Genomic DNA, 144,179 nt, shown 5'->3' on the forward strand with positions numbered 1-144,179 from the left:
CTGACAACGACCTCCAACACAATGTTAAATAAAAGCAGTGATAAAGGGCACCCTTGTCTGGTTCCCGTTCTCAAGGGAAATTCTTTCAGGCTCTCTCCATTTAGGATGATGTTGGTTATTAGCTTTGTATAAATGCCCTTTAATATGTTGAGGAATTTTTCTTCTGTTCCTATTTTGGTGAGAGTTTTTATCACGAATGGGTGTTGGACTTTGTCAAATGCCTTTTCTACATCAATTGATAAGATCATGTAGTTTTTGTCTTTTGTTTTATTTATATGGTGGATTACATTAATTGTTTTTCTAATATTGAATCAACCTTGCATACCTGGTATAAATGCCACTTGGCCGAGGTGGCTTATTTTTAGACGTGTTGTTGAATTCTATTGGCTAGAATTCTGTTGAAGATTTTTGCGTCTAAATTCATGAGGGATATAGGTCTGTAATTTTCTTTTTTGTGTGGTGTCTTTACCTGGTTTTGGTATCAGGGATATGCTGACTTCATAGAATGAGTTAGGTAGTATTCCATCCTCTTCTATGCTCTGAAATACCTTTAGTAGTAGTGGTGTTAACTCTTCTCTGAAAATTTTCTGCAGTGAAGCCGTCAGGGTCAGGGTTTTTTTTTTTTTTTTAATATTTTTTATTGTGCTTTAAGTGAAAGTTTACAAATCAAATCAGTCTCTCATACAAAAACCCATATACACCTTGCTACACACTCCCAAATACTCTCCCCCTAATGAGAAAGTCTGCTCTCTCCCTCCACTCTCTATTTTCGTGTCCATTTCGCCAGCTTCTAACCCCCTCCACCCTCTCATCTCCCCTCCAGGCAGGAGATGCCAACATAGTCTCAAGTGTCCACCTCATCCAAGAAGCTCACTCCTCACCAGCATCCCTCTCCAACACATTGTCCAGTCCAATTCATGTCTGAAGAGTTGGCTTCAGGAATGGTTCCTGTCCTGTGCTGATAGATGATCTGGGGGCCATGACCACCAGGGTCCTTCCAGTTGAGTCAGACCATTAAGTCTGGTCTTATGAGAATTTGGGGTCTGCATCCCACTGCTCTCATGCTCCCACAGGGGTTCTCTGTTGTGTTCCCTGTCAGGGCAGTCACTGGTTGTAGTTGGGCACCGTCTAGCTCTTCAGGTCTCAGGATGATGTAGTCTCTGGTTCATGTGGCCCTTTCTGTCTCCTGGGCTCATAATTGCCTGTGTCCTTTGTGTTCTTCATTCTCCTTTGATCCAGGTGGGTTAAGACCAATTGATGCATCTTAGATGGCTGCTTGCTAGCGTTTAAGACCCCGGATGCCACTCTTCAAAGTGGGATGCAGAATGTTTTCTTAATAGATTTTATTATGCCAATTGACTTAGATGCCCCCTGAAACCATGGTCCCCAGGGCCCTGCCCCTGCTACGCTGATCTTTGAAGAATTCAGTTTATTCAGGAAACTTCTTTGCTTTTGGTTTAGTCCAATTGTGCTGACCTCCCCTGTATTGTGTGCTATCTTTCCCTTCACCTAAAGTAATTCTTATCTACTATCTAATTAGTGAATGCCCTTCTCCCACCCTCCCTCCCTCCCCCCTCTCGTAACCACAAAAATATTTTCTTCTCAGGTTAAATTATTTCTCAAGTTCTTTTAATAGTGGTCTTATGCAATATTTGTCCTTTTACAACTGACTAATTTCACTCAGCATAATGCCTCCCAGGTTCCTCCATGTTAGGAAATGTTTCACAGATTCCTCACTGTTCTTTATTGATGCATAGTATTCCATTGTGTGAATGTACCATAATTTTTATCCATTCATCCATTGATGGGCGCCTTGGTTGCTTCCAACTTTTTGCTATTGTAAACAGTGCTGCAGTAAACGTGGGTGCACATATATCTTTCTTGTAAAGGCTCTTATTTCTCTAGGATATATTCCAAGGAGCGGGATTTCTGGATCCTATGGTAGTTCTATTTCTAGCTTTTTAAGGAAGCGCCATATAGATTTCCGAAGTGGTAGTGCAATTTTACATTCCCATCAGCACTGTATCAGTGTACCAATCTCTGTTGGAGTTTTTTGATTACCTTTTCAATCTCATTTTTTGTTGTGGGTCTATTTAGTTTTTCTTCTGATTGTGTTTTTTAGGTAGAATTCATACATTTCTTCTAGGTTTTCAAATTTTTTAGAGTACAATTTTTCATAGTAATCTGATATGATTCTTTTAATTTCAATTGGGTCCTTTGTGATATGGCCCATCTCATTTCTTATTTGGATTTTATGTTTCCTTTCCGGTATTTCTTCAGTCAGTGTGGCCAATGGTTTATCAATTTTGTTAATTTTTTCGAAGAACCAGCTTTTGGCTTTGTTAATTCTTTCAATTGTTTCCCTGTTCTCTAATTCATTTAATTCTGCTCTAATTTTTATTATTTGTTTTCTTCTGATGTCTGACCAATTCTTTTGTTGCTCGCTTTCTATTTGTTCAAGTGGTAGGGACAGTTCTCTGATTTTGGCTCTTTCTTCTTTATGTATGTGTGCATTTATCGACATAAATTGACCTCTAAGCACCACTTTTGCTGTGTCCCAGAGGTTTTGATAGGAAGTGTTTTCAGTCTCGTTGCATTCTATGAATTTCTTTATTCCCTCCTTAATGTCTTCTATAATCCAGTCTTTTTTCAGCAGGGTATTGCTCAGTTTCCAAGTACTTGATTTCTTTTCCATGATTTTTCTGTTATTGATTTCTACTTTTATGGCCTTATGGTCTGAGAAGATGCTTTGTGATATTTCAAAGTTTTGGATTCTGCAAGGTTTGTTTTATGATCTAATATGTGATCTATTCTAGAGAATGTTCCATGTGCACTAGAAAAAAAAAGTATACTTTGCAGCTGTTGGGTGGAGTGTTCTGTATAAGTCTATGAGGTCAAGTTGGTTGATTGTAGCAATTAGATCTTCTGTGTCTCTATTGAGCTTCTTACTGGAAGTCCTATCCTTCTCTGAAAGTGATGTGTTGAAGTCTCCTAGTATAATTGTGGAGGTATCTATCTCACTTTTCAATTCTGTTAAATTTTGTTTTATGTATCTTGCAGCTCTCTCATTGGGTGCATAAATATTTAATATGGTTATATCTTCCTGGTCAATTGTCCCTTTAATCATTATGTAGTGTCCTTCTTTTATCCTTTGTGGTGGATTTAACTTTAAAGTCTGTTTTGTTAGAAATTAATATTGCCACTCCTGCTCTTTTTTGGTTGTTGTTTGCATGATATATTTTTTCCATCCTTTGAATTTTAGTTTGTGTCTCTAAGTCTAAGGTGTGCCTCTTGTAGGCAGCGTATAGACGGATCGTGTTTTTTAATCCAGTCTGTGACTCTCTGTCTCTTTATTGGTGCATTTAGTCCATTTACATTCAGCGTAATTATAGATAAGTATGAGTGTAGTGCTGTCATTTTGATGCCTTTTTTGTGTGTGTTGTTGACAATTTCATTTTTCCACTTCCTTTTTTGTGCTGAGGAATTTTCTGTTGTAAATTGTCTGTTCCTCATTTTCATAGTAGTTGAATTTATTTTTGCTGAGTTGTTATGTTTTTCTCAGTTTTATTTTGAAGTATGGAATTGTTAGACCTGTTTTTGGTTACCTTAATATTTACCCCTATTTTCTAAGTAAAAACTTAACTTGTATCATCCTATATCACCTGTTTTTCCCCTCCATATGGAAGATCTATGCCTCCTGTATTTAGTCCCTCTTTTTTGATTATTGTAATCTTTTACATAATGACTTTGATGATTCCCTGTTTTGAGTATTTTTTTCTTTTTTAAATTAATCTTATTTTGTTTTGTGATTTCACTATTTGAATTGATATCAGCATGTTCCATTCTGTGACCTTGTGTTGTGTTGGTATCTGATATTATTGATTTTCTGACCAAAGAATTTCCTTTAGTAATTCTTGTAGCTTTGGTTTGGTTTTTGCAAATTTTCTAAGCTTGTGTTTATCTGTAAATGTTTTAATTTCACCTTCGTATTTGAGAGAGAGTTTTGCTGGATATATGATTCTTGGCTGGCAGTTTTTCTCCTTCAGTGCTCTATACATGTCATCCCATTGCCTTCTTGCCTGCATGGCTTCTGCCAAGTAGTCTGAACTTATTGATTCTCCTTTGTAGGTGGCTTTTCTTTTATCCCTGGCTGCTTTTAAAATTTTCTCTTTATCTTTGGTTTTGGCAAGTTTCATGATAATATGCCTTGGTGATTTTCTTTTGGGATCTATCTTGTGTGGTGTTCGATGAGTATCTTGGATAGTTATCCTTTCATCTTTCATGATGCCAGGGAAAGTTCTGCCAACAGATCTTCAACTATTCTCTCTGTATTTTCTGTTATCCCTCCCTGTTCTGGAACTCCAATCCCAAGCAAGTTATTCTTCTTGTTGGAGTCCCTTGTGATTCTTATTGTTTCTTCATTTTTTTAAATCCTTTTATGTGATTTGTCTTCAACCATATAAATATTGGTGTCAATTGCCTTATCCTCTAACTCCCCCACTCTGCATTCCAATTCCTCAGTTCTGCTCCTCTGACTTCCTATTGAGTTGTCTAATTCTGTAATTTTATTGTTAATCTTTTGAATTTCTGAATGCTGTCTCTCTATGGATTCTTGCAGCTTATTGATTTTTTTACTATGTTCTTGAATAATCTTTTTTATTTCTTCAACTGCTTTATCAGTGTGTTCCTTGGCTTTTTCTGTAGGTAGCCTTATTTCATTTCTGAGGTCATCCCTGATGTCTTGAAGCATTCTGTATATTAGTTTTTTATATTCTACATCTGGCAACTCCAGGATTGTGTCTTTCATTTGGGAAAGATTTTGATTCTTTAATTTGGAGATTTGTAGAATCAATCATGGTCTGCTTCTTTATATGATTTGATATCCACTGCTGTCTCCAAGCCATCTATAAGATGCTGTAATGATTTATTTTATATTTGCTCACTGAGTCTTATCTTCTTGTTTTGTTTTGTTTCAATATACCCAGATGGGCTACTAGATTGCGCTGTCTTGATTGTTGTAGTCTTTGCATCATTTATGTCCTATTACCAGGTGGTTTGGGCTGTTACCAGATATATAAGCCTAAGAGTTCATTCACTATTCTTGAATAGAATCAGCTTAGGTGTTCTGATTTTGGGTCACCAAGTGTGTGGTGTAGGCTGTCACCTATTAACTTAGAGGAGCAGTGGTGATAGCTGTATGCACCAGATTCTAGTAGTGGCAGGGGTCACACTCCGAGGAGGGCAGGGTGCTGACATCCTTCCCCCAAGTGTCAGTGAGGTAGGCGTGTCTCTATTCCTAGAGCATTTTGGTTGGTGGCCTCTGCAGCTGTACCTTAGGCATCCAATGCTTGTACCTCTAAAGATTGGTAGGCATCACTATCCTCAGACCCCTTTAGCAGGTGACTAGGTGGTTTGGGTGGAGCTTCAGCCCTCAGTTCCCTGCTGTGGATCAGTGACGGCTCTGTTTAACAGGTAGAGAGGTATCAGGCCTCGAAAACTTGTCTTTCCACTGCTCTGCTAAAACAATTACAATCAGATCTCTATCAGAATTACCTTTGCATTATAACAGCCATCTGTTCCCTGTAGGGATGAAAGCCATAGACTGTGGATCTCTTATGCTCGGCTGGAGCTGGTTCTGTATATTTATTCCAGTTTAGGAAAGTCAGGGAAGGTTTTTTCCCCCCTGGATTGTTAATTGCTGCTTCTTTCACGCCAGGAGAATGGGTTAGGAAAAAAAAAACCCACAGAGTACTTCACTTGCTGGCCCAGGAAATTCCAATGTTAATGAAGCCTCCTGAGGCAGGGAGGGGAGGGATCAGATAGATAGGAGAGAGTAGCACGTGGCAATATAAACAAAGTTACTTATCTTGCTTGGTGATGACTGTTTTATCTGAGATTCCAGAGGGGCATGTAGTCTGTGTGCACTGGCTGGGTCAAGATTACCCCCAAGGGTCAGGGCTGTGTCCTGTGTTTGCACATTCTCAGGAACCCGTGATCAGTTCCTCTGCTCCTAGTCCAAAGCCCAGAGCCAAGGTTTTCTGGCTGGGATGCTGCACTCCAGGCTCCAAAACCAGTTGCTCCTTCCCTGACATTTCTCCTCCTGTCAGCTGCATCACTGTTCAGGCTTCTTGCTCTTGGTTTCTGCCGAGGTTACTTCAGGGGGCTAGGGCTGCGTCCCATGTTTGCACTGTCTCAGGAAGCCGTGCTCAGCTCCTCTGCACTTAGTCCAAAGCCCAGCCCCAAGGTTTTCTGACTGGGACGCTGGCTCCTGGCTCCGAAACAGTTGCTGCTTCCCTGTCGTTGCTCATTCTCTTGTCAGCCATGTCATCGTGCAGCCTTCTTGCTCTGGCTGAGTCTCTATCAAGGTTACTCCAGGGGATTAGGAGTTAGGGCTGTCTCCTGTGCTTGCCCCGCCTCAGTAAGCCGTGATCAGCCCCATCACTCTGGCACCAAGGAATCCTGAGGGCTCAAGGGTGTTCCATGGGATGCCAGTTCCAGAAGCAGTCGCTGCTTCAGGGCACGGCTTTTCACTCCCCTGTCACTCAGGTCAACTCCTTAGTTCTGTGTTTGATGGTCAGGGTTTGTAGGTTGTCATGTATGTGATCAATTCACTTGTTTTTCTGAGTCTTTGTTGCAAGAGGGATCTGTGGTGGCTTCTACCTAGTCAGTGCCACATATGAATGTTAGTAAATACAGAACCAGAATTCTAATGCTAAGAAAATATTCTTATTTGCTTAAAAAAATAATAATAATTTGTATATATATACATTTTTTTATATATTGCAGTAGGAGTGAGAAAGGACATAAGAAAATTGGCTCAAAATATTTTAGAAGGTACATACTTGAAGTCTACATGTAAGAAAGGGATGAGGTAAATGATGCTGAAGACTCTGGCTTTTAAAAGCCTTTTAGTTTCAATTGCTTTTTCCATTTCATTTGTTTCATGTGTGCAGTCTTACCTCTATTTCTTGTGGCTCTGTCAGCTCCGTACGTTTAATAGAGGCAACACACCCTATCAATCATGTGAGAATTTTTTGACTGGCTTCCATTACATCTATTCTTCGATACAATTCTCTACTAGTTCCTGCCTGTTGGCTCTACATTTTTTTTATAATACAACACATGGAATTTGGAATGCATCTCATTTTTTTTTGTTGTTGTTCTTGGCTCCCTGACAGTATATTTATCTTGAGAGGTGTTATTAGTTCTTTTAATTTTAATCTAACACCAAGAGTGTGTTAAATTTTAATAATAACTTTTGTTATTATTAACTTACGAAATAGAAGCAATAAAAAGATGGTATCTTCAACTTCTTACCACCAAATCTACTCTGCTGACCAAACTTCTCACTCCATTATATTTGATACTCTGTCCTATTTAAGGCCGTTCCCCTCCTCTTACATCCATCATTCCATCTCCTTCCATCTACTTAAGGACTTTTTTTTCTGCAAGTTATCTATCTCCACCTGCAACATTTTTCTGCTCTCTACTTGCTAATTCAATTACTATGCAAATGTGATTTAAGATCACCCATTAAAAACACACAACAAAACATTCCTTTGATCTTCCAGCTTCTGTCTTATTTTTCTTCACAGAAAACTTTCCTCATTTGTAGTTTATCTTCACTGACTCCATTTTCTCATTATCTGTGACTGGAAGAATAATGTCCCATCCCCCATATGTCCACATCCTAATCCCTGTAATCTGTGAATATGTTACCTTATATGCCAATAGGGATTTCTTCAGAAGTAATTAAGTTAAGGAATTTAAATTGGGGTATTATTTTGAATTGTCTAAGTGGCCTCAATGTCTTTAAAGGGTGGAAGAGGGAGGCAGAAAGTCAGAGAAGTGGTTGTGATTATGGAAGCAGAGGTCAGAACGACATGATTGGTGGCTTTGAAGACTGAGAAAGGGACCATGAGCCAAGGAATGCAGGTGGCCTCTAAAAACTGGGAAAGGGAAAGGAGCAGGAAGCAAATTCTTACCTATATTGTCCAGAAGGAGTGTTGCCCTGCTGCCATCTAAGTGTTAGCCTAGTGAAGCTCATTTTGGACTTCTGACCTCCAGAAAGGAAAGATAACACAACTGGGTTGTTTTAAGCCACTAAGTTTGTGACAATTTTTTACAGCAACAATAGGAAACTAATATGCCCTGCATTCTATCTTAAAGCCAGTACTATCAATATTTCCTCTCTACAATAAAATAGAAACCACTAATTTCAAGGTAATCAGCATAATCACAGTGGCCAAACATTGACAGATGTCATTTCTCAGTCCTCATCTTAGCAGGCCTCATCTAAGAAATCTTTTCATCAAGGCTTGTTTCCAGACATATTTAATTTTTTTTTTTTTTATTGTGATGTCATAGTCTTTTGAACTTTACTTATTCTGTGTGAGATATTTTAGGTCTGTTTTTAAAAGGTCTTCTTTGAAAAAGGAGGTGTGTGCTGTTTCTGTGAGGCGCTTGCCCAAAGTTTGATGGTACAACCAACCTAGGAAAAAAAATTTAACTAAAATTTTTAACTTAAGATTTTTTTTAGGCCACAAAAGTAATTAAGAATTGAGGCAGTAACTAAATGAATTCTGGTGCATGGTTAGGATTTCTCAAAGGAGTCTTTTCTTATTTCCCTTGCTTTGCCCAGAACAAGCCTGAGACAAGAAAGCCTTCTTTTGATGGGATTTCTTTTTTTTTTTTTTTTAGTTCAACCTTTATGTTTCTGATTTTATATAGGATCCTCTGATGCAATTTCCCACCTGGATCAATCCATGTCTTTATCTCCTCTACCTTGTTCATAGATGGCTCTTCAAGACCAGGTTCCAGACCACCAAGGATCAGAAGAATATTAAAGGAAAACACCAGTCCCATTGCTACTTTATGTTTGTGAAACGCAGCTTTCTCGTTTTTCTGGCATCTGGTCGTTTCCCTTACATTACCACCTGCTCTGTTTTGCCTTGAAAACAACTTTATTTAAAATAATAAATCCATCATTTGTAAGACTTGGTCCTGGGAGGATTTTCTCTGTACATCTAGTGTACCATCTCCTGGAAATAGAAGGCATCCCTATTCTTTAGACACGTATATGCTTGGCTTTAGAGATAACATACACTTTGATTTTCTTCCTATCTCTTTCTTTTCCTTTTTTTAATCTCTTCTACTCATTTCTCTTTTTCTTCTCAATTACTTAAAGGTGAAATAATCCAGGACTGCATACTAGAACATCTACTCTGCTCTATACATACTCACTCTCTTTCTTTCATGCAGTTTTAATTGTTATTAATATATTGATGACTTCGGAGTATTCAGTCCAGATATTGTTGCTTAGATTGCAATTCTAATGTAAAACTACTTATTCAATAAATTAATAGCAATTTAAAAAAAAAGACGAAACCCATTGCTGTTGTGTCAATTCTGACTCATAGCTACTCTATAGGATAGAATAGAGCTGCCCCATAGAGTTTCCAAGGCTGTAATTTTTCAAGAAGCAGACTACCACATGTTTCTCCGTGGAGTGCCTAGCGGATTCAAATCGCTGATATTTTGGTTACCAGGAGAGCACTTAATCACTGAGCCACCAGGGCTTCTGGAAGACTAATAAAATCAACCAAACCTATGGACGTTGAGCCAATTCTGACTCATGGCGACCCAATAGGACAAAGTAGAACTACCCCACAGGTTTCAATCTTTACAGAAGCAGACTGCCCCATCTTTCTCCCACAAAGCTGCTGGTAGGTTTGAACTGCTAACTTTTCAGTTAGCAGCTGAGCACTTGAACTTTTAGCCACTGCACTACCAGGGCTCCAAATAACTAATAAACCAAAAAAAAAAAAAAAAAAACCCATTGTCATTGAGACGATTTCAACTCATACTGACCCTATAGAGTAGAACTGCTCCATAGGGTTTTCAGGGAGCATCTGATGTGTTTGAACTGCTGACGTTTTGGTTAGCAGCCAAGTTCTTAACCACTGTGCCACCAGAGCTCTGAGAACTAATAGGTATCTTAAAATTAATATGCTTAAAAAAAAATTGCCTTCCCAAATTGTCACCAGCTACCTGCTACCACCATTTAATGCTCAGGGGAACAAATATCACTGACTTTTCTTTTTTCATATATTTTTACCCAATTCATTAACAAGCCCCCAGTGAAGCTGCTCCACACTCCACTGGCCTCTCTGTTAATTGAAGCCATCATTGTCTAGCACCTGATATACTGCAACATCTCCTATCTTATGTAGCACCCATAGCACTTAACCACTACGCCACCAGGGCTTCCACAGCTGCCTATTAACTGACAAAATAACCAATCAATGATAAATTTTAAGATAAATGTTCTACCAGATATATATATACATATATATATTTAAATTTAAAACATATACCAGATCATGTCATCCACATTTACTCAAAATTGCTCATAGCTCTCATCACACTTAGACTAAATCTCACATATTCACAAGACTCACCAGGATGCCTAATTAAACCTTTCTTTCCTCATCTCCCTATTACAGAGTAGTATAATGGTAGTACCCTGTAGTAGTATAACAGAAAAAACATTACCTGGTCCTGTGTCATCTTCATGATCATTGACATGTTTCATGTTTCAGTCCATTGTTGCAGCTATTGTAGTGCCTTCCAAAATAAAAGACTTAGCTTTCAGCACTTAATTGGACATATTCTTGTTGCCCATAGGGTTTTCATCGGCTAATTTTCAAGTCTATCACCAGTTCTTTCCTCTTTGTCTGTCTTAGTCTGGAAGCTCCACTGAAACCTGTCTGCCATGGGTGACATGGCTGGTATTTGAAATACCAGTGCATCCTAGCAACATGGAAGCTACTACAGTACAAAAAACTGACAAACGGGTGGTGAATCGCCTTATTTACCATTTAGTTATTCCTCGAGTATGCCAACACCCCTCCACCCACAGATATTTTTGTACTTTCTGTTCTTTCTCCTGGGGTACTTGTTTGCTTTAGCCATATCTCCTTTATTTACTACTTTCATTTGTTTCCCCAAATGTTCCTTCTCCCAGGAGGTTATCATGATAGCCCTATTTAAAATTTTCTCCCTTACTCTCTGTTTCTAAACCTATATTCTAGCTTATTATAGAAAGATTTTTATTGCTTGACAATTAATTGTTTATTTTCTCTCTCCCCTGCTAGAATATTAGTTCTATTAGGACAAGGATTTATCTTGTTTATTACTGTGTCCCTATCAACCAAACAACCAACCCATTGCCATTGAGTCGATTACAACTCATAGCGGCCCTGTAGGACAGAGTACAACTGGCTCATAGTTTCCAAGGAGCACCTGGTGGATTTGAATGGCTAACCTTTTGATTAGCAGCCATGGCACTTAACCACTATGCCATCAGAATTTCCAACTGTGCCCCTAGAACCTAGAGGTAACATCTGGTACAGAGAAGTTGCTCAATAAGTAGGTTTTTTTTTTTTTTTAATTTTTTTGACTATTGTTCTTTAATCAAATTTTATATAACAAACCAGCTTCTCCTTAAACAATTAGTATACATATTGTTTTGTGACATTGACTACCTACCCCACAACATGTCAACACTCCCCCATTCTCGACATTGGGTTCCCTATTACCAGCTTTCCTGTACTCTCCTGCTTTCTAGTCCTTGCCCCTGAGCTGGTGTTCCCATTTAGTCTCGTTTTGTTTTATGGGCCTATCTAATCTTTGGCTGACGGGTGAGGCTCAGGGTGGATTCATTATTGAGCTAAGATGGTGTTTAGGGCCATACTCTCGGAATTTCGCCAATCTCTGTCAGGGCAGTAAGTCTGATCTTTTTTCGTGATTTAGAAGTTTGTTCTACATTTTTCTCCAGCTGAGACAGGACCCTCTGTTGTGATCCCTGTCAGAGTAGTCAGTGGAAGCAACTGGGAACCATCTGGTTGAGCTGGACTCAGTCTGGTGGAGGCTGTGGTAGTTGTGGCCCATTAGTCCTTGGACTAATCTTTCCCTTATGTCTTTAGTTTTCTTCATTCTTCCTTGCTCCCGATGGAGTGAGACCAGTGGAGAATCTTAGATGGCTGCTCACAAACTTTTAAGACCCCAGACACTACCCACTAGAGTAGAATGTAGAACATTTTCTTTACAAACTATGTTATGCCAACAGAGGTATATGTTCCCCGAGTCTGTGGTCCCCACAGCCCTCAGCCTAGTAACTCAGTCCCTCAGGGACAATAGTAGCTTTTTAATGTATAAATGAAGACGTGAATAAGAAAATTAATGATCGAATGGTTCCAGTTCCTTATTGTTAGAAACAATATTTTGTGACCAAAAGTTGTTGGCACTTGCTGCTGAGTTAATTCTGACTATGGTGAGCCCATATGTACAGAGTAAAACTGCTCCATAGGGGTTTTGAGGGTTTGACCTCTAGAAAGCAGATCTCCAGGCCTGTCTTCCAAAGTGCCCCTGGGTAGATTTGAACCACCAAATTTTTGGCTAATAAGTAGTCACTTGCTTAACTATCTGTGCCACCCAGGGATTCCAACCAGAAGTAGCCTAGTTCTTTAATTGGATTGTGACCATTGTTTAATATATTTTCATGATGGACAGCAAAAAGTTAACAAAAATCATTCAGATCTACCTTAAGTAGGGTCCCAACTTGTTAGGAAATCTGTAGAGAAATAAGTAAAACTATAGTATTTATGGGCCATCTAGGAAAGTGGCTTGACCTCCTTAAATCCTGTTGAACAGCATGAATCTTTAGTGGGAGTAATTACCATGAAACCTCTTAAAGAGGTCAGAGATAATTGACTGAGCCTATTGAAATTGCACACCCTTTTATGAGCAGTTCTTCCAGGGAGGAATAATGACAATAAAGCCTCTGAGAATAACATCTTGTGGTGGATGTGCCCAGTGAGGGTATATTGCCGAGCTGGGATGGATTCTGTTACATTTAAAAGTACCCCTTGCTAACTTAGCACCCTTGATTAATGACCCTCAATATGTATCCTCACCTCTCTCTCTTTCTGTGTGTGTGTGTGTTTTCCACTTATCAGTAAGGCTGTGGCTGATTTTTTCTTGAATCCATCAATCTCTCTGTCTGTCTCTCTCCTTTCTCCATTGTTCTCCTTCTCCTCCTTTCTATAGTGTTATTTAGTTGATACTCTACCATGTGTTCCACTCCATAGTTAGCTGGACTAACCAGTAAAACTTTGTGTGGTGATTTTAAGATGAATCAGTCATGAATCATGAGTGAGAAGGTCCCTCAGTGAATTTTGTGTTCAGGAACCAGAGCATTTGTCATACCACAACATGTTAGAAATGTTACCACAAAGAAGGGAGCAGAACATTCTCTTAGGGGGTTTGCAAAGGAAAACCAGTGTAGGAGATATGGCTCAGGGTAAGGGAAGGAAATTTTTATGACAGACCCAAGAGTTAGGTGATGAAATGTGATACACGTAGGAGAACAAGAAAGTGTCTAATCCAATTAGGGATCCGGGTAAGGCAATATTGAGCTAGATTTCTGAAGTAAGAATAAAACGTGCTTAAATTTAACATCAGGATATTCGAGGCTACTTTTGAAGATGTTCTGTTACATTAAAGTACATTTTGGTGCTACAGAAGTGAAATCTGCAAGAAACCAAAAAGGACATTTATATCTGATCTCAAAAAATTCTAGATACTTTTGAAGCTAAAGATATTGATAGACCTTTTGGTGATTACTAATTTTATAAGCTAGTAATACTTTCACTGTTTAATACTTCTGTGAGGAAGATCTATATATTCTAATAGCCATTTGTTATCAAAACATCATGACCAACAGTCTTATAATAAAAATAAATCTAAGATAGTGTTTGGGTTTTGGGGTTTTTTGGCTTCATCCTTCTGATGTGCCACTTGCCTCCTTCCCATCAAGCTTTATCACAGTCCTCCTCAGAGCTGAGGTATAACAAGAGGAGGACTCTGCTTCTTTGTGGAAGTTGCGCCACCCAGTGGCACTGAACTAAATCATGGTTCCCTCCCTTCTGGGGAATCCAACTATAGCAATCCTGGGCAGGTAAGGCAGGCACCTGAACTCTGAGGAAAACCTCATAACTCACCCAGTGCCATTGCTCCTACAGGGAGCTAGGGTGGTCTGATGAAAAAATTGCACCAAGAATCAGAAGACGAGGGTTCTTGCCCAAGTGAATATCACTCACGAGCATTGTGGCATTAGTCATGCACTGCTTTGAAACGGTTAGCATCTATGTACATTTCCAGCCTCTCTACAGAAAAACTGCCAGTACGATATCATATCAGTGAAATTGTTTTGCTGTCTCTAAAATGTTATTTCAATATAAGGTGCCATACTTAAATTGCAGTATCACAGTACTCCTAATCTGTCACCATTCCCTAAGGGAGAAATTATTTTATTCTTCAAACCTTCCATGTCCAAGCAAATATTAGACAATTCTTAGTTCCCATGAGATCCTTATTAGATTTTCTGTTTTTAAATAATCAGAAATACTGTTTAACTGAAGTTACTGACAGAATAGTGTTTTTTCTTTTTAAAATTCCCTCTAGTAACCTTTTTTACAGCCATTCGATTAGAAGTTTTTAGGTATACTTTTAGTTGCTTGTTATAGTCAGGGAACATATTGTTAAAATCCTGAATGAAATTTGGTCAGAACCACTGTCTGTCTCATTATGTAAATGACATGCTCCTGGTTTAAGCACGAGAAAAATCACCCTTGATTCTTAACCATAATGAAAACATAAGGTAGATCTGTTCATGTGGAAACCTGTGGGTCAAGGGGAGAGCTGCCTGCTGTGTGATGGACCACAAAGCCTTTACCACACTCAGCAGGCCCTGGCCTACCTCTCTGTCAGCAGTGGAAGGAACAGCAGTATATCACCTCATAGATAAATCTAGATACAAAGAAAGATGACCAAGGTCACAAAGCCCCACTGAGTCCCTCTCCCCTTTGCAGGGTGCATTCTGAAGCTTTCTGTAGGATACAAAGTTTTTTTTTTTTTTTCCTGGCACTTCCCACTTTTTGTCATTATTTGTTGCCAGTTTTAAAAATCTATCTAGGAAAAAAGTTTTAGCTATATAGGAAGACACTAGAAAAAAACTAGTTGAAAGCAGAAGGTGGCAGATTCAGAACTCAAAGGGAAATGGAGAGTCATATGCCATGAAAGAAAAAAAAGAAAGGTGGAGAATAAACTAACACATCTGAGAATGGATATCCTTCTTGGAAATTTATATATAAATGAGAATCTTAAAAAAGTAGGAACTCATAAGTTAAATAAAACAAGAGTTATGGAATGTGAAGACATAAACGGTAACCTGACAAAAATTACAAATAATCAAAAATCCTAGTTGGAAGAAATTCTTAGCCACAAGAGTGTAATCCAGGAATGATTTAACAGGCCTGAGACAATTATAATAGTGTTTCCCTTGAGACTCGGGCACTTTCGTTCATTAAAAAAAAAAAGACAGGAAGCACACTGGGAAAAAACAAACCAATGAATAAAAAAATAAAATAAGATTTAGAGTAGAGTTCAGGCAAGCCAATCTCCAAGCCTCAACTGCTATTTGTTGGTATTTGTTTGATATTAAGCACTAAAATTATTGCTTATTCTCCTGAGTCTCAGTTTGTGGCGTGCCTCTTACGTTTGCTTTAATGTGAAGTCATCAGCCATGTAAAGCGCTGTTGGAGCAGTCCGTGTCCAACAAATGCTCAAACTGTACCATACCTCTTGTGGTCTCCCTAAAATGCATTCTTTAAGATTTATTTATTTTGGATTCCCTAATTTCTATTCAATGCCTGGAACACGGTGAATACTTACTTGTGGGTTAAGATACTGGTAAAGACAAACTTCTTACGTATGTGAGAATTGGTGCAAACTCGTTGGTGTTAAAATACCAACAATGGCATTTAAGTGCTTAATTTAAAAAAATGCTACTGGCAGAGAAGGTAGTCATATCCAGTATTTAAAAAAAATAACTACAGAATTGTTTAAATATTTTCATTTCTGCGAGTTCAAAGACTAACGATAACGGAATGTCAACCATGTGGGTATTTGAAACAGAGGATGAGCAAGGGTGTTCTGTTTGAAGATGGTCACTTTGACTATATGGCAAAGTTTTCACTGATATTTTAAATTTCAGAGTCGCAGATAATCCAGCAATGATGATTTCAATACTGTGAAACGTGTCACAACTCCACTGGATCTCCTCATAATTATGCCATCATTCACTACCTGAAAAACTCGTAAAACCTAACCTTTATTTTTCCTTAAAAATGACTTATTCTCTGGTCACAGGGATGCAGGATGGAGAGGAGGAGTGTGCTGCCTTATTATGCAGAGAGCAGCTAGGAGAACATAGCAAGGCATGTATAAGTTTTTGTATGAGAGACTGACTTGATTTGTAAACTTTCACTTAAAGCACAATTAAAAAAAAAAAAGATTTATTCTTAGCCTCCAAAATATTTAATAAGAGTGTTAATGCTGTACCTTTCAGACAGCCACTATAAGTGTGTGTGACACACATAGGTTCAAAAAGAATTAAAAGTTTATTTTGTTGTTACTTTTTATTTGGTCAGTAAAATTTAACACAGGTTGTAAGAGATTACTGTCATCTCACACCAAGTTATATATTTAAAGCGCTGCAAGGACCGTTTCAAACCACTGCGTTCTTCATTGAACTTAATGTTGTTTGTCTCAAGACTACCCACTTGACCATTTAAAAGACAATACCACCTGATGTTCCATCCAATTGCACTAAACTTTCCCCTTCAATGATCATACATAAAGCCAGAAATGCTGATATGATTTAAAATGTAAACATAAATACAACAGGGGTGATGGAAATTAATTACTTATTTCATGAAATGTGGTATATTTAATAGGAAGGATATTCTTTGTGACTTTAAATATAATCATTACACAATAGTAAGAATGAGGACTTTCAAGTGATAAAATTGGTCCTTTTCATTAAATACATTGATGTTGTTTATTATTTAAAGCAAAATCAAAAACAAACAAACAAACAAACCCATTGCTGTCGAGTCCATTCTGACTCATAGCAACTCTATAGGACAGAGTAGAACTGCCTCATACAGTTTCTAAGGAGTGCCTGGTGGATTTGAACTGCCGACCTTTTGGTTAGCAGCCATAGCTCTTAACCACTAAGCCATCAGGGTTTCCTATCTAAAGTAGGGGTCTGCAAATTACAGTCCATGAGACAAACCTGCCTAGTGGACTCTTTTTGTACTGTTCTTAAGCTAAGAGTGGACGTTGTGTATTTAAGGGCTATGAAAAACAGCCAAAGAAAAATCAACAGATATTTGCAGATAATTACTCTCTAGCCCTGTCCAGAAAAAGTTTGCAGATCTTTTTTCTAGAGTAATTCTTTAAATTTCTACTTTAAGTGTATTTTAATAAACTACTTCAAAAAGAATATTTCAAAAGAACTTGAAAGAGAGGTTTTCCCCCGTTCCTCTGACATTTTGGTGAATCTATATAGCCACATTTGATGCAACTCCTTCTCATTAATACATTGATCTGTCAAACTATCGTGCTTTATAAAATCAGAGGCTTTTAACTTACTATTACTGCGGTAGCTCTTTCTCTCACTTTGGACCTAATTTTCCTGGTACATTTAGTTTTAAGTTTTCAAAATGAATGTTGATTCTGTGTCTGCACTAGGACTAATGCCTATATTTTAAAAGACTGAATTTATGCTCTAATTTTGCCCTGGGGACTCTAAATAGACATATCAGCCTTCTAACAGATCAGGGAAAATGCTGAATTTGTATTTATGTCTTCAGGTGACAAGCTGTGATGGATGGCCTGACAAGGTCCCATAGTCTAGCTCCGCACTGCCAGGGAAACAGTCATGGCATCGGCCTGCCAGTTTAGTTATCAACAGCTACCAGCCTTAAGACAGCAGTTTCAAAGTCATTTGTTTGCACTTCTAACAAGCACATTATATTGTGTAGTTCTTTCAAGTAAGCATAATTTTGTAACAAGTTGTTAAAAATGCCTTTTGTCACCAATTAAAAGTCTCTTTTCCTGCTAAGAGCAGTCCTGATGATAAGTGAATATCTTGAAAAATTGTATTGTTCTATTAGAAACCAAAGCAAACACTTGACTAAATATCGCTGAAGTAATTAGCTTGGTACCAATTTCTGTTATTCTGCAACCAAATATTTCTTAAGGAACTTTTTTTCCCCATCTTCACAGAAATTGTTCATTTAAAAAATGAATTATTAGTCTCCCTCTTATCATAAGACGAAGGCTGTCATCTCTGCTTGCTGTCAGGGAATGTACATTTCCAAGAAAAAGGTATCTAATTTTAGCAGTCATAGCTAAAAATGATGTTACCGTTAGTTGTCAGAGAAGTGATCATTAAAGAGTCTATTTTCTCTTTGATGCAAGCAATTCAGATAAACTTTTCTAGGCTCTTAGAATTACCATGACTGTTCCTCCAATTTTCGTCTCATTCTTGTTACTCTCTTATCAATGTCATTTGCTATGAATTTAGTACAAACAATAAAAACCTTTTTCATGTTCACCTTTCCCAGATATATCAACGATTAAGTCAATTCCTTTTAAAAACTGTTTGGAATAATTTATTACTTTAAAAGGATTAATTTTAAAAGGAAATTTTATCTTCCTTTTTTTTGTCTATTGAAATTGTGTGTTACATGAAGACTTTCCTAAATACAAAAAACAGCTAACTTTTAATGTACTTAAATTTTCCTGAAGGTAAGGTTTTGCTCCACTTTTGTGAGGGATACGATAAAACACTTGAGTTTAATCTGGTGCTTTTTACAGTGATATTTCAACACCCTAATTCTGGGTTTAACATGGTCATAAAATGATTGTAACTTTCTTTTTACTTCTTCCTCAGGAGCCTGTCACTCACTGGGTCAAATTACAAATCATATCTCTGTTGTTCACAAAAAAAGGTTAATTTAAAGCAAACTTTAGTATAAAGTAAGAAATGCTATATGAAGCAAGCAGAAAACCCAATTGAAGAGAGATTTCATAGAGATATCAAAATTATTTGAAAATTTTTGAGGTAAGCTGCAGAGCATAGCAAATAAAAATAATATTGAATTTAGGACTGAGAAGAAGACAGCTGTTTTCTTTTTTGTACTTAAATGCAGGCTGCTAGGAATATATTTCTAAGCATAATATGAAGAATGAATTTTGTTTCAAATGACATTTAACTGTATTAGAGGTTCTTTGCACTCATGCCAACTCCATCCATGCAATAGCTCCTGTTTCGCTGGGCGATGGGTTCCATAGAGGCCCCTTTTCATCTGAAGTTTACTGTGGTCTTTGGTAGAGACCTGCACGACAGCCGTGGAGCTGTAGAGTTGAGAAGTCAGAATGGTTTCAGTTTAGTGCTTAACTATTGGGTCCCCAAGGGCCACTTGACATATTCTGGGCCACATACCTCTGTGGAAGTACATATTCTTTGAAATTCTTTGTAAGAGATGCTCTGCTATGTTTTGCTATGCAGGCACAGATGAAAACCAATCCTGTTATTCTTCACATTTCCTCCATCTCCTTTACTATCCACACATGTATACTGCATTCTATTTGCTGTATTATGAACAGCCTCTATTTACTGTAGCATGCTGTTATTGTTAGCTGCTGTCAAGTTGGCTCTGACTCATGGCAAGCCCGTGCACAACAGAACAAGACATTACCCAGGCTTTTGGCATCTTCAAGACTGTTGGTATGCTCAAAACCACAGTGTATTCTGAGTACTTTCCAACTGAGGGTGCTCATCTTCCAGCACTTTGTTGCTGTTGTTGCTGTTAGGTGCTGTTGAGTCGGTTCCAACTCATAGTGACCCTATGCACAACAGAACGAAACACTGCCTGGTCCTGCACCATCCTAACCATCGTTGCTATGCTTGAGCTCATTGTTGCAGCCACTGTGTCAGTCCACCTCATTGAGGGTCTTCCTGTTTTCCACTGACCCTGTACTCTGCCAAGCATAATGTCCTTCTCCAGGGACTGATTCCTCCTGAAAACATGTGTAAACTATATAAGAGGCAGTCCTGCCATCCTTGTCTTTAAGCAGCATTCTGGTTGTGATTCTTCGGAGACAGATTTGTTCATTCTTTTGGCAGTCCATGGTATATTCAATATTCTTCACCGACACCACACTTCAAAGGCATCAATTCTTCTTCGGTCTTCCTTATTCATTGTCGAGCTTTCAGATGCATATGATATGATTGAAAATACCATGGTTTGGGTCAGGTGTACCTTAGTCTTCAAGGTGACATCTTTGTTCTTCAACACTTTAAAGAGGTCCTTTGCAAAGGTTTACCCAATGCAATGCATCGTTTGATTTCTTGACTGCTGCTTCCATGGCTGTTGATCGTGGATCCAAGTAAAACGAAATCCTTGACAACTTCAGTCTTTTCTCCATTTATCGTGATGTTGCTCATTGGTCCAGTTGTGAATCACTTTATTGAGCAATAATTCTGTTGTGATCCATAGGATTTTCATTGGCTAATTTTTGGAAGCAGATCACAGGCCTTTCTTCCTAGTCTTCTTAGCCTTTGTATTAGTGCAAGATAAGCTGCCAGATATTTAAAACATATTTCCAATTTCTTATGCAATTGTATTAAAAAAAAAACAGATATCTTTAACGGTTAAATTGTGTCCCTCCAAAAGATATGGTGTCTAACCTCTGGTACCAGTGGTTGTGGCCTTATTTGCAGATATAATTAGTTAAATTAAGATGAGTCATTGTGGTGAGTCTCAATCTCTTTATGAATAAATAGTCCCCGACTTACAACATATTCAAGTTATGTCAAATCACACTTATGACCATCAGTGTATTTGAAACATTGCCTCTTCTTAGGAAGAAGTTTTAGGAAAATGCATGTAGGGAATATGGGGTACAAAACTGCTGAGCTATCGAACATGCTCCAAGCATTTAGTTAAGTTAATATGATGGAAGAAATCGGTGGAAAAATCATCCATATGGGAAGAAGGCTGAATTCAGAACTTAATATCACTGATGTGGAATAGCTCATAGATCACAAAGAAGGGGAATTAACACAACAGAAGTTAATGATTTTGAAGAGCAAAGACATGCCAAAGAAAGGAATAATGAGGAAAAGGAAGGAGAGAAGGTGTCAAAAAAATTTACAGTGAAAAGATTAGCTGAAGTTTTTTCCAAACTAAATCAGGGGTTTCAGTTGCTTGAAAACATGAATCCAAACGCTTCTCTCTTTGCTAAAGTTCATAAGCAGATGTATAAAGAAAAGAAAAAAAAAGGATCATACAGACAACTCTGACTAATTTCCTGACTGGAAACACCACCCCATTCCCAAGAATAATCCAGATGATCCAGAACCCTCCATGAATGGAGTTATACTGCAGCTGACAAAATGTTAGCATCGTCCAACTCTTCATTGTCAGAGTAAATTTTTTTTTTAATAATTTTTATTGAGCTTTAAGTGAACGTTTACAAATCAAGTCAGTCTGTCAAGTATAAGCTTATATACACCTTACTCCATACTCCCACTTACTCTCCCCCTAATGAGTCAGCCCGCTCCCTCCTACCAGTCTCTCCTTTCATGACAATTTTGCCAGTTTCTAACCTTCTCTACCTTCCCATCTCCCCTCCAGACAGGAGATGCCAACACAGTCTCAAGTGTCCACCTGATACAAGTAGCTCACTCTTCATCAACATCTCTCTCCAACCCATTGTCCAGTCCCTTCCATGTCTATGAGTTGTCTTCGGGAATGGTTCCTGTCCTGGGCCATAGGAAGGTTTGGGGACCATGACCGCCGGGATTCCTCTAGTCTCAGTCAGACCATTAAGTCTGGTCTTTTTATGAGAATTTGGGGTCTGCATCCCACTGTTCTCCTGCTCCCTCAGGGGTTCTCTGTTGTGCTCCCTGTCAGGGCAGTCATCGGTTGTGGCCGGACATCATCTAGTTCTTCTGGTCTCAGGATGATGTAAGTCTCTGGTTCATGTGGCCCTTTCTGTCTCTTGGGCTCATAGATGTCGTGTGACCTTGGTGTTCTTCATTTTCCTTTGATCCAGGTGGGTTGAGACCAACTGATGCATCTTAGATGGCTGCTTGTTAGCATTTAAGACCCCAGATGCCACATTTCAAAGTGGGATGCAGAACGTTTTCATAATAGTATTATTTTGCCAATTGACTTAGAAGTCCCCTTAAGCCATAGTTCCCAAACCCCCGCCCTTGCTTCGCTGACCTTTGAAGCATTCAGTTTATCCCGGAAACTTCTTTGCTTTTGGTCCAGTCCATTTGAGCTGACCTTCTGTGTATTGAGTACTATCCTTCCCTTCACCTAAAGTAGTTCTTATCTACTAACTAATCAGTAAAAAACCCTCTCCCACCCTCCCTCCCTCCTCCCCTCGTAACCACAAAAGTATGTGTTCTTCTCAGTTTATACTATTTCTCAAGATCTTATAATAGTGGTCTTATACAATATTTGTCCTTTTGCCTCTGACTCATTTCGCTCAGCATAATGCCTTCCAGGTTCCTCCATGTTATGAAATGTTTCACAGATTCATCACTGTTCTTTATCGATGTGTAGTATTCCATTGTGTGAATATACCACAATTTATTTAACCATTCATCCATTGATGGACACCTTGGTTGCTTCCAGCTTTTTGCTATTGTAAACAGAGCTGCAATAAACATGGGTGTGCATATATCTGTTTGTGTGAAGGCTCTTGTTTCTCTAGGGTATATTCCGAGGAGTGGGATTTCTGGGTTGTATGGTAGTTCTATTTCTAACTGTTTAAGATAACGCCAGATGGATTTCCAAAGTGGTTGTACCATTTTATATTCCCACCAGCAGTGTAGAAGAGTTCCAATCTCTCCACAGCCTCTCCAACATTTATTCTTTTGTGTTTTTTGGATTAATGCCAGCCTTGTTGGGGTGAGATGGAATCTCATTGTAGTTTTAATTTGCATTTCTCTAATGGCTAATGATCGAGAGCATTTTCTCATGTATCTGTTAGCTGCCTGAATATCTTCTTTAGTGAAGTGTGTGTTCATATCCTTTGCCCACTTCTTGATTGGGTTGTTTGTCTTTTTGTGGTTGAGTTTTGACAAAATCATATAGATTTTAGGGATCAGGTGCTGGTCAGAGATGTCGTAGTTGAAAATTCTTTCCCAGTCTGTAGGTGGTCTTTTTACTCTTTTGGTGAATTCTTTAGATGAGCATAGGTGTTTGATTTTTAGGAGCTCCCAGTTATCGGGTTTCTCTTCATCATTTTTGGTAATGTTTTTATTCTGTTTAAGCCTTGTATTAGGCCTCCTAGGGTTGTCCCTATTTTTTCTTCCATGATCTTTATCGTTTTAGTCTTTATGTTTAGGTCTTTGATCCACTTGGAGTTAGTTTTTGTGCATGGTGTGAGGTATGGGTCCTCTTTCATTTTTTTGCAAATGGATATCCAGTTATGCCAGCACCATTTGTTAAAAAGACTAACTTTTCCCCAATTAACTGACACTGGGCCTTTGTCAAATATCAGCTGCTCATATGTGGATGGATTTATATCTGGGCTCTCAATTCTGTTCCACTGGTCTATGTGTCTGTTGTTCTACCAGTACCAGGCTGTTTTGACTACTATGGCTGTATAATAGGTTCTGAAATAAGGTAAAGTGAGGCCTCCCACTTTCTTCTTCTTTTTCAGTAATGCTTTGCTTATCCGAGGCTTCTTTCCCTTCCATATGAAGTTGGTGATTTGTTTCTCTATCACCTGAAAAAATGACATTGGAATTTGGATCGGAAGTGCATTGTATGTATAGATGGCTTTTGGTAGAATAGACATTTTTACTATGTTAAGTCTTCCTATCCATGAGCAAGGTATGTTTTTCCACTTAGGTATGTCCTTTTTAATTTCTTGTTGTAGAGCTTTGTAGTTTTCTTTGAATAGGTCTTTTACATTCTTGATAAGATTTATTCCTAAGTATTTTATCTTCTCAGGGGCTACTGTGAATGGTATTGACTTGGTTATTTCCTCTTCGGTGTTCTTTTTGTTGATGTAGAGGAATCTAAGTGATTTTTGTATGTTTATCTTATAACCTGAGACTCTGCCGAACTCTTCTACTAGTTTCAGTAGTTTTCTGGAGGATTCGTTGGGGTTTTCTGTGTATAAGATCATGTCATCTGCAAATAGAGATAATTTTACTTCCTTTTTGCCAATCCAGATGCCCTTTATTTCATTGTCTAGCCTAATTGCTCTGGCTAGGACTTGTAGCACAATGCTGAATGAGAGCGGTGATAAAGGGCATCCTTGTCTGGTTCCCGTTCTCAAGGGAAATGCTTTGAGGCTCTCTCCATTTAGAGTGATGTTGGCTGTTGGCTTTGCGTAGATGCCCTTTATTATGTTGAGGAATTTTCCTTCAATTCCTATTTTGGTGAGAGTTTTTGTCATAAACGGGTGTTGGACTTTGTCAAATGCCTTTTCTGCATCACTTGATAAGATCATGTGGTTTTTGTCTTTTGTTTTATTAATATGGTGAATTACATTAATGGTTTTTCTAATATTAAACCAGCCTTGCATAAAAAAAGAAAGATTCTTGCATACCTCGTATAAATCCCACTTGGTCATGGTGAATTATTTTTTTTGATATGTTGTTGAATTCTATTGGCTAGAATTTTGTTGAGGATTTTTGCATCTATCTTCATGAGGGATATAGGTCTGTAATTTTCTTTTTTTGTATTGTCTTTACCTGGTTTTAGTATCAGGGAGATGGTGGCTTCATATAATGAGTTGCGTAGTATTCCGTCATTTTCTATGCTTTGAAGAACCTTTAGTAGTAGTGGTGTTAACTCTTCTCTGAAAGTTTGGTAGAACTCTGCAGTGAAGCCGTCAGGGCCAAGACTTTTTTTTGCTGGGAGTTTTTTGATTAACGTTTCAATCTCTTTTTTTGTTATGGGACTATTTAGTTGTTCTACTTCTGATTGTGTTAGTTTAGGTAGGTAGTGTTTTTCCAGGAATTCATCCATTTCTTCTCGGTTTGCAAATTTGTTAGAGTACAATTTTTCATAATAATCTGATTTGATTCTTTTAATTTCAGTTGGGTCTGTTGTGATGTGGCCCTTCTCGTTTCTTATTCGGGTTATTTGTTTCCTTTCCTGTATTTCTTTAGTCAGTCTAGCCAATGGTTTATCAATTTTGTTAATTTTTTCAAAGAACCAGCTTTTGGCTTTGTTAATTCTTTCAATTGTTTTCCTGTTCTCTAATTCATTTAGTTCAGCACTAATTTTTATTATTTGTTTTCTTCTGGTGCCTGAAGGATTCTTTTGTTGCTCACTTTCTATTTGTTCAAGTTGTCGGGACAGTTCTCTGATTTTGGCTCTTTCTTCTTTATGTATGTGTGCATTTATCGATATAAATTGGCATCTGAGAACTGCTTTTGCTGTGTCCCAGAGGTTTTGATAGGAAGTATTTTCATTCTCATTGCATTCTATGAATTTCCTTATTCCCTCCTTGATGTCTTCTATAATCCAGTCTTTTTTCAGGTGGGTATTGTTCATTTTCCAAGTATTTGATTTCTTTTCCCTAATTTTTCTGTTATTGATTTCTAGTTTTATTGCCTTGCGGCCTGAGAAGATGCTTTGTAATATTTCGATGTTTTGGACTCTGCAAAGGTTTGTTTTATGACCTAATATGTGGTCTATTCTAGAGAATGTTCCATGTGCACTAGAAAAAAAAGTATACTTTGCAGCAGTTGGGTGGAGAGTTCTGTATAAGTCAATGAGGTCAAGTTGGTTGATTGTTGTAATTAGGTCTTCCGTGTCTCTATTGAGCTTCTTACTGGATGTCCTGTCCTTCTCCGATAGTGGTGTGTTGAAGTCTCCTACTATAACTGTGGAGGTGTCTATGTCACTTTTCAGTTCTGTTAAAATTTGATTTATGTATCTTGCAGCCCTGTCATTGGGTGCATAAGTATTTAATATGGTTATATCTTCCTGATCAATTGTCCCTTTTATCATTATGTAGTGTCCTTCTTTATCCTTTGTGGTGGATTTAAGTTTAAAGTCTATTTTGTCAGAAATTAATATTGCTACTCCTCTTCTTTTTTGCTTATTGTTTGCTTGATATATTTTTTTCCATCCTTTGAGTTTTAGTTTGTTTGTGTCTCTAAGTCTAAGGTGTGTCTCTTGTAGGCAGCATATAGAAGGATTGTGTTTCTTTATCCAGTCTGAGACTCTTTGTCTCTTTATTGGTGCATTTAGTCCATTTACATTCAGCATAATTATAGATAAATAAGTGTTTAGTGTTGTCATTTTGATGCTTTTTTATGTATGTTGTTGACAATTTCATTTTTCCACATACTTTTTTGTGGTGAGACGTTTTTCTTTGTAAATTGTGAGATCCTCATTTTCATAGTATTTGACTTTATGTTTGTTGAGTCGTTACGTTTTTCTTGGCTTTTATTTTGAGTTATGGAGTTGCTATACCTCTTTGTGGTTACCTTAATATTTACCCCTATTTTTCTAAGTAAAAACCTAACTTGTATTGTCCTATATCGCCTTGTATCCCTCTCCATATCGCAGTTCTATGCCACCTGTATTTAGTCCCTCTTTTTGATTATTGTGATCTTTTACATACTGACTTTAATGATTCCCTGTTTTGAGCATTTTTTTTTTTTTAATTAATCTTAATTTGTTTTTGTGATTTCCCTATTTGAGTTCATATCAGGATGTTCTGTTTTGTGACCTTGTGTTGTGCTGGTATCTGATATTATTGGTTTTCTGTCCAAACAATTTCCTTTAGTATTTCTTGTAGCTTTCGTTTGTTTTTTACAAATTCTCTAAGCTTGTGTTTATCTGTAAATATCTTAATTTCACCTTCATATTTCAGAGAGAGTTTTGCTGGATATATGATCCTTGGCTGGCAGTTTTTCTCCTTCAGCGCTCTGTATATGTCATTCCATTGCCTTCTGGCCTGCATGGTTTCTGCTGAGTAGTCTGAACTTATTCTTATGGATTCTCCCTTGTAGGAGACCTTTCTTTTCTCCCTGGCTGCTTTTACAATTTTCTCTTTATCTTTGGTTTTGGCAAGTTTGATGATAATATGTCTTGGTGTTTTTCTTTTTGGATCAGTCTTAAATGGGGTTCATTGAGCATCTTGGATAGATATCCTTTCGTCTTTCATGATGTCAGGGAAGTTTTCTGTCAGCAGATCTTCAACTATTTTCTCTGTGTTTTGTGTCCTCCCTCCCTGTTCTGGGACTCTAATCACCCGCAAGTTATCCTTCTTGATAGAGTCCCACATGATTCTTAGGATTTCTTCATTTTTTTTAATTCTTTAATCTGATTTTTTTTCAGCTATGTTGGTGTTAATTCCCTGGTCCTCCAGATTTCCCAGTCTGCATTCTAACTGCTCGAGTCTGCTCCTCTGACTTCCTATTGCGTTGTCTAATTCTGTAATTTTATTGTTAATCTTTTGGATTTCTGAATGCTGTCTCTCTATGGATTCTTGCAACTTATTAATTTTTCCACTATGTTCTTGAATAATCTTTTTGAGTTCTTCAACAGTTTTATCAGTGTGTTCCTTGGCTTTTTCTGCAGTTTGCCTTATTTCGTTTCTGAGGTCATCCCTGATGTCTTAAAGCATTCTGTAAATTAGTTTTTTATATTCTGTATCTGATAATTCCAGGATTGTATCTTCATTTGGGAAAGATTTTGATTCTTTTGTTTGGGGGTTTGTAGAAGCTGTCATGGTCTGCTTCTTTATGTGGTTTGATATCGACTGCTGTCTCCGAGCCATCACTAAGATATAGTAGTGGTTTAGTCTATAATTGCTCACTGAGTCTTATCTTGTTTTGTTTTCTTTCAATATATGTAAATGGGCTACTAGATTGTGCTGTCTTGATTGTTGTAGCGCTTGACTTACTTATGCCCTATTACCAGCTGGTTTGGGCTGTTGCCAGATATATATGCCTGAGTCTATTCACTATTCTTGAGTAGAATCTGATTTTAGGTCATCAAGTGTGTGCTGCACCCTAACACTTATCTACCTCGAGAAGTAGTGGTGATAGATGTGTGCACCAGATTCTATTAGCAGCTGGTGTTCACCCTCCAGGAGGGGGCAGGATGCTGACAGGCTTCCCCCAAGTGTCAGTGAGGTAGGTGTGTCTCTATTCCTATAGCACCTTGGTGGGAGGGCACTGCAGCTGTACCTTAGGCCTCCAATGTAAGTACCTCTACTGATTGGTAGGTGTCACCCTCCTTAGACCCCTAAGGCAAGAGGCTAGGTGGTCTGGGGGGAGCTTCAGCCCTCAGTTCCCTGCTGTGGATCAGTTAGGACTCTGTTGAATAAGCAGAGATATCAGACCTGGGAAACTTGTTTTTCCAGTAAATCTGCTAAAAAAAAAAATGCAGTCAGATCCCTATCAGGACTGCCTTTGGATTATAACCGCCACCTTGTTCCCTGTAAGGATGAAAGCCCGAGATTTGGATCATATATGCTTGGCTGGAGCTGGTTCTGTGTTTTTAGTCCAATTAGGGAAGGATTTTTGTTCTCTGGGTTTTTTGTGGTTGCTTCTCTCACGCCAGAAGAATGGGTTAGGAAAAGACCAAAAAAAAAAAAAAAGGGAAAAGCAAAGCCGTCACGGAGCCGGAGCCGTTCTCCCTCTGGCTCAGGAAATTCCAATGTTAATGAAGCCACCTGGGAAGGAGAGGGGGGGATTCAGAAAAACAGGAGAGTAGCACCCCGGAACATAGCCAGAGTTGCTTATCTTGCTTGGGATGACTGTTTTATCTGTCGCCTATGTGTGCTGGCTGTGTGGAGATTGCCCCTGAGGGTCTGGCCCGCTAAAGCAGTGGTCAGGTCCTCCACTGCCAGTCGAAAGCCCAGCGTCAAGGTTCCCCTGCTGGGATGCTGCACTCCCGGTTCCAAAACCAGTCACTGCCTCCCGGGGACTTCTCCTCCCGCCAGCCGCGTCGTTGCGCAGCCTCCTTGGACCGGCTGGGCCCCCTCTCGGGGTTAGTTTAGGGGAGTAGGGTTGTGCCCTGTGTTTGTGCCATGAGTAGATGCTGTGTTCAGCTCCCCTGTGCCCAGTCCAAAGCCCGGCGCCATGTTTCCCCGGCTGGGACGCTGCACTCCCAGCTCCAAAACCAGTCACTGCCTCCCAGGGACTTCTCCCACCAGCGGCGTGGCCACGCTGCCTGCGAGGACAGGCTGGGCCCCCTCCCGGGGTCAGTTCAGGGGGGTAGGGCTGCGCCCCTTGTTTGCGCCGTCACAAGATTTTGTGTTCGGCTCTCCTGGACCCAGTCATAAGCCCGGCGCCAAGGTTACCTGACTGGGACACTGGCTCCAGGCTCCGAAAACAGTCGCTGCTTCCCCGTATTTGTTCGTTCTCTGTCTCTGTCATTCAGGTCAACTCTTTAAATCTGTGTTTGTTGTTCAGGGTTCGTAGATTGTTATGTATGTGATCGATTCACTTGTTTTTCTGAGTCTTTGTTGCAAGAGGGATCCGAGGTAGCATCTACCTAGTCAGCCATCTTGGCCCCTCCTGGTCAGCATAAATTTTTATGATTTATCCATCTTTTATGTTTTATTAAAATATAGCTTCAAGTTTATATGTAATGTTTCCAAACCCCAAAGACAAGTTAAGATCAGATTTATAAAGATACTGATGACAAAGGCAGTAATAATGAAAACTTTTAAAAATGAGTAATTTGACACATGTCAGAAACGACTTATGGAAGAGTTGTCAGTACGAGCCCCATTGTAAGTCGGAAACTATCTGTGGTGTCCTTAAAAAAAGAAGAGAAGAGACAGAGCGAGGGATACATAAGGAAGAATGCCATGTTCTGACAGAGGCAGGAATTGGAGTGATGCTCCCACAAGTGAAGGAATACCTAGGACTACTAGAAAGTGGTAGAGACAAGGAAAGATCTTCTAATTTTAAAGCCTTCAAAGAGCATGGCCTTGCTGATACTCTGAATTTGGACTTCTAGCCCCCAGAACTGTGAGAGAATAAAATTTGTTGTATTAAGCCATCCAGTTTACGAAACTTTGCTATGACAGCCCTAGGAAATGAATACATGTTTCAAAAAAAGATTATTTTTAATGAAGGGAAAGCATATTATTAGTTAGAAGATAAAGTGTTACTGTATGGACTACTGGAGAGCATCCAAAGTTGGAGAAAGCCCTCCCTTGACAGCGATTATTCTAGTGGATACCTATTTTTACATGTGGGTAGCAAAAAGATTACAGAAATGAAGGAAGATGTGTGTAAAAAGAAAATGTGCTTACTTGCCTTCTAGAAAACATCACAGGAAATGTAGGCCAGTTTTTTTTTTTTAGGACCTTAGGGGGATCACTTCTGGAAAAGCAAACACAAGGTAAGTTTCTACAATGGGTAACAGTCCTAGGACATAAGGCTTTGTCCTTGGTTAAAGAAGTCTGTTTGATCACCGAGTCAAAGAACAATTTGTCTTTTGCCATGGAAAGTGTGAGGATGAGAAAAATCCAGTCTTCATTTACCAAAACACTGTATATGAAGATTATCAAATGTAATCAGTGTGCCACAGAACAGGTAAGAATCAGAGGAAAGATGGAGAAAAGAGGCCCCAAGTTATTCTGATAAATAAAGAAAGGCTAGAGACAATGAAAGAAAAATGATGATTCCTATGAGTAATGGAAAAATGTATCTTCTCCCAGGAGAATTGCCTAAGGTTCAGCATCAGGGATTGATCAAGGAAGAAGAACACTCGGCTGAAAAAAATAGATCAGAAGGTTTAATAGAGAGTTAGAACTACATCTATTTTAGGATTTTCAGCATAAACATCAGATAGACAGCAACGGGTTTTTTTTTGTTTTTTTTTTTTTTAGGAGTTTAGTAATAAATTCACTTCTATCAAGTCCTTTGGGACTCATAGCAACACTATAGCACAGAGTAGAAGTGCTCCATAGGGTTTCCAAGGCTATAAATCTTTACAGAAGCAGATTGCCACATCTTTCTCCCACAGAATAACAAGGAAACCGAAATTATGGACTGCTCACATGTTATTCCATTGTAAACCAGGCAATCATAAAATCAGAAATGTAGCAGAATGTGGGAGGGAATTGTTTTATATTTCCAATGAGCAATTTTTTTTTCCCCAAGTGTGTTGAAAGTCTTTCTGCTTATCTATTGCTGAATAACAAATTACTACAAAACATTGTTGTTGTTGTTAGCTGCCGTCGAGTTGGTTCCGACTCATAGCAACCCTATTTACAACAGAATGAAACACTGCCTGGTCCTGTGCCATCATTACAATTGTTGGTATGTTTGAATCCATTGTTGCAGTGACTATTTCCATCCATTTCATTGAGGATCTTCCTCTTTTTCACTGACTTTCCACTTGACCAAGCATGATATCCTCTAGGAACTGATATGCCCATAATACATCAGACGAAGCCTCGCCATCCTTGCTTCTAAAGAGTGTTCTTGCTGTAGTTCTATTTGATCTCATGGTTTCTGTGGGTCAGAATCAAGATACAGTTTGACTTGTCTGGTTTGGGGTCTCTCAGTCAGAGTTTGGCCGAAACTTGAAGTACAAAGGCTGGGGCAGCTAGCCAGGCATCTCTTTCATTCATGTAGTCTCAGGTCTTCTCATGTGAGTTGCTGCATGTGGTCTCCCCATGAGAGCTAATTTGGGCTTTTTCAAAGCTTCGTGGTTTCTGGAAAGTTGGACTACTTACATTGTAGTTCAAAGCTTCAAAAGTATAATTCTATGGGATAAGGTGGAATCATATTACCTGTTATGGCTTAGCATTAGAAGTCACAAATCATTACATCCACCTCATTCTATTAGTTACAGCCAAGCCAGGAGCCTTTCTTAATGGAGGAACATCTAAGTTACATGCTAGAAGAGCATGTGGGAAAGGAGGTATTATTATGGTCATATTTAGAAAATCTGTCACATTAAAAAAGAAATTAGCAAATGAAAATAAATTTACCACAAGCTATTATTGGTATTACTGCCACTGTACTCATGGAAACTGGATGTTGCTGTATGGCTGCCATAAAATTAATTCTCCAAGTGCACTTAGATTTTGCATCACCATTTCCTACTTCAAAAGTTGGGTCAAATTCATCTACTGTACTTACATGCAAGAAAAAGTGACCTGGTGGTAAAATGGTTAAGCACTTGGCTGCTCACCTAAAGATTAGGTATTCTAACCCACCAGCTCGTTTGCAGAAGAAAAGACCTGATGATCTTCTCCAATATAGATTACAGCCTAGGAAACCCTATTGGCAGTTCTACTTTGTCGCATGGTACAGTTATGAGTCAAAATTGACTTAATGGCACACAACAACAAGCTGTAAGGAATTTTTAAAAAGTGAATATTTGGTCTTTTAAGCTTCAAGGATGTAATGTAATTTATAAGTCCCACCAATTCCCAAAATGCAGAGCACAAAGTGGGTAATTTTCTAAATATTCTGGTGTGAGGGATATTCATAAGCTGGGTAGTCAAAAAAAATAACAAATGTCTACTTCATAAACTAATATAACATTAATTTAGTTCTGTGGTAAATGAACAGGAGAAAAGGGGAGATATAAACATTTATCAATGGTCTATAAAAACAAAAGTACATTATTTCCTTAAGATAGTCATTGCCATCGATTCGATTCCTTTAGGACAGAATTGAACTGCCTCTGAGTTTCCAAGGAATGCCTGGTGGATTCGAACTGCTGACCTTTTTGTTATAATACTAGGTAAGTATATATTATTTGATTAGCCTAACACTATTTTAAAAAAAATTTGGTTATAAAAAGAAATGTTCAAAAATTTTCCGAATGACTTAGAATCAGACAATATAGAAAATGTATACTCTCACATAGCCATAACCAGTGAGTTTATCTAAATTATTCTATAAAAATCAAGTTTAAATTAAACAAACTATTTTTTCCTTTTTCATAGCAATTTATATGACACATATATGTATAGACATATGTCTATACATATAGAATATTTTAATATACTATTAATATTATTAAACTACTTTTTTAAAATACAGACTCTTACAAGAAGTTTGGAAGACAAATATACCAAATAAATTGTTACATGCAATAGCATAAATACTAACAATTTTTCTGCATCATTTTATTATGAATCCTGTTTAAACTACCTTTGCCATTTTTTTTTTTAATGTTATATTAACCCAGTGCCCTAGAGTCGATTCCGACTCATAGCGACCCTATAGGACGGAGTAGAACTGCCCCATAGAGTTTCCAAGGAGCGCCTGGTGGATTCGAACTGCTGGCCCTTTGGTTAGCAGCTGTAGCACTTAACCACTATGCCACCAGGGTTTCCAATGTTATATTAGTAAAATATTATTCTAACCACTCTGAACCCATAACTATCAAGGAATAGCAAAGAAGTAACTCTGCTTTCTGAACTGTTTTTTTTTTTTCTCTGTCATTAAAATTCCAAAAAGAGATTAAAAAAAAAAATTGCTGTCTTGTGAATATCCTTTATGTTAGTTCATCTTTAAGTAGTCCTCAGCTACTATTTGGTGGTTGGACCTTTGGAGTGTTTTCATAAATCTTGAGATTAATGATGAATGCTGTAATGCAAGCTTGTAAATGTAACATTATGTTCATCTCTTTCTATGAAAAATCATTTTCCACTACACTTTCAAAACCTATTTTTAAGATTCCCCATTGCACACATCTATACATCCAATCACTTAAAATAATGACTCTTACTGAACATTTAACCCTCTGATATATTGATGCATTTTAAAACAATGAGAAGGCAAAAGTCCTTAACTCAGATTCATTTTAATAATTTATACACAGGCATGAATGCACATGTGCATGAGTAGACACACACACACACACACACACAAAGAGCTCTGTGAGCAGCAATAAAGTAAGAGATCATACCGGTTTTGTTCATCACTGTACGTATGTAAGTCCTTTTCACACTACCTAGAACAAAGAAGGCATCCCAAATGTATTTATTGAATTGCAAACTAGGTAAATTAAGACCTGATGCAGCGATGAGACTATAGAGCTAGGGGCATTATTACTCTTTCGAGATTTTTCGACTTTTGAAGTTTTACTTTTCCTTTTATGAAACTACAGAAAAGCTTTAGAGCTAAAATCTGAGATTTGTCGTTAAAAAAAAAAAAAAATCTTATCATCACTTCTTAGCTTAAATGACCTGGAGAAAGGAAAATGCACAGAGGTTGCCCCTTTCTGGGTGAAGATACTGATTTCTCTTTTCTAATCATCACTCATCCATTCTTCCACCCTGCTCTTCCCTCAGGTTTCCCCAACTTCACAAATGGCGAGGCCACAACCCTTAGGGTCCTTTTCAACCGCTGTTTAGTTTCTCAGAAATCTTACCAGATCTATGTCTAAAAGATATGTGTATAATTCTACTTATTTATGATGATTTTTCATGGCTACCATCCTGGTCTGAGCCAACATTGTCATTCGCCTAGGTTACTACAACGTCCATCTACCATGTCTCCGTTGTGCACTCTTTATCAAACGAGCTATTCTCCGCAAAGCAGCCAGGATGACCCTTTAACAACAGGAATCAGAACAAGTTTCACCTCTAATTAGCTCCCTCATCCTTCCTATTATATTAAGGGAAAAGGTAAAATCCTTATGACGGTCTAGTAGGCCGTTTATGACTTGGCGTCACCCATGCCTCATTTCCCTCCCAAATTCCTGCAAATGTCATCTCCCTGAGGAATTTCCTAGACACCCTATTGAACTTGGCATGTTCTGCTTGACGTATCTGTTAATCTTCTTTGCCTTATTTTTTTCTTATCACCATCACCACCCATCTTAGTTATCTAGTGCTGCTATAAGAGGAATTCCACGAGTGGATGGCTTTAACAAACGGAAATTTACTTTCTCACAGTTTAGGAGCTAGAAGACCAAATTCAGAGTGCTGGGTTTTGCTGTCGGCTCCAGAGGAAAGTCTTTGTCTCTTCAGCTTCAGCTTCCTGATTTCTTGCCAATCTCCACATGTCTTACCCCATCCCTCTCTCTGCGTGCTTGTTTAATCTCTTTTTATATCTCAAAAGAGATTGACTCAAAATACACCCTACACTAATCCTGCCTCATTAACATAACAAAGACAACCCATTCCCAAATGGGATTATAACCACAGGCATAGAGGTTAAGATTTACAACACATATTTTGGGGGCACATAATTCAATCCATAACACCACCTAACATACACTAGTATGTCACATTAATATTAAGTAAACAGTTTATTTACTGCATTTTTTTATTAAGCTCCGTGCAAGCATTGATTTTTGTCTATTTTACTGGATGAATTACGATACCTAAAGAGAGAACACACTTAATGAATATTTAATGCATAAATGAAAGAATGCTCTAGCACACCTCATCCCTCTTGGCCTTCAGTACCTGATTTTGTGTCTATCTTTTATGAGTCTATAAAGGTTAAAATGAATAAGAACACAAGCCATATTTCTGTTCCTCTGTTATTCTTAAATCCACAGATTTAGAGGCTGTATTAATAGTGGTTAAAAGCTACTGAGTGCTTATAAGTGGCAGGCAGCTGTATAGGAACATCATTGACATTATCTTAGAACATGCTGACAGAAACTCTATGTGGCAGCTATTTTAATTATCTCTATTTTATACATAAAGACACTAAGACTTGCACAAAGTCATACATCCTGTGTGACTGAACCCACGGAGTCTAGCTGTACCATCTGTAATCATAAATTCAATACAGTAACACTCCTCTAATTGCCCCAACTTACTGTGCCAGAGTCATTAGCAAAACACACTCTTGTTCTGCCCCTCTGGCTTCTGTTCTTTCTTCTTCTTATAGGTTACTATGGCTTCCTTGGCCTCCTCTAGCTTCCATTAGTTAGAGCAGCAATTCTATTTGGGCTTGGAGTAAATATGTGGTGGGGATGGGGAGATATTTCAATTGACTTGACTCTGAACTACTTAAAACCCAGAAAACAGACCAGATACCATCGAATTGATTCACACTCATGGCGAATCCATGTGCTTCATTGCAGAATTGTGCTTTACAGGGCTTTTGATGGCTGTGATCTTTCAGAAGTAGATCACCAGACTTTCTTCCAAAGCACTTCTAGGTGGTTTGGAACCTCCAATCTTTTGGTTAATAGCTGAGTGCTTAACTGTTTGCACCTCCCAGAGACTTCTCTAAGCTACTTCAAAAACCAAAATCAAGCCCATTGCCATCAAGTCGATCTTGACTCATAGTGACCCTATAGGGCAGAGTAGAGCTGTCCCATAGAGTTTCCAAGGAGCGGCTGGTGGATTTAAACTGCCAACCTTCTGGTTAGCAGCCTGAGCTCTTAACCACTGTGCCACTTAGTTTTGTTAATTTAGACAAATGGGCCCTTCTTGTGGTTTACCTGGACTTTACAGAATTTGACATCAGGGTTTGATATTGAAGTCCCAGAATGGGAAAGTGTCCTTTTCTAGTTTTGGGTTTTATGCATACATTTCCTTATAGAACCTGTGGGCAAAGTTGACTGAGACTGGGCTTTAATTTTAAGACATTTAGGATCCCATGTATGTGCTTTATTTATTCCCTTTATTGTCAGGTGTGTCCAAAAATTTACGAGTAAATAATTAATTGCCCTTTTAAAAAACAAAATTAAACAAACAAAAAACCCTTTCTTAATGGTTATAAATTCAGTATTCTCATCCCTTTTGTAAAACACACCATATTTTGGATTTTACTTCCGTTGCTCATTTTAAAAGAAAATATCCCTTTTCACATGAACCACGACATTAAAAGTATAATGGAAATAAAATGAAGGGAGAATGTATCGGCATTTATTCATTATTAATTACTGAACTTCAATTACAGAAAAAAAATACCATAAACATTTTCTCTGAAATAGATTATTCGATTAGAAATATTCATGCCAATTTCCTCATATATTATTTTGGCAAAAATACTATACTTCCCTAAATCTCAAAAGGCTTAATCTTTATGCAAGTTACACATAATTAAATCTTGATTGAAATTGAACTATAGGATGCTTCATCTCTCCTTGGCTTTCAAAATAGCTGTTAATTTATTTACTAAATTAACAAAAATATTACTAAACAAATCACTATTTTTTTCTTTTTTAAACTAACTTATTCCCTGTCAATTGCGTTTCTTCTTTCTCTTCCAGTTTCTTTATAACACCATGGGCAGTTACTCTGGATCACCTCTTCCTTAACGATGCTCATAATATCTTGAGAAACATCACCCCCAACTTTTAAATTGCTTTGGTGAAACTGAGACATCAGCCTGTGGCAAATGCCCCTGTGATCAAATCTCTCTTCTGTCCTTTATTCTTATTTATGAACATTCCAAAATCCTCCTTCCAAATCTAAAGAATTCCAATAAAATAAAATTCTTAGCAGGGTATTAAGCTTTCAATATTCAAAGCATGAAGCATACTGTTGAAAAAAAAAAAAAAAAAACCTCCTTCAGTCTAGTCGATTCTGACTCCTAGTGACCCTATAGGACAGAGTAGAATTGCACCATAGGGTTTCCAAGGAGTGCCTGGTGGATTTGAACTGCATGCTTTTTGATTAGCACTCATAGCTCTTAACCACTAAGCCACCAGGGTTTCCTGTTCAAAAATATGTATTAATAATTCATGAAATAGTCTATTATTGTATTTCAGCTTTTAGTGTGGCACAACCAAATCTCAACAATATCATTAAGGCTGTTTATTTGTTGTGCATAAGCATATTTTCTGTATATTTAAACCATGTGTTCTATATTCTGATAATTTTCTGAGATCAGTAAGTATGTTTCTCAGCTTCCTATTTCTTTCTCCCTTCCTTTTTTTCTTTTTTTAATTAATTCACTCAACAATCATTCCCTGAATGCCACCTATGTGGTGTAAAGCTCAGCATGGGGATTAAAAAAAATGTTCCTAGCATCTACAAGTTCAAAATATAGTGAGAAAAACAAACAAACAAAAATAATTGTAAGTTACTATAGTGAAAGAATTAATAGAAGAATCCCTGGAATACTCTGGGGCAGTGAATAGATATCCAAAGCAGCCTTAAAGTGACCAAAAACATCATGCTTCTTGAAGAAGAAAACATCTGACTTAATTGTTAAAGGGCCATCATGACCCATGGCAGTGAAGGATTCAGAGGAGGGAAGGAACATCCCAAGAAGTAAAGTCAACTTGAACAGTGAACGGAACAGAGCAGAGGAAGGCATTTGTTTTGTTGGTAGGTCATCAAGGAGAGAAAAAGAGGTGATAATTAGCTGTTTTATGATACAGGCTCAATCTTGTATTTTTCTCTCTAAAATTTCTACTAATTCCTACTCTTCTTTCCATGGACTTCAATTTAGAAGTTCTTGAGTATTATTTTCTCTCTTACTTTGCATGTAGGGTTCTTTCTCTTTAAGACAATTTACTCCATTCCTAAGGAACAATATTTTTTTTCCCGTGTCTTAAGTCATATACCATAAATTAAAGTCTCATTCCATGATAGTAACTGTTTTGTGAACCAGATCGCACAAGAACTATTTGCCTTCCAAGTTTCTAACAAAATGATATAATGAAAATTCCACCTTATTTGCTGTGGCCTTTGGGTCCCCTCTCAAAATTTATAGTGCTGAAATACTCTCAATCGTTTCCCAACAATTCAAAATCAACCTACAGATGCTGATAATTACTAATGTGATTGATTTGTCTTTTGAGGTAGGCTTTTGGTTTCTTTTCTGATTTTTGTCTAGGAAGATTGTGCTTGTCTCACAGTCAATGCATATCTCTAATACATCTATTTCCCTATTCTTTGCTGGGTATATCCAGCCATTAATGGTTTCTCTATCAACTGTTACTAAAAGTTTTCCTTGTGTGGTATGCATAGACACTGGCATACTTCTCAAACAGCTAGGCAACTGTAGTAAGTTTTACCTTACAAAACAGTATGGGGATTATTACAATACTAAAGTGTTAGAAAGCAAAAATGTCACCTTGAGGACTGAGGTGTCCCTACCCAAGCCATAGTATTTTCAGTCACCTCATATGCACACAGAAGCTGGACAATGAATAAGGAAGACTGAAGAAGAATTGATGCCTTTGAGTTATAGTGTTGAAGAAGAATATTGTATATGCCATGGACTGCCAAGAGAAGAAACAAATCTGTCTTGGAAGGAGCACAGCCGGAATGCTCCTTAGAAGCAAGGTTGGCAAGACTGCATCTCATGTACTTTGGACATGTTATCAGTCCCTGGAGAAGGACATCAGGCTTGATAAAGCAGAGGGTCAGAGAAAAAGAGGAAGAGCCTCAAGAAAATAGAATGACACCGTGGATACAATAATGGACTCAAGCATAGCAACAATTACGAGGATGGTGCAGGACTGGGCAGAGTTTTGTTCTGTTGTACACAGGGTCTCTCTGAGTCATACTGACCCACTGGCACCTAACAACAACGTCTCCAACTCTGTGCTGGGTAATTTGTAAGTTACAATCATGCAGTCAGAAACTCAGGGATGAATAGGTACTCCTACCATCATGATCTATTAGCTCAGGGGTGTTGACATACATGACAGAACATAAAATAGCACAGAAAGAAAAAAGATACAAGGCCGTTAGCATTTTGTAGAATACGTTTTGAAAGACCAAGAATGACACTGATATGTGTAGTAGTAGTAGTAGTAGTAGCAGTCCAAAGTAGTAATAATAAAAATAGATAGCATTTACATACAAAATTTAATATAAGCCAGGTTCTGTTCTTATGTTTCACATTTATTAACTCTGCAACGAGATTAAAAAAAAAAATTGCTGTGAATCAATTCCGACTCATAGGGAACTTATAGGGCAGAGTAGAACTGCCCCATAGGGTTTCCAAGGTGTGACTGGTGGGTTTGAACTGCTGACCTTTTGGTTAGCAGTTATGCTCTTAACCACTGTACAACCAGGGCTTCTTAAATGAGATAGGGGCTATTATTATCTCCCTTTTACAGACATGAAAATTGAGATACAGGGGACTTAAGTAATTTCGCAAAGTGACACAGCTAGTGAATGGAAAAGTCCAATTAAACCTGAGGCCTTTAACATTACCCAACATTACTGTTACAGTAAAAAAAGGCTGATCTTGGCTACACGTGTAGACATGAATGCAAGTGAAGATGCTGGGAATTCTCTGTAAGTTACTGGGAAAATATACTATATAAGAAATTAACTCTTCCGATCCAGATTATGGGGTTCACGTAATGGCAGAACTACTAGAATTCAAATAAATATTGTGGGACAGAATATTTATTCAATTTTTAATAGTCTTTATTCATTAGAGCAATTTAAGATTTACAGAAAAAATGTGTAGAAAGCACCAAGCTAAACTAGTTAGCAAGTGAATTCTGACTCACCGTGTACAGCTGGGAAAATCAATCTTTTTTAGACATGTATAGAAAAAAATCTCTAATTTCTTTGTGAGGAATAATTTAAAATTACTGTCAAGCTTCATAGCGCATTATTATAGTCATATTCAATGTACTTTTTGTTGTTATTTTTCAATCTCTTCTACCTGCATCACCCTAGAGTGGACTTGGTCATTATTAGTAAATCCTTTATTAAATCTGGTATTAAAGTACGTCTTACCAAACATCAAAAAACAAATGCATAAGTAATTATTTCCATGGATTAAAAAAGACGACAAAATTGGAATAAGGCCAATCAAAATGAACAGTGATTCTGTATTAGTAACTAGAAATAAAATGATGAGTAAGAAAATCTATTTTTCTAATGGAAAATGTATTTCAAGGTATAGTTATCCAATTCGTAGTGAATCAATTAGGTAAACCAAATCAACAGCACCCCACACAGAATGACATCTGAACATAAACTCATTCCAAATACACATCATAATAGTCTGGCGTGATGAACAGCCTTATTGCTGCACCTTCACTCCAAAATGTTTTTCTTCTTATATGTAGAGTCTTATATTCTTATTTATGTTATGTTCATACAACCGTATAAATCAAATGGAACTTTGTTTCCTGGTTGTAAGATTTATTTATTTAATCGACCTATCGACCGATCGATCGACCTATCGATCTATTGACCGATCTATCTATCTATCTATCTATCTATCTATCTATCTATCTATCTATCTATCTATCTATCTATCTATCACCTATCTATCTATCTATCTATCTATCTATCTATCTATCTATCTATCTATCTATCTATCTATCTATCTATCTATCTATCATCTATCTATCTACCTACCTACCTACCTACCTGTCATCATCTATCTATCCCTCTCACATATGTGATAATTTCCTAATTTTTTCAGCCTCATTGCCTTAATTTTGATTCTCTACAACTTCTTACTACTTTTATGTGATTTTGAGATGCTTCATTTTCTCTGGGATGTCCAAAGTGCAGCAGAATAGGAACTCCTGGGTACTACGTGGCTCCTCGTTGCAAAATCTGTTCTTCTCCTCCTCTCATTCTCATCTTTCTTCATTTTCTCTCAGCCAAGACAATTTTAAAGCCCCTAGTTTAGTAGTTTATTGGATCCTTGGTGGTACAATGGTTAAGCACACAGCTGGTAACTGAGAAGTCGGTTGTTCAAACCCACCAGACGCTCCTTGAGAGAGAGATGTGGCAATTTGCTTCTTTAAGGATTTACAGCCTTGGAAATTCTATGGGGCAGTTCTGTCCTGTCCTATGGGGTCACTATGAGTTGGGCTCCACTCAACAACAATCAGTTTGGTTTTGAATAGCTTACTAGAATTATTTTCTCTTTCATATTTACTCCAATTTATCTAGTAACTCTTGGTGATACATCAGAATGTTGATAATTTTTCACAAGGTTTTTCATGTTCTTATCAAGAACAACAATAATTTTGTCCCTGCTATATATATAAAAAAAAAAAACTATACACACAACTTCCTTTTGTGAAGATGGACAAAATAGCACACTACTATCGTGTCGTCATAGAAACAGATTCAATAAACCTAGACACATTTTGACAAAAGTTTAGATACTAAATGAACAGATTATTCTTTGGGTTCCACTCAGTAAACACCAAAGTGAATTAAATCAAACATTTCCAGAAGTGGTTTACCTCACTTGGAGAGGGTTTAATAATCACCCTTTTTTTTCAGTAACATAAGGACTTTCCTTCCATTTCCCAAAAAAACATATTCAATTGTTTGTCTTTTAAAGAGTTTATTTTTCGGAGAAATTTAGGTTAAAGAAAAAATTTTCTAGAAAGTCAAAGGAGTTCCTATATGTGCCCTGTTCCCCCTGTACATAATTTCTTCCATTATGAACATCTTGCATTCCTGTGATACATTTATTAAAATTGATAAACCAATATCGATAATTATTATTAACTGAAGTCCACAGTTTACCTTAGTGTTCACTCTTTGAGTTGTAAAGTCCTATGGGTTTTGACAAATATTTAATGTCATATTTCCATCATTACATTATCAAACAGAAAGTTTCGCTACCCTAAAAATGCCTTTCCTCCTATTCATCCTTCCTCCAACCCTTGAACCACTGGCCATCACTGATATTTTTACTGTCTGCATAGTTCTAAAGTACATTAGTTTTTAAAAACAAAAGAAACAAAACATAACCAAAGGGGGGGAAATTAATAAGGACCATATATTTCAGACAGACTATCCACATATATAAAAAAAAAGACCAAACCCAATTTTAAATTGGGCAATTAAAAAAAAAAAGTGGTAAATTTAATAAAATAAGGCAAATAGGCAAAAACTGAAAAAAATCTAACATCTTGTGTAGTTATTAACATATAAAATAAAACAAATATGATACCATTTTCACCTAAAAATTGGTGTAAATTTAATTGATAACACACAGTAATGCTGAGCATATGGTGAAATGAGTGTTTTCAAACATTTCTGCAGTATAATCTTTCTGGAGGCAAACTGTAACTAATTATCAAAACGTTTAAATTATCATATGTCAACCCAGTAAAAAATCTCCAGAAATTTACCCCCAGGAAATCATCACAGATCCCTTGGTAAAGATTTTTTTTCTTTAACTGACTTTATTTATATTTGCATATTCTTGGTAGTGACCTGCCAGAAGATATTGCATAAACAAATTGCTACATTCTTGCTAGATGATACTATGGTGTTATTGAAAATAATATTGTAGAAAAATATTTGATGACAGGGCAGATCATGATTTAATTGAATAAAGATGACTTTAATAGTTTATCCAAATTTTGTAAAAAAATCAATCAATCAATCAAGAAAGAAATGCACTGGAATATTAACAGTAGTTATCCCTGGTTAACATTGTACTTGATTGCTTCAATGTCATTCTCAAAGAATGACTTCAATTTAACATATCAACTATATATGTATACTGATTTTATAATAAAAATAATTTTAATGCATAAATAATACAATTAGTTATTAGCCAATCTAAACGTCAGGCAATATTTTATGTACACATTGGTCTATAGTATAATTTCAGTAAGACAGATACTAAACAGTCATACACCAAGATATAAAATAACAGGTATAGTAAAACTAAAAATTAATTATATAGGAAGAGTTAACAGGTATTGTAAGAGTATCATCTGGGAAGTATGTAAAAATAACAGAAAATCTTTGAAATGTAATTTAATTTTTTAAATTTATAGATTGCTTTATAAAAGAAACAAACGCAACCATTTGTAAACTTTTTCCGTTGTAAGCTTATAAACTTTTATAACATTCAATAACGCATTTTATGTAAAAATGATTTCAGAATTCAATAATGGAATTATATGATTAGTTAGAAATTAAGTATTTAGAAAATATTAGAGCATTATTACCTTTTAAAATCAGCTTTATTGAAGTATAATTTACATGTATATAAAATCAATTTTGACTGTAAAGTAATGTATAGCATTTATTATTTATTTACGAGAAACATACAATATTTCAATGATCCCAAAATGGTCTTCATGCTCCTTAGACTCCACCTCCACATCTAGTCTACTTACTTTAAGTATCAAATAAATACCTAGGAGTGTGATTTTGGGATCATATGGTAACTAAATGTTTAAATGTATATTTTTTTTAAATGTCCAACAAACTAATTTCAAAAGTGTCTGAGCCATTTTGCATTACCAATAAAACCAAACCAAACCCAGTCGATTTCGACTCATAGCGGCCCTATAGGACAGAGTAGGACTGCCCCATAGAGTTTCCAAGGAGCGCCTGGCGGATTCCAACTGCCAACCTTTTGGTTAGCAGCCGTAGCACTTCACCACTACGCCACCAGGGTTTCCAGAATTACCGGTATTTTACCAATATCAATGTATAAAAATTCAAGTTGCTTCATATTATCATTTGGAATTTTCAGTCTCTAATTTTAGCCATTTAGTAGGTTTGCAGTGGAATTGTGATTTCAATTTGCATTTCCTTAATGACTAATGACAGAGAACCCTGGTGGTGTACTGGTTAAGTGCTAAGCAAAGGGTCGGCAACTCGAATCCGCCAGCTGCTCCTTGGAAACTCTATGGGGCAGTTCTACTCTGTCCTATGCGGTCACTATGAATCAGATTTGACTGGACAGCACTGGGTTTGATTTTTTGGTTTTAATGACTAATGATTTTGAACCTCTTTTCAAATGACTGTCATTAGTCTCTTTATTGGTGAACACTCCACTCTAAAAATTTACTGATTTTTAAACATGAGTATTAAAAAACAATTTTACCTTTTTTTTTTTTTTTTTAAATTAGGTTGTAGAAGAATTTAAATATATTTTGGATACAAGTCCTTTATGAGATTTATTTTTTACAAATAGTTTTTCTCTTACCCTTTTGTTTTCTTAACAGTATATTTCAAAGAGCAAAACTTTTAATTTTGATTCAGTCAGGTTTATATATTTTTTCTTTTATACTTTGAGGTTTTTTTTTTTCCTTTTTTATATTCTACTTAAGAAATATTTGCTAATCCATGGTTATGAAAATTTTCTTTTTAGTAATCTTTAGGAGTTTTATAATCTAGGGTTTACTATAATATTTGTGATTTTAGGCTAAATTTAGGTCTATGATACCTTGTAAATAAGTGGTTATTCAGTTATTCTGGCACCAACTTGTTTTTTAATTTATTGTGCTTTAAGTGAAAGTTTACAAATCAAGTCAGTCTCTCACACAAAAACTTACATACACCTTGCTACCTACTCCCAATTTCTCCCCCCCAAGGAGACCCTCCGCTCCCTTCCTCTACTCTCTCTTTTCATGTCCATTTCGCCAGCTTCTAACTCCCTCAACCCTCTCATCTCCCCTGCAGGGAGGAGATGCCAACATCATCTCAAGTGTCCACCTGATCCAAGAAGCTCACTCCTCACCAGCATCCCTCTCCATCACATTGTCTAGTCCAATCCATGCCTGAAGAGTTGGCTTTGGGAATGGTCCCTGGCCTGGGCGAACAGAGGTCTAGGGGCCAAGACCACCAGGATCCTTCTAGTCTCAGTCAGCCCATTAAATTGGTCTTCTTACAAGAATTTGGGGTCTGCATCCCACTGCTTTCCTGTTCCCTCGGGGGTTCTTTGTTGTGTTCCCTGTCAGGACAGTCATTGGTTGTAGCCGGGCACCATCTAGTTCTTCTGGTCTCAGGCTGATGTAGTCTCTGGTTTATGTGGCGCTTTCTGTCTCTTGGGCTCATAATTACCTTGTGTCCTTGGTGTTCTTCATTTTCCTTTGGTCCAGGTGGGTTGAGACTCATTGGTGCATCTTAGATGGCCACTTGCTAGCATGTAAGAACCCAGAAACCACTCTCCAAGGCTGGAGGCAGAATGTTTTCTTAATAGATTTTAATATGCCAATTGACATAGGTGTCCCCTGAAACCGTGGTCCCAAGCCCCCAGCCCTGCTACGCTGGCCTTTGAAGCATTCAGTTTTTCAGGAAGCTTCTTTGCTTTTGGTTTAGTCCAGTTGTGCTGATCTCACCTTATTGTGTGTTGTCTTTCCCGTCACCTAAAGTAGCTCTTATCTACTATCTAGTGAATACCCTTCTCTCACTCTCCCTACCTCTGTCCCCCCTCTCGTAACCATCAAAGAATATTTTGTTCTCTGTTTAAACTATTTCTTGAGTTTTTATTATAGTGATCTTATACAATATTTGACCTTTTGCAACTGACTAATTTCACTCAACATAATGCCTTCCAGATTCCTCCATGTTATGAAATGTCTCACAAATTCATCACTGTTCTTTATCAATGAATAGTATTCCATTGTGTGAATATACCATAATTTATTTATCCAGTCATCTGTTGATGGGCACCTTGGTTGCTTCCATCTTTTTGCTATTGTAAACAGTGCTGCAATGAATATACAAAAAAAAAAAAAAAAACCCAGTGCCGTCGAGTCGATTCCGACTCATAGCGACCCTATAGGACAGAGTAAAACTGCCCCATAGAGTTTCCAAGGAGCACCTGGCGGATTTGAACTGCCAACCCTTTGGTTAGCAGCCATACCACTTAACCACTATGCCACCAGAGTTTCTGCAATGAACATGGGTGTGCGTATTTCTGATTGTGTAAAGGCTCTTATTTCTCTAGCGTATATTCCAAGCAGTGGGATTGCTGGATCATATGGTAGTTCTATTTATAGCTTTTTAAGGAAGCATCAGATTGATTTCCACAGTGGTTGTACAATTTTGCATTCCTTCCAGCTGTGTGTTTGGTTTTTAGGAGCTCCCAGTTATCTAGTTTTTCTTCTGCATTGTTAGTAATGTTTTGTATACTGTTTATGCTGTGTATTAGGGCTCCTAACGTTGCCCCTATTTTTTCTTCCATGATCTTTATCTTTTTAGAGTTTTTATTTAGGTCTTTGATCCATTTTGAGCTCATTTTTGTGCGTGGTGTGAGGTGTGTGTCTTGTTTCATTTTTGTGCAGATGGATACCCCGTGATGCCAGCACCATTTGTTAAAAAGATCTCTTTTCCCCATTTAACTGCTTTGGGGCCTTTGTCAAATATCAGCTGCTCATATGTGGATGCATTTATGTTTGGGTTCTCAATCTGTTCCACTGGTCTATGAATCTGTTGTTGTACCAGTACCAGGCTGTTTTGACTACTGTGGCATCATCTTTTGAAAAGGCTATTATTTCATCATTTATTATCTTAGGAAATTTGCCTAAAATTTAATGACCAAATGTTCATGGGTGTTTACTAAAAATGACCATATTCTGGCCCATAAATATATAAAAAAAAAATAAATGTCATTAATTACACAACTTTTTTTTTTTTTAATCATACAAAGTATTTACTGGAACCATAATGGAATTAAACTAGAAATCAACAGCAGAAAGATATGTAGAAAAATATTCCAAATACTTTGTGAGTAAATAGTTCACTTCTAAATAACCCATCAATCAAAGAAGAAATTAAAAGGGGAGAAAAAAGCATTTTGAACTGAATGAAAACAAACACACAACTTACAAAATTGTGTAAGATGCAACTAAAGTAGAGCATAGAGGAAAATGAATAGCAATGAACAGCTATATTAAAATAGAAGGAAATTTTTTAAATCAATTATCTCAGCTATACTTTTTTTTTTATATACCTTAAGCAAAAAAAAAAAAAAATTTTTTTTTTTTTAATACCTTAAGCAACATCATGCTCAATGGAAATAAGATTGAAGTTTTCAAGGATTTCATTTTTCTTGGATCCACAATCAACAGCCATGGAAGCAGCAGTCAAGAAATGAAATGATGTATTGCTTTGGGCAAATCTGCTGCAAAAGACCTCTTTAAAGTGTCAAAAAGCAAAGATGCCACTTTGAAGAGTAAGATGCAACTGACTCAAGCCATGGTATTTTTAATCATCTCATATGCATGTGAAAGCTGGACAATGAAGAAGGAAAACCAAAGAAGAAATGATGCCTTTGAATTATGGTGTTGTCAAAGAATATTGAATACACCATGGACTGCCAGAAGAATGAACAACTCTGTTGTAGAAGAAGTACAGCTAGAATGCTCCTTAGAAGAGAGGATAACGAGATTTCATCTCACATATTTTGGACACGTTATCAGGAAGGACCAGTCCCTGGAGAAGAGTATCATGCTTGGTAAAGTAGAGGTACCCAACCCAGTGCCATCGAGTTGATTCTGACTCATAATGATCCTATAGGACAGAGTAAAAGTAGAGCAAAAAAGAGGAAGGCCCTCGACAAAATGGATTGACACAGTGGCTGCAACAATGGGCTCAAACACAGCAACCATTACGAGGATGACACAGGAATGGACACTGTTTCACTCTGTTTACATAGAGTTGGTATGATCTGGAACCAACTCAACAACACCTAACAACACACCCTAAAAAACTCTAGCCTAAAAGAGTAAATTAAACCCCAAATAAGAAGAAATGAAATAATAAACATTAAAAAAAAATGAAAAGGAAAATAAATAATAGTGAAAATTAATAAGATCAGGAGCTTGAACTTTAAGAATGTTAATGAAATTTATAAGACTAACTAGACTGATGAAAAATAAGAGAAGACCCAAATTACCAATATTAGGAATGAAAGACGTAGTGTCACTATAAATCATACATACATTAAAATAATATTAAAAGTGTATAATGGACTGTAATCACTGGATACCCTTATAACTCGGTACTGAAGTCACTCCTGAGGTTCACCCTTCAGCCAAAAATTAGGCAGGCCCATAAACAACATGAGACTAAATGCGCACACCAGCTCAGGGGCAAGGGTGACAAGGTAGGAGGGGACACGAAAGCTGGTGAGAGGGAACCCAAGGTTGAAAAGGGGAGAGTGTTGACATATTGTGGGGTTGGCAACCAAGGTCACAAAACAATATATGTATTGTTTAATGAGAAACTAATTGGCTCTGTTAACCTTCATTTAAAGTACAATTTTAAAAAAAGTTTATAATGGATAACTTTATGTGAATAAATTCAGCAATTTAGATGAAATAAATTAAATAACAAGAACTAAATTAGTTTACTCAGAAGAAATAAATAACTTGAATAGTCTTCTCTTACGGAAATTGAAATTTTAGTTAAAAACTTTCCACTAAGAAAATTTCTTCCCATATGGCTTCACTGGTAAATACTACCAAATATTTAAAGAAGAAATAATTCTAATTTTACACAAATTTTTCTTGAAGGTTGAAAAGTAGGGAATATTTGCCAACTCATTCTATGTGGCCAACTTTATCTTTGTGTGTAAAGCAGATAAAGGTATTGCAAGGAAAAGAAAAAAAAACAAAAAACTTCAGACTAATATCCATCGTAAATATAATTTAATAACAAAAATGCAAGCAAATAACTTCCTTCAGTGCATTAGGATGGGCAAAACATTATGAACAACTGGAATTTAATCTTTGAAATGTAAAGCTAATTAAATGTGAGGAAATATATCATTGTAATTCACCACACTGGAAACCCTGGTGGCATAGTGGTTAAGTGCTACAGCTGCTAACCAAAGGGTCAGCAGTTTGAATCCACCAGGCGCTCCTTGGAAAGTCTATGGGGCAGTTCTACTCTGTCCTATAGGGTTGCTGTGAGTCCGAATCGACTCGACGGCACTGGGTTTGGGTTTAATTCATCACATTAAGGTAAGAAAAAAAAAAAATCATTGCAATATATGCATAAATGTGCACTTGAAAAATTCTAATATCTGTTCTTGATTGAAAATATATCCTAGCAAACTACAGATAGAAAGGGACTTTCCAAGCCTGGTAAAGAGCATCTATGAACACCTTGCAACTTAATAGTGAATGTATGAATACAAATTGTCTCCGACTTACAACTGGGTTCGATCTGACCACTCCATTATAGGTTTGTTCTGAGGTAAGTCCCATACCTTATATATTTATTTATTTTGGTACTGTTTATTACTGCCTTTTATTATCTGTATCTTTATAAATCTGATCTTTGTTCTTGGGGTTGGAAACATTGCTTATAAACTTACCCATATATTTTAATACATACATGCATGCAAAAAAAAATTCCGCAAGTCATAAAAATTTACTCTGACAAGAAGATGAGTTGGACAATGTTGGCATTTTGTCAGTTGCAGCAATAACTCTACTTGTGGAAGATTCTGGATTAACTGGATTATGCCTGGAAACAGGGACTGTGTGTGTTTCTAGTTAGAAAATTAGTGAAGTTGTCTGTATGGTTCTTTTCTTCATATATTTTGCTGCAACATCTCACTGTTTCCTGAATCTGCCTATCAACTTTAAAACGCAATCAGCGTTTGAGTCCGTGTTTTCATGCAGCTGAAGCCCTTGATTTAGTTTAGAAAGAATTCCAGCTAAACCTTTCCCTGTGAATTTTTTTGACAACTTCTCCCCTTCCTTTTCCTCATTGTTTTTCTTCTTAAGCCTTTCATTCATCTTCAAAAATCCTAATCTGTCCATTCCCTTTTTTTGTTATCTGTGAGCTGTTCCACATAGGAGATATCAAGTTCTAAATTTAGCATTCTTGCTACGTGGATGATTTTTCCTCTGATCTCTTTCATCATATTATCCTGATCAAATGCTTGGAACTTTCTATTCATTATCACTCTTGACATCCACACCAAATTTATTGTAGACCAGACCATAGACTGCTATACAGCAGTGTTTTGAACCATAAATAACTAACTCAAATATGTCATAAGTTGGGGACTGCCTGTACTTTCCATATAAGATAAACAATAAGACAAGGATGTCCACTGTCACTTCTTCTATTCACTATGTTTTTGGAAGTTGTAGCCAATGCAATGATGCAAGAAAAGGAAAAAAAAAAAAAAAAACACAAGATCATAAAGGAAAAATATCTTTATATGCAGATAACACGAATAGCCACTAGAACAAATATGTGAGTTTAGCAAGCTTGTAAAATCAATTGTATTTCTTTATACTAATCAAAAATTACTACTTACATTCATACAATAGTATGAAAGACACTGATATACATTTTACTGAAGTTATGTACAACTCGTGCACTAAAAACTACAAATCATTGCAGAAAAAAAACTTAACATGACCTAAGTAAATGGAAGTTATACCTTGGGTATGGAAGAGAACACTCAATATTATTGAGATGTCTGACTTCCTAAAATTGGTCTATAGATTCAACGTAATTTCAATCACAATCACAGCACATATTTGTGTAGAAATGGATGATTGGGTCCTAAAATTTACATAGCAATTCAAAGGACCTAGAAAAGATAAAACAACCTTTTCCTTCAAAGTCACATCTGTTAACTTCAGCTCATCCTTCAACTACTACAAACTGCTAACTGAAAGGTTGGAGGTTTGAGTATACCTAGAGGTGCCTTGAAAGAAGGGTCTGGCGATCTACTTCTGAAAAATCAGCCATTAAAAATGCTATGGAGCAAAGTTCTACTCTGACACACATGGGGCTGCCATGAGTCAGAATCGACTTGAAGCAAACTGTTCTTTCTTGGTAGCTGGACAACAGACCTATCAGACATATTCTGAATTCTAGGTATTTACTGACCTTTGTTGAGAAACCTGCCATCAAGGCAAGATTCATTCTGTGTACACAAAGTGTGGCTGGTATGCTTTATCTTCTAGGAAAGTGCCTTCTTCTCTTATACTGAAAAGTTTGTGTCCAGTTCTCTGTCAGTTGTTGTGTGAGGGCTATAACAAAAACCAAGATTATTGTACCTTTCCTGGTGGAGCTTACAAGTGAAGAATGATTTTTTAATGTACTATAAACTGGACATTGTAGAATGGATATGATTGACAGATACTGTTTTAATTAAAAAATAATTGTTTTGTTAAAATATTTTAAGACATTTAATAGGCATTTTAAAAACTATGGAATTATTGATGAGCATATGATTATACAAATTTAAGATAGCATTGGTGATGAAAAGAAAGGGTATCTTTTTGCTTTAGAATATTTCAGAATTTTTAAAAGTGGTGGCTGAGATAGAGATATGGTTTAATAAATTATTTGGAATACTAATCACGGGTATATTGTGTATTTTTATGTTGTCCTTTTAACAAGATAATTAGAAAATCATAACAGTGTTATGAATGTTAGGAATTGTGATGAGAATAACTTAAGTTTAGATAATTTATGCTTCTTAGGAAAAAAAAAAAAATGAAACACTGCCTGGCCCTACATTATCCTCATGATAGCCAGTATGATTGAGTTCATTGTCCCAACCACTGTGTATTTAGAGTGCCTTCCAACACAGGGAGCTCATTTCCTAGTACTTCATCTGGCAGTATTCTGCTGTGATCCGTAGTGTTTTTGTTGGCTAACTTTCAGAAGTAGATTGCAAGGTCTTTCTTCCTAATCTGTCTTAGTGTGGAAGCTCTACTGAAATCTATCCACCATGGGTGACCCTGCTGGTATTTGAAATATTAGTGGCATAGTTTCCAGAATCATGACAACACAAAAGTCACCACAGTACAACAAACTAACAAGCTAGCAGTGGAGTCTTAGAATAGCACAAAGAAAAATGGCATGAAAGTTACAAATATAAAGTTTTACAAAAGGGCTTAATTTTGTTGTCCAAAAAATGGTTTCCTAAGACTAACATACATATATATATATATATGAAAAAGAATAACATTTCTTGAGAGCTGAATAATAGATATATGGCTTCCATAAAGAAAAAAAAAATTCTCTATTTGTTTCTATTCAATAAAAAGGAAAAAGGGAAATACACAGAAAAACAGAAAACTTGAGCCCTGCTTTTTAAAGAAACTGACAATTATGTTGCTAAAACATTAGTCTTTCTGTCAAAAATGATTTGAAACTGAATTAAGAAAGTTTTCAGAGGCCAAGATGGCAGAATAGCCAGATGCTTCTGGCCATCCCTCTTACAACAAAGACAGGAAAAATCAAGTGAAACAATTATATTTGTGACAAGCTAGAAGCCCTGAACATCAACCTCAAAGTTAGAAAATGGACTAAGTGGCAGGGAGACAGTGAGACCGTTCAGAAGCAGAGAAGAGTTGCTGGACCTGAATTGCTGAGATCCCTCAGGTACCATTCGCAAAAGTGGCTGCAATGGTCTGGCAGTAGCATTCGGCCGTGGTTTTCTCAGGGAGAAGCAGCCAGCTGCACAGCCTACTCACACCTCTGGAACCAAAGAACGGGGCTCTCAGCAAAAGCTAAGTACTTGTGTATATTTTACTGTGTCCCCCACGCCCAAGCTGACTTCAGTGGCTGTTGATTTCCCTGGGCTTGAGTTAAAAAAAAATTTTTTTTTTTTTTTTTAGTTAGGCCCATTTGAGCACCCTGAGCCATGCTCCCAGATTTAGAGAAGGAATAAATTCACAACAAGGGGGAAAGATAATTTGCCAGCTCCACTAACCTGGGGAGCTCAGGACAGAAGTGGCTCCTGTCTAGGCATAAATGGTCTGTGGACATGGAATACCTTTCGCCCCTGCATGGACCTGTGTGGCCCTATTCTAGGAGAATAGACCCTTGTTGGCAGACTGCGGCTGTCTAAGCTGTGCAGTGGAGAGGTGGGTGTTTGATATTTGACATGGCTTTGCCGATTAAACAGGGTCCTCACCTGCCCACATCAGAGGCCTGAGGACTGGTGGATCCTCTCAGGTCACCCAGCCCCTGCAGCAGGGGTCCAAGGATGACTGGTACCTCCCAGTTCTTACAACCAAGAACACTGGGTGCCCATGGTCCATCTGCAGAACACTCCCACCTGCATGCTCTAGGGAAGAGGGACAGACTTCTCTTAGAGACATTCAGGGAATGGTTCTCAGCCCCATGCCTTGTTCAGAGTGTGACCCCTGCTGCACCTAGATACCAGTACCTACATCAAACACCCCTGCCCCTCTAAGACTGTAGACAGAGCCTGTACCACACACTTAATGAGCAGCTTCCAGAGATGAATCCATACAGGAAAATGAATAGACTTATAAGCTCATATACATGATAACAGCTCTAGCCATCTGGTGATAGGACATCAGAGCCCCAAAGGCAAAAATACTCCAGCTAGCTCACTCAAGCAACATTTGGGCATATAAAAGAAAAACAAAGCGAGAAACTAGGATACAGTAAGAACATAAAATAAACTAATATGATAACTTATAGATGGCACAGAGACAACAGTCAATATCAAACCACATAAAGAAACAGACCACGATCGCTTCAACAAGCTCTCAAAAGAGAGAATCAAAGGATCTTCTGGATGAAGATGGCTTTCTGGAATTACCGGATGCAGAATTCAAAAGATTAATATACAGAACTCTTCAAGATATCCACCATCAAGATATAAGGAAGGAGATCTGGCAATATGCAGAACAAGCCAAGGAACACACAGGTAAAGCATTTGAAGAAATTAAAAAGGTTCTTCAAGAACATAACGAAAAATTTAATAAGCTGCAAGAATCCATAGAGAGACACCAATCAGAAACTCAGAAGATTAACAATAAAATTTCAGAATTAGACAACTCAATAGAAAGTCAGAGGAGCAGAATAGAGCAACTGGAAGGTAAAATTGGGGCCCTTGAAGATAAGGCACTTGGCACCAATATATTTGAAGAAAAATCAGATAAAAGAAATTTAAAAATGAAGAAAACTTAAAAATCATGTGCGACTTTATCAAGAGAAATAACCTAGAAGTGATTAGAGTACTAGAACAGGGAGCGATAACAGAAAATACAGAGAGAATTGTCAAAGATTTGTTGGCAGAAAACTTCCCTGATATCATGAAAGATGAGAAGATATCTATCCAAGATGCTCATTGAACTCCACATAAGGCAGATTTTAAAAGAAAGTCATCAAGACATATTATAATCAAACTTGCCATTACCAAAGATAAAGAGAGAATTTTAAGAGCAGCTAGGGATAAAGGAAAAGTCACCTGCAAAGGAGAGTCAATACAAATAAGCTTGGGCTACTCGGCATAAACCATGCAGGCAAGAAAGAAATGGGATGACTTACATAAAGTTTTCAAGGATAAAAATTGTCTGCCAAGAATCATATCTCCAGCAAAACTGTCTTTCAAATTTAAAGGTGAAATTAGGATATTTCCAGATAAACAGAAGTTTAGGGATTTCAAAAAACCAAACCAAAACTACAAGAAATGCTAAAGGGAGTTCTTCGGTTGGAAATTCAATAATACCAGGCATCAACCCAAGACTAGAACACAGGACAGAGCAATCAGATGTTAACCCAGACAGGGAAATCACAACAAATAAATCAAGATAAAAAAAAAAAAAGGCTCAAAATGGGGAAAAAGCAATGTTATTATGTAAACAAAGACCACATTAAAATAATAAAGTTTTTTTTTTTTTTAAGAAATGTAGTCATAGATTTTTCACATGGAGAGGTAGACAAAAAAATATAAAGAAATAAAAGTTCGGTTTAAACTTAGAAAAATAGGGGTAACTATCAAGGTAACCACAAAGGAGACTAACTATCCTACTCATCAAAATAAAATACAAGAAAAAAATAGAGGCTCAGCAGAAACAAAATCAACAACAATGTATAAGAGGAAAAGACAATGTATAAAGATAAACTACTCAGCACAAAAAATTAGGTGGGAAAAAGAAACTGTCAACAACACACAAAAAATGACATGAAAATGACACCATTAAACTCATAACTATCCACACTTATGCTGCATGTTAATGGACTAAATGCACTGATAAAGAGACAGAGAACGGCAGAATGGATTTAAAAAAAAAAAAAAAAACAGTCTCTCTATATGCTGCCTACAATAGACACACCTTAGACTTAGAGACACAAATAAATTAAAACTCAAAGGAAGGAATAAAAGACATTAAGCAAACAACAATCAAAAAAGACCAGGAGTGGCAATATTAATTTTTGACAAAATAGACTTCAAAGTTAAATCCACCACAAAGGATAAGGAAAGGCACTATATATTAATTAAAGGGGCAATATACCAGGAGTATATAACCATATTAAATATTTATGCACCCAGTGACAGGGCTGCAAGATACATGAAAAAAACTCTTACAGCATTGAAAAGTGAGATAGACAGCTTCACAATTATAGTAGGAGACTTCAACATGCCACTTTCAGTGAAGGACAGGATATGAGAAAGAAACTTGATAAAGACACGGAAGATCTAAATGCCATAATCAACTAACTGGAACTTACAGACATACACAGAACACTCCACCCACCAGCAGCCAAGTGTACTTTCTTTTCTAGTGCACATGGAACATTCTCTAGAATAGACCACATATTAGGTCAAGAGCAAGCCTTAGGAGATTCTAAAACATCAAAATGTTACAAAGCATCTTCTCTGACCATATGGCCATAAAAGTAGAAATCAACAACAGAAAAAGCAGGGAAAAAAATCAAACACTTGGAAACTGAACACTACCCTGCTCAAAAAAGACTGGGTTATAGAAGGTTAGGAGGGAATAAAGAAATTCATAGAATCCAACGACAGTGAAAACAATCCCTATCAGAACCTTTGGGACACAGTGAAAGCAGTGCTCAGGGGTCAATTTGTATCAATAAATGCATACATATGAAAAGAACACAGGGCCAAAGTTAAAGAATTATCCCTACAACTTGAACAAATACAAAGAGAGCAACAAAAGACACCATCAGGCACTAGAAGAAAGGAAATAATAAAAATTAGAGCAGAACAAAAGGAAATAGAAAACAGAAGAACAATTGAAAGAGTTAACAAGACCAAAAGCTGGTTATTTGAAAAAATCAACAAAATTGATAAACCATTGACTGAACTGACAAAGAAAAACAGGAGAGGAACCAAATAATCAAATAAGAAATGAGATGGGCGACATTACAACAGACCCAACTGAAATTAAAGGAATCATATCAGGTTATTATGAAAAATTGAACTCTAACAAATTTGAAAACCTAGAAGAAACAGATGAATTCCTAGAAACACACTAGCTACCTTCTCTAACACAAACAGAGGTAGAACAACTAAATAGACCCACAACAAAAGAAGAAATTGAAAAGGAAAACAAAAAACTCCCAACAACAACAAAAAAGCCCTGGCCCAGACGGCTTCACTACAGAGTTCCACCAAACTTTCAGAGAAGAATTAACACCACTACTACTAAAGGTATTTCAGAGCAAAGAAAAGGACGGAATACTCCCAAACTGATTTTATGAAGCCACCACATCCCTGATACCAAAACCCAGTAAAGACACTACAAAAAGAGACATTTACAGACCTATATCCCTCATGAATGTAGATGCAAAAATCCTCAACAAAATTCTAGCCAATAGAATTCAACAACATATCAAAAAAATAATTCACAATGACCAAGTAGGTTTCATACCAGGTACACTGGGATAGTTCAACGTTAGAAAAACAATCAATGTAATCCATCATATAAATAAAACAAAAGACAAGAAACACATGATTTTATCAATCAATGCAGAAAAGTCATTTGACGAAGTTCAACACTCATTCATAACAAAAACTCTCGGCAAAATAGGAATAGAGGGAAAATTCCTCAACATAATAAAGGGAATTTATACAAAGCCAACAGCCAACATCATCCTAAAAGGAGAGTGTCTTGAAAGCATTCCACTTGAGATCAGGAACCAGACAAGGATGCCCTTTTTCACCCCTATTTATTCAACATTGTGCTGGCGGTCCTAGCCAGAGCAATTAGGCTACATAAAGAAATAAAGGGAATCCAGATCGGCAAGGAAGAAGTAAAAGTGTCTCTATTTGCAGATGACATGATTTTATACACAGAAAACCCTAAAGAATCCTAAAGAAAATTACTGAAACTAATAGACGTGTTCAGCAGACTATCAGGATTCAAGATAATCATACAATAATCAGTTGAATTCCTCTACACCAACAAAAAGAACATCAAAGAGGAAATAACCAAATCAATACCATTTACAGGAGCCCCCAAGAAGATAAAATACTTAGGCATAAATCTTACCAGAGATGTAAAAGACCTATACAAAGAAAACTATAAGGCAGTACGGCAAGAAACCAAAAGAGACCTACATAAGCAAAAAAAACATACCTTACTCATGGATAGGAAGGCTTAACATCATAAAAATGTCTATTCTACCAAAAGCCATCTATAGGTACAATGCAATTCCCATTAAAATTCCAACAACATTCTTTAGTGAGGTGGAGAAACAAATCACCAACTTCATATGGAAGGGAAAGAGGCCCCTGATAAGCAAAGCATTACTGAAAAAGAAGAACAAAGTGGGAGGCCTCACTCTACCTGAATTTAGAACCTATTATACTGCCACAGTAGTCAGAACAGCTTGGTACTGGTGCAACAATAGATACATAGACCAATGGAACAGAATTGAGAATCCAAACATAAATCCATCCCCATATGAGCAGCTGATATTTGACAAAGGCCCAAAGTCAGTTAAATGGGGAAAAGACAGTCTTTTTAACAAATGGTGCTAGCATAACTGGATATCCATCTGCAAAAAATTGAAACAAGGCCCATACCTCACACCTTGCACAAAAACAAACTCAAAATGGATCAAAGACCAAAATATAAAATCTAAAACAATAAAGATCATGGAAGAAAAAACAGGGGAAACTTTAGGAGCCCTAATACATGTCATAAATAGTAGGCAAAACATTACTAACAACATAGAAGAGAAACTAGGTAACTGGGAGCTCCTAAAAATCAAACACCTATGCTCATCTAAAAACTTCACCAAAAGAGTTAAAATATTACCTACATATTGGGAAAAGTTTTTAGCTATGACATTTCTAGTCAGGGTCTGATCTCTAAAATCTAAATAATACTGCAAAAACTCAACTACAAAAAGACAAATAACCCAACTAAAAAATTGGCAAGGGATGTGATCAGGCACTTCACTAAAGAAGACATTCAGGTGGTCAACAGATACATGAGGAAATGCTCACTATCATTACAGAAACGCAAATCAAAACTACGATGAGATTCCATCTCACTCCAACAAGGGTGACATTAATTGAAAAAACAAAATAATCAATGTTGGAGAGGTTGTGGAGAGACTAGAACAGTTATACACTGCTGGTGGGAATGTAAAATGGTACAACCACTTTGGAAATCAATTTGGCACTTCCTTAAAAATGCTAGGCATAGAAGTACCACAGGATCTGGTAATCCCACTACTGGAATATATCCTAGAGAAATAAGAGTCTTTACACAAAGAGATACATGCACACCCACGTTCATTGCAGCACTGTTTACAATAGCAAGAAGTTGGAAGCAACCAAGGTGCCCATCAACAAATGAATGGATAAATAAATTATGGTATATTCACACAATGGAATATTATGCATTGGTAAAGAACAGTGATGAATCTGTCAATCATTTCATCACATGGAAGAATCTGGAAAGCATTATGCTGAGTGAAATTAGTCACTTGCAAAAGGACAAATATTGTATAAGACCACTACTATAAGAACTTGAGAAAGTTTAAACAGAGAAGAAAATATTCTTTGATGGTTACTAGATGGGGGAGGGATTGAAGGAGGGAGAGGGGTTTTCACTAATTAGATAGAAGATAAAAACTATTTTAGGTGCAGGGAAAGACAACAAACAATACAGAAGAGGTCAGCACAACTGGACTAAACAAAAAGCAAAGAATTTTCCTGAATAAACTGAAAGCTTCAAAGGCTAGCATAGCAGGGGCAGGGGTTTCAGGGCCATGGTTTCAGGGGACAGCTAAGTCAATTGGCATAATAAAATCTATTAAGAAAACATTCCGCATCCCACTTCAGAGAATGGCGTCTGGAATCTTAAACACTAGCAAGCGGCCATTTAAGATGCATCAATGAGTCTCAACCCACCTGGAGCAAAGGAGAATGAAGAGCACCAAAGACACAGGGTAATTATGAGCCCAAGTGACAGAAAGGACCACTTAAATCAGGGACTACATCATCCTGAGACCAGAAGAACTAGACGGTGCCCAGCTACAACCAATTACTGCCCTGACAGGGAACACAACAAAGAACCCTTGAGGGTGCAGGAGAGCAGTGGAATGCAGACCCCAAATTCTTGTAAAAAGACCAGACTTAATGGTTTGACTGAGACTAGAATGACCTCGGAGGTCATGGTCCCCAGACCTTCTGTTAGCCCAAGACAGGAACCATTCCTAAAGCTGACTGTTCAGACAGTGATTGGACTAGCCCATGGGATAGACAATGATACTGGTGAAGAATGAGCTTCTTGGATCGAGTAGACACATGAGACTATGTTGGCATCTCCGGTCTGAAGGGGAGATGAGAGGGTAGAGAGGGTCAGAAGCTGGCAGAGTCTGCTGTCTCATTCAGGGGAGAGAAATTAGGAGTATATAGCAAGGTGTTTATAAATTTTTGTATGAGAGTTGGGCTTGATCTGTAAACTTTCACTTAAAGCAGAATAAAAATTTAAAAAATAAAGTTTTCTTCAATATCAATCATCAAATTTTTAGAAAATCAAATACTGAATAGCTTTAATATAATATATGATGTTCAATAATATTGAAATACTATGGCAGTTGCCACTATAAGAAATTGATCCAATCTGAATGACTAAATGATATCTCTTCTTTGACCATGCTATTTCACTCAGGAAAATTAAGTAAGTAATAGCTAAATATAAACCCACAGTACTCTAAAATGTTATTATGTCCAAACTGTTGATACGAGATTTCATCAAGGAAAAATCATCACAATTCCAAACAAATATCTTCATTGTACTGAATTATGTTATTAACAGGCAAGCAAACACAACTTGGGATGAAAAGGGAATGTAGATTGAGTATATATTTAAAAATTACCGATGTGGCAAGAAAAACAAAGATTGAATCAGGCTTCCTATTATTGATTTAGTTTCTCCATACAAAGGCCCATCAGTCTAAAACAAGTAGAACTAGGAGGAATTTACACTAAGGTAATGAGATTTGTTTATAAGTAGACCAGAATGCCAGACAGGAACATACCTTCAAAGACTCTTTGTTTATTACACATCAGGCAGCAATTTAATGTTAAACATTAAGTATTTAAGAATAACCACTTCTTTTTCTTGAAGAAGGTATCACATAGGTTAACCGTGAGTTCAAGGAAAGCTACAATTTAATTTCATAATAATTAAAAAAAAATTTAAAATGGATTTATTATGTAATACATATGAATATAAATCACCTGACACCCTGTCTAGAGCTTAGGAAGTGCTCATTTATTGCAATGGAGAGTAAGTGGACTATTGAGTTTTTGAAGAACACCTTGTGATGAAGTTAGATTTACTAAGAAGGGGGAGACAATTCATATTTTTCCAGGTGAGGAATCAGTGTGACAAGTAATATCATGGAGCTGTGTGCGAGACTTGAGGAGGGGTGGGTAATCAGGTTAGACTCAAACATCAGGATAAATATTTCCTTATGCTAGTTGTAAATAAAGGAAATATTCTAAGGTACAAGCTCTAAATTCAGTGAATGTTACTAGAATAGTGGGAATTTTGTTTAAAGAATTACATATGTCTATAAATAGAATGAGTCGGAATCAACTCCATGGCACTGGGCTTGGGTATAAGTAGAATATGAATGAATATTAGGAGGGACAGCAAGTATTTTACTAAGTCAGTGTTTATTTGACTTAAATCAATATTTATAAGCACAAGACAATTTCAATCACCATAGACTAAGAAGTCATTATTTGTTCCAACTATTGCACAATTCTTCAATTTTTTTACTGATACTGGAGTTCTGCAGTATATTTTTCTCAAAGCTCCATGTAGGATATTATCAACTCTTTACAATATTTAACAATCTGCTCTTTATTTACAGGTCATGTATGAGATATATTGAATTTTTTCCAAACTCTTAGCTAACTCTAACTAGATATTATAATCATTTAAGCAAAATATTATACAACTGAAGATAAAAAGATATATATGCTTAAAAAAATAGCCCTGGTGGTACAACGGTTAAATGCTCAGCTGCTAAACAAAAGATTAGTGATTCTAACCCAACCAGCGGCTCCTCTGGAGAAAGACCTGGCAATCTGATTCCTAAAAGATTACAGCTAAGAAAACTCTATGGGGCAGTTCTACTCTATTACATGGGGTCCTATGTTGTTGTTGTTGTTAGGTGCCGTCGAGTTGGTTCCGACCCATAGCGACCCTATGCACAACAGAACGAAACACTGCCCTGTCCTGCTCCATCCTTACAACCGTTGTTATGCTTGAGCTCATTGTTGCAGCCACTGTGCCAATCAATCCACCTCATTGAGGGTCTTCCTCTTTTCTGCTGATCCTGTACTTTGCCAATCACAAGGCCCCTCTCCAGGGAGTGATCCCTCCTGACAACATGTCCAAAGTATGTACTGAGCTGAGCATGTACTGAGTTGGTGTCAGCTCAATAGTACCCAACAACAACAGCTTGATTATAAAGCATTGCAGGCAAAGGCGGGGGAGGAAACAACCTTATCTAGGAAATAAAAGCAAGACGTATCCTTAAGAATTTTGATAATATATTTTTTTTCTGCATGCATATTTAATTCAAACATTAGTGATATCTTCAAAATAATAATCAACGGTAATAATTGGAACAGAAATAATGACATACATTTTTTAAATACTTCATAAGCATTTATCCTGGGGCAAGAATAATATCAAGCTTCTTACATGTAGAAACTCCAATAATAATAATCTTAACATTTTACAGGCAAGGGAGTTGAAATCTAGAGACAGAAAATAGCATACATACAGTACTGAAAATTTATATTGATTGCTATACAGTTTGGTAAAAAAAAAATTTAATACAAATAAATTTCATAGCATAATCATTTACAGTCATGAGAAGTTAACCTTCAGAAATATCATTTATTTAGGTAAAATGTGATAAAGAAACTACCCTCTTTTAAAACCCCAGCTAGATGTACTTATCATTTCATCAGAAAGAGTAATATTAAAACAAATAAAAGTATAAAGACCTTAAAATTTATCGCTATAATTAATTACATTTGCATATTTTAATGACATTATACTTGCAATAGTACTCAAAAACTCAAAAAATGTGTATTTTTTAGATGCTTCTCCTTTAGCAACAAGAAGATTAGTGTAATCACTCCTGATGTGATAAGTAGCCTTCTGCAAAAGCAATCTTGGGTTCATATTTTAAACCTATATTTCTACAGACCCCTCATCTTTATTTTTCATTAAGTCTGAGGAATTATTTTTTTCATTTTTTTACATTGAATCAGTTTTCTTGTTAACTTTTTGTTTTCTTTTTTCTTTTTGCAGTATTCTAAGCGAACCCAGGCTAACCAAAATTACATCAGAAAAGAAATTAATTGCCTTTAATAAGTGAGAAATGCAATTACAATCAAATAATTCAGATATCATTTGAAGAATACAATTGTTCAATGTTCAGAATATTTAACTCTAATTGTTGGAAGGTGACCAAGCACCTTTCTAATTAGTATCCACATGTAAAATCACTATTTACAATGAGTTTTATCACTAGTAATGATGGCCTGCTCCAGTGTCTCAAGTTACCATGTACGCAGCTGTTATTTCTGATAGCTGATAATTAAATGAGCATGATGATGCTAACGAATATCTTTCAGAAATACATTCTTTGCTCTGAGTGGATAAGTGCAAAATACCACATTGCTGAGATCCTCCTCATCTTCCAATGTTTTTTAGGTAATCTTACAAATTAAGACGGTTGATTTTAATGATCTCCCATCCTCAAACTGCTGTATTTTCATAATTTTTCTTTAAATAAAATCATCATAAGAGTATTTATTGAGAGTCTGTAAACCAAAAACCAAACCCATTGCTGCTGAGTCGATTTCTACTCATAGCAACTCAATAGGACAGAGTAGAAGTGCATCATAGAGTTTCCAAGGAGCGCCTGACAGATTTGAACTGCCGACCCTTTGGTTAGCTGCCATAGCACTTAACCACTATGCCACCAGGGTTTCCATAATAAATAATAGCTAATAATTATTGAGTACTCCTCTGTGCTAGGCTCTATGTGAAATACTTTAGAGGTGTTAACTCTTTTAAACTTCAGAAGAAGCATGTGGGAAAAATTACTATAGTTATTACAATTTTACAGATGAAGGTACAGACCCAAAGAAGTTAAATAATTTACTTTTAATTCCTATATTATACTGTCTTAAGCTGGTAATTCATCTTAAGTAAACAAAGTACTTAAATATTATATATAAACAATGTGATAATTTTAGACAATAACTGGGGAAACTTTAAATGATGGTGGCTTTCCACTCTGTTCCTCTAGCTTAATATTTCTAATATACAGTTATAACATCATGGATAATTTATATAGCCAAAAGTAAAGATCTCAGCAAAAGAATAATTCTAAATTCATGAGAAAATAATAACAAACCAGGATTCAAATCATAATTTAAATCCTGAACTACTATAACACTGTTCAATTATAACATTATGGACAGGGGGTTAAAATGAGGTACAGGAAGTCAAGTTATTTTACAATTAGTTCAATTATATCCCCTTACACTTGTAGATGAATATTAGTCACAATTAACTTAGGCAGAGAGAGGGGCCATGACTTCATAACAGATGTATCCAGTCAAGGTCTGAGGTCACTAAGAAAGACATAGGTACTGGCTGGAATAACACTTTACTCACATAGAGAAGAGACAGATAGCAATCAGTTTCGTATGTGGTTGTTGGTCCCCCATGGTCAGAAGGTCTTCTTCACAGCCCTTGCAGAGCTGATAGTGTGCATACATCCCTCTTCCATGCTGCAGGTGAAGGACCTTATTCTCCACCCTAACAAGAAGAGACTAAAATAGTGCAGAGTTGGCCATATATCATAATGCACACATGCTTAAGCAATAAGCAGTACAAAGAAAGTTTACTGTGTAATCAGAATAGAGAGTAAATTTCCTGATAAATGGAAAGACAAAACTAGAACAGTGAGAGCTTCCATTATGAGAGAATGTTCTGTCCCCAAGAATCTGATTAGGTGGTCCAGGTAAGTGTTGGAAGGCCACAGATAGACTGCTTTCCCAATAGGGTGGGATTATGCTAATATAGTCATAAAATTTTTCAAACTCATTTAAGAATGTAATCTATGTCTAGAAAAATATGTATGCATATGGACAAGCAGATCAGAGGGCTCACATATTTTCTAGAGACTGTCTATTTGTTCCTGAATCACAGAAAAAGAGTTCCTGCTCTAAGCCTTCAAAGAAATTATTTTATTTCTCTTTATTTAGCTCATTAATTGGGGATGGCATTTCTTGATATGTCTTACAATATTTTCTTCAATTCAAAATTCATTGAGAAACTGTAATATACCTGGCATTGTTGACTAATGGCCATAATACATTAACATAAAATAAGAGGCCAAAGAACTACACTGAGTTGATCAGACACTTGTGAGTCAGAGAAGCAAAAAAATTCATTTCAGACTCTGTTGATACTCAGCCCAGCTATGGCAGAGTCCATTTACCAGTTCAGGAAGCTCATCCTCCAAAAGCTTTAGGTGTTACCACTAAGAGCTAACATCTCCTTAGGAGGATTGCCTTTGAGTGACTCAAGCCACTAGGAGATGCCTTGAACTTCCTCCTTTAACCCACCCACCCTTTTCCCTGCTCGGATAGTCCATAACCGGTGATTGACAGATGCAGGAAACAAAAACTTAAATTTCTTGAAAAAAAAAAATCAGGATAAACTCTACAGCTCAATTTATGTTCCAGAACTCTCAGGTGATATGGCTGAGTCCAGACCTATTCTGACAGATGTGTGGCGGCAGCATCACAGTAACATGCAAACCCCCACAGTGTGACAAACTGACAATTGTGTGTTGCTGTGACGCTGGAAGCTATGCCGGCAGTATTCAAGTACTAGCAGGGTCACCCATGGTGGACAGGTTTCAGTGGGGCTTCTAGGCTAAGGAAGAAGGACCTGGGTTTCTGCTCCTGAAAAAAATTAAGCAGTGAAAACCTTATGAATACCAAAACCCAAAAACCAAACCCATTGCCGTCAAGTCAATTCCAACTCATAACGACCCTACAGGACAGAGTAGAACTGCCCCATAGAGTTTCCAAGGAGCGCCTGGTGGATTTGAACTGCCAGCCTTTTGGTTAGCAGCCTAGTTCTTAACCAGTATACCACCAGGGTTTCCAACCTTATAAATAGCAGCATAATGTTGTTATAGTGCCAGAAGATGAGCCCCTCAGGTTGGAAGGCACTTAAAATATGAGATGAGTGGAGCTGTCTCCTCAAAGCGGAGTTGACATAAACGACACAGATGGAGTCTAACTTTCCGGACCTTCATTTGCTGACATGGCACAGCTCAAAATGAGAAGAAACAGCTGCAAATATCCATTAATAACAGAAACATGGAATGTATGAAGTAGAAATCTAGGAAAATTGGAAGTGGTCAAAGATGAAATGGAACACGTAAACATCGATATCTTAGGCATTAGTGAGCTGAAATGGACTGGTATCAGCCATTTTGAATTGACAGTCATCTGGTCTACTATGCCAGGAATGACAAATTGAAGAAGAATGGTGTTATATTCACAGTCAAAAAAAGAATATTTCAAGATCTATCCTGAAGTATAATGCTGTTAAAAAATAGGATAATATCCATATACCTACAGGGAAGACCAGTTAATACAACTATTATTCAAATTTACACACTAACCCCTGAATCCAAAGATGAAGAAATTGAAGATTTTTACTAACTTTTTTACAGTCTGAAATTGTTAAAAATGCAATCAAGATGCACTGAAAATTATTGGAGATTGGAATGTGACAGATGGGGAAAAAAAAAAAAAGGTTTGGTATTTGGAAAATACGGCCTTGGTGATAGAAATGATGATGGAGATCGCATGACAGAATTTTGCAAGACCAGTAACTTCTTCACTGCAAATACCTTTCTTCAACAGCATAAATGGCAACTATACACATGGACCTCACAAGACGGAATACACAGGAATCAAATCAACTACATCAGTGGAAAGAATGATGGAAAAGCTCAATATCATCAGTCAGAACAGTCTATTAATTGTTCATGAGTAAGTTCAAGTTGAAGTTGAAGAAAATCAGAAAAAGTACATGGGAGCCAAAATGCAACCTACCATATTTCCCACCTGAATTTAGAGACCATCTCGAGAATAGATTCATCATGTTGAACACTAATGACCGAAGACCAGGCAAGTTGTGCAATGACATTAAGGACATCAGACATGAAGAAAGCAAGAGGTCACTAAAAAGACAGGAAAGAAAGAAAAGACCTAAATGGATGTCAGAAGAGACTCTGAAAACTGCTCCTGAATGTGGAGTAGTTAAAGCAAAAGGAAGTAATGACAAAGTAAAAATGCTGAACAGAAGATTTCAAAGGGTGTATTGAGAAGACAAAGTAAAGTATTATAACGTAATGTGCAAAGACCTGGAGATAGAAAACCAAAAAAGAACACACTGGGCATTTCTCAAGATGTAAGAGCTGAGGAAAAAAATCAAGCCTCAAGGTGCAATATTGAAGGATTCTATGGGGAAAATACTGAATGATTCAGGAAGTGTCAAAAGAAGATGGAAGGAATACACAGAGTCACTGCACCAAAGAGAATTGGTCGACATTCAACCATTTCAGGAGGTAGAATATGATCATGAACTGATGGTGCTGAAGGAAGAGATCCAAGCTGCACTGAAAGCATTGGCAAAAGGCAAGGCACGAGGAATTGATGAAATACTAATTGAGATGTTTCAACAAATGAATGCAGGGCTGGAAGTGCTCACTCATCTATGCCAAGAAATTTGAAAGACAGCTACCTGGCCAACCATCTGGAAGAGATCCATATTTCTACCCATTCCAAAGAAAAGTGATCCAACCAAATGCAGAAATTATTTAACAAATCATTAATATCACACACAAGCAAAATTTTGCTGAAGGTCATTCAAAAGTAGTTGGAGCAGTACATCAACAGGGAATTGCCAGAAATTCAAACTGTATTCGGAAGAGGACTGGGAACGAGGGATATTACTGCTGATGTCACATGGATCTTGGCTGAAAGCAGAGAATACCAGAAAGATATTTACCTGTGTTACATTGAGTACGCAAAGGCATTTGATGGTGTAGATCATAACAAATTATGGAAAACATTATGAAGAATGGGAATTGCAGAACACCAAATTGCATGCTAATGAAGAACCTGTACTTAGACCAAGTGGCAGTCATTGCAACAGAACAAGGTGATACTGCATGGTTTAAAATCAGCCTTCGTGGCCTCGACATAAAGAAAATCAAAATTTTCACAACTGGAGCAATAAGCAGCATCATGATAAATGGAGAAATTATTGAAGTTGTAATGGATTTCATTTTACTTGGGTCTGCAATCAATGCTCAGGGAAGCAACAGTCAAGAAATCAAACAACACTTTGCATTGGGCAAATCTGCTGCACGAGATCTCGTTAAAGTGTTAAAAAGCAAAGATGTCACTCTAAGGACAAAGGTGAAACTGACCCAAACCATGGTGTTTTCAATCACTGCATATGCATGGGAAAGATGGTCAATAAATAAGGAAGACGAAAGAAGAATTGATGCCTTTGAATTATGGTGTTGGCAAAGAATATTGAGTATACCATGGGCTGCCAGAAGAACAAACAAATCTGTTTGGAGAAGTACAGCTATAATGCTTGTTAAAAGCTAGGATGGCGAAACGTCATCTCGCATACTTAGGACATGTTATCAGGAGGGATCAGATGGCTCAGAACCGGGCGGTGTTTCCTTCTGTTGTACATAGGGTTGGTATGAGTTGGAACTGACTCGACAGCACCTAACAGCAACAACAACAACAGAACTATTCTAAAACCACACTCTTGGTTAACTTCTTACACTGTCCTAACCTGCGCACCAAAGTTATTCAATGATACTTAATAGATGTTGTTCAACAACTCAATGAATCAACTGTATCTGGTTTGGAAGTTCCTGTGGGAAAACAAAGCAAAAAGCCATGGAGTCTTTTCTCTGTCTCTTTTCTATCATTGTTTTAGGAAAATAAAATTATAGTGAAGGGACATTTTGGAAACCAAACTATAAAGTAAATTATAGCCTAGAATTATCTTAAAATTGTTGTTGTTGGTTGCCATCAAGTCAGCTCAGACTCATGGTGACCCCATGTACAACAGAATGAAATATTACCTGTCCCTGCACCATTGTCAAGATTGTGTTTGCAGCCACTGTTTATTTTTAGTCCCTTCCAATAAAGGGGCTTATCCTCCAGCACTATATTGGATAATATTCTGTTGTAACCATTGGGTTTTCATTGACTAATTTTTGGAAGTAAATCACCAGATCTTTCTTCCAAGTCATTCTTAGTCTGGAAATGCCATGGCAACCTCTCCATCCTGAATGATCCTGCTGGTATTTGAAATACTGTGGCATAACTTCCAGCATCATAATAACACTCAACATACCACAGTATTACAAACTGACAGACAGGTGGTGGTCTTACAAATTATTGCGTGTTTAATTAAACCTACTTTTAAAGTGTTGGTTTCTATGAAGTGTTGGTTTCTATTCATGCTACCATATAAAAAGAATAATGAGTTATTTTTTAATAAGATCCAAAAACCAAAGCTTCTGTCATCCAGTCGATTCTGACTCAAAGTAGAACTTCCCAATAAGTTTTCCAAGGTGTAATCTTTAAGGAAACAGACTGCCACATCTTTCCCCAAAGAGTGGCCAGTGGGTTCGAACAACCGACCTCTTGGTTATCAACCAAGTGCTTAATGGCTGTGCCACCAGGGCTCCTATTTAATGAGATAGAATTATTTCAATAAATAATTTTGTTTAAAGAAAAATTCTATCCATCAAATAAACAAAAGTAAATATCTTATTTACCTAGTGACTAGCATAGAGTAGGTACTTCATAAACATTGGTCAAGCAAATCTGAATTTTGGGCACAGTGCTTAGTTAGAAAACACAGTTTTGATGAAGCCTCCCCCTAGAGGACTCTGTTGATAATAGAAACAACGTATAGGTTTTAGAACTTAGTTTGAATATTCATAAATCTACTGGGACAATTTATAAAAAGGAAAATGAGAGATATAATTCAAAATTGTAATTTTATTTAAGTTATCTTACATATGAACCAATGGAAAACATCTAGTTGTAATAATAACATAGAACCTATTGAAAACAATAAAGTAACTATTTTATTAAAAATGATAATTCTGCTTAATATATAAACTATTGAAAAAGCATACCTATGTACTTACACATATGATATAAACTAGCTCTTTTAAATATTTAAGGATTGTCTTTTACCCATTTACATGTAGAGGAAATATGTTGTTGGTTGTGGTGGTTTTGTTTGGTTTCACTCTAGTGACATAGTGAATGTTTAACATGTTACTCTCAATATCCTATACAATAAATACAGCTTAATTTTATGTTTGTATTTGGCCTCCTAATATTTAAGAAATGGAAGATAACAAACTGAGAAGGAAAAACAAGAATTGAGAGTGGTATAAAAGTATAGAAGAAAGTTTGCTTACATTCCCTACAGAGAAGAAGAACAAAAGAATATATTTCACTAAAATTTTTAACTGTTAATACCTTTAAACCAAATTTACCTATTTCTACTCTTTTTTTGGTTTGTTTGTTTTTTACTCTTTTAAATGTCTCACAAGCAACCAGTTTATTCAGCACAAAAAAAAAAAAATTTACAATCAGAAAAAAAGGACCTTGCAAACAGGGAACATACAAGAGTGTATTCAATCAGAAAAGAACCTGAAAACGGAAAATAAAAATAAAAATATTAAGAAACCTATCATAAGTATACCTAAAAGGATTAAGAAATAAGGGAAGCAGGAATTCCTGGAGAGTAGTGATAGTTTTATATTTAAAATGGGAGTACAGTCTTTTCACTCCATTCTTATGGTGGTAGATGAAGGAATTCTAAGGCGAAAGGAGAGGCCCAGCTCTGTAGGAGACAAAAGAGCTTATCTTCGGAGAGGTGACTTGATATTCTCTGGGAAGGTGCAGGGCAGAGAAAATATGGCAGTAGAGGAAGAAAAACAGGTACCGATAGGTTATTATTGAAATAAAAAATAACACATGACTTTGAGATGAACATCCACCTCAAAGGAAGGAAAAAGTTAAGGGATGAAATATTTGTATATTTGCATAAAGTCAACTGCTGAAAAGAAGCATACGAGGCTTGTGATTTTTAGATTCTTAAAACCATATGTTACAAGTAGATAAAACATGAAGTGCATTTTTCTGCTGGAAATTACCTCAACCATTTTGATTTCCATCATGTCATGGGTCTTTTCAACACTGAAGTTCTGAAATCACAGGCCCATGACTCAGCATTTTGTGCAGATTTGGTGTCATTTCAAGGTGCATATAGTCTATTAGACTTTTCCAAATTCTAACAAAGATCTATATTCACAAATTTAATTCTGCTTATATTTCTTTTTTTCTTCATTGAGTATTTTATATTAATTTTCTTTTTTTTTTTAATGTCTGTAAGATTCTTATAGATACTGCTTCTTACAGATACTGCTTTCCAATAAAGAGGAAACTCTACATTTCACCACTACAATCAAGGTAACAGCAGCACTCCATTTCTACAGTGTTGTAGTATGATGTTATATTTACAGTCCCAAAAGCCCAGGCATTTTAGGGTCCGTAGCATTCTTAACAAAGAGGTTGCTGTTTTGCAATTAGTAGAAATGCATAGGTTTTCACAAATATTCAGAATGTGGTTAAGTGCTATGGCTGCTTACCAAAAGGTTGGCAGTTTGAATCCACCAGGCACTCTTTGGAAACTCGATGGGGCAGTTCTACTCTGTTCTTTAGGGTCACTATGAGTCAGAATCTATGTCGGCAGCAGGTTTTTTGGATAGTAAGAAGAATGAAACAATATATTCTGGAAGAGAAAGTTTGGACATGATTGATCTTATCTTTATTTCTCTAAATAATTCACTTTTATCATCCAATACAAAGGCCATATAATGAATAGTATATGTTGTACTTAGTTGAGTTTCTGTGTTATTATAACTATTAGTTTTTAGTTTTATAAGAGAATAGGTGACTGAAAATTTGTTGTTGTTGTTGTTAGGTGCCATCAAGTCGCCTCTGACTCATGGCAACCTGATGTATAACAGAACAAAACACTGCCCTGTCCTGAGCCATTCTCGTAATCATCGTTATGCTTGAGCCCATTGTTGCAGCCGCTGTGTCAATTCATCTTACTGAGGGTCTTCCTCTTTTTCACTGACCCACTATCGTCCTTCTCTAGGGGCTGATCCCTCCTGATAACATGTCCAAAGTATATGAGATGAAGTCTTACCATCCTTGCTTCTAAGGAGCATTCTGGCTGTGCTTTTTCCAAAAGAAAATAAAAACCACTAAAATAATATAATATTATAGCTTTTAAGAACTTCATCCACAGTCTATATTTGTAAACATATCTTTCTTTAAGTACAATAACTGGTAATAACACTGTAGGCATTAGTCGTAAAGAAATGGTTATCTTTGTTTAAAAATTCTGCAAATTTAATTAAAATAAAAATACATTTTACATAATGGCTTAATCTTCTGCTTTTCTAAAACTTCTGCTCTTCAAGTCCCCCATATGGATATATTTATCTTAGGCCTGAGGTTGTCAACTTTCTTTATTACCTCAGGTCTCTATAGGAACACTTGTCCATCTTGTGTACTTGCACCTAAGTCATATTTTGACATATTTTTATGCTAAGTGGGCAGTAAATAACCCCTGAAAATATTTCTATGGGTGTTTTTGATGTGACTAGTTTTTCATCTGTCTTTTTGAATTTCTAAACTATAAAATACTTGGAGAATCTACTAGGCTGGGAATAGCCTGTTTCTTATTTGAAGGGAAGAGAAATGTCTTGTTTAGGCTGATAAATGGCAGCCTTTAATGAATTAATTGGTTCAAAAGTTCTATCTAAATTATTTTGCAACAAAATTCAGCTCTGCGAGTAGCTGTCTTAAATGCCTTATGACCTCTACTTTTTACCTGATAAATTATGTCCCATCAAAATTTAGTGTTAGCAGCTATTTATTGTCCTGGTTACAAACGGGCTGTTATGCAACTGAATTAATTTTGAACAGAGACGTTCTCCATTTGTGTTCTCATACAACTGAGAGCTTTATAAACCCTGTGCTTTCTTTTAAAGGAACATGCAATTTATAAGTTACGCTGTGAACGCCTTAACCATATTACATTTGCCAATATCAGAAATTGCTTAGAGAACAGAAATGACAGCTACTTAAACCATTAAGCATCTTGATTATAAAAGCATTATACTTTAACTGATGATGTAAGAGACTGTATGTCCTAGATTCATTCAGAAATGTAAAGATTTACACGTTTAGATTTAGTTTAGCCAAAATTTTAGACAAACCCTTCTCCTAGGAGAATCAACTATTGACTAAAATCTATCCATAAGCCCAGGGTTTGAAAGAGAATAAAGAAGTCTTTAATAAATGTATTAAATAGATGTAATTTATATAAAATTGCCAATCTAAAAAACGCTGTAATAAGCAAAATATGCAGTGATCTTAAGCAATTGGCTCACTATTAGGCTATATATTTTTAAAGCATTCATGAGACTGAGATGAAAATGAATATTGACTGGAGAATTCAAATAAAGTAAAGAGACCCATGGTGGAGTTTGATACGTGGAGTAAAGCTGCATGGGAAGTACACATAGGTTTGGGTGTCAGGTGGCATGGATTTGAATCTTTATTTCATGTTTTCTATTGTAATGACCATCAATAAGTTGCCTCACTTGAAGAAACCACTTTTTATACTGAGAGAGGATAATGCCTCTTCTCTGGGATTATTCCACCACCCACCAGTTGCCATTCAGTTGATTCTGACTTCTGGTGACTTCATGTGTGTCAAAGTAGAACTGTGCTCCGTAAGGTTTTCAGTTGGTGGGGACGGGGAGATCACCAGACCTTCCTTCGGAGGTGCCTCTGGGTGAATTACAGCTTTCAAACCTTCAGTTAGCAGCAGAGCACATGAACCATTAGAACTGCCAGCAGCTGTCCGGGGTTGTTAGGAGCATTGAATGATGCGGAGTGATGCAGTCACTATGTAACGTTTGATCTCATTTCTTTAGTAGCATTCCTGCCCTTTATCTTTTGTAAAATGAATTGTTATAATCAGTGATGCATGGATAGTCAAAAGCAATGACATATGTGAATAAAAAGGAGGTTTGTGGGTTTTTGTTTGTTTGTTTGCTTTGGCAAATACAGGCAAGATGTGTTCCTAAGTGTATCTTTAAGTCAAATCTGTAGGTGAGTCAGAACAGGTACACATGGTTCTTATTTAGCCTCATTTTAGAGCAAGAAAAGGCTTATAGCCTTTTCAAAGATTTAAAAGCTGCGTGTGCAGCGAGTGAAGGTGATTTTGATGAAGACTTGCTGTCAGTAGGGCTTGTTGGTTCAGTCCTTTCAAAGTGAGGGCGAATTTATACGACATTAGAGAAGAAGTATGAACCCTCTGCAAGTCTGACTTTCAGAACCTGGAGACTTACTGTATTTTGAATGAATTCTGTCTTAGTTATCTAAGGCTGCTTTGACAGAAATACCACAAGTGGGTGGCTTTAATGAACAGAACTTTATTTATTCGTACTTTAGAAGGCTAGAAGTCTGACTTCAGACAACTGGCTTTAGGGGAAGTCTTTCTGACAGCTCTGGGGAAGGTCCTTGTCTCTTTTCAACTTCTGTTCCTCAGTTACTTGGTGATCATTGGGTGGCTTGGCATCAATCTTTCCCCATCTGTGCCTAATCTGCTCTTTTTATATCTCAAAAGTAATTTGTTTAAAACACATTCCACAATGATAAGGCCTCATTAACATAACAAATAAACTGCTATTCCCAAATGGGATTGCATCCATAAGCATAGGGATTAGGATTTACAACATATATTTTTTGGGGGGCACAACTGAACCCATAACAGATTCTATCATTACAGACATCAATTATAAATGTCTTGGGTCTTAATGCTGACTCAACCACTTCTAGTCCTCTAATCCTAGGCAAGTCATTTAATTAATCTAAATTTAGGTTTATCAGCTGCACACTTCAGGGAAATATGTCTTACGTGCTTGTCTTGATAAGTAAATGAGGTAATTAATACCCATCAATTGTTTACAAACTCTGTAATAATGATGACGACTATCGGAATCTCTATTATTATCACTAATATAAAAACCAGCATTATTTCCAGAGAGTCAACCAGGTTTTGCGTTTAGTAACGGTGGAAATTTTCAATGACCTTTTGTCATTGAATCTTATCTTACAGATTTTGCAACAACTGATCATTAAGGAGACTATAGCATATGATATGTAATATTAATATGAAAAGAAAATATGGTTTAAGATAGCCTGTACAATTGAATAATGAAAGAAGTATGAAGACATTACAGACTTTGGTAATGTATTTTCATTACAGCAAGATAAAATTATATTTCTAAGAGCAGATAAACTTAGAGAACAAAGTTGTATGTTGAGTGCTTTTGATATAATAGATAGCATGTTTTTTAATTCTAGTTTATAGCTGAGAAATATTTTCATATTAGATAAAAAGTAAGATAAATGCTCTAGTTTTAAGTATAGGTCTTTGAATTAGTATGAAATATCAAAATATTTGAGTATATATTTAGGCAGTACAGAATATAGTTTGCTTAAGAAGGAAGATTACATTTACATTTTAAACTAAATTCAATAGAAATTATATCCAATGCTCACAAATTACCATTTTTAGGGACCCATGACCCAATTATTTTCTGGGGGAAAAAAAAGAATAACATTTTGGTAAATATCATTTACAGTAAAATCACAGTAACATTTTTTACACTTCAATAAAATAGAAAATTTAAGAAATTAAGAAGATCGATACAATATCTGGTAAATGGGAAAAAAAACTCGTGTTAATTGTAGAAATAAAGTGTCTGGAAGTGTTTGAAAGGAGCATGCATTTTCCCTTTGTAGAATTTATTAAATATGGGTTGTAAACCTTTATCTACCCCAGAGGACAGGAGAAGTGGATATTTGTCAATTTTATCAGCAAAACAGCATATGATTTTTTTTAATTGATCCATTTCTTGTATAAATTGCTTTTGTAAGTAGAATTTTTTTCTTTAATTTCCAATTATTTAATTCCACATTTCTGTATTACTCAAACATTTAAGTGAATATTGTTCTTATTTTTGTTTCATTTTAGAAGTATACACGTATAGAAACAATAACGTGGAATTTCATATTTTGTACATCAAGAAATTCAAGTGTTTTGTCAGTTTTTACAATGATGAACTTTTGCTAAAAGATTACATTTTTTGAAATAAAAACAAACAAAAAGAAAAAATAAATTAAAATAATGTAAAATTTACCACTCATGAAAAAGAAATGCTATGATTTTAGCACATAATATGTAGACCTTTTTCTACATGTTATATATCTATTCTACCATTTTTACAAATTGAATTATGGCATACATATACACAAGTCACCTCCAAATGTCAAAAAATATAGTTGATTTGTATTGAATAATACATGTTTCTTACTATAAGGATAATTAATGTCTTTATAATTGTCTAATCCATGAAATGTTATTTAAACAAAGTCTTAATTAAGGTTTTCAATAATAATTTTTGCTTACCTTATATAGGCCCTGTGCAATTTATACTTGTTGCAAATTATATAAGCATATAGAGAGAGCAGGGGAGACGCAGACATGATGTAAACAAATTAATTATGAATTTTCTTGTAAATGGTTTAAATATACATGAAAGCAATTGATTTTTTGTTTACATATTATATAACCAGAAACTTAACTAAATTCTCTAGGGAATTTTGATAGTTTTCTTCCTGTTAAGCATATTTTTTAAGGTTGACAAACACAAACTTCTCATCCTCTTTTCCAAAATTGATGTTATGTTGTTTTTTTAACTACGTTTGTTATCACGGTCATATTTATGTTAAAATTACTGGTGAACATTGGTATCCTTGTTATTACCTTGATCTTATGGGTTTTCAGTTTCATTATTTACCTGAAATATTTTTACATATATACTTGGGTGGAAACCCTGGTGGTGTAGTGGTTAAGTGCTATGGCTGCTAATCAAAGGGTCGCAGTTCAAATCCACCAGGCGCTCCTTGGAAACTCTATGGGGCAGTTCTGCTCTGTCCTATAGGGTCGCTATGAGTCGGAATCGACTCGACGGCGTTGGGTTTGGTTTTGGTTGGTATATACTCGGGTATGACTGTGTTGATAATCATGTGCATATATGTTGATGATTTTAAGGTATTATTATGTTCAAGGTTTAAAAAGTATCAGGGCAATAGTCTCAGGAAGCCCTTAAGTCTCAACTAGTCCAATAAGTCTGGATATTTCAAGAATTTGAGTTCTGCCTTATGTTATTCTCCCATTCTATCAGGGTTCACCTATTGTGGTGAAAAAAAAAAAAAAAAAAATTTGTAGACTATTAGCTCTGTAGACTGATATCTTCTCTGAGACTTTGGTTTCCTTCTTTCTCTTTGCTCCTAACGAGTAGAGACAAATAGTTGTATCTCCTGAGATTACCTTCTAGCAAAATAAATGACTGGAACACAAAATAAAGGATATCATCTTTGAGTAAAGTGCTCCAACAACAACAAAAAAAATCTATATGAGACCAAAAGGTGCACAATTAGTATAAATCAAAGATGAGTAAATAAGGGGACAGGGAAACTAGAGTATTAGAAATGGAACAACCAGAACCAATTTAAAAAAAAAGATCAAATTTAACTTCTAATCCTTGTGTTTCATACTTAACATTCAAAGAGAAAGTTTCAGAAAGAAGAATGTTGACAATGTCAATTAAAGAGAATGTTGACGCATTATAAAAACTGTAGCTAATGTCACTTAACAACTTGTGTAGAAATTGCCAAATGGGAACCTAGTTTGCTGTGTAAACTTTCACCGAAAACAGAATAGGATTTAAAAAATAGAAAATATAATAAAATATTATGATGTTTGTTGTTGTTGTGTGCCCTCAAGTCAAACCTGAGTCATGGTGACCCCATGTGTTCAGAAGAGCACTGTTCCCGGAAGTGTTTCCTTGGCCGTAATCTCTACAGGCGCGGATCACCAGGTCTCTCTCCCACAGAGCCACTGGGCGGGTTTGAACCACCAACTTTTTGGTTAGCAGCCAAGTGCTTAAATGTTTGTGCTTCCAGGGATCTTTACTATTATTTTTACATTATAAAAATGTAGCTGAATGTAGAGAATATACTTCAACCTGCAAATATTAGTATTAGAAAATTTGAATTCTGGTCAAGTCAAAATTAAACCTGGGTTTGTCATGTTAAAAGCTTAGAGTCTCTTTCAAGGCAGAGTTGAAGTGGCCAGGATATTAAAAGTGCTAATTATGCTTACTTTGATGTTGTAATTCTATGGTTTAAAGGAGTTTCGTTTATATTCCTGTTTGTCTGGCAGCTTTCCCAGTCACTAAATTCACTTCAGTGGTTTGCTAAAGGACAACAGTGGCTTTTCAATATAGAAGTCTCAGTGAGCTATGTTTAGAAATGAATTGTTTGTTTCCTGTATTGAAACACTGGCCTGCTTCCATTCAATATGTGTATCAAATCAGCAGTTTTATAAATGAGTACATTAAAAGGCATATGTGATACAATCTGTTGTATAACATCAGATATATAAAATTTTAAACTCACCCCACAAATAAATTTTGGAGTGTAGAGACACATAGAAGAAACTCACCAATGAATTGACATTGTTCTTTCTTGAAGGAAACTTTCTTTTTGAATGCAGGTATGAAACACAGGAATTAGAAGCTAACAAAATATCCTAAAGATTTTGAGACAACCATTGCAAGTGTTTATATATATATATAAATATATATAAATTAGATGTTTATCAATGGAAGAGTGTCTAAGAGATGCCAAGTTAATATTTAGATGTTTGTATCTGATAATAGTTCTCTTTATTCTAATTAAGTTCTAAAGGTTCATAAGAATAATATAGTTAACATTACCAACTATATTTGATTTTATTATATAAAATCCATTTTTCTATATTTTTCTTGCTAGTTCAAATATTGTATTTTATTTTGGTCATTCATAAAACTAAATACCTAGATATTATTATGAGCCACAAATTAAAGAGTAGACTGAAATCTAATTCTGAAATTAGTTATTATTTAAATTTAAACATAGGTGGTGTGCCCCATTCTCTCCTCACTAATTCATGACACTCACCGTTGCTTTGTCCCTGAACCCAGACATAGCCTCCAGGTCCTCTGAGCAGAAATCCCCAGGCAGTCACCATCCATTAACTGAGCATACACATGAGATAAGATTTATTTGTCAGACCTATTTTAAAAGGGCACAGAAGAGATAAAAAATATTGTATGAGTAGTTCGGTCTAGGAGGCTGCATTTATCTAAAGGTGGAGAAAACTGGGAAATGGGAGGGGAAAAATGGAGAATGAACTGCTAATTATATTTTATGTCCTGTCTTTTTAATGAATATGTGTTTGAATATGTGTTTTTCAAAACCTTAGTTCTATTTTATGAAATACTTTTCAATATTTTGTTTATGTTATTTCACCTATACTCTCATACCTAGACTATAAAACTTTAGGTATGATGTGAATTCCTCTTTCATTCCACATTCCCAGCAGGCTGATCTGTTTTATTATGTAATTAGTTGGGCCTATCATGTCTTTTCAATTTGCCTCTCAGCTATATCTTCTTTCAATGTGGCTTACACTCCTCCATTATTTGTCCTTTATTTTCTTTTTATTCCAAGAAAGGGCAATTGTTTGCTCAATCAATGTGGATGTTTTTCCTGAAACATTACACTAGAGTGTTGACTAGAACTGGCATTTTTGTTATTGTTAGGCACCATTGAGTTAGTTCTGACTCATCGCAACCCCATGTACAACAGAACAAAACACTGCCCAGTCCTGCACCATCCTTACAATTGTTGCTATATTTAAGCCCATTGTTGCAGCCACTGTGTCAATCCATCATCTTTTGAGGATCTTCCTCCTTTTCACTGACCCTTTACATTACCAAGCATGATGTCCTTCTCCAGAAACTGGTCCCTCCCAATAACAGGTCCAAAGTAGATGGAACGAAGTCTTGCCATCTTCTGTTCTAAGGAACATTCCGGCTGTACTTATTCCAAAACAGATTTAGTCCTTCTTCTGGCAGTCCATGGTATATTCAATATTCTTCAACAACATCATAATTCGAAAGGAATCAATCCTTCTTTGGTCTTGCTTATTCATTGTTCAGGTTTCACATGCATATGAGGCAATAGAAAATACCACAGCTTGGGTCAGGCATGCCTTAGTCCTCAAAGTGACATCTTTGGTTTTTAACTCTTTAAAGAGGTCTTCTGCAGCAGATTTGCTCCATGCAACATATCTTTTGATTTTTTGGCTGCTGCTTGCATGGGTGTTGATTATGGATTCAAGTAAAATGAAATTCTTGAGACTTTCAATCTTTTCTTCATTTATCATGGTGTTGCTTGTTAGTCCTATTGTGAGGATTTTTGTTTTCTTTATGTTGAGGCATAATCCATACTGAAGACCGTAGTCTTTTATCTTCATCAATAAGTGCTTCAAGTGCTCGTCACTCTCAGCAAGCAAAGTTGTGTCATCTGCATACGGTAGGTTGTTACTAAGTCTTTCTCCAATCCTGATGCCACATTCTTCTTCATATAATCTAGATTTTCCTATTATTTGATTAGAAACAGATTAAATGAATATGGTGAAAGGATACATCCCTGACGCACAACTTTCCTCATTTTAAACCACTCGGTAACCCCTTGTTCTGTTCAAATGGCTGCCTCATGGCCTTTGTACACGCACACAATAAGTAGAACTGACATAAAAAAAGAAAAAAAAAAAAAGCAAGCCCATTACCGTTGAGCCAATTCCAACTCACAGCAACCCAAAGGACAGAGTAAAAATGCCCCATAGTGTTTCCAAGTAGCAACTGGTAGATTCGAACTGCCAACCTGTGTCACCAGGGCATGCATAAGGCTATTTATCATTTGTAACAGTAGAAAATTATTAAAGTATTAGAATACGTTGAAGTATTTTTATTTCTTTTCTACTTCATTAGGAATAAATGTTGGTTATAATTATATAAAAGATTTTTGGTAAAACTTTGAGAAGAAACATAAAACTTGTTCAGAAAATTTGTCCAGTCCTCCTCTTTATAATTCAGAAATTTCATTTAATGGAGTTCACTGTTTTTATTGTTGTTGAGGAGGAGGATAAAAATAGCAGTAAGGGGTTTAAAATTCTGATTTTACAGCTCTGCAGGCCTCCGTAGCAGTCAACTGCAAACAGTGTCCCTTTGAAGTAAAGAACCCTACTGCTCCTTTCCTTATGGAGTCAATTGAATGCTTCATATTGAATTGCTTTCTACTGGAATTATTTTTCTCGTAGAGTTTCCAGCTATATGGCCTTGTCCCGCTACAATGAAAGGGTTTCCCTGGGGAAAACTAGTAGCCTTCATATTGTTCACATTAAATGCAAGGAAAAGGGAGAATGGAAAAAAAAAAAAAAACTTTCAAAGTTGGACTTTTTGTCACAGTAAAATGGTGAGAAAAATTGGAAATGAGTGAAATGAGAGAAAATGATGAGAATAGGGAGAAAAGGTGAAACATAAAGAGAAAAATAAGCCCAAAAAGCATAGTAAACAAATAAGAAGCAACAAGGAAGGACATGACTTAGACATATTAAATATAACATTAAATAATTGGTAATTAACTTGTCTCCATGAGGACACTATGAGCCCATTGTAAGCACAGCAAATGAAACAGTGACATTTTGAGAAGATGACCTTCAACATTGATGACAGTTCAAGTAGACCCAAAAAGCCTTAGAAGAAGTGTTTAGCATAATACTGGTAGAGAAAAGTGAAGTGATTTTGAAACTTAACCTTCTACAGAACAAATATTTGGAAATATATTTTGTTTTCAAAGAAAAGTAATTTTAGGTATAAACTAATGTTTTTCTCATCACCAAAACGAAAGGCAGGCAGAAAATAAATACCCACTGAGTGCTAAGTGAATTAAGAAGCAAGTGATAAGGACAAAATTTTAGAATATTGTAATAAAGTAGTCAACCACAGAACGCAATCAGAAAACTCAAGTAAAATTTGTATGGCTTTAATTTTATGGTTACTTGTAGAGATTATATTGATGAAGCTTATTAAATATCACCTCTGTTTTATGCATCATGTAACCATAGACATAAAAAATATATATGCCTATAAATTATGTTTTTATTGTCTTCTCTTTTTTGAGAAGGGAAGGTGCTATTAAAAAATGCTCTAGGCAGGGCCAAGATGGCGGACTAGGCAGACGCTACCTTGGATCCCTCTTGCAACAAAGACACAGAAAAACAAGTGAATAGATCACATACATAACAATCTATGAACCCTGAACAACAAACACAGATTTAGAGACGGAGAACGATCTAATACAGGGAAGCAGCAATTGTTTTCAGAGCCTGGAGCCAGTGTACCAGTCAGGTACAGCACAAGCACAGAGAGATGCTCCACCCCCCTGAACTAACACCGGAAGGGGGCCCAGCCGCTTCGCGCCGGCGGTGTGGCAACGCAGCCGGTGGGAGAAGTCCCCGGGAGGCAGCGACTGGTATTGGAGTGGGGAGTGCACCGTCCCAGCAGGGATTTGGACTGGACGCAGGTACGGCATAAACATGGAGAGCTACTCCACCCGTCTGAACTAACACCGGGAGGGGGCCCAGCCGGTTCTCGGAGGTGGCACGGTGACGTGGCTGGCGGGACGAGAAGTCCCCGGGAGGCAGTGACTGATTTTGGAGTCGAGAGTGCACCGTCCCAGCAGGGGAGCCTTGACCCCGGGCATGGGGCTGGAAGCGGAGGATCTGACCTTGACTCCAGCGGCCCAGAACCGCCGGGGGCAATCTCCACACAGCCAGCACACATAGGCGACACGCCCCCCAGGAATCTCAGATATAATAGTCATTCCAAGCAAGACAAGCAACTCTGAGTATATTCTGAGGTGCTACTCTCCTATCTCTCTGTTCCCTCCCCCATCCTCCCCAGGTGGCTTCATTAACATCTGAATAGCCTGAGCCAGAGGGAGAACTCTGATAGGGATCTGACTGCAGTTTTTTTTTAGCGGATTTTCTGGAAAAACTAGTTTCCCAGTGATGGCTCGGAGACAACAATCCATATCAAACCACTTAAAGAAGCAGACCATGACAGCTTCTCCAACCCCCCAAACAAAAGAATCAAAATCTTTCCCAAATGAAGATATAATCCTGGAATTATCAGATACAGAATATAAAAAACTAATTTACAGAATGCTTGAAGACATCACAAATGAAATAAGGCAAACTGCAGAAAAAGCCAAGGAACACACTGATAAAACTGTTGAAGAACTCAAAAAGATTATTCAAGAACATAGTGGAAAAATTAATAAGGTGCAAGAATCCATAGAGAGACAGCATGTAGAAATCCCAAAGATTAACAATAAAATTACAGAATTAGACAACGCAATAGGAAGTCAGAGGAGCAGACTCGAGCAATTAGAATGCAGACTGGGACATCTGGAGGACCAGGGAATCAACACCAACATAGCTGAAAAAAAATCAGATAAAAGAATTAAAAAAAATGAAGAAACCCTAAGAATCATGTGGGACTCTATCAAGAAGGATAACCTGCAGGTGATTGGAGTCCCAGAACAGGGAGGGGGGACAGAAAACACAGAGAAAATAGTTGAAGAACTCCTGACACAAAACTTGCCTGACATCATGAAAGACGAAAGGATATCTATCCAAGATGCTCATTGAACCCCATTTAAGATTGATCCAAAAAGAAAAACTCCAAGACATATTATCATCAAACTAACCAAAACCAAAGATAAACAGAAAATTTCAAAAGCAGCCAGGGAGAAAAGAAAGGTTTTCTTCAAGGGAGAACCAATAAGAATAAGTTCAGACTACTCAGCAGAAACCATGCAGGCAAGAAGGGAATGGGACGACATATAAAGAACACTGAAGGAGAAAAACGGCCAGCCAAGGATCATATATCCAGCAAAACTCTCTCTGAAATATGAAGGCGAAATTAAGATATTTACAGATAAACACAAGTTTAGAGAATTTGCAAAAACCAAACCAAAGCTACAAGAAACACTAAAGGATATTGTTTGGTCAGAAAACCAATAATATCAGATATCAGCACAACACAAGGACACAAAACAGAACGTCCTGATATCAACTCAAATAGGCAAATCACAAAAACAAACAAATTAAGATTAATTAAAAAAAATACACATAACAGGGAATCATGGAAGTCAATAGGTGAAAGATCACAATAATCAAAAAGAGGGACTAAATACAGGAGGCATTGAACTGCCAGATGGAGAGTGATACAAGGCGACATAGAACAATACAAGTTAGGTTTTTACTTAGAAAAATAGGGGTAAATAATAAGGTAACCACAAAAAGGTATAACAACTCTATAACTCAAGATAAAAACCAAGAAAAACGTAACGACTCAACTAACATAAAGTCAAACACTATGAAAATGAGGATCTCACAATTTACTAAGAAAAACGTCTCAGCACAAAAAAGTATGTGGAAAAATGAAATTGTCAACAACACACAAAAAGGCATCAAAATGACAGCACTAAACTCATACTTATCTATAATTACGCTGAATGTAAATGGACTAAATGCACCAATAAAGAGACAGAGAGTCACGGACTGGATAAAGAAACACGATCCATCTATATGCTGCCTACAAGAGACACACCTTAGACTTAGAGACACAAACAAACTAAAACTCAAAGGATGGAAAAAAGTATATCAAGCAAACAATAAGCAAAAAAGAAGAGGAGTAGCAATATTAATTTCTGACAAAATAGACTTTAGACTTAAATCCACCACAAAGGATAAAGAAGGACACTATATAATGATAAAAGGGACAATTGATCAGGAAGACATAACCATATTAAATATTTATGCACCCAATGACAGGGCTGCAAGATACATCAATCAAATTTTAACAGAATTGAAAAGTGAGATAGATACCTCCACAATTATAGTAGGAGACTTCAACACATCACTTTCGGAGAAGGACAGGACATCCAGTAAGAAGCTCAATAGAGACACGGAAGATCTACTTACAACAATCAACCAACTTGACCTCATTGACTTATACAGAACTCTCCACCCAACTGCTGCAAAATATACTTTTTTTTCTAGCGCACATGGAACATTCTCTAGAATAGACCACATATGAGGTCATAAAACAAACCTTTGCAGAGTCCAAAACATCGAAATATTACAAAGCATCTTCTCAGACCACAAGGCAATAAAACTAGAAATCAATAACAGAAAAACAAGGGAAAAGAAATCAAATACTTGGAAAATGAACAGTACCCTCCTGAAAAAAGACTGGGTTATAGAAGACATCAAGGAGGGAATAAGGAAATTCATAGAAAGCAACGAGAATGAAAATACTTCCTATCAAAACCTCTGGGACACAGCAAAAGCAGTGCTCAGAGGCCAATTTATATCGATAAATGCACACATACAAAAAGAAGAAAGAGCCAAAATCAGAGAACTGTCCCTACAACTTGAACAAATAGAAACTGAGCAACAAAAGAATCCATCAGGCACGAGAAGAAAAAAAAAACAAAAATTAGAGCTGAACTAAATGAATTAGAGAACAGAAAAACAATTGAAAGAATTAACAAAGCCAAAAGCTAATTCTTCGAAAAAATTAACAAAATTGATAAACCATTGGCTAGACTGACTAAAGAAATACAGGAAAGGAAACAAATAACCCGAATAAGAAACGAGAAGGACCACACCACAACAGAACCTAATGAAATTAAAAGAATCATTTCAGATTATTATGAAAAATTGTACTCTAACAAATTTGAAAACCTAGAAGAAATGGATGAATTCCTAGAAAAAACACTACCTACCTAAACTAACACATTCAGAAGTGGAACAACTAAATAGACCCATAACAAAAAAAGAGATTGAAACGGTAATCAAAAAACTCCCAACAAAAAAAAGCTCTGGCCCTGACGGCTTCACTGCAGAGTTCTACCAAACTTTCAGAGAAGAGTTAACACCACTACTTCTGAAGGTATTCCAAAGCATAGAAAATGACAGAATACTACCCAACTCATTCTATGAAGCCACCATCTCCCTGATACCAAAACCAGGTAAAGACATTACAAAAAAAGAAAATTATAGACCTATATCCCTCATGAACATAGATGCAAAAATCCTCAACAAAATTCTAGCCAATAGAATCCAACAACATATCAAAAAAATAATTCACCATGATCAAGTGGGATTTATACCAGGTATGCAAGGCTGGTTTAATACCAGAAAAACCATTAATGTAATCCATCACATAAATAAAACAAAAGACAAAAACCACATGATCTTATCAATTGACGCAGAAAAGGCATTTGACAAAGTTCAACACCCATTTATGATAAAAACTCTTACCAAAATAGGAATTGAAGGAAAATTCCTCAACATAATAAAGGGCATCTATGCAAAGCCAACAGCCAATATCACTCTAAATGGAGAGAACCTGAAAGCATTTCCCTTGAGAACGGGAACCAGACAAGGATGCCCTTTATCACCGCTCTTATTCAACATCGTGCTGGAAGTCCTAGCCAGGGCAATTAGGCTAGACAAAGAAATAAAGGGTATCCGGATTGGCAAGGAGGAAGTAAAGTTATCAGTATTTGCAGATGACATGATTATATACACAGAAAACCCTAAGGAATCCTCCAGAAAACTACTGAAACTAATAGAAGAGTTTGGCAGAGTCTCAGGTTATAAAGTAAACATACAAAAATCACTTGGATTCCTCTACATCAACAAAAAGAACACAGAAGAGAAAATAACCAAATCAATACCATTCACAGTAGCCCCCAAGAACATAACGTAATTAGGAATAAATCTTACCAAGGATGTAAAAGACCTATACAAAGAAAACTACAAAGCTCTACTACAAGAAATTCAAAAGGACATACTTAAGTGGAAAAACATACCTTGCTCATGGATAGGAAGACTTAACATAGTAAAAATGTCTATTCTACCAAAAGCCATCTATACATACAATGCACTTCGGATCCAAATTCCAATGTCATTTTTTAATGTGTTGGAGAAACAAATCACCAACTTCATATGGAAGGGAAAGAAGCCTCGGATAAGTAAAGCATTACTGAAAAAGAAGAAGAAAGTGGGAGGTCTCACTCTACCTGATTTCAGAACCTATTATACAGCCACAGTAGTCAAAACAGCCTGGTACTGGTACAACAACAGGCACATAGACCAATGGAATAGAATTGAGAACCCAGATATAGATCCATCCACGTATGAGCAGCTGATATTTGACAAAGGAGCAGAGTCAGTTAATTGGGGAAAAGATAGCCTTTTTAACAAATGGTGCTGGCATAACTGGATATCCATTTGCAAAAAAATGAAACAGGACCCATACCTTACACCATGCACAAAAACTAACTCCAAGTGGATCAAAGACCTAAACATAAAGACTAAAACGATAAAGATCATGAAAGAAAAAATAGGGACAACCCTAGGAGCCCTAATACAAGGCATAAACAGACTACAAAACATTACCAAAAATGATGAAGAGAAACTCGATAACTGGGAGCTCCTAAAAATCAAACACCTACGCTCATCTAAAGACTTCACCAAAAGAGGAAAAAGACCACCTACAGATTGGGAAAGAATTTTCAGCTATGACATCTCAGACCAGCGCCTGATCTCTAAAATCTACATGATTCTGTCAAAACTCAACCACAAAAAGACAAACAACCCAATCAAAAAGTGGGCAAAGGATATGAACACACACTTCACTAAAGAAGATATTCAGGCAGCCAACAGATACATGAGAAAATGCTCTCGATCATTAGCCATTAGAGAAATGCAAATTAAAACTACGGTGAGATTCCATCTCACACCAACAAGGCTGGCATTAATCCAAAAAACACAAAATAATAAATGTTGGAGAGGCTACGGAGAGATTGGAACTCTTATACACTGCTGGTGGGAATGTAAAATGGTACAACCACTTTGGAAATCTATCTGGCGTTATCTTAAACAGTTAGAAATAGAACTAACATACAACCCAGAAATCCCACTCCTCGGAATATACCCTAGAGATACAAGAGCCTTCACACAAACAGATATATGCACACCCATGTTTATTGCAGCTCTGTTTACAATAGCAAAAAGTTGGAAGCAACCAAGGTGTCCATCAATGGATGAATGGGTAAATAAATTGTGGTATATTCACACAACGGACTACTACGCATCGATAAAGAACAGTGACGAATCTGTGAAACATTTCATAACATGGAGGAACCTTGAAGGCATTATGCTGAGTGAAATTAGTCAGAGGCAAAAGGACAAATATTGTATAAGACCACTATTATAAGATCTTGAGAAATAGTAAACCTGAGAAGAACACATACTTTTGTGGTTACGAGGGGGGAGGGAAGGAGGGTGGGAGAGGGTTTTTTATTGAATAATCAGTAGATAAGAACTGCTTTAGGTAAAGGGAAAGACAACACTCAATACATGGAAGGTCAGCCTAATTGGACTGGACCAAAAGCAAAGAAGTTTCCGGGATAAAATGAATGCTGCAAAGGTCAGCGGAGCAGGGGCGGGGGTCTGGGGAACATGGTTTTAGGGGATTTCTAAGTCAAGTGGCAAAATAATTCTATTATGAAATCATTCTGCATCCCACTTTGAAATGTGGCGTCTGGGGTCTTAAATGCTAACAAGCGGCCATCTAAGATGCAGCAATTGGTCTCAACCCACCTGGAGCAAAGGAAAATGAAGAACACCACGGCCACATGACAAGTAAGAGCCCATGAGACAGAAAGGGCCACATGAACCAGAGACCTACATCATCCTGAGACCAGAAGAACTAGTTAGTGCCCGGCCACAATCGATGACTGCCCTGACAGGGAGCACAGCAGAGGACCCCTGAGGGAGCAGGAGATCAGTGGGATGCAGACCCCAAATTCTCATAAAAAGACCAAACTTAATGGTCTGACTGAGACTAGAGGAATCCCGGAGGCCATGGTCCCCAGACCTTCTGTTGGCACAGGACAGGAACCATCCCCGAAGACAACTCATCAGACATGAAAGGGACTGGTCAGTGGGTGGGAGAGAGATGCTGATGAAGAGTGAGCTAATTATATCAGGTGGACACTTGAGACTGTGTTGGCATCTCCTGTCTGGAGGGGGGATGGGAGGATAGAGAGAGAGGGAAGCCGGCAAAATTCTCACGAAAGGAGAGACTGAAAGGGCTGACTCAAGAGGGGGAGAGCAAGTGGGAGTACGGAGTAAGATGTATGTAAACTTATATGTGACAGACTGATTGGATTTGTAAACATTCACTTAAAGCTTAATAAAAGTTAAAAAAAAAAAAAAAGCATTAAAAAAACCTAAAAAAAAAAAAAGCATTTCCATTCCAAGGCTTTGGATTCTGATAGAACTGAATACTGCAGTTATCCAACACAGTAGTATTAAAAAAAAAAAAAAAAATCTCTGGAAAAAAAAAATGCTCTAATGTCTGTGCTTGGTGGAATCTGCATTCCATAGTCCTGTAAGGAAAGTAATTACACAAACCTAAATAATAAATTGTGATAAGGACTGTGATAAATTTGAATAGGAATTGAGGAAACACATTATTGCATTATACTTGCCTTTCTCTTCTCTGGCCCAGAGATGTTCCAGTTGGTTACTGGTCCTTAGAGATTCATTCCTCACTCAAAGACGTACTCTGCGGAAGCGTTAGGAAGCACAGATCATCCTGATAAACAGAAGAGAAGGCGATGTGACAGCATCATCTTTCCTTGTATAGAAGACAGTGAGTAAAATTCCATGGGGAAAAAAAAATTATGATACGCTAAAATTATAACCAAATCTTGAAGAAACAACGTTAATCCAGAGATATGTGTTTGGATGTAGGAACCCACCAACTCTGTGTTGGTAAGCCAACAAGTAAATGACACTAGGCAACCAAATCAATCACTGAGCACAAATACAAATGTCACTAATTCAAAATTTATGGCTTTGGTTTTTTTCTTCTTCTTACATTAGAGCCTGTAAGCAATTTTTGGGTCAAAGTTACATGCGTCTTCTCAGCATGAAAGTCAGAATCCTACTAAATCTATTTCGTCAGAATTACAGAAGTCCTTGAATGTTCATCTGGATTCATGGTTTTCCTATTCATTATTAACAGAGCGTGACCAGTAAGATATGACAAAAAAATTGTTGTCCTCATTATTATAGAGAAAATGCATATAAAATACGCAGCACACCACACCTCTATGAAACTCTCTGTATATAAGTTTATATATGTCCCTGACAATGCACCTATTCTGTTTCCTGTACACTCAGGCCACAGATGGGAAATTATAAAATAAAGGGAGAATAAAAATAAGGAATGAATTGTCAGTGTGTTCAGAATGGATTCAAATTTTACTAGAGAACATTATTACCTGACAAGGCAACTGCTTTTAAGCTTAAGTAAATGTTGTCTTACTAGAATAAGAAGATGAATTTTTTAGAACACCTGTCACTGGGGACATTAGTCTTTGTGATAAATTGTAGTCCAGTAACAATAGTTTGCATACTGACATCAAGATAATTCCTTATAAAGATCCATTATACTTTGTACCAATAGACCTTTTGGCCCAAATTCCTCAGTGTAAATCATTTTGCCTGTTCTCATATTAAATATAACCTATGGTTGAGTTGGGAGCCATAGTGGTGCGATGATTTGAGCCCGGCTGAAAAGTCAACAATTCAAACTGACCAGCCACTCCGTGGGTGAAAGGTGTGGGAGTTTGCTTCCATACAGATTACAGCCTTGGAAACCTTATAGGGCAGCTCTACTCTGTCCTATAGGGTTGCTATGAGTTGGAATTCATTCAGTGATAATGGGTTTGGATTTTTTTTTTTTTGCAGGGGGTAGTTATGATTGGCTTAAATAAGGAGGAATTGTGTGATAAGAGAAGCATTAAGAAGTAATTGAATAAAAATACAAGCTTTTGTGTGATTGAATTATTTACACTAGCAATTTTCAAACTCACTTTTAAAATCAATGGAAAAGTACAGAAAATATTTTCACCAAGTTTGCAATTTAGCAATGATTTAGATGAAAGGTATGATAGCTTCTAATTTTTATCTTTTTTTTTTTTTTAGAATAGAAAGGAAAATAATCTATGGTCTCCCAAAGTAAAAATAACAAAGAGAAATTTCCTATATGTTGAAAAAAAAAATTTTTTTTTTTTTTTTAATATGTTGAAGCCCTAGAGAAATGGATAAACAAAATTCCTTACAAAAATGCTGGCAAAATAATAAGTGTCTTTTAGTTTCAAATTAAAAGATTTTTACTATTCAAACGACAGATAGTGAGAAATTTACTAATGTTTTTATGTTGCTTCAACTGTTAAGCTAGGGCTATGAAAGATAGGGATAAAAAAACTTAAAAATGTATTATGGGGAAAAAAAGATTTTCATAGTATACTTGTTTCAGATGTATATTTGACATTTAACGAACACCAGTTTACCCCTATTATGAGAAGTGTTACAACTGGAAATTTTCTAAAAAGTTTGAATACATTCTGTTCTGAATTGTTATATGTAGTTGAATCTATATTTGGCATATGCTGAAATTTAACTCATATTCCAAATTTATAAATAGGAAATGTTAATTATGTTTTGAATTCTTTTAGCAATAGAAAGTACTGGAGAGTTTTAACCTCTTCAGTTTACTTGAATACGGCAAGTACTTCTCCATCATCAAAAATATCCATATGTTTTGTAAATTAATGCATATTGTCTAAGCACCTAAATTTTCTTTGGGAAGAAAAGCATAATTTTATAAAATAAAAAAAAAACAAACAGAGAACGAATAAAACTAAGGTTGGACAATCTGCATACACATTTGTCAACATCAAAGATCAGAAGTTTCCACCACTAATAATACCACCTATCAACAGTCTTCAGACTGGAGGTGTGCACCACTGAGGATGCATGAATTTTGTTTTAAAGACCATGTGAAAATATGTAGTCTATAATCACTTTCAAGAACCTTGTCTTCTGTATGTTCTCTTTCCTCAAACTGATCTGACTGAGAACACCCCTGTAATAAAAAATATCGTGGCTATTTTCTTTCCTTTCACAGTTGTCCTTTTCCTCTTTTCCAACTTGACAAAATAAAGGCATACATTTCACTATGATACCTTGCCCCACTAAGGTATCAAAGGAATACTTCCAAATATTGGTGCCTGGAAAGGTCCCTTTAACCAAGGCATGAATTACCAATTGGATTGAAAGGATTTTTATCCTCCTTGATCTAAATTTTGGTTTAGGAAGCAGTGAGGCAGAGGAAACAGCCTTTTCACCCATTATGAGACATTCTAAATCTTGTAGAATGGGACAGGTATTACTATTAGTACTTTTTAATGGTATTGTCATTTTCATCTCCTTACCTTTGCCAAAGAAAGAATTGTCTTGAAGGATGGTACTATAGAAGCCAATATAAAGCATCCATATAAAATCATGAAGACCTTGGTATTCTACTTGATCCATGTGACTTCTTCACAGCCAGGATCTGTGTCTTATATAGCTATTATCACAGATTAGAATTCAGTAGTGAAGTGCTTGACCTAGCAAATTGACTTCATACATTGATTTGATTTAAAAAATAAAGTCAGATTTTTCTGTTACAGAGAGTAAAACTTCTTTGACTGACTGACTTGCCAGTGAGGTTGGTTTTCCCAATTTGATTGTGTGGTAGATATTTCCACATTTTGAATGAGCAAATTATGCTACTACAGAGTTTGGGTGAAAATGTGTTTATAACCTCTGATAAGATCAAGCATTTTATCAAAAATATTTTATTGAAAATGTGTTTTGAAATTAATATTTAAATATTTGCCTTCCTTGTAGAGTACAAGATATCTGCATAAAAAAGAATAAAAAGTAGTTATAGTCTTTTAATGGGTCTTGACAAAGACTTTCGTTCCAAAAACCAATAATTTTTTGCAAATCAGGTGATTTTCATCATTTAACTTTCAAAAAGGTAGAAAACAATGTTGAATTTTCTAGTGTTAGATCATTATTTTTTTAAGATTTATTCTGTATTCTATTAAAAGCTCTCAACAGATTTCTGTACAATTTTTTGAGGTATAATAGACACAAAAACTGCAAATATTTAAAGTGTACAGTTTGATGACTTTTTTTTTAATTAAACTTTAGATGAAGTTTTAAAGAACAAACTAGTTTCTTACCACAGTTAGTACACACATTGTTGTACAACATTGGTTAACAACCCCAGGACATGTCAACACTCTCCCTTCTCAACCCTGGGTTCCCTATTACCAGCTTTCCTGTTTCCTTCTACTTTCCAGTACCCACCCCATGGCTGGTGCAGCCCTTCAGTCTTGTTTTGTTCCATGGGCCTGTTCCATCTTTGGCTGAAGGGTGAACATCAGGAGTGGCCTTATTACTGAGCTGAAAGCGTGCCCGGGGTCCATAGACTCAGGGTTTCTCCAGTCTCTGTCAGGCCAGCAAGTCTGGTCTTTCTTTTTGAGTTAGAATTTTGTTCTACATTTTTCTCCAGCTCTGTCCGGGGCCCTCTATTGTGATCCCTGTCAGAGCAGTCAGTGGTGGTAGCCAGGCACTATCTCGTTGCACTGGACCCTGTCTGGTGGAGGCCATGGTAGATGTGGTTCATTAGTCCTTTGGGCTAATTGTTCCCTTGTGTCTTTAGTTTTCTTCATTCTTCCTTGCTCCCGAAGGGGTGAGACCAGTGGAAGGTCCTAGATGGCCGCTCACAGTCTTTTAGACCCCAGGTGCTACTCACCAAAGTAGAATGTAAAACATTTTCTTTATAAACTCTGTTATGCCAATTGAGCTAGATGTTCCCTGAGACCATGGTCCCCATAGCCCTCAGCTCAGCAATTTGGTCCCTCAGGAAGTTTGGGTGTGTCTATGAAGCTACCATGGCTCTGCCTTGTACGGGCTGTGCTGGCTTCCCCAGTATTGTGTACTGTCTTACCCTTCACCAGATTTACTGCTTATATATTGTCTATTAAGTGTTTTTCCAACCCCACCCCTTCCCACCCTTGTAGCCATCAAAGATTGTTTTTTTGTACATAAACCTTTTCATGAGTTTTTACAGTAGTGGTCTCATACTATATTTGTCTTTTTGTGATTGACTTATTTAGCTCAGCATAATGTCATTCAGATGCATCCATGTCATGTAATGCTTCACAGATTCATCTTTGTCCTTTATGCTATTGTGAACAATGCTGCAATGAACATAGGTGCACATATATCTATTTGTATGACGACTCTTATATCTCTAGGAAATATTCCTAGGAGTGGAATTGCTGGATCATATGGTATTTCTATTTCTAGCTTTCTAAGGAAGCGCCATATCATTTTCCAAAATGGTTGTATCATTTTACATTCCTACCAGAAAAGCTTAAGAGTTCCGATCTCCCAGCAGCCTCTCCGACATTTGATATTTTCCGTTTTATTGATTCAGGCCAGTAATGATGGGTGAGATGGTATCTCACTGTGGTGTTGATTTGCATTTCTCTGATGGCTAGAGATTGTGAGCATTTCTTCATGTGTCTGTCAGCCTCTTGAAAGTCTTCTTTAGTGAAGTTCTGTTCCTATCCTTTGGCCATTTTTTAATTGCATTATTCGTCTTTTTGTTGCACAGGTGTTGGATTTTCTTGTAGATTTTAGAGATTAGACTTTTTCTGATTTGTAATAGCCAGAATTTTTTTTCCTAGTCTGTAGGTTCTTTTTACTTTTTTGGTGAAGTCTTTTGATAAGCATAAGTGTTTAATTTTTAGAAGATCCCAATTATCTAGCTTATCCTCTGGAGCTTGTGTGTTGTTGGTTGTGATTTGTATCCTGTTAGGGCCTCTAACGTTGGTCCTATTTTTTCTTCTATGAACTTCAAGGTTTTGGGCTTTATATTTAGGTCTTCAATCCATTTTGAGTTAGTTTTTGTATATGGTGTGAGGTAGGGATCCTGTTTTTGTTTTTTTTTTTTTTTTTTGCTCATGGGCATCCAGTTTTGCCAGCACCATTTGTTAAAAAGACTGTCTTTTCCCCATTTGATGAACTTTGGGCCCTTGTTGAAGATCAGGTGACCATAGGTGGATGGATTTACATCTGGGTTCTCAATTCTGTTCCTTTGGTCAATGTATCTGTCATTGTACCAGTATCAGGCTGGTTTGACTACTGTAGCTGTATAGTAGGTTCTAAGGTCAGGTATGAGTTGGAATCGACTAGACGGCACTGGGTTTTTTTTTTGTTGTTTTTAAGGTCGGGTAGTATGAATCCTCCTACCTTATTCTTCTTCTTCAGTAGTGCTTTACTTATCCAGAGTAACTTCCCTTTCCATATAAAGCTAATGATAAGTTTTTCCATCTCTTTAAAGAATGTTGTTGGTGTTTGGATCAGTATTGCATTGTATTTGTGAATCGCTTTGGGTAGGATTGTCATTTTCACAATGTTTGGTTCTACCTACCCATGAGCATGGCACATTTTTCCATTTATGTAGATCTCTTTTGGTTTCTTGCAGTAGTGTTTTGTAGTTTCTTTGTATAGATCTTTTACATTCATGGTTAGATTTATTCCCAACTATTTTATTTTTTTTAAGGGCTATTATAAATGGTATTGTTTTCCTGATTTCCTTTTCATCATTCTCTTTATTGGTGTATAGGAATCCAACTGATTTTTGCATGTTGATCTTGTATCCTGCTACTCTGCTGAGCCTTTCTATTAGTTCCAGTAGTTTTCTCATGTAGACTTTTGGAATTTCTAAGTATAGTATCATATTATCTGCAAATAGCGAGCATTTAACTTCTTCATCACCAGTTTGGACCCCCTTTATTTCTGTTTCTTGCCTTACTGCTCTAGCTAAGACTTCCAACACAATGGTAGACAGGAGTGGTAATAAAGGCCATCCTTGTCTTCTTCCTGTTCTCAAGAGGAATGTTTTCATCCTCTCTCCATTGAGTATGATGTTGGCAGTTGGTTTTGCAAAAAAAAAAAAAAAAAAATTTTTTTTTTTTTTAGATGCCCTTTATTGTGCTGAGAAATATCCCTTCTATACCTATTTCATTGAGAGTTTTCATCAGGAATGGGTATTGGACTTTGTCAAATGCCTTTTCTGGGTCAATTGAGATGATCATGTGATTCTTTTCTTTCCTTTTATTTATGTGGTGGGTTACATTGGTTGATTTTCTAATGTCGAACCATCCTTGCATACCTGGTATGAATCCTGCTTGGTCATGGTGTCTTATTTTTTTGATATGATGCTGAGTTCTACTGGCTAGAATTTTGTTGAGATTTTTGCATCTATATTCATGAAAGATATTGGTCTATGATTTTCTTTTTTGTGGTGTCTTTGCATGGTTTTGGTATCTACTGGCTTCATAGAATGAATTCGGAAATATCGCTTCCTTTTTTATGTTCTGAAACAGTTTGAGTAGTACTGGTGTAAGCTCTTCTCTGAATGTTTGGTAGAATTCTCCAGTGAAGCCATCTGGGCCAGGGATTTTTTTGGTTGGGAGTTTTTTTTTTTTTTTTTTTAATTTCCTTTTCAATCTCTTCTCTTGTTATGGGCCGGTTCAGATTTTCAATGTCATTTTGTGTTAGTTTGGGTAGGTAGTGTGTCTCTAGAAATTTGTCCATTTCCTCTCAGTTTTAAAATTTGTTGGAGTATAGTTTTTAATAATACTCTGTTATGATCCTTTTTATTTCTATTGGGTCTGTCGTAATGTCCCCCATCTCATTTTTTATTTTGCTTGTTTCTGTTTTTTCCTGTTTTTCTTTTGTCACTTTGACCAGTGGTTTTTCAATTTTGTTGATCCTTTCAAGGAAACAACTTTTAGTTTTGTTGATCCTTTCTATTGTTTTTCTATTCTCTATTTCATTTATTTCTGCTCTGCTCTTTATTATTCCCTTTCTTCTGGTGACTGTGGGCTTCTTTTGCTGTTCTCTTTCTATTTTTTCAAGTTGTATAGCTAATGTTTTTATTTTGTCCCTTTCTTCTTTTTTGATGTGTGCATCTATTGCTACAAATTGGTCTCTGAGGACTGCCTTTGCTATGTCCCAAAGGTTTTGATATGGTGTGTTTCCATTCTTGTTTGATTCTGGGAACTTTCTGATTCCATCTTTCCTTTCTTCTATTACCCAGTGGCTTTTAAGCAGGGTGTTATTCAGTTTCCATGTAATTGTTTTTTTTTTTTTTTTTTGTCCTTACTCTTCCTGTTGTTAATTTCTACTTTGATGGCATTGTGGTAAGAGAAGATACTTTGTATTAACTCAATGTTTTGGATTTTTTTGAGGGTTGCTCTGTGGCCTAAGATGTGGTCTATTCTGGAGAACGTTCCATGTACTTTGGAAAATAATGTGTATTTTGCAGCTGTTGGGTGGGGTGTTCTATATATGTCTATGAGGTCAAGTTGGTTTATTGTGCTCTTTAGCAATTCTTTATATTTATTGAGTTTCTTTCTAGATGTTCTGTCCTTTACTGAAAGTGGTGTATTGAAGTCTCCAGCTATTATTGTGGAACTGTCAATTTCTGTTTTCAATGCTTTCAAAGTTTGTTTTATGTATTTTGGAGCCTTGTCATTGGGTGCATAGATGCTTTTTAAGATTAAGTCTTCATGATGAATCATCCCATTAATCATTATATAGTGCACTTCTTTGATTTTTATGGTGGATTTTGTTTTAACTCCTATCGTTTCTGAGATTAGTATTACCACTCCTGCTCCTTTTTGGTAGTCATTTGCTTGATATACTTTTTTTCCACCCTTTGATTTTTAATAAATTAACATCTTTGTTTCTAAGGTGTGTCTCTTGTAGGCAACATATTGACGGATGCTGTTTTTATAACCATTCTGTCACTCAGCCTCTCTTTATAGGTGCATTTAGCCTGTTCACATTCATCCTAATTATTGATAGGTATGAGTTCTTTCTTTTTTTTTTTAATGAGTTTATTGCCGTCATTTTGCAGTGCTTTTTTTTTGTGGTGCTAACATATTCTTTTTTCCTCTCGTTCTCTGTGCTGAGTTCCTTCTGTTTGTGGATTTCTTTTTCATTTCTTTTGTCTGTATAGATTTTCTTTTTATTGAGACTTTATGTTTTTCTTCTTTATTTGGATGAGTAGGTTTGTTAAATTTCTTTGTGGTTACCTTGAAATTTACCCTTATCTCCCCAGGTTTAAACCAGTCTATCATTACATGGCCCCCAAGTGTCTGTCAGTTTGTTGCACTGTGGGGGCTTGCATGTTGCTGTGATGCTGGAAGCTATGGCATCAGTATTCAGATGTCAGCAGGGTCACCCATGGAGGATGGGTTTCAGCTGAGCTTCCAGACTAAGACAGACTAGGAAGAAGGACCCAGCAGTCTACTTCTGAAAAGCATTAACCAGTGAAAACCTTACAAATAGTAGCAGAATATTGTCTGGTATAGTGCTGGAAGATGAGGCCCCAGGTTCGAAGGCACTCAAAAGATGACTGAGGAAGAGCTGCCTCCTCAAAGTAGAGTTGACCTTAATGACGTGAATGGAGTAAAGATTGCAGGACCTTCATTTGCTGATGTGGTGTGACTCAAAATGAGAAGAAACAGCTGCAAACATCCATTAATAATCAGAACCTGGAATGTATGAAGTATGAATCTAGGAAAATGGGAAGTCATCAAAAATGAGATGGAATGCATAAACATCAATATCCTAGGCATTAGTGAGCTGAAATGGACTGGTATTGGCCATTTTGAATAGGACAATCATAAAGTCTACTATGCTGGGAATGATAACTCGAAGAAGAATGGTGTTGCATTCATCGTCAAAACGAACGTTTCAAGATCGATTCTGAAGTACAATGCTGTCAGTGATAGGATAATATCCATACACCTACAAGGAAGACCAGTTAATATGACTATTATTTAAATTTACGCACCAACCACTAGGGCCAAAGATGAAGAAATAGAAGATTTTTATCAGCTGCTACAGTCTGAAATTGATGGAACATGCAATCAAGATGCATTGATAATTACTGACGAATGGAATGCGAAAGTTGGAAACAAAGAAGAAGGATCCATACTTGGAAAATATGGCCTTGGTAATAGAAAAAATGCCAGAGATCCAATGATAGAATTTTGCAAGACTGACTTCTTCATTGCAAATACCTTCTTTCCCCAACATAAATGGTGACTATACACGTGGACCTCACCAGATGGAACAGACAGAAATCAAATTGACTACTTCTGTGGAAAGAGATGACGGAAAAGCTCAATATCAACAGTCAGAACAAGGCCAGGGGCCGACTGTGGAACAGACCATCAATTCCTCCTATGCAAATTCAAGCTGAAACTGAAGAAAATCAGAGCAAGTTCATGAGAGCCAAAATATGACCTGGAGTATATCTCATCTGAATTTAGAAACCATCTCAAGAAGAGATTTGATGCATTGAACACTAGTGACCAAAGACCAGACGAGTTGTGGAATGACATCAAGGACATCATCCAAGAAGAAAGCAAGAGGTCATTGAAAAGACAGGAAAGAAAGAAAAGACCAAGATGGATGTCAGAGGAGACTCTGAAGCTTGCTTTCGAATGTCGAGCAGCTAAAGCAAAAGGAAGAATTGATGGAGTAAAAGAACTGAGCAGGTTTCAAAGGGCAGCTCGAGAAGACAAAGTAAAGTATTATAATGACATGTGCAAAGAGCTGGAAATGGAAAACCAAAAGAGAAGAACATGCTCAGCTTTTCTCAAACTGAAAGAACTGAAGAAAAAATTCAATCCTCGAGTTGCAGTAGTGAAGGATTCTATAGGGAAATTTTTAAATGACGCAGGAAACATCAAAAGAAGATGGAAGGAATACACAGAGACATTACACCAAAAAGAATTAGTTGATGTTCAACTATTTCAAGAGGTGACATATGATCAGGAACCAATGGTACTGAAGAAAGAAGTCTATGCTGCTCTGAAGGCATTGGCAAAAACAAGCCTCCAGGATTTAATGGAATATCAATTGAGATGTTTCAACAAACAGATGCAGCCCTAGAAGTGCTCACTCATCTATGCCAAGAAATATGGAATACAGCTTCCTGGCCAACGGACTGGAAGAGATCCATATTTATGCCTGTTCCCAAGAAAGGTGATCCAACCAAATGTGGAAATTATAGAACAATATCATTAAGATCACACACAAGCAAAATTTTGCTGAAATCATTCAAAAACGGCTGCAGCCGTATATCGACAGGGAACTGCCAGAAATTCAGGCTGGTTTCAGAAGAGGGTGGGGAACCAGGGATATCATTGATGATGTCAGATGGATCCTGGCTGAAAGCAGAGAATATCAGAAGGATGTTTACCTGTGTTTTATTGACTGTGAAAAGGCATTCAACTGTGAGGATCATAACAAACTATGGACAACATTGCGAAGAATAGGAATTCCAGAACACTTAATTGTGCCCGTGAGGAACCTTTACATAGATCTAGAGGTGATTGTTTGGACAGAACAAGGGAACACTGATTGGTTTAAAGTCAGGAAAGGTGTGCATCAGGGTTGTATCCTTTCACCATACCTATTTAATCTGTATGTTGAGTAAATAATACCAGAAGCTGGACTATATGAAGAAGAATGGGGCTTCAGGATTGGAGGAAGACTCATTAACAACCTGCGTTATGCAGATGACACAACCTTGCTTGCTGAAAGTGAAGAGGACTTGAAGCACTTCCTAATGAAGATCAAAGACCATAGCTTTCAGTATGGATTGCACCTCAATATAAAGAAAACAATCATTCTCACAACTGGACTAATGAGCAACATCTTGATAAACGGAGAAAAGATTGAAGGCGTCACAGATTTCATTTTACTTGGATCCACGATATCCACAATCCACAGCCATGGAAGCAGCAGTCAAGAAATCAAAAGATGAATTGCATTGGGTAAATCTGCTGCAATGGACCTCTTTAAAGTGTTGAAGAGCAAAGATGTCACTTTGAAGACTAAGGTGTGCCTGACCCAAACCATGGTATTTTCAATCACATCATATGCATGTGAAAGCTGGAGAATGAATAAGGAAGACCAAAGAAAAATTGACGCCTTCGAATTGTGGTGTTGGCGAAGAAAATTGAATATATCATGGACTGCCAAAAGAATGAACAAATCTGTTTTAGAAGAGGTACAACCAGAATGCTCCTTAGAGGCAAGGATGGCGAGACTACGTCTTACATACTTTGGACATGTTGTCAGAAGGCATCAGTCCCTGGAGAAGGACATCATGCTTGGCAGAGTACAGGGTCAGCAGAAAAGAGGAAGACCTTCAACGTGGTGGACTGACACAGTGGCTGCAACAATGAGCTCAAGCATAACAACGATTGTGAGGATGGCTCAGGACTGGGCAGTGTTTCATTCTGTTGTGCATAGAATCACTGTGAGTCAGGACTGACTCGACGGCACCTAACGACAGCAACATTATTACTTGGTATGGCCTTGTCTTCCTCTGCATTAGAAAGTTCTATACCTATACCGTTTATTTCCTTTTTTATTTTCTGACGTTGCTGTCAATTACAGGTTAGCCTCTCTGGTTCCCTGTTACAATTATTTTGGTTTTGGACAGTCCTTGAGAGTTCATTTCCTACCTTGATATCTGGCTGGTACAATCTTTCATCCTATATTCCGGCTGTGGTCTGATGTTTTTTCTCAGACTGAAGAACTCCCTTTAATAATTATTGTAAGTTTGGTTTTGTTTTTTACATATTCCCTTAATTTCTGCTTATCTGGAAATGTCCTAATTTCACCATCATATTTGAATGAAAGTTTTGCAGGATGTATTATTCTTGGTTCACAATTTTTTCCTTTCAAGGTTTTATATGTTGCCCCATTGCCTTCTTGCCTGCATGGTTTCTCCCAAATAATCAGTTTAGTCTTTTTTTTTTCTCTTTTGTTTTCCTCAAGCCGCTCGCAGGATTTTTTTGGTTTTAGTGAGTGTGATTATGATTTTTTTTTTTTTTTTTATTATGATATGCCTTGGTGTTTTTCTTTTGAGTCCTATCCTATATGGGTTTCGTTGAGGTTCTTGGATGGTCAGCTTTTCATCTTTCATGATATTAGGAAGTTTACTGTCAGCATTTCTTCAATGATCTTCTCTGTGTTAACCAATTTCTCTCCGTGTTCTGGAACTCTGATCACTCTGACATTTTTGCATTTGATTTTATCCCAAATAATTTTCAGGGTCACTTCATTTTTCTTCATTCTTTTTTTCTGATTATTCCTCAAACATAGTTGTATCCAAGTATTCGTCTTCAATTTTGCTGATTCTGTGTTCCATCATTCCAAATCTGCTCCTCAGCCTTTCAATGACACTGTCTGATTCTGAAATCTTTTTATCTTTTGGATTTCTACTTGATGTTTTTGTATGATTTCTAGCTGTGAGTTTATTTTGGGGTTTTGTTCCTGTATTTTTTCCTGAATTGTTCCATTTTTTTGTCTGTATTATCCATGAATTTACCCTTTTCCATAAATCTGTCTATGTTTTTCCTCGTTGTTCTCTGCTTTTTGCTTCAACTCTTGGATCGCTCTGAGTATTAGAGATTTGAATTCCCTGTCAGGTAGTTCTAGTGTCTTTTCTTCTACTGGAAAGTCATCTGGTGTTTCATTTTGGATGCCTACTGGAACCATCCTGTCCTTTTTTTCAATGTTTTGATATTGTCTACTGTCTTCCAGACATTCAGTAATTTTCTTCATTTCTTGATTGTAGAATAGTTTGTATCATCCTGCTTTTTTGTTTTATTTGGTTATGGCTGAGCAGGTGGGCTGTGCGTTCTTTGTTGTTTGCTTGTCTGTAGTCAGAATACTTTCCACCTCATTGTCCAATGGGTAGGGATGGTCAATCAGCTATGATACAGCAGGGCCTGTTCAGCCAAAGGGGAAGGGCTGGGATGGATTGTTTTTCGTACTTACTAGGGCTGACAGGGTGGGCCAGGAATCAGCACTGGGGAGGTTCAAACAAGCAAAGAAAGAAAGGGGGGGGAAGAGTGCTAAGGGAGCTTCCTGTTGGGGTGGAGAGAAAAGAAACCGAGAAATGCAGAAAAGCAAAAAGGAAGAAAGAAAGAAAAAAGGAGAGAGTGGGGGGTGGGAAAGTGTGTATTGCTGCTTACCAGGTACTCTGTCTCCTGCTGGGAGTTTCGTGAAGCTGCTTTCCCACGCTCCCCAACTGCTGATCCCCAACAGGAGTCTGAGATGGCAGATCCATTCTGCATTACCAGTTGAGCCTTCCGTAAGTATCTCTCCTTGCTCTCTCTCCTCTGTCTCTTACTCTATTCAGTGCTTGGCTGAGTTCCTTATCTCTTCATTTGACACTTCATGATCCAGGAATAACATTTGTCTCTTTTTTACTTAGTTTTTTGGGTCTTTGCTGTAGAGGGACGGTGTGAAGCTTCTGTCTACGGTGCAATGTTAGCTGGTAGTCCCCTCATTATTATTTTTTTGACCATCATTTAATATTTACATATTTAACTATAACTCAGAGAAATCAAATATTTGAATAATATTATCTGTTGACACAGCGGTTAAGAGCTTTGTTGCTAACCAAAAAGATCAGCAGTTTGAATCCACCTTGAAAATCCTAGGGCAGCTCTACTCTGTCCTCTGGAGTCACTATGAGTTGGAATTGATTCAACAGTGGCTGTTGTTTTTTGGATAATATTATATTGATCAGAAAATCATTCCCTTGTATTTATTTTAAAAAAAGAAATTGGGTTACAGTTAAACCCCAATTTTAGCAATAAACAATGTCATCAGTCAAGAGTTGCATTTTTAATACTTACTTTGTTTAATAACTATTAAAATTTGTTTTTTGATCAATTGTGTGCTACTAGCAAATGTAATAAATTGATCAAAGAAAAAATCATCAGGGTCACAAGTAAACAAATCTGTTTATACATATTTTTCAGTTTACAAATGCATTTGAATGCAATAAAAATGCTCTGATGTAAATACATAATTAATTAGTATTTGAAGTTTCTGAATGCACAGTAATTAAATACACATTCAAGGAGAAAAAAAGAATATAAAATTTCTGAAAGTAAGGGAAATGATTCAAGCATTCTTTACATATGTAATATCTGTTACCAGCAAGTTGATTCTGACTCATAGCAATCAAATAGGACAAATAGAGCTGCCCCATATTGTTTACAAGGAGTGACTGGTAGATTGGAACTATTGACTTTTTGGTTAGCAGCTGAGCTTTTAACCACTGTGCCACCAAGGCTCCAAATGTGTAATAGTAGATACTAAATCTCAGTTTAAAAATATGGGCTATCTTTTATAGATGGGTTTAATAGTTTCCTTTAAAATGTTAATCTAGAGGTGGAGCCAAGATGGCAGAATAGACAGAAACTTCCGGTGAGCCCTCTTACAACAAAGACCCAAAAAAACAAGAGAAATTAGTATATTTATGACAAGCTAGGAGCCCTGAACAGCAAAGGTGAGCTAGGAAAATGAACTGAGGGGCAGGGGAAGGAAGAGATGGTTCAGAAGCAGAGAGGAGTTACCAGACCTGAATCACAGGGATCTCTCAGGCACCATTCCTGGGAGTGGTGGCAGCGGGCTGGTACTAGTGTTCGGCCACAGTTTTCTCAGAGAGAAGCAGCCAGCCACACAGCCTACTCACACCTCCGGAACCAGAGAAGAATGGCGCTCTCAGCAAAAGCTAAGTACTTGCATATATTTTACTGCTCCCCCCACCCCAAGCCAGCTTCAGTGGCTATTGATTTCCCTGGGCCTGAGAAAGGCCCATTTGAGTGCCCTGAGCCATGCTCCCGGATTTAATTTACAAAAGGGGAAAAAAATCATTTGTGAGTTCCACTAACCTGGGGAGCTCAGGACAGAAGTGGCTCCTGTCCAGGCATAAGCATTCCATGGACTTTGAATACCTTTCCCCCAACGGCATGGACATGTATGGGCCAATTCCAGGAGAATAGGCCCTTGCTGGCAGACTGCGACTGTTTAAGCTGTGCGGTGGAGAGGTGGGTGTTTGATATTTGATGTGGCTTTGCCCGTTAAACAGGGTCCTCACATACCCACATCAGGGGCCTAAGGACTGGTGCCTCGGATCACTCAGCAACCCGTGACAGGGGTCCAAGGATAACTGGTACATCTCAGTCCTTACAACCAAAAGCCTTGGGTGCTCATGGTCCGTCTGCAGAACCCACCCACCTGTATGCTCTAGGGAACAGGGAAACGCTTTCCTCAGAGACACTTGGGGATGATTTTCAGCCCTCTGCCTCATTCAGAGTGTGACCCCCTGCTGCAACCAGATACCAGTACCTACACCAAACACTCCTGCCCCTCTAAAACTATAGGACAGAGCCTGTACCACACACTTGATTGGAATTCAAAGATATATTAGTAGATGTATTAAAATTTTCCCTTTGGACCGTACAACTGAAATCCTGTAAGCATTTTAATTAAAAAAAAAAAAACCTTGTAATTAGTCACTGATTTTTTTTTATATACCTAACAATGTTTAAAAGTCCCTGGGTGGTGCACATGGTTTGCCCTTGGCTACTAACTGAAAAGTTGGCTCTACAAACCAGACGCTCTGTGGAAGAAAAGCTTGGCTATCTCTTCCAAAAAGATTACAATCAAGAAAACTCTATGGAGCACAGTTTTATTCTATAATACATGGGGCAGCCACCAATCTTTTTTTTTTTTTAACAAGGCTAAATAATAAATAATTTAGAGCTTATCTTAGTTTCAAAGGATGATTCTTGTTATAGACATCCACAGTGTGATTCCCAGAAGATATCAACTCTAATATGTATCATTTACACTAATTTATAGTGTCTCAAGAGAGGAAAGATGTCAAAATAGAGGCAGCATTTGTTTTAAAATATCTGATATTAAAATCTCTAGAAAAGAAACTACAAGAACAGATTAATCCCTATGGTTTAGGACAAAAGCTAATCATTAGCTGAGGTTAAAAAGATATTCCCTCTACCCCAGTACAGAATTATTCAATTAGGAATATGCAGAATTCAGTGATGTATGGGTGACATATGTTAAATGAAAGAGAAATGTGGCCTAAAAAAATAAAATAAAAAATAAACTGCTACTATATTAGTACTGATATGAAATGAATATCAGGGTGGATTTACAGGTAACAATACAACTCTTATAAAAATACAGCTAAATTTTTAAAGTGCATATAACTATAAAAGTGTTAGATTTGTATTTCCTCATTCCGCCAGCACCAAGTATAAATAGGTTTCTTAAAAGTGCAGGAAGAATCAACCTAAATTTTAAAGAAATAAATTTTTTTGGTTATTTTTATACTTTAGTTTTCCAAGATGTTTTAACATGGTAACTCATTTATTTAGAATAGCTAAATAAATATATAATATAAATATACCTGGAGATATTATCATCAGTTTCTAAATTCCTTTTTATGAAAACAAGCTGAGCACAGGCAAATTAAATTTATTTCTTGTTTCAGATTTAACTCTGACTTGGCATATGTCTTGACTGGGTTCTCTAGAGGAGCAAAACTAGTGAGATGTACATATATAAATATATTGAGAGAAATTTACTTCAAGGAAATGGCTTACACAATTGTGGGAGCTGGCAAGTCCCAAATCTGGGGTTCTCTAGAGGAGCAAAACCAGTGAGATGTACATATATAAATATATTTAGAGAAATTTACTTCAAGGAAATGGCTCATACAATTGTGGGAGATGGCAAGTGCCAAATCTGCAGGTCAGATGGTATGGTGGAGACTTCTGCTGGCTCACAGGACTGCTAGGGCTGGCAAATGCAAAATCTGCAGCCCATGCAGCTGATCAGTGATTTCTGCAGGCTTATGTCCCAAGATCTAGTGATCAGGAGACAAGAAGAGTGCAGAATCAAAGAGAGAACCATCTCTGCCAGAGTATCCATATATGTTCATGCCAGTCCCCCAAGGAAACACCCTTCTACTGATTGGTTGATCACATCATGGAAGCTGATTGCATTATATTACATTGTATTGCATTACATTACATTATGGAACAGCAACCAGTCCAATATCTAGCCGAACCGCTGTAATTCATAGCCTAGCCAAATTGACACATAAAATTAATCATTACAGTATAGTTACCGCACAAGAGATAGGCTTCTCTAACATCAATGTATAATCAATGCTAAAATATTATATCATAAATATGACTTACTAATGGTGGCACCAAGTGGTACTTTGGCTGATACAATGATTATATATCTGTATTTATGCATGTTATTTCCACTGATACAATTCTATACATCTATTTCTAATTATATCTACCTATTTTTTTATATTAGGTTTTTTATATATCTATTATCTTTCCAATTCTACCTGTTACTTAAATTTTGGAAACTGTGATTCTAGAGAAATTAAATTTTAACAAAAACTTAAATGGTTTATATCTTGTGGCAAATCATATACATGTTAAATACATTTCTGTTAGAAAAGACTGCAAAGTTGTCCTACTTAACTTTACTGAAGCAATTTTTATAGCCCTTAAGGGTTAAAATAGAGTGAAAGCAATTACTGAGGCTGCTTCAGGCAATTGAGAAGCCCTGCTGTCAAAAATCTCCTGTTGGTAGTCAAACCTTGGGTGCCTCCCAGGTAACTAGGCCAAATATTTCCAAACAATACTGATCTGTTGATCCCAAACCATTTTTTACTTCTATTTTGCTGTAATGACTGCCAGAGCCAGAGTGAATTGCAACTCTCTTGAGAATGTGGCATTGGCAGTCATAGAGATTTTGTCCAGAAAGTTTGCCTAAACATAGGCAGTACAGTAATTTGAAATTAATATTTCAAATATCATGTATCAAAATAATCAAGTTACCATGTTAAAAATAACCATGCCCTTATTAAAGAGTTCTGACTACGTTATTTTTTTTTATTTAAGAAACCTATTTCTTGTTATGTCAACACGGCAAGCTTTTAAATATCCTATATATAGGGTTGCTATGAGTCAGAATAGACTCAACGGCACTGGGTATATGTTGGAAGCTGACTAATTCAGTTACCTTTAATTGGTCCTACTCACAGAAATCATTCTGTGTAGACAAAACAATTTTTGCTTTGCCTAACATGACTGTTAGAGATATTTTTGAGATAATACATAATAAACACATGTGCTTAATAAAATATAAATACTTATACACCAAAATAATTTTATTACCAAAATAATAGTATATTCAGAATATCTATATACGTGATACTTAGGCTGAGAACTGCTATAGGAGATTGAACAAGGGCTCCCAAAGAACAAGATATTTGTTCAATTTATCTTTGAATCCCTAGAGATTAGTACATGACCTGGCTCATAACTCAAAAAATGTTGTTAAATAATTGAATGAACCATTAATTTAGTTTGCTTAATAAAATGCTAGGTACAAATAGGATACATATCAAAATTTAATCAGCCTATCACCAAAGATCTTTATAATATTTACCATATGTTAACCACTGTTAGCAAAATACCTGTAAAGAATAAGGCTACTGTTTTACATTTCAATTCCCATAAGTGGGCAAACTGGATATAAATTCAGAATAGGCACAAAGAATACAATTACAGGACAGAATGAAGCTTAAGGAGAAAACCATAATGCAAGGGCATTAAGAAGAGGAAAAATTGGGGTCATGTGGAGACAGCAGAAGCCGAAAGTCTATGTGTTCTGGTTTCAGACCACATCATAAAATCATCAGTCAAGGCAAAGAGAAGAATCACTGCAATGAATCATTTCCTTAAGTAGGAAATGCAGGTGGAATGATGATTTCAAAGAAGTTTCTACTGAAAATATTGTAGTAAAGTGGAAATTTTTTGCTGAAAAAAAATTTAAGGTAGCCCAGAATATACAAATTTGTATTTGGTGAAAAAGATATAGGAAAGCTTTTCAATATTATTTTTACTTGAAAATAACTCATACCATGAATTTTATTATTTAAAAAAAAAAAATTTCCTAACTTCACTGAAGTACATTTGATATACAATGAAAAGGCCATGTTTAAAGTGTGAACTATAGACCAGCTTGAAATATGAATACGCTCTTGAAACAATTATCACAATCAAGATAGTAAAGCTACCCTTCACTCCCCAAAAGCTTCCTCGTGTCCCTTTGACATTCCTCCCTCATATCTCCCTACACCACTCCCTCAGGCAAACCTTCTTTCATTATGAACTACTTTGCCTTTTGTAGAGTTTTATATAAATGAAACCATAGGGTAGGTAATTTTTGTCTGAATTGTTTCCAAATAGTGTAATTATTTGAGTTTTATTCATATTGCTTCGAGTATCAATAGTTCACTTATTTCTAATAGTATTCCGCTGTATTGCTATTCCACAGCTTGTTTATCCATTCCCCTGTTGATGGAAACTTGATTGTTTCCAGCTTTTGGATGTTACAAATATAGCTGTGATGAGCATTTGTGAACATGTCTTAGTCTGGGCATTGCTTTCTTCTTTCTTGGGTAAGCTTCTTCTTCTTTCTTGGGTAAGTTTCAAGGAATGAAACAATTAGATCACAGTGTAGGTATATGTTTAACATTTTAAGAAAATGTCAAAATAGTTTTCAAAGTGGTTGTACCATTTTATATTCGTATTAGCAATATGTAAGTATGTCAATTTCTCTTTTTTCTCACCAACATTTAGTATGGTCAGCTATGTTTTTGTTTTAGCCATTCTAGTAGCTATGCAAAACCAAGTTGATTCCAACCCATAGTGACCATATAGGACAGAGTAGAACTGCTGCATAAGGTTTCCAAGGAGTAGCTGGTGGATTAGAACTGTGGACATTTTGGTTAGCAGCCATATCACTCAACTACTGTGCCACCAGGGCTCCAGTAGCTATGTAGTTTTATCTAATATTAGATTTAGCTTGTATTTGTAATAACTAATGACGTTTGGCATCTTTTAATGTACTAATTTGTCAGCCACATATCTTCTTTGGTGATGTTTCTATTCAAACCTTTAGTCCATTTTGTAATTGGCTTGTTGGTTATTATTTTGTTTTGAAAATTCTTTATATATTTTTATTATAATTACTTTATCAGATATATGATTAGCAAATATTTTCTTTTATTTCCATTGAAACATTTGCCTATCTTTACACAAGTGTTACACTTGTTTAATTACAGTAACTTTATCCTAAGCAGTGAAATCAGCTAGTTGTTAGTTTTCCAACTTGCCTTTTTAATTTCTTGGCTATTCTATACCCTTCGATTATTCATATAAGTTTTAGACACATCTTGACAATTTCTACAGAAAAATCCTACTGAAATTTTGACAGAGATTGCTTTGAATCTGTAGATCAATTTGTAGAGAATTAATATCTTAAAAATATTCTGTCTTACTGCTCTCGGACAAGATGTATCTCTCTACTTATTTAGATCTTCTTTAATTTTTTTCAGCATTTTTTTGAAATTTTCTTTGTACAGGCCTTTCACATTTTTTGTCAGATATATCCCTAAGTACATCATAGTTTTTATGTTATAGTAAATGATATCTTTAATATTTTTTTAATTCCTGATTATTGGTAGTACATAGAGACTATATATCTTATTTTGTGAAGCCTCAGAATGCTCACTTCTTTGCTCTAGTAATTATCTTTTAGATTCCTTTGAGTATTCTACATGGGCAATCATGTCATCTGGAAATACAGGTAATTTCACTACCTCTTTTCCAATATGGATGTGCCTTGTTTGTTTTTCTTGCTTGATTTCACAGGCCAGAAGTTCTAATACAAGGCTGAATAGAAATTGTATAAGCAGATATCCTCACCTTGTTCTGATTTCATGCTGATAGCTGTAGATTTTTCGTAGAAGCCCTTATCAGTTTGAAGACGTTCTTTTCTGTTCCTAGTTTTCTGAAAGTATTCATCGCAAATGAATATACCATTTTTTTCAAATTTTTTTTCTGACTCTATTGAGATGATCAGTGAACTGGGATACAGCTTCAAGCCATATAATATACATGAAATTGGAGTCCCAAAGAGCAGAGAGGTGACGCCCAAGAGAAAATAAAACAAAACAAAATATTAGAAGAAATAATGGCTGAAAATCTTTAATATATTTAAACAATATTATTTGTAATAGCACCATGAAAGATTAATGCATCAGAATAAGACCAACAAAATACTTCTAAACTGAAAAATGTCCATTGCTGTCCAGTTGATTCTGACCGATAGACACTTTACAGAACAGAGTAGAACCGCCTCACAGGCTGAAATCTTTATGGAAGCAGACTACCACACCCTTCCCCGCCCTCCCACCACCCCCCACCCCGGGTAGTGGCTGGTGGATTCTGTTAGCAGGCGAGAGCTTAAATACTGTGCTACCGTGGCTCCTTTAACTGAAAAACTAAATTAAATTAAGTAATACTTTAATGAGGAAAAGTAGCAGACTAATTTACTCCAACATCTTGACATACAGTGAGTATATAAATAGGTGGAGAGATGAACCGTGCTCATGAACTGGAAGACACATATTGAAAGTTATCATTCTCTCCAAAATTACCAACAGCTTCAAGACAATCTCTATCAGTATCAGAGCAAGTTGCGTGTCTGAGCATGTGTGTGTGTGTGTCTGCTTAATTCAACAAGCTAATTTTAAAATGTATCTTGAAAGGAATAAAACACAGAGCTAATGGTATCAGACATCACAAATTATTATAAAGCTATACTAATTGTTGAACCAAGGTCCAAGGTCACCAAGAAGACAGGACTTGCTCAGGCTTTGGTTGGTATGTTTTAATCACATAGAGAAGAAGCAGATAGCAATCAGTTCCATAGAAGGGCATCAATCCCCTATGGCCAAAGGGGCTTACTCCGTAGCTGAAGCAGGCCTGGTGGTACGCAAGCACTGCTCTTCTGTGCAGCAGGCAAACCACCCTGCTCCCTCCACACTGGGAAAAGACACAGAAGGGAGGTTAACACAGTGCCACACAACACACATGCATAAGGAGTTTGCTTGATATGGAAGAAGAAAAAACTGAGACAGAAGGAGAGGCTTAGTTTCCAGGGTCCTTTATCAGGGAATGTTCTTAATCTGAAGCTCTGATTAGTCAGTCCAAGTGGGGGTCCCAAGGCTGAACAAAAGACCACCTTCTCAACACTAATTAAGATAATAACTTATTGAAGCAAAAATAGCAAAATAGGCTAATGGAACAAAGAGAGATTCTAGAAAATTACACATATATTTCAGTCACCTGATTTTTTCACAGAGGTGCCACTACAGTATAATATGAAGTATGTGGCTGTTTTAGTAAATGATGCCAGCCAAGTAGATATTTATATGGAAAATAATAAATCTTCAGCTTAACACACATCCTACACAAAAAAAGATTAAAGATAGGTTGCAAATCTAAAAGAGGAAAGCAAAATGACAATAAAGTTTGTAAAATGCAACAACAGAAAATAAATTCATTATCTTAGAGTGGAAAAATCTTTGGAAGTACAAACTATAGAGAAAACTTTCAATAAATTAAATCACAATAAAATTAATAACTTCTGTTTAAAAGACATCTTCTAAAGAATGGAAGTTCAAGCTACGGACTGGGAAAAGTATTTTAATTTCCAGCATAAAACTTATATTCAGAATGAATAAGGAACTCCTACATTTCATTGAGAGAACAACAAACGACCATAAACCACATCACAAAAAGGGACATACAAAAGTTCAATAGCACTTAAAATGGGTTTTTACGTACTTAGTCACGAGGAAAATGAAACCTGAAACTAAAATAAGATGTCATTACACTCCCACAAAATAGCTAAAATTAAAACAACTGATGGTACCAAGTGTTGGCAAAATGTTGAGAAAATGGAGACTTTCATACACAACTGGTAGGAGAGTGAATTTGGACAACCATTTTGGGAAATACTTGATAGTATCTATTATAAAAAAAGGGAAATCCTGGTGGCGTAGTGGTTAAGTGCTACAGCTGCTAACCAAAGGGTCGGCAGTTTGAAACCACCAGGTGCTCCTTGGAAATTCTATGAGGCAGTTCCACTGTGTCCTGTAGGGTTGCTAAGGGTTGGAGTCGACTCAGTGGCACTGGGTTTGGTTTGGTTTCATTGGTATCATAGCTAAATATTTTTATAGCTTATGGTCCAGAAATAACATATACTTTTTTTTTTTAGTATATATTAGGATTTATGTCTACCAAAAGAGATGTAGAAATGTTCAAATCAGATTTATTTTTAATAACCAAAAACTGGAAACAACCCAAATGTCCATTAATAGTAAAATAGGTCAATAAATAGCTTTTCATTGTCACAAAGAAAAAAAAACATAGCAATGAAAAAGAACAATTTTGTGCCTTGTTGACTCACAAAAATACAGAAAAACCTCACAAGCATAATATCGAGAGAAAGAAATTAGATTCTTGAGAGTACATAATGAATGTTTCCATAGAGAAGAAGTCCAAAAACAGGCAAAATTAATGTATAATTACAGAGGTCAAATAAAGATTAACCTTAGGGGAAAAGCTGACTGGGAAGGGGTTCAAGGTAGCTTAAAATTTTCTATATCTTGGGTGAAAGATGAGTAAATATATATTTAAAATTGCATCAATATGTACATATAAGATATACGCACTTTGCACAAAGTAAGTTTACTGAAGAAAAGTAGATTAATTTATTCAAATATCTTGATAAACACTGAGTGCTCAATTACTTGTATTTGAGTAGAACACTGAATCTCTGGTTTGGAATACATATATTCTATTTAATAGTATTTACTTTTATGGCAAATATTATATAACTAATTGAAGTACATTTAGGAAATATATTAAACACTTTCATGAAATTTAACTCCATTAAATTTTTTTCATTTTATTATTTCAAATTAGATTTATGCAAACAATAATAAAGTTGAAGAATGGTTCTGGGAATAAGCTGGACATTAAAGAGAGGTGGAGTGTGTGTCTGTGTTTTTAACTAGACTGAGTAACACATTGTTTACTTTTAACTTCAAAAGCAAAAAAATATCATGATCAGTAAGCAAATTTTATCTATACATTTACTACAAGTAGTTCATACAGTTTCTTTCGTGACGGTAACTATTGTTGTTGGTAGTTGCCATCCAGTCAATTCTGACTCACGGTGACCTATGTGTGCAGAGTAGAACTAACTGTTTCATAGAGTTTTCATGGCTGTGACCTTTTAGAAGCAGATCACCAGGTCTGTATTCTGAGGCACCTCCGAGTGAGTTCAAACCACCAACATTTCGGCTAGTAGTTGCGTGCTTGCTTAGCCATTTGCACCACCCAGACACTGCCCTGTAGGTAGCTAAAAGAAATAAGAAAAACCCGTTGCCTTTGAGTTGATTCTAATTCATAGTGACCCTATAAGACAGAGTAGAACTGCCCCATAGGGTTTCCAAAGAGTGTCTGGTAGATTTGAACTGCCAACCTTTTGATTAGCAGCCAAGTTCTTAACCACTGAACCTCCAGGGCTCCTGTGTCGTTAACTAGAGCCTTATATTTTATCTTTTTCTCAGTATAAATGTAATGCAAGTTCATTTAGAGATGATTGGAAAACACTTTTAAAATTTTTTTCTATACCTGTGACTTACAATAGTAAAGTTTTATGTGTTTATTTTCTTCTTAAATATGTTTCTTATAGTAGAGGTTTCAAATATATAATTATTCATATTCAGACTTTTAACAATTAAATGTATGGCCCATATTCTGGCTCTGAAACAATTTATTTAACTGTTGCAGACTTTTTTTTTTTTTTTCCTGCAGTATTTCCTTGGCCCTTCTCTGATTTCAGCTGCAACAAATGAGAACACTTCCCAGGCCTATTGACAGTGTCCCACCTCATGTACCTATGGTGTCTTGAAGCAGACAGCAGTATATCTTCACTGTCTTGTCCAGAGATGTTATTCTCTTCTTCTCTATCACAGAATTGTCTGACATTCCATAGAACACCACACTGGTCCATTAAATTTATGATATCATTGCAAATTAGACCTGGTGAACAGAAACTGGGAAATATTCTGGATGCCCTAGTAAAAGACAACCTACACGCTAGACCACGAGAAACATGGCATTTAGAACTTGAGAAGTCTGCCATATTGGTGAAGATTTTAGGTATCTAGCATTCTGAAAATTTCCAGGATACCCCTCAACAGAGAAGTGACATTATTTAACCTGTACCATCTGCCACAAAATAGAAAAAAAGAAGGAGGATGGAAAGAGAGGAGGACAAGAAGGAGGAAAGTGTCACAGGGCTAGCTGAGCTTACTTGGTTTCATAATCAGCATACATAATAATCATCTGAGTCATTTATGTGGCAACTCAGAAAGCGAACACTTTTGAGTGGGCTAATGTAAGACAGAGTTCCATAGAAGGCCCAAGCTGTGATCCAATATGATTTCCTGATTGGACCATAAACCTAAAACCTGCTGCCGTGGAGTCGATTCCGACTCACAGCGACCCTATAGGACGGATTGGACCATATGATCTAGAAAATCCAATTGTGCTAGAGGTAGCCACAGTAGATAAGATTATTGTATTCTTTCTCTGGTGAGCTCAAATAAGAGACCATATCACAGATCCCTAAGGTTCTGGAGAAAGGCTTTGCCTTTTTTTATAGCATCTTTGCTAGGAGAGAAAGCCTTATCACTGGGCATTAACTTACTAAAATACAAGAGTTTTCCAAACCAAGTTGAATATAACCAAACCACCAACACAAAAGGTACAGCAGATGTAGCAGCAATTCATCATGCAATAGAATGGTAAACTATTGATTGTGCCTAAATATCCAAAGTTACAAATAAGTTATAAGAACAGATAGTGAAAACCTACATGTCAACTATTTCGCACTGACAGCTCTCCTATTGCCTACAACTATAGCTTCAATATTGGTACACTACAATCAGCAGAAGAAAGAAAAGAACTCCGTGGCCTGGATTCCAGTTACCTCAATTCAATAGGATGGTAAACCCCAAAACCCTCTACTGTCGAGTTGATTCCAATTCCAAGCCACCATATAGGACAGAGTAGAACTGCCCCATAGAGTTTCCAAGGAGTACCTGGTGGATTTGAACTGCCGACCTCTTCGTTAGCAGCTATGGCACTTAAGCACTACAGCACCAGGGTTTCCAGTAGGATGGTAGAGGATAAAAATGGACTCATAATAACCTCTATAAACAAGGTTAATCCTAAATGTTATTTGTGAGTGAATTTTTTTCAGTGAACATAACTTGAAGCTCAACATACAGATTGAATAAACATGGTGAAAGGATATAATCCAGACAAACACCTTTCTTGACTTTAAACCATGCAGTATCTCCTTGTTTTGTTCAAACTACTGCCTCTTGGTCTATGTACAGATTCTGTATGACCATAATTAAGTTCTGGAATTTCCATTCGTCACAATGTTATCCATTATTTGTTAGGATCCACACAGTCGAATGTTTTTGCATACTCAATAAAACACAGGTGAACATCTTCCTGGTATTCTCAGTTTGCCAAGATCCATCTGACATCTCTAATGATATCTCTTGATCCATGTCCTTTTCTGAATCCAGCTTGAATTTCTGATAGCTCCTTGTGGAAGTACTGCTGCAATCATTTTTGAATTATTTTCAGCAAAATTCTACTTGTGCATGGTATTAATGATATTGTTAGATAAATTTCTCATTCTTTGGGATCAATTTGCTTTGAAATGAATGTCTTCCATTTTGTTGGACAGGTAACTGTATTCCGTATTTCTTGGCATAGACAAGTGAGAGCTTCCAGTATTGGATCACTTTTGTTGATACATATCAATTGGTATTCCATCAGTTCCTGGGGTCTTGTTTTTCACCAATCCCTTCAGTGCAGCTTGGACTTCTTTCAGCACCATCAGTTCTTGATCATATGCTACCTTCTGAAATGGTTGAACACTGACCAATTATTTTTGGTACAGTGACTCTGTGTATTCCTTCCATCTTCTTTTGATGCTTCCTGTGTCATTTAATATTTTGTTCATAGAATCCCTCAGTATTGTAACTTGAGGCTTGAATTTCCTCTTCATTTCTTTCAACTTGAGAAATACCAAGCATGTCCTTGCCTTTTGTTTTCTAACACCAGATCTTTGCCCATTTTATTATAATATTCTACTTTGTCTTCTCGGAAACCCTGGTGGCATAGTGGTTAAGTGCTATGGCTGCTAACCAAAAGGTTGGCAGTTCGAATCTGCCAGGCACTCCTTGGAAACTCTGCAGGGCAGTTCTACTCTGTCCAATAGGGTTGCTATGAGTTGGAATCGACTTGACAGCAATGGGTTTTTTTTGTCTTCTCAGCCATCCTTTGAAATATTCTGTTCAGCTCTTTTACTTCATCATTTCTTCTGTTTCCCCTAGCTACTCTATGTTCAACAGTAAGTTCCAGAGACTCTTCTGACATTCATTTTGATCTTTTCTTTTTTCTTGTCTTTTTAATGACCTGTTGTCATGTATGATGTACTTGATGTCATCCCACAACACATCCAGTCTTCGGTCATTAGTGTTCAGTGCATCAAAACTATTTGAGATGGTCTCTAAATTCAGGTGGGATATACTCAAGGTCACACCTTAGAGCTGGTGAACTTGGTTGTCATTTTCTTCAGCTTCAACTTGAACTTGCATATGAGCAATTGATGGGCTGTTCCACAGAAAGCCCCTGGCCTTGTTCTGACTAATGATATTGAGCTTCTCCATCACCTCTTTCCACAGATGTAGTCTATTTGATTCCTTTGTATTTCATCTGACAATGTCCACAAAAATAGTCACTGTTTATGTTTTTGAAAATGGTATTTTCAATGAATAGGTTGTTGGTCTTGCTAAGTTCTATCATACGATCTCAGGCATAGTTTATATCACCAAGGCCATATTTTCCAACTACTCATCCTTCTTTGCTTCCAACTTTTGCATTCCAATCACCAGTAATTATTAATGTATCTTGATTGAATGTTTGATCAATTTCAGATTGCAGAAGTTGATAAAATTTTTCAATTTCTTCATCTTTGCCATTAATGGGTTGGTGTATAAATTTGAATAATAGTCATATTAACTGGTCTTCCTTGTAGATGTATGGATATTATTCTATCACTAACAGCATTGTACTTCAGAATAGATCTTGAAATGTTCTTTTTGAAGATGAATGTGATGTAATTTCTCTTCAATTTGTCATTCCTGGCAAAGAAGGCCATATAATTTTCCAATTCAAAATGACCCATAGCAGTCCATTTCAGCTCACTAATGCCTAGGGAACCGATGTTTATGTGCCCCATTTCATTTATGACAACTTCCAGTTTTCCTAGACTCATACTTCATACATTCCATATCTTCAGCTGTTTGTTCTCATTTTGAGTCATGCCACATTAGCAAATGAAGGTCGTGAAAGCTTGGCTCCATCCATGTCATTAAGGTTGACACTACTTTGAGGGGGCATCTCTCCCCCAGTCATATTTTGTGTGCCTTCCATCCCAAGGGGCTCATCTTCCAGCACTATATCAGACAATTTTTTTTAGAAGTAGATTCCTAAATCCTTCTTCCCAGTTTGATTTAGTCTGGAAGTTCCACTGAAACCTGTCCACCATAGATAAGCATATCGTTGTTTGAAATATCGGTTGCATATCTTCCAGCATCACAGCAACAAGCAAGTCCCCACAGTAGGAAAAACAGACAGAAAAATGGTGGATGAACAGCCTGAGGGCGAGCAAATTATCGTATTGGCAGTAAAGAAGGATGACGATGAATATCAGCTATGGTCTCAATAGAAGCAGTACCAGCAATACTGTTTGGGACAGTATTTGTCCTACTCACTCGTCTTTCTTAAATCTTTTTAGAGAATGACAAGCTACCACAATGAGTACACTTAATGTGGAGCATGAGCTGATTTGAGTATAACAAGGGGTTATTTGTGGCAGGTGCTTATAGGACTCTGGTCCACGTGCATTCTCAGCCCATTACTGATTTCAGCTGCAGCTGTGAACAGTTCCTGTGTGACCCAGCAGCTTTGCATTTCAAGGGCCTGACTCAATTTAAAATTTTCTGTCTTAAGGTTATTTTCATAACTACCGGAGCATGGGGCAGTCCAGAAATGGGAGGGATTAATATGTAAAGTCTTCATATATTGGAGTTCAGAAGTTGATAGTAAATGCATCATTTGTAAGAACAATTCTATTATCTATTTGCAATGATTCCTCAGGTGGATCCCAGGAAAATTTGAATCCTGTTTCTCACAGAAGTAACCAGAGTAATAGCTGAACTTTAATGACTTTTTCGCTCTTCTGTCTCACTCTTCCAACTCCTGCTGCCCTGCTTCTTATGATCACCTTCCAAATAAACTAGTGGCATATATCTTAAGCTCTGCTTTTATGGGAATGAAAACCAAGCCCCTGTACATTTTAGTCGAACACAGCTTTTCATAGTGTAAGCAATTATATTGAACATTTTAGTTCAAAAACTTCTCCTTCTCAACCCTATTCTGTTCTTCAATTTATTTCTTGAGAATATACATTAGAATCATGAGATCAAAAATATGATAATTGTAGAGGTTCTCATCATGTACTGACAAATTGCTCTTCCAAACATGCACCAATTTATATAGCCACCACAGTGTATGGGGCTAGTTATTAACTGAAAATATTTCCCTTTCTGATTTTAACCATACTTATTCAATCTGTATGCTAAGCATATAATCAGAGAATCTGGACTATATGAAGAATGTGGCATCAGGATTAGAGGGAGACTCATTAACAACCTGCAATATGCAGATGACACAACCCTGCTTGCTAAAAGTGAAGAGGTCATGAAGCACTTACTGACGAATATCAAAGGCTATAGCCTTCAGTACGGATTACAACTCAACATAAAACAAAAATCCTCAAAACTGGACCAATAAGCAACATCATGTTGAACAGAGAAAAGATTGAAGTTTTCAAGAATTTCATTTTACCTGGATCCACAATCAATGCCCATGGAAGCAGTGGTCAAGAAATCAAGAGATATATTGCATTGGGCAATTCTACTATAAAAGATCTCTTTAAAGTGTTAATAAGTAAAGATATCACTTTGAGGACTAAGGTATGCCTGACCCACAGCTTCATATGCATGTGAAAGCTTGAGGTGAATAAGGAAGACCGAAGAAGAATTGATGCCTTTCAATTACGGTGTTGGCAAAGAATCTTGAATATACCGTGGACTGCCAAAAGGACTACAAAATTGGTCTTGGGAGAAGTATAGCCAGAATACTTGCTAGAAGGGAGGATGGCTGAGCTTCATCTTATGTACTTTGGACATGTTATCAGGGAGGACTAGTCCCTGGAGAAGGACTTCATGCCTGGTAAAGTAGAGGGTCACTGAAAGAAAAGAAGACCCTCAACGAAATGGATTAACACAATGGCTGCGACGATGGACTCAAGCATAGCAATGATTGTGAGGATGACCCAGGACCAGGCAGTGTTTTGTTCTGTTGTATATAGGGTCACTATGAGTCAGAACCAACTCGACTGCACATAACAACAATCTTGTAGACACTGAATTGTGCAAATGGGTAAGTGCTGAACTACTAACCAAAAGGTTGATGGTTCAAACCCACCCAGAGGTGCCTTGGAAGTAAGACCTGGGATCTGTTTCCAAAAGGTCACACCCCTGAGAATCTTATGGAAAAATTCTACTCTACACGTGGTTGTCATATATATGACTTATAAAACAATACATTAAAATCACATTTAGTTGATTGATAGCAATATAAAACATCAGTTTTTTTTCTTAGATGCTAGTCATACAACCCTACCATGATAAAGGTAGATTTCTATATAATCTGTACTTTGCTGCTGTCTTATTATACCTGGTCCAGATATAATTTTAAAAATAAATAAATCCATGTTCACTCTATATCCTCATTGCATTTGATAGTAGTTCTATCTTATTTTTCATTTTAGCTGTTTTTCTTCTTTTTAGACTGTAAATTTCTTGAGGTCATTAACTAGTGGAAACCTCCCAAGTCAGTGCATAATAATAATAAATGTGTATTGAATTTAAAACTATATTGGGTGATTGATCTCAATCAGGATAGTTTATTTTAAGATATTTTTTCCATTGCAAATCAAATAACACCAACTGCTTTTAAAAATAGGAAATTGTTTTTATATTAAAGACCTCAGAAATCCAAATCCATATCTACATCATTTTAAAAATGAGTAAATGATCATTGTGATTTTCTGTTGACTCTTGAGTGCGTTCCAGTAATAGAACTTCTTTTCAAGAAGATTCTTCTGAAAGCCCATTAATTCATTATGGTGTACATCTGTGACAAGAAGAGTCCAAAGCTACTTGTTCCAAACCTTAATGAAATAAATATATTTCCTTTTGCTAAAAAAAAATTTGCATTTTTGTCTGATTAAGTAAGTTAGTAATAATTAGTTATTAACAATAAACTTTCTTATTAGGATTCATATATAATTGAATGTTAATTACCTGCTATTAATAATTAATCTCCACTTATTGCAATAAGGGTTTAGAAGACAGTGTTAATTACTGTTTAAAACCAGTTCAAGATTTCTTTTCTTGAATCCTTACCAACACTGTTGTTGTTTTAGTCACAGTTGAGTTGATTCCCACTCATGGAGACCCCTGTGTGCAGAGTAGAAATGCTCCACAGGTTTTTCAAGGCTGTGACATATTGGAAGCAGATTGCCAGGCTTGTCTCTCGAGGCACCTCTGGGTGGGTTTAAATCAACAGCTTTTCAATTAGTAGTTAGTGGTTATCTGTTTGTGCCACCCAGGACTCCTCATAACAATATGCCTGAAAATCAATTATCTGTCGGTTACTAGCATAATACCAATAGCATTATAAGTTACTACAAGTTGGGCTACTAATTTAAAATAGAATTAAATACATTAAATTAAAGTAAAATAAATTTATTTTAATTAAAATAAATTAGAACTAATTACTTTTATATTTATATAATATACATTTGCATATTTATATTTAAACTATTATATTTATTGCTATTTTTATATTTTCACCATGCTACAAATGAACACTTCAAGATTTGACAAACAAAAAAATCCACTGCCATCCAGCCAATTCAACTTACAGTGACCCCTTAGGGTTTCCTAGGCTGTAAATCTCTGTGGAAGCAGACTGCCAAAGCTTTCTCCCATGGAGCAGCTGGTGGTTTTGAACCACTGACTTTTCAGTTAGCAGTAGTTTGGTTTAACCACTGTGCAACCAAGGCCACTTAAAATATAACAAGCTGATATTTCTGTCCCTCTAATTTGAGGTAATATGACAATGCATGGGCAGAGAAAAACAAAATGAACCCATTTAAGGCAATTTGAATTTAGCTTTACCTCAAAAGAACATTAAATTAGTAGATTTACTTTCCAAAAGTACATTTGACAGCCCCTTCAATTAGGAATGGGACCTGCGTGGCGCAGTGGTTAAGGGCCCAGCTTCTAACCAAAAAGTCGACAGTTCAAATTCACTAGATGCCCCTTGGAAGCCCTGTGCAGCAGTTCTACTCGTTGTATACGGTCACTATGAGCAAGAATGGAATCAACGGCAATGGATTTGGTTTTGCATTTTTTTAATTAGGAAACTTCTGAATAATTTTCAATGAATTGTCATAGAGACCTGAGTGAATATAAACAGGAAAGGGCAAAATACCAGTTTAGTCTGAGATATTTTGTCCTTAAAACTATTTATTTCATTACCTCTAAAACAACTGGAAAGGTATAAGAAAATTCGATGGCACAAATTTGGTAGATAGTTTATTAATAACCTGCGGCAGATAACTACATGAACGTCTGTTCGGGAAACCGATAACTAAATTGGACATGTGTTTTGGAAACGGTTGAGTTGGTTTGAGCCTTTCAGCAAAGGAAGAAAATTGAAGCCATTTCTGCTACCAAATCATGTTATCTGTTCTAGAATTACTGAAATATCTTTTAATATTTTGAAATGAATATTTTGAAGAAAATAGCAGCTATGCCATTTTCAGTCAGTGTGCAATTGGATTAAAATACTGTCGTCCCTCTGGGCTGTAAGCTTCTGATTTTCTTCTGTTATATGCATACTAATTCTATTTAAAAAGAGAATTCCTAATTTGTAAGCCACTTTCAGAAACTCAAAATATATCAGTGTCTTTGAAAGTTTGAAAAGTCTCTTTACCATCCATAAACCAAAACCAAACCAAACCTACTGCTGTCGAGATGATACTGACTCACAGTGACCCCACACAGTTCTATCTAAAAAATAAATCTTAGTATTACAATATAAGAGGAGGATGTACAATGCCTAGAAAAGCATCTAGATTTGCTGTTTTGGTCACAAAGCTGTGCACAAAATTGGGACTCTCTAATTTCTGTGTTGGCAAGTGTTGGCATATTTGTTTTGGTATTACTGTAACAGTCCTGTCTAATATGATGCAAATCTTTGTCCTCATCACAGCTAGAGCCTTGGCTTATATTCTTTTAAAAAGTTTTTATTAATATGATGAAAATAAAAACATGAAGTCCTTCTCTACCGCTCAGATATTTTCTGGATTTCCACAGAATTAATACTAAAGCAGTTGATAGAATTTTGGTTGAGAAAAACACTTTTTCCCTTATACAAAATGAAATTCCTAGAGAAAAAATTGGTAGGAAGAAGTTCATCTACGGCTTTATCTCTTGGGTGGATAGCTAGTTGCTACATAGGTACAGACAGTCTTTTTATTTGTGACTCTGTGATTACAAACACATATGCTACTAAGCATATTATTTGTTTACGTGCCCATCTGGAAACAGCAATCAATGGCAACCAACCACTGTGGGGTGTACTTCTGAAGACTGGAGTTGACTGTGCAAAAGCTCTATAAATTTTACTGCAGGTGAAAATCTATAAACATATAGAAACAATACATGACAGGGGCTAAGGTTCTAATACTATTTGAAATGCAAATGCAGGTGAATTGCTGAGGAGGGAGCAACAGCAGAATTGAGGAAAGTTGGCTTCATTGACTTACGAAAAATGAAAATTATGACATATGGATGAAATGCAGAGACTTGGATAATTTTGTGCCTCTCGAAGGATCTTTCTGCAGAGGAGAATGCTAGTTTTCTACCCAATACGAATTCTCCTCGCTTCTTAGACTGCAGACTTTCAGACAAATGTCGGTGTGGAGGAGGTTGTTTGGGAAGTACTTGGGCTCACCACCTGTGGGAGCAAATGCAAGGAAACAGGATTGGTTAGAGGGAGAAGTTAAATTGTGATGCAGTCCTAATTTCAACCTCTGTCAACTCCACATTGAGCTGTTAAGTTGGGAGGGAGCTTCAAAATAGTCTCCAGGTAAGGTAAGTTACACTGATACTGATCAGCCTTCTGATGTGTGCCCCCCAGGCAGGGAGTCGGGCCTCGAGTGATGCATTCTCTCTCGCCAAGGAGGTCTTTGTAGGAACTGACAGCTGGGGGCAGTCTTCGGGCAGCACTCCAGCTGAGGTTACAAGTCCTTCATTTCTAATAGGAATCTGGGTGGCATGTCACAGAATCACAGAAGATGTAGTGATTTTTCTAGGGAAGTTTATTTCTAATGCAAAAAAAAAAGTGATATGATTATGCATGTTCTGAAGAGAAATTATTAAAGCTGTGATCAATTTTCTCACACTTCTTAGACAAAATGTCCGAGTGAGTGCCTTAATTTTTTTAAAAAATACTGACAAAAATAGCATGCAAAATTAAAACTATAGTGTGCAAAGTAAAAATAAATAAATAAAACATTTACACTGGTTTGAATTTTAGGCAAACTTTTCTTAGGTGAATTCACTTTTAGGTAAAGTGATTTGAGGCCTGCTGGTAAAATGAAAGCATATTTTTTGCTGATTACGACTTTCCAGGTAAATGCAACTAATAACTGTTTTTTATTCAGAAATAGGTGACTGCCTAGAACAGCTGATTATTGTTTTTGATGAATATCTGTTTAGAAAATCTGCTATGGTAAATCGAATAAACATAAAACTAATGGCTGAAATATTACAAAGCTGTTGCTGCACTGTGTTCTTGTGCAAATCATTCATATTTTCATTTCCTCCATTTTGTACTCTGCAAAAAATATTTCCTTCTCAAAGTGATTTAATTAGCGTTTTAAAAACATTCTAGAACCCACAAATGAAAAATTCTGAACAAATGCAAAGAACCATTATACTTTTCATCCTTGTCATCAACTGCCCATTTCTTTCTTGCTTATTAAATCAAAGAAGGAAAGATAAGTAGCATTTCCTATCCTTTCTATGACTTTAAAAATAAATAAGCACAATAATTCTTTTCAATTAGAGTGTTATATTGGCAAATACATTATTTACTTACTAACAAATTTGTGATTCACTCATTGTGATTACTGTTAAAATTATTATAATCTACAGATTGAAAGTGGTGACTGTCTACTTAAATTTTATGTAATACCAAAAGAGAAAAACAATTACAAAGAAAAATAATAGAAAGAAAAGTATTTTTCCCTTCTTAGTTTAAAATTTCTGTGACAAATGTCACTGTACCCTATGATTTAAGAGATGTTGAAAGGCATCAATTTATTTAGACATGGGATTGCCACAGCCACCTACGGATCTACTCTAACCAGTCGTGTTTGACCATTTTACTTGAAGAAATGGTCAGTTCAATGGTTTGATGAAAGATTTCTGGGCCAAACTGATAACTACTCATTTTCTCTACCCATTTCTTTTTAGTTCTGATTCCCTTAGGGTAGTAGGGGGGGAAAAAAAAACTGATCACCAAAGTGGGGGAAAAAAAAAATTATTTTTCGCTAGTAAATCACATTCAGAAAAAATTCTTTAGCAGAGTCTGAGTACTTTTATGTTTGGAATATTTCTCTACCAAATTCTCTACTTGGTAGACAGGAAAAAAAAAAAAAAAGAGAGAGAGAGAGATTGATGCTCCAATTCTGATTTTATCACTTAGAACTAGGTCAACATTTGTGATTTAGTTAACTCCTGTGAGCTTCGTTTCACTGCTTTGCAGATGAGGATGACAATATCCACCTCACATAAATGTTGGGAAGAGCAAATGGATTGGAATATAGAAAAAATTAGCACCGTGCATGTAAAATGAATACCACTTGAAAATATTTGTTTCCTGTCATTTTCTCATTCCTATTTATTGTGTTTTATTTATTTATTTATTTATTTAAATTTATTATATCATTTTCCTCTATCTTGTCTCTTGTCACTGCCTTTCTTAACTATAGTAGTCTCTTTCTCTTGACAGCATTTCCGTCACTTGAGTATTACTATTACAATGGAATATTTTGTCATAATGTTTTCCTACTTTTATCTACCTATCTCCATATTAAAAAAATTTGACTTTTTTTAACTTGTTCTATTATTGTTTCATATGTCTTCATCAAGCTTCAATGTCTTCATTTGATCAATGCTTTTTTTATTTAGTAGATTAAATAAGTAAACAAATAAGCTTGCTATGTGCCTGGTACTCTGTTAGCCAACAGGTTTATAGTGGATATTGTAGTGGTCATGGCGAAAGAGTCAAAAACAATTTAAAATCACACAAAAATATAACTTACTGGAATTGAACAAAGTACTTTCGTAGATATTAAGACAGAGGTTTCCAAATATTCTCTGTGCATGATGCCCTAGGCCAAAAAAGAATAACTAACAATTTTATTAATTAGCTCCAAAAATTTAATATTAGTAGTTTGTGTGGTGTCTAACAGATGTTCTTTGTTTCCTTCAATAAGTGTAACTCTTATCAGTGCCCCTGTGAGTTTGCACCACGGGGGGTGTCAGTGCACGACTTTGCAACCATGGGACGCAGAGTTATGGAGGGATCTCCTTAGGGGAAGACGGTGCTAGGAAGATGATAATGAAGACAAGATCACTTCAGGTTACTTAAAAGCAAATCCTAGAAATTATCTCATTTCATCCATTTCGGGATGTACCTTTAAAATAGAAGATCTCAAATAATAATAATAAATAATAACCAAAGTAGTGTACTGCAATTGTATCTTTAAATGATTACATGTTTGAATGTTTCTTATCCACTGCAATGAATCAATTCCAACTCATAGCGACCCTATAGGACAGAGTAGAACCACCCCATAGGGGCTTCACATAGCCTCCATGGCTCCAGAAATGCCACAGTCCATGAGAATTGAAATTCTGTTCTGCAGTTTGCCACTTTTGATTAGGATTCTGTTATAGAATCTTTGATCAAAATAGTAATGGTAGCCTAGCACCATCCAGTTCTTCTTTCATGGCAAAGGAGGCAGTTGTTCATGGAGGCAATTTGCCACACATTACATTTCCTCCTCCTGTTCCTGACTCTCCTTCCTCTTTTGTTCCACGTGAATAGACCAGTTGTTGTGTGTGTGTGGATCAGATGGCCACTTGTAAGCCTTTAACACCCCCACCCCAGGCACTACTAAACTTAGTAGGAGATAGAACAGAAACATTAAACACATTATTTGGCCAGTTTACTAGGATGTGCCATGAAACCATGACCCTAACCCTTTAAAGAAGGAACTAAATCTCATGAGGTATTTGGTTGTACATAAGCAGCTTCAGCAGCTACTCTTTTTTTTTTTTTGTCCTTCGTAAATACGCCTTTCACACAATTTTGTCAATTCAATTTTTTATAGGTGTAAAATTTATCAACAGCACTTACTATAATCACCTTTGCAAGCTCCTAATCAATGTGATTTTTTCATCAACTTAAACTGAAACCTAATACTCCATAAGCAAAACCCCCTTCCTTACCACTTCTGGTAACTACTAATAAACATAATCTATAGGTTCCTCTTGATCATCCTCTCATCTCTTTTTATTTTGTCATAGAAGTTACTGTATGGGTTGTTTTCTAGAAATTCCCCACAGTGTAGATTCTGATTGCATTCCCAGATCATTTATCCCTGTCATTTCAAAAAAAAAAAAGGTAATATTTTAGATGTCTAGGTACTTTATTAGATTTAGTTTAGTTTCTTTTTTTTAAACCACTTCATTGATGGTGATTATGCCTCTAGAAGATGACTTATAATATTTTGTATCTCGATGAAATGGGGAAACCCTGGTGGTGTAGTGGTTAAGTGCTACGGCTGCTAACCAAAAGGTCTGCAGTTCAAATCCTCCAGGCACTACTTGGAAACTCTATGGGGCAGTTCTACTCTGTCCTGTAGGGTTGCTATGAGTTGAAATTGACTCGATGGCACTGGGTTTGGTTGGTTGGTTTGATGAAATGGCAGTTCCCCTGATGAAATTACAAAGAACTATAAACCACTAAAAAAACTAGGGGTTGTAAAATGATGACATTCCATTGCTTCACCTCTGTCAGCCAGGCTACTTCTATAAAGAGAAACTTTCCTTCATAAACTACCTGGCTACTTCAGAAGTGGAGCTTCTTTCCGTTTACTTACCAGTTATAAAATGAAGATGTTGTTTGTTAGCATCCTCCAAATGTAACCTATAAGATTTTGTTGTTGCATTATTACATATTCACAGATTTAAAGATATTTATTATAGTGCAAACCATTTCAATTACATTTATCGGTACTTAAATTCTTTGATTTTTAACCAGTGATAGTCTATTAAAAAAAACTAGTGCGAGTCTATTAGTCATTGGTTATTTCCTTACTTTCTTGTATGACAAAATCTTCTAAGCTTGTAATATCCTGCTCCAGACTTGGAATCAACTGTTTCTCCTTATGATGAGAAATGATATTTTGAGATAATTTAGGTGCTTGGATCTCTGAAACATGGTTGTCAACAATGAAAACAAAGACATTAAAATACTTACTGATATCCATTGAAGAAAACCTGTGGATGTAAACATCTGACGGAGAATTATATCAGGAGCTGAAGTGGTAAGTCCAGATTAACAATAAGAAATTTATTCCAGATAAAAGAAATTCTCGAACTCAGATCTAAGAAATTAGTCTCCACATGGCATAGCTATAATATTAACTTACATGCAAAAGAGTGAGGTAATTCTATTTGAATGTGAGCTCTAAAAGAAACAGCAGATTGATGTGGGTGCCAGCAAAGCAAATATGATCATTAGCTGTAAACCGAAATCAAAGTCAGTATGCAGGTCAAGAAAGGTTAAAGGCGAAGGTTCAACTCATCCATGCTACTCATACTGCATTTGTTGAATTCAGCTTAGCTTCAGATCCTTGTTTAAATGCACTATTATTTGGTTGACTGGAGAGGAGTAACCATATGTAAGTTCAAGATGAAGCTTAAGAAAATTAAAACAAGTCCACAAGAGCCAAAGTACAACCTTGAATATATTCCAACTGAATTTAGAGGCCATCTCAAGAATAGATTTGACATATTGAATATTAATGTCTGAGGACCAGACAAGCTGTAGGATGACATAGAGGATATCATACATGAAGAAAGCAAAAAGTCATTAAAAAGACAGAGAAGAAAAAAAAGAAAAATTTGTCTTAGAAGACACTCGAAACTTAGTGTTGAACATAGAGTAGCTCAAGTGAAAGGACGAAATGATGAAGTAGAAGACCTAAGCTAAGATTTCAAAGGGTGGCTTGAGGAGACAAAGTGAAGTATTATAATGCAATATGCAAAGACCTGGAGTTAGAAAACCAAAAGAGAAGAACATGCTCGGCATTTCACAAGCTGAAAGAACTGAAGAAAAAATTCAAGCCGCAAGTTGCAATATTGAATTATTCTATGGGGAAATACTAAATGATGCAGGAAGCATCAAAAGAAGATGGAAAGAATACACAGAGTCGCTGTACCAAAAAGAATTGGTTGATAATCAGCCATTTCGAAAGAGAATATATGATCAAGAGCTGAGGGTACTGAAGGAAGAATTCCAAGCTACACTGAAGGCATTGGCAAAAAATAAGGCTCCAGGAATTGACGGAATTGAGTTATTTCAACAAATGAATCCAACTCTGGAAGTGCTCATTTACCTGTGCCAAGAAATTTGGAATACAGCTACCTAAGTGACTGGAATAGATCTATATATATGCCCATTCCAAAGAAAGATGATCCAATGTAATGAGAAAATTATTAAAGGATATCAATATCACATGTAAGTAAAATTATACTAAAGATAATTCAAAAAATTGTTGCAGAAGTGTATCAGCAGGGACCTATAAGAAATTCAAGCCTGATTCAGAACAGGATGTGGAATAAGGGGTATAATTGCTGATATCAGATCTCGGCTGAAAGCAGAGAACACCAGAAAGAGTTTTACCGACATTGCAAAGGCATTTGACTGTGAGGATCATAACAGATTATGGGTAATATTGATAAGAATAGGAATTCTAGAACACATATTGTACTCACACAGAACCTGTACATAGAGCAAGAGGCAGTAGTTCAAACAGAACAAAGAGATACTGCATGGTTTAAAGTCAGGAAAGTTGTGTGTCAGTTGTATCCTTTCGTCATAGCTATTCAATCTGTATACTGAGCAAATAATCCAAGAAGCTGGACTATATAAAGAAGAGCTTGGCATCAGGATTGGAGGAACACTTTTTAATAGCCTGTGGTATGCAAATGACACAAACTTGTTTGCTTAAATTGAAGAGGACTTGAAGTCCTTGGTGATGAAGATCAAAGACTACAGCCTGTAGTATAGATTACACCTTAACATAAAGAAAACAAAATCCTAACAACTGAACCAATAAGCAATATCATGATAAAGGGAGAAAACAATGAAGTTGTCAAGGATTTCATTGTACTTGGGTCCACCATCAACACTCATGGAAGCAGTAGTCAAGGAATCAAAGGACGTGTTTGATGGGCAAATCTGCTGCAAAAGACCCCTTTAAAGTGTTTAAAACAAACAAACAAAGATGTCACCTTGAAGACTAATGTGTACCTTTCCCAACACATGATATTTTCATTTGCTTCCTATGCATGTGAAAGTCGGACAATTGAATAAGGAAGACTGAAAGAAGAATAGATGCCTTTGAATTATGGTGTTCGGGGAGAATATGGAATATACCATGGACTGCCAGAAGAATGAGCAAATTTGCTTGGAAGAAGCACAGCCAGAAAGTTCCTTTAGAAGTGAGGATGGCAAGACTTCATCTCTTGTATTTTGGACATGTTATCAGTAGGGACCAGTCCCTGGAGACAAATATGCTTGGTAAAGTAGAGGGTCAGCGAAAAAAGGAAGACCCTCAAGGAGATGTGGATTGATCAATGAGCTTAATGATTGTGAGGATGGTAGGGGACTGGGCAGTGTTTCATTCTGTTGTACATAGGGTCATGTAAAAATGGCATGGGAGCAGTGTCTGACCTCCTCTAACTTAACAAGGGTGAAGGCAAATCAAGATCAACAGCCCAAGGCTGATTCTCATGAAGCAGAGGTAAGGCTTACCTCATCTCTCTGCCATCTTTACTAATTAGACACCAACCGTGCCTTCCTCTCTGCTGGGTTCAATAATCATTGCAACGGTCACACACAATTCACATACCATACTCATGATTAGGGGGTTTATTAGTGAAGTAACAAGTTATAATTCAGGCTCAGGAATACTCAAGGATACAGTTCTTCCATCAGAACTGCCTCTTCCCAGTTGTACTCACAGGTGTGCCTCTTCCTGGCCCTTTGCCTGGGCCCAAAGGCTCTAACCTTTCTCTCTCTGTGGGCTGGGAAGCCCACCATGCTGTCTCCTGCTGTTGCGTGTCTGCTGCCCAGTCTCTTCTGATGGATCTCTCACTGTCTTCAGGGTTACCACTCTCTCTCAGTGTGCTTGTGAGTGTGCACGTGTGGTCTCCTGCTTCCAGGAGCTTCTCAGCTCAGGGATCCTGGATCCCAAAGGATGTGCTGGCTTCTGGCTGCTCTTCCTTCGTGGTGATGGAATTCTCTCTTTTCCACCTCTGGGGTGGCTTATATCAAGCCCGGTAGGATGGCAAAATTGATCAATCCCCTTAGTGGGCTGGACAGTTCCACCTAATCATCTGGGTGAGAGTTAAGACTACAGCAAGAAAGACCACACAAAAGCAATCCTTTATACTGCAGGTTGCTGTGAGTCAAAACCAACTGGAAGGCACCTAAAAACAACCCAACAACAACCAAAAAGAAAACTTATGAAACCATATCTTATAAAGAAGATGAGAGGAAGTAAATCTACTAGCCAAGAAATATGTGACCAAAGAAGAACTACTAACACTTCAAGCATTTAGACACCTGGAAGTGTGTGTCGTGGGGGGAGGAGGGGGGTGGGGTGGAAGAGAGGCAGATTTAATATTTTGTGTAGATCTAGAAGATAGAGCTACTTTTAGATGGTGATTGAGGGCAGGTAAAATTTTGCTTAATATAAGAGTTATCTGTTAATTGAAAACCAATAAAATCTGTTGCCATCGAGCCAATTCTGACTTATAGAGACCCTATAGGAGAGAGTAGAACTGTACCATAGGGTTTCCAAGGCTGTAATCCAATGATCACATCTTTCTCCTGCAATGTGACTGATAGGTTCAATCCACTGACCGTACAGTTAGTGGCCAAGTGCTTGACCACTGCTCTACCAGGTCTCCTTTTCTATTAATTGAAACTATCGAAACTAAAATGAACATTAACTTTGGAGTTAGGGAATTTGCTGTCACTGAAAGAATGCACGAGAGTTTTTGTGTCAGGCATTCAGTGGCTGCGTAAGGGATTCTAATAAGAAACTAACTGGAAGAATCCGTTTCTATTATTTGAAATAAAAAGTTATGAACTTTGAAAATCCCTAAAATATTTCTTTAACTAACAGTAATTATTTTATGTGAAATTTAAATATAATGTGCACAGAAAAATACATGAATTATAAATGGACAGATGCTGAATTTTTACAAACTGAATGTGTATATATTACTACCACATAGATAAAGAGTAAAAGTTTGCCAGAAACTCAGGCACTTCCCTTGGGATATTAATAGACACATTTTGCTAATAAAAAAAAAAAGAAAAAAAACAAACCCATCGCCATCGAGTCAATTCCGCCTCACAATGACTCTAGAGGACAGAACAGGATTTCTGCCCCACGGGATTTCCAAAGAACCACTGGTGGATTCAAACTGCCAACATTTTCGTTAGCAGCTGAATTCTTAACCACTGTGCCACCAGGGCTCTGTTCTGTTAATACACCTCCAAAAGTTAACCACTATTTTGATTTCTATCACTGTAGATTCATTTGGCCTTTTTTGGACTTTATATATATGGAATCAGAATGTATTTGGTGTGTGTATGCCTTCTTTGGATCAATATTATTTTGAGGATTCATCTATGTTGCTACATATAGCAAAGTTTGTTCTTAATTTACTGTACATTCTATATTGATGGATATTTTGGTTATATATATGAATAATTATATGTATATGTGAGGTAAGAATATTAAATAAGTAAGTAGTTGAAGTGTATTTTACAAAGGAACCTTGGTGGCACATTTTGAGTTTGATGTGAATCTCAGGACTCACCTGTATAACCTAAAATTAAAAAGGGGATCAGTTGAGAAACTAAAATAGATTAAATCTCCGGTGTCATTTGAGTTCACTTTTCTTTTAATTAGTACTTTTAAATAATTTTCTATAGCATGAATAGGCAATATGAAATTTAAGGGGAAAACCTGAGGTGGGGTGATAAGTCAATTTAGAAATCTGGAACTTTCACCTTGTTTGATAACAGCCCACAGCGAAAAATGTCAACTTTCAGATGTAAAGAGGTTGGTGAGACTTCATCTCATTTTGGACATGTTATCAGGAGGAACCAATCCTTCTAGAAGAACATGATAGTTGGTAAAGCAGGAGATCAGTGAAAAAGAGAAAGACCCTCAACAAGATGGATTGAGACGGTGGCTGCAACAACAGGCTGAAGCCTAGCAATGATTGTGAGGACGGTGCAGGACCGGGCAGTGTTCCGTTCTGTTGTACGTGGCATCGCAATAAGTCAGACCCCACCTGAAGGCACCTAACAACAAATGACGTAAAGGTAGATATATAATATTCAGCCATGGACTCACCCATTAATACAATCTGACCCTTACTGTCACACACGGCAGAATATTCAGGCGTACTCATTTGTAAAAATTGATTGAACTGTACATTTTAGATTTATGCATGATGTATATAGTAGGTTATGCCTCAACACAAATCTTTTAAAACAAACAAAAATTTATTTGATTATTCACGCAATTCAGCTGTTTAATCCTTCTTATTCCTTGTTTTAACCTTCACTGAAGAACACTCGTTTTCAATATTTACTAACTATATAAAGGAAGAAACTGTTTTGTAAAGTTTGGAAGTCTATGAATTACTCACAGAAAGTGAATATAGGTTTATTAATAAATGGTTTTGGTTTTATTTTTAACATTATATTATTTCCATTGTCAACATACAAGTAAATTAAGGTTAATGTTATAGAAAATATTAAAAGTTTTGGTTGTCCTTTCATTTACAGATATTCACATTAATATTAATAACCTGAATATATACATATTTTTATGGTGTTCTATTTTTAAAACATTGTTAAAATAATGCAAAGTATCATACTGAGGGATAAGAATATATAGCAAAGGGGTGAATATTCAATGGCAAGACTGTCTGGGAGCACAAAATGCAATCATAGAATGAGCCATCTGGTGATTATGAATAAGAATTCAGAAAACATTCCAGACTTAAATGTCTTTCTCATCACATTTAATTTTCTGAATTATATTCCCTGTGCCTTCCAGTACGTGTTGCCTACATAATTCAGTGAGTAAGAAACAGCTTCTCACTGTCCTACAGACAGAGAGCAGTGAGGTCCAAAATTATCCCTTGGAACAGAAGCTAATAATAGTAAGGCAAAAGACAAAGTCTATAAAACCTGGGGAGGAATAAAAGGATTCCAGAGTTTGGAAGCTTGTTATCGATGGTCTTGAAAAAATATTAAAAGTTCATATCTCATTTGGAAGAATAGGCTGCACCATTGTCTGTTTGATCTTGCCATTGATCCTATGTCAAGAAAGGGAAGTATGTTTTATCTACCAAAGACATACTGTGACGAGACTAAATTCAGCGTCATTTATTTTACGTACTTTGTGGTCACCTCATTCACCTGTTCTCAGACGTAGCATTTGGATCCTCTTCCGTTCCTGCTGTTAGTTTTTGTGTTGAATTCATATCACTCATTAAAAGGACCAAATGATATTAATTTAGTCGTTTACTGAATATAAATTTTAATGTATATAAAAGATGAGGGAAGAAATGATTCAATGTTTCGGTTTGGTTGTGCCAGTTGCCTTTTTAGAATTCATAATTTTGAAGACTAGATTCTATGGAAATGCAATAAAAATCAGCAGTAAAATCATAATCAACAGAGCTGTAGATTTGTTTGAACATTGATCGCAAAAATATTCTTTGAGCCATAATTGTAAACATTCAATTCACCACTCGTATTTCGTTCATTATTCATTTTGCATGTGAAAGCATAAATTACTAGGAAGATATAGTCGGATGTTTAATTTCATAACAAGATTATCGACTGCTTTAGGACACAATGTAAATTATTTATAGCTTTGTGTAATAGAAACTTCTTTTCCTTCTCCCTACATTAATATTGATTTTTTGTAAAAACCAATGTTGTTGATGGGTATTCAGCAGGTTAATTTTTAAAAGACAGACATTTGTTAAAACTTTTTTTGTGGTATGAAAAGTTTTTAAAAACTGATGTGTTTTCAATGGAAAGCAACACATCTGAAATGCATATATCTTTAAAATATGCATTTTTTACGTCACCTTAATTCCCAACCTCCTGAGCAGGTGTATATTTTGCTGTGATTTTTCTAGTTACTGTTCTTGAAAGTGAATACCCTGCTACTGTATACCAGTTCAGGAAGAAGAATGAACATAAACACATCTCTTCCTCCCTCCCACCTTGACGATTTGGTATGAGTGAGGTTACAACACACACACACACACACACACACACACACACACAGCCTCCTTGAAAGGAATTTAATGGAAAAAAAAAACTTAAAAATACATTTTTTTAAATTAAAACTAGCAGTTGCATCACCATTTGAACAAAATCCTGATGCCATTACAAACTTTCTTGAAACTTAATCTATATTTTCCACAGACAAAAAAAAAAAAAAAAACCTCCAGATATGAATGAAAAGCTAGACGATATTAAGCTGGTTTTAAAATATAGCAGGAGAATAGGTCAGAGATAATGAGATCACAATATTTTTTAAAACAATACTTACTAACGTTTTTAAGGTAGAGCACATTGCTATGAATTATAGATTAATACAAATTAGTTGTGATTAAATCTTTGACCCTTCTTGCTATGTTCTTAAGTGGTATGATTTAACTTCTAGTAAAAAAATCAAGACACTGATGTGTTTCTGTTTTCTTATGTGATTCTACTGTGTGCTGTCTTGAAAAAGAAATGAAGCAATATCTTCTTTAGTCATTTCCTTTTTATATTAGAATATACCAAAATGAAATATGTAGCCATATTTATTAATAGAAGCAAGCACTTCTTCTCAAGCACATTCTAGCCTTTCTTTCCACCATGACTCTGGAATTCCTTAAGACCCAGTTTTAGGTACCTTCTTCTTATAAAAGGAGCCCTGGTGGCACTGTGGTTAAGCTCTCAGCTGCTAACTGAAAGGTCAGCAGTTGGAACCCTCCAGAGGTTCCCAGGGAGAAAGATGTGGCAGCCTGCTTCCAGAAAGATTACAGCCTTGGAAACCTATGGTGCTGTTCCACTTCGTGCTATAGAGTCGCTATGAGTGAGAATTGACTGGATGGCAACAGGTTTGGCTTTTGGTTTGGACTCTTGGTACTCTATAGGTAAACGCATTCTTACTACTGGTTTCAACTCTGTGCAAGTCACAGCCTAGAGTCCCCCTCCGATCTCAATATTCGCAAATTCGCTTGCCTTACAATCATAGCAAATTCAGCCTCATTAAGACCAAGTTATAGATCCCCCCTTGACTCTCAACAACACAAACGTACGTATACACACACACGCACACACAGTCCCTTCCTGTGTCTCTAATCTCAGAGTCACAATTACCCACCAAGTTGCTCGAGCCAAAAATCCAATAAATCATTCTATACCAGCTCCATATAACAAAACATCACCACGTTCTGTCAATCACAGGTCTATCTAAATATCTCTAGAAACTGTTCACTTCTCTCCCTCTTTTCCATTTCTACCAACATAGTCTAAGGAAATATTATATTTCACCTGGACTCCAGAATAGTAAATTTTCTACTCACATCCACTCTGGCTTTCCCTTAATTCTTTTTTGTATATTACTTCTCTCTCTCTGTCTATGTGTATATATATACACACACATATATATATACATATATTTTTTTCCACCAAAATCAAATGTGGTATGTTACACCATGGATTAAAACTCTTCAGCAGCTTCCCATGGCTAATACAATTATAACACAAATTAATATGGCATAGAAGTCCTTTTACAGTCTGACCTTTTCCTACCTCAACAAGCCTTACCAATCTCTGCTCTTTCTCTGTCTCTGTACACTGACGTTTTAGTCCCTCATCGTTGCCGTGCATATTTTAATCTTTGTACATATCCTCTCTCTGCCTGGAATGGTCTTTTCTTATATATTCTTGGTTTACTTCCAGGTACTCATTAGATATCAGCTCAAGTGCTCTTTTTTCAGGGATGCCTTCCTTGACCTCTCTACTTAAGCCTATTCCTGGCTTATTGGCTCTTATAGCACCAAGTATCTGCCACTTAATAGCATTTGTTCCAGTTTTTTATTCATCTGCTTGTGAGTATTTAATGAACCTCTTTCATCTCCATTATATTTTTTTAAATCTTAATGTTTGTCTATGTCTGTTTTTACTCAACAGTTTAACACCATTTAAACCAGCATTACGACATTGTCTAGCATATGGTACTGGTCTCAATAAATATTTGTTGACTAACTGAAAGAGAAAATAAATCATGTGACATAAATATCTCAGCAAACAAAAAAAAAATGCCTTGTTCATAATAACTAAACTGCCAATTGAAAAATTCCAATAAATATCTTTTAAATGCCTTCTATGGAATGTATAAGGTCCTGGGTGACGGAAATGGTTTGCACTTGACTACTACCCAGAAGGTTGGTGGTTAGAATCTACCCATCGGTTCTATAATGGGATATGTGACAGGACTTGGTTTCAGTGTTGGAAAAGAGTATTTTTGCTGATGACTTATATTTTGATATCTAACTTCTTTTTAGAAATAATCATTGAACAATAATGAGTGAATGCAAAACTACCACATTACTTTTTATTCAGTATTAGTCTGCTAGGTTATAGTGAAAAAAATCAACCTAGCATCTCTTTCTATGGAGTTACCTGATTTGGAATTCCAGTCCTACCATTTACTTGCTAGCTATCTATGCTAATTTAAGCAGACCAACTTATTTCCTTTAAAGTGGCATTTCCCATTCTTAAAAATGTATGTAATTCACCATATCACATTGTATTGTTATGAGGATTACTTAAGATGACATTCAAAAGTGCTTTAGACACTTAAACCTGTTGTGATAAGCACAAGTAGGCTTCCAAATCTCTCAAAGCACTCATTAAAAAAAGAAGAAAGCAAATTCAAGAATTTCAGATGAATTACAATAACTCCTAAGTAATAGGCTGGGTCTCTAAGCTGTGTTTCTCCATAGCTTAAATTTTTTAAGGAATCATATACAACTTCATGTAATTTTCATTTATTTTTGCATTATAATAAGTTTTTTCAGACTATTATTTTATTTTTGTAATCTGTTAGGAACCAATAAATTGGATTGCTAGTCTCAGTTTGTCAAGGAATGGAGCAGATAAATTGGCTTCACTGGCCAAAATATGATAATTTAAAGTGTGAAAGAAAACCTGTAATATTTGGAAATAATTCAAAAGACATTATGGAGCACTAACATTCTTAAAAGTTCAGGATATTAATCATCGAAATTGAAGGTGAAGTCTTTCTTCACTATTCCTATTCCTCACGCCTTATCTTTTTGATGTTATGTGCCATCGAGTTGACTGTGACTCATAGCAGCCTGGTAGGACAGGGTAGAACTGCCCCATATGGTTTCCTGGGCTGTAATCTTTATGTGAGCAGCTCACCAGGTCTTTTCTCTCTTGGAGCTGCTGGTGGATTATAACCCATCTAGCTTAATCATAATTTTTATGTGTCCTGTGTGATTCAGAAATAGTTATCTTAAAGGTCATATTTTTTGAAGAAGGAAGTTGGGGCAAAGGGGCAGAATTCATTTCATAACAGTATGAAATATCGCTTCATAAACAGAGATAAATTTGGAAGATTATTTTTAGTAGAGCACAGCGGTAAGAAAAAAAAAAATAGAACGTAGAGTTTGAATCACGAATTTTACCTGCAAGGAACAGAATCTGGCTCTAGCTAACAAAAGTAAAATAGGAAACCAATGGAATATAACTGGGGCTCATAGAATTATTAGAATGACTGAGGAACTAGGATAAGGAAAAACAAAGGTGGTAGGCAACAGAAATGAGAGCCAATGCTATCACCCTGGAATGATGTTCACTGCTGGCACAACTGCTCTCAACAACCAAGACCAACACCCCCACGGCTAAGCTCTCAGTCAAATACGTACCTGGTGCTGCACTTGACACCAATAACATTCTTGGACACTAAGTATGGGGACTCATAAATACTTTCACCTTTCCTTCAGGATTCTAAATCCCAGGCTGACGTATCTTATTGGCTGATTGTGAACACATGCCCATATTCTTGCTACCAAGAGAAAGAAAAATAAAACATATGTCACCTTGGCTTTCATTGTCCAATGCAGAGCCCTGTCCTCTAACGAAGCCAACATAGTTGAAGATGCCTTCAAAATAGAAAAAGATTTCAAGTACTGTGTAGTCAAAAATGGCAGATAGCTACAGACTACTATCATTAAGACTTGACTTTGATTCTAAAATTTTATAGAAGCTCTAGGGCAGGGTAAAAAAAAAACCCAAAAAACCCAAATCCATTGTTGCTGAGTTGCTTCTGACTCATAGCAGCCCTATAGGACATAGTAGAGCTGCCCCATAAGGTTTCAAATGAGCAGCTGGTAGATTTGAGCTGCCAACCTTTTGATTAGCAGCCTAATACTTAATCACTTTGTCACCAGGGTTCCTGGGCCAGAGTGGGAGTGCTGAAAAACTTGGAGGAAAGGAGCCTTGTCTTCGGGCCATTGTATTTGCCGTTGAAATATTTGCAGACAAGCTCTACACTGCGTTTACACTTCTAAGCCTAAATCCACTAAGACTCCAAAACTAGGTGTCTCACGTCACAGTTCCACAATAGGTATGGACACTTTCTCAGTGTTGCCTGGGAGCAATACACAAGTCTTGTCTACTCATAGAAACTTTGCAAACCTTTGTGACTCTGGTCTCAGCAATTCTAACCCACTCCTCCATGCTGGGCAACTTCTGCTTCCAACAACCCTTCAAGTCATGACCCTTAATACAGTTTCATTTCCCAAACTGTTGTGGGTGCCAATAGTCACGAAGTCTTCTAAGAAAATACCAAGAAGCTGTTATTTCACTGTTCAGCTTGTTCTCAAAGAAAGGCCTGGACTTGGAACTAGGGTAAATTGGGATTGAGAAAGGGAAATATTATTTTTCATTCTTGGTAAAAATAAGGTATAAATCAGTTTATCAATTTAAGTGACTTTGCCCTCTTATTTCCCCAGTCATTTTATCTTTAACCCTGCAAACTGCAAAGCCTCTCCTTGCTCCCAGTCTGGGGAGCTGTGTAACTATGTGGTCAGTACAGGATCAGGGCCCATCCACTAGACCTGGCCCCAGACTCTGCAGTTTTTACTCCCATTTTCTCCTCATACCAACGGAGTTACAGCTGTCAGGAGTGAAAGGTGATATACTGGAAAACTGAAACTAAAATTTGTAGTTCTAAATTAATTTCCCATCTTTTCATTAGTTTCACTATTCATTTTGTGGAATTTGAGGATAAGAATAATTTTCTTACAGCGTTTTGAAGATAGCACTCCAGTATCTTCTCCTGTAAAGTTGATTTTTTGAGTTTTGTCATTGCCCTTTTGAAGGTGATGTCTTGTTCTCAAGTTGTTTTAGATTTTATGTTTGATATTTGTTTTCAGCAGTGAGGTTATTCTAGGTGTATCTTTCTTCATATTCTTGGGGCTTTCTTATTCCCTTGAATCATCTTAACCAAATACAAGTTGTTTAGCAGGCACTTTCTTCTTTAGCTGGCCATAAAGTCTAACTTTCCACTCCCTATCCAGCCAGTCTGTTATAAGGTCTCTTTTATTTCTCAGTTTATTAGGTTCAGCTTTTGGAAGACCCATCCTGAACTGTGTTGCTGCAACACTTTACTGCTTTTAAATCAGTTTTAGAATATTACCGATTATTCAATTGGTTACAGGTTGGGGCTTGATCCATACCATCCTAGTCAAACATTCCTAAAACCACGTCTCTCACTGTACAATTAAGGTATAACTAAGAATCTTTAAAAAAACAAAAAAAAAAAAGTGATTTAAATGTGATGTTTTAGTGAGAATTTCACAAAATGGACACTCATTTCTGTCAGGAGCAACTGAGTGAATAAAGGAGTTATTAACTGATATAATGAGGATCAGAGAGGAGGAAATGGAGGAGACAGGATTGTTGTGGAAGCTTGAGATAGCAATGCACTATGCATGCTAAGTGGTGTCAACAACACAGATTACAATATGTAGAGCACCCAGCCCCCACACTCTGCCCCAGGAGTATGTAACCTAATGGGTATGTGGAAAATTTAAGCTCAGCACAGCCATGTTAGATTTATACATCTGTAAACTCCAGCTATCAGGTAAGTTATGTCAAGAGGTCAGAAGAAATATAAGGGCTGGAAATAAAAATGAGGGATTCAAGGAACTATATCTAGTTTTGAGAAAAAGTCTATGAGAATAAAAAAAAAAGATAAGATCAATTAGGAATAAGGCATAGAATTGGAAGGAATCAAGGCGGAGATGGTGAGGCATTTAAAAAGTGGATTAAGAAAGATTCCTGTAAAGTGAATTTATGGGAGTCCTAAGACTTGGTAAAGAAATATTTTTTTGGAAGGCAGTTAGAAATACATTGTGTAAGTAAACATGGCTTAAAATGTGTCATGAAATAGAGAAACTACTGCACTACTGCAAATGTATTGAGGATAATAAAGTCCAAATTCAATGTAGACAACTCCGGCTTGACATATAATCCAAAAATTCCGTTCAAGCCCCTACATGTCCTTCACTGATTTTATACCCCTTAAGCCTGAAGAGACTGAAATCAGAGAAATTATATACTTGCATTTCTTTGTATTATATTTTACTCCAAGTGAATCTACCATTAAGAAACACATAACAGATATGTCATACTTTAAGTTACATATAAATTCTATCATTATATGTATATTTTCTTGCAAGTTACATGTTTCTTGCTTCAAAAATTACATTTGTGAGGTTCATCCATTTTATATTGATAAATAGAATTAACTCACTTTTCAAGACTTTATAGTTTTCAATTGTATATGTATACTTTATTTATCCATTATCTGTTTGATAGAATTCTAGGTCATTTCCAATTTTATTTGATTAAAATATTTTGGTAAGAATTAAGGTTTTTTTATTCTGTGTCTATCTGTCCATGGGCAACAGTTTTCTTTAGAAAATAACTAGGAGGGCAATTGTTGAGTCAAATGATCCTCTTACCAGTTTTCCTTGTACGTTGTTTTTGTTGTTAGGTGCCTTCGAGTCAGTTCTGGCTCATAGCGACCCTATGCACAACAAAATGAAACACTGCTCTGGTCCTTTGCCATCCTCACAATCATTGTTATGCTTAAGCCCTTTGTTGCAACCATTGCATCAATCCATCTCATCAAGGGGCTTCTAACATATTAAATATAGTCCAATTCCTTGTTATAGATGTGTAGAAATGTAATTGATTTTTTTTTTCATCTTGAGCTCATCTTGTTACTTTTTTTGTATATCATTATGATTAATCAGAAAATTAGCTTGGATTCCATAAATCAGCATCATATCATCAATGAACAAAAATATTTTTCTCTAATTCTACTTACTTCTTAATTTATTAAATCATTTATTCCTTTTTTTCAGCATTTACCAAGTCCTCAATTACATGTTGAACAGAGGTAGCAAAAATAGACATCCTCATTTCTTAATGCTTTCATATATTCTTTGTTTCATACATTTATCTTTCTACACTGCAATATGAATGGTCTTTTAGTAATATCATCCAGATGATGAATTATCATTCATATATTTCATCCAGTCATTGAATATTCAATTCCAATGATTATAATTTTTCTGTGTAGAAATTCTACTTAATCCCTGATCATACCTTTCTAATAAATTTTGATAGGATCTTCTTCCTTTTTTCTTTTTTACAATTCCCTTTTTTCTTCAGGTACTTGAAAAATTATAATTTTATGTACAGTATTTTTAAAGGTCCAATCTCTTGATGTCTCATTATGGTATTTTTCCATATTGTTCATTTTTAAAATGTTGAATTGTGAATATATACATATACACTTAAATTATGGAATTTCTGAGTACATTTCATTTAAGATTTCACTGTGATGGTTAAGATCGTGTGTCAACTTGGCTGGGCCAATATTCTCAGTGTTTATATGTGATCATTCCCATGATCAGATCTGCTATGAGCAGCCAATCTGTCCAAAGGGAGTTCCCTTGGGAGTGTAGCCTGCATCTAAATATAAATGGAAATTCTGGCTTTTGGCCTGTCTGGATCCCGCAGCTGCCTCTTGTTCATCTGACCTCCAGTTCTTGGGACTTGAGCTAGCTGCTTACCTGCTTATCTTGGGATTTGTCATTCTTCACAGCCTGTGAGCAAGAGCCCTGCTCTCCGACCTGCCAATCTTGGGTTTGCCAGCCCCTGCGGCTACATGAATCAGGAGAAGCCTCTGTTCTGATACAAGAACTTGAGATGTTCCAATCTCTTCCTTGGTATAAATCTCTCTCTATATGTATACTTATATGCTTTACTGGTTTTGCTTCTCTAGAGAACCCAGCATAAAACATTCACCAATTTATTTTTTACAGAAATCTGCTTTCATCCTGACATCAGACAAATCATGACTTACATTTCACATAAAAGCGTGATTATTTATTTATTTTGTTTG

This window comes from Loxodonta africana, chromosome 5 (assembly GCF_030014295.1).
Source record: "Loxodonta africana isolate mLoxAfr1 chromosome 5, mLoxAfr1.hap2, whole genome shotgun sequence".
NCBI classification, from domain to species: domain Eukaryota; kingdom Metazoa; phylum Chordata; class Mammalia; order Proboscidea; family Elephantidae; genus Loxodonta; species Loxodonta africana.